The following is a 128,221-nucleotide window of genomic DNA, read 5'->3' on the forward strand; positions in this document are numbered from 1 at the left end:
TATGTTAATATAATACAATAAAAATAGAGAAAAAAAACTGAAGTAAAAAACACTGTCCAGACTTTTGACTGGTAGAGCATGCATACACATGCACACATTTCTTTTTCCTTTTTTTTCTTTTTCTTTTTACATAAATGTTACCAAACTGTTTGTTCAGCCGATATTACTTACAACATAGTTAACCTTAACCTTTAACCAGAAATTCAGTCCTATATATTGCATTTTCGCAGGCAAATACATAGAAGAAAAAATAGATTTAATTAAAGGCTTGACTGTGTTTGAATGTGTGTGGTGAATGAAGGCCATCTGTATGTCTGTGTGTCATGGAGAGACAGAGAGAGAGAGAGAGAGAGAGAGAGAGAATGAGAGAGAGCGTTCGGAGTCCCTAGTGGCTTTCCTGATTGACTGTTCTGGAGTGACCAGTAGAAGTGTCCATCCTTTAGGGGGGTGCATGCAAAGGCTCAGGTGGGACCTTGCTCTTGCACGAAGCCAATTTAACCAAGCTGAGGCTTTAGTGGAAGACAAAAGCCAGGGCCTATTCAATTGCCGTTGCCAGATTTGCCCCAGAGAAGTCTACTAAAGACAGCTGAAAGAAGATTGTGCCCGGGAGTGTGGGTGGGGTCTCTGACTGAGTGACAGGTGGAGGGTTAGGAGGTTGATGGATATATAGAATGGAAAAAGAAATGGCCAGATAAGACATCTCTTGGCACCATGGGCTCAGGTGCTGGATGGGGGCCATGACAAACTCAGACACACACACACACACACACACACACACAGTGTGTACTGTCTGCACTTTGGGTCCACAAGCTTACACTTCTGAGTAGGCAAGTAACTTTTTCCACTGCATAAAGTAACAGATATTTAGGCACCGATAAACCACTGACCCACTACCATTGTTTCATGCTTAGTGTTAGTAGTCAGTGGAATCGATATTTTTTCATGATGCTATGCTTATTGTTGCATGGTTGTTACACAATGGCTGTATCTTAAACAAAGAGAAGAAGTGCCTTAATAACTTGTGGTCCATGTGATCTCACTAGGCCTTACTTTACAAAGTTAGCTATAAAAAAAAACATAGTACACCCTAGGCAGCACTCATGAATAGTCTGTGAATCACAGTCTCTATCTGTGCATTACATTGAATAGTAAAATGTGTGTCAGTTTGTAAACCAATCAACAGCCTCTATTGTGTAGTTTTTCTACTACTAAACTTCTTCATGGTAAATTTGGCGATCCCTGAGCACCAAATTGACCAACAATTGATCAAGAATGCAGCTGCACAATGTTTTTTCAACCTTTCCAAGTTTTTCAAGTTCCTCCACTGGTTTCGTATAGCTGTTCATATCAGATTGAAAAGACTCTGATGCTTGACTGTTGCTCTGGAAAAAGGCATTTGCCAAATTGCATGAAAGTAAATGCAGTAGGCAAGAAACTCAAGGTAGTGCAGCTGTCCACTTCCAGACCTGAAGGCTGCTGACCCAGACAACAATCTGATCGAACACCCATGGAATGTGCCAGACAAACCTCAAGTACAATCCTCTGTGCACCATCGCTACTCTGCAACTGATCAGAAATGCAGCTGCAAAATAACATTTTCAACCTTTGAAAAGTTGCAAGCTTCTCTGCTGTCTTCCGGTATTTGTCCATCAGATTAAAATGCTGATGCTTGACTATCAAGCCAAAAACAGGCCAGCACCCACTTACCTCAAAGCAGCTTACTTCCTTCAAAAGCCTACTTTAGCACCGCTTGACCACACTCACCAACTCTCAGGGTACAAGAAAGGCATGCATTCTTATGTATCTGTAGTATTTGACCTATTCAGCCTGAATAAGAATATAATTATTAATAATATAAATTTCCAAGCTTACATTGTTCTGAAAAAAAAAAAGAAAAAGGAATTTCTGCCAAATACATTAAAGAAAAATATAATTGGAGTAGGCAGGCAACTCTTGACACTGGACACTAATATCAAATACCAACTTTTACTTATTTTGGTGATATGTTTGACATGAGCTCAGCATTCAGGCAATATAGATGTAGTCTAAGTTGCAACATGCCCAGGTTCACTACTGGAGTAAAAAAAAAAAGGAGTATTCTAACCAGATAATCTGCATGTGCGCCCAATTATGACGGCATCCATAATTGAGACAACACTTTGGTCAAGAAGGCTCACATAGCTTTCATATCACCGAAAACAGTCTTTAAACACTCTTTTTGTGATTGACTTTAGCTCTAATATTTCCACATGTGAGATCAAGCTGTGTGTTTGTTCAACGTCCGCTCTCGGAACTGTCTGCCTAATAGCTAATCCCACAGGCCTTAGCCTTGCAGGGGTTCTAAGGCAACTCAGGACCTGGTCATCTCTACTGTCTGCAACACAACTGCCAATCATGCAAGTCGACTGTTGCATTTTTGTGGAGCAGTTACTTTATGTACTTTCAAAATTGATGTCAAGATGTGCTGCATTATATGCAACTCAACTGTCTATCCTCAGATATCTTCTAAACTGGAGCAGAAATAGTATATGTAATATGTTCACTAATTATGCAATGTTTTTTTGGGAAGTCACTAAGGGAAAGTCACTAATGTTACTATGTTCACTGTCATGCACTGGGTTTAATGAGTAACATTTTGTTTCTTTCAGTCTGTTTCCATAGCATGCCCTGACTATACTATACTATACTATACTATACTATACTATACTATACTATACTATACTATACTATACTATATACTCATACCATGAGTACGACTGGGATCCCTCACAACTTCCCTGGTCAGCTTTCATATAACTAATATAGTTCTGTCCCCGAGTACGCATGTGCGTTTATACTCTCCGATGCCGCAGGTGATCATAAGCACATACAGTAGATCATTTGCACACTGGCAGTAAACATGAAGAAGAACAGTACAAACAAACTGACCCTCGTACTATACCCAATATGACTAATATGTTGAAGAAAATGTCAAGAATGACCGTCTACTTTATTAGATACGACCATACATTTCAGAGGATGAGACTGTAATGTGCTACGTAACATTGCGAGCCATACGGCGACCCACTTTTGTGTTAAGGTAGATTTCACATCTGATTCAAACCATGGCTGCATACAGGCACAGATGTGAGTACACCTGATTGACTTCAGTGTGTATGTGTTATGCTTGGAGTGCTGCCTAAAGGATTTTTGTACCCACCATGCCTGTAGAGATGAGCCTGGAACAACTTTGACCCAAGCTTTTGGGTATACCATAATATCTTATGCTTGATCATTATGTCATTATGTTTGACCATTATGTTTTAGCTTTATGACTGCACCTTTATATTCAGTTACCTGCCAGACGTGAAACCACTGATGTCCATACCAGAGACATCTCATTCTTAGTGCTGCCTTTTTATCAGGGCACAGCGAGGCTTTTTTTTTTTTTTAGGAAAGGGGGTAATGGGAAGGCCAAGGAAAAGGCACATAAATAAGAATTAACATGCTATGTATTAAATTGCAATTCAGTCCTGTTTAAGGTAACAACTTAGTCATGATCATCATCATGTATTTAACATACAGTATGTTTGAAGAAAATATAATGGTCAGGTGCAGGTGGGTTTGTCAAAACAACTGCACCAGCAGGTGAGTTGGGTCAGAATTCCTTCTGCACACCTGCATGATCAGAATGCCCCGGGGGTGGGCTATCAGCACTCTCTGTCAATGTGGATTCATTATTGAAGTCTAGAGAATGAAAATCTACTCAGAATACATCAGGGTCTGTCTCTCTCTTCGCTAAGCTGCTGCACTAAGCTCCTCTAAATTTTGCATTTCATTGCACCGTAGCATTTCTGCTAACAGTTGTGCATTCATCTCATGCATGCTGACAAGTCATTTTCCTTCCAGTGTTATTAATGTGCTTACACTTCCTTTTCCAGGGGGCTGAACGATGGACTCTTCACCCATATCTTTTCTTGCTGCAACAATGCAGCAATGGATATTTTTACATGTTACATGCTGAGACCAGACAGGATCAGAGTTATCAGTATTTACATTAGACTGCGGTTAGGACATGGTTCTGTATGTGTTTGTTGAAGATGCTCTGGTTCCAAACAATTTAGGTATTGATCACTGGTCATCATCTAGGCCTGACTAAACAAACAGCTCTAAAATGAAAGAAAGGGTACATTCAAAAATGCATTCAAGTTTTTTAAATTAATAACTCATAAAATTATTAAATAAGTTACACAGTATCTTGAGATTCCGTGATAGTACATGCTGACACAGACAATGAGCCATATGTCACACCAAGGCCTTGGAGAACACTGTTTCATTCTGCAGTGCACTTGTACTCTAACTTTATGTCTGCAAAAGCCTGTCCACCTTTCTGAGAGCATAAGTAAGTGAAAAAAAAAATGTATTTATGTGCATTTATCTTTCTTTTCAACTCAAAAACAAACAGGGGAAACCTCGCAGGCGATCAGAGATCATAAGAAATCAACACTACATTGAAATAAATCACATCTATGTTTAATAGCAAAAGTAAGAGCATTTCCACACGTACAATGTGATGGGAACGCACAGGATTGGGACTAAACAGCTGTGTGGCCTCAAGGAACCACTTGCTACTGAGACTAATAAGGAATATAGAGAGCATAAAGACTGGATTTTAAAGCAACAGAAAAAGATCATGTAGTCTGATGAGTTCAGATTGACCCTATTCCAGAGTAATAGGTATAAGAAGTGAGCACATAAAGTGATGCTACTGTTTTGCATATTGCCTTGAGGCAGTGTTATGATCTGGGGTTGCTTCAGTTGGTCAGGTCTAGGCTCAGCAACATTATGTGACAATAAAATGAAGTCAGCTGATGACCTGAATGTACTGAATGACCAGGGTATCACATCTATGGTGTTGTTCTTTCCTGATTGCACGGCCATATTCTAGAACTCAAATGGTAAAAGAGTGGCATGAAGAATCATTTTCACACATGAACTGGCCACCACATTGTGTGCCATAATCAAAAAGTGGAATGAAACATTAGTTTGCACTCTAAATCAGAAGCTCAGGTTTTGTGTGAGCACATGTGACCCAAGCTTACTTTTGCAAAAATGCATGAGCTTAAATTGTGAGTATTTCACAAATCTAATCTTAGCCACCAAAAATGTTTAATTAGGGGCCAATTGCACTTTCCAGGGGAAAGACCCCTGGAATACCCACACTTATGCAGGCAAAAGTATCAGCAGAGAAGGAATACAGTGGTACCTCGGCATATGAATTTAATCCATTCTGGAGGTAAGTTCTTCAGGCGAAAATTTGTATTGCAAAACACATTTTCACATAGAAAATAATGTAAATGTACATAATCTGTTCCATACACCCTAAAATATTACAAATATTATCATAATATTATAAAATTTTTGCGCATAAAAACAATCAAAACATTTATTTAAAAAAAATGTAGTAAAATATGAAATAAATACACAATAAACCTCTGAAAGTGGCTCTCTTTTCTTCTTGCTATCATCCTTCCTAATATTCCTGGGACCCATGTCTCAGCTCATATGCTGAGGAAAATGTCTTACAAATTATCAGTTCTTAAGGCATTCGTATGCTGAAGTTTCACTGTGTTCACTAAAACTTCTCAGTCTGTTTTTTTGATACACAGAGCTCAGGAAGGAGATAAAGCATATTTGTTTAAAAGCGATAAAAGGTTTAAAGTATTTTGCACTTCACCTCTTGCAGTCTGCAGGAAAACTCCCTTCCTGAAAAAAATCCAGAAAATTCAGCATCTAAACACCCTCATTGAAACTAAAAATAGAATTGTGTCTTGTGATCAGACAAGTCCAAAATTGAAATTTCTGGCATGAACATATTTGAAAGATGTTTTTAAATTTTTATCAATTTTCATGTATTTATTTTTACTCTGCCAGACCATACAGAAAGATATTTCTGCAATATCTATACTGATTGATTATTCAGTGAGCCTGGTATCCCAGGGACCTTAGGTTACTTAGGCATAAGGTTGGGGGTCCACCCTGGATGGGGTGGAGAATCATTGCAGGGTGTGAGTATACACACTAACACACTCAAGCATACACTATGGGCAATTTGGAAACACCAATCAACGTAAACTTCATGTCTGAGGCGTTTGTGGGGTAACTGGAGTATCTGGGGGAAACGCACCAAGCTCAGGGAGAACATGCACAGACACTATGTGAGATTTACACCCTCCAACACTGGGGCTTGAGGTGACAGTGCCAACCATTAAGACAACATACTACCTAGTGCAGTTGTTTCAACATAACCTGATATCGATAATGATTTGATGATCATCCTAAAGCAATGGCTTTGTTTAAATATATGACAACAAAAGCTTTTTATGTATAAAAATACAGTCTTTTGTATATTATTTTTGTTCATTTTTATGAAGAGTGCCAGTAATTCTGGAGTTGACGTCTGTGTGTCTTTGTTTGTGAAGCAGCAACCATGTGAATGTTTGTATGTGTTTACAAGCCAGAGGGAGCATGAGGATGAGCGATGGCTGCATGTGAGGAGTTTAATATGGACTCACAAAAGCTGCCTGACATCTCTGCCCGCGTGAGTGTGTCACATGACTGGCCTGCTCATTCAGACCTAAAATAGATGGGTTTGGTCTCCGGGCTATTTTTAACCAAGTTTAAATGTTGATGTGAGTTTGCAATCCCAGTGACAGAGTTTGGAAATCTGTCCTTCTACTCTCACAATCTCTTTCCTTCTCTCAATATCATTCATTAACATTAGCCTCGCACAAATCTGAAACGTTTGTCTAGCAGCGGTCAACACTGGAAGTTATTTTTAATAGTCAATTAAACTACCCCCCAAAAATTGGACTGGGTGAATTTTATGGCATTGACAAGTTAAGATAAAAAAAAAAAAAGATCAAATGCAAAAAGAGAGAAACAGGGAGTAAAACTTAAGGGGAAAGTGGATAAAAAGTAGAAAGGAAAAAATAGGGAAAATATTGGGCCCTGAAAAGTCCACCCACAGCTGCCGCTTTAAAAAACTTGTTTCCTGGCCGCGTGTGCATGTGTGTGTGTGCACGCGCGTGTGCGTGTGTGTGTGTGTGTGAGTGTGGCTCCGTCGGCTTTGTCCCTCAAAGAGCTTTTTTTCTTCCTTTTGCTTTTTTCTTCTCTCTTTTTTTTTCCTGGAGAGAGAGGCTGGCGCCAGCAGTCTGGAACAGGCCTGACAGGATTTGAATTATAGAAGTCGAGCGGGAGGGGAAGGGAGGGAGGGTGTGAGGAAAGAGAGTGAGCGAGCAAGGGAGGGAGGTAGGGAGAAAGAAGGCGAGAAGGGGGAAGGAGAGATTTAGTTTGTGTGTGTGTGTGTGTGTGTGTGTGTGTGTGTGTGTGTGTGTGTGTGTGTGGGTGATTGAGTGGAGTGCAGAAAAGGGTTGTTATTTCAAAGGCACCAGCCACACAGGCGAATCGGGTGGAGGAGTCAGGCATGTTTTAGGCCGGCTATCTTGCTCCACACTTACCAACCAAGATATAAAGACCAACAGTGTAATTTCAATCACTGTTCAAGCTCACATTCTAACGCTGCCCGTAGTAATAATGCCACTGATTCCAAACAAAATCAGTTTGGTCTCATTCTTATTCAAGACTTACACCCTTTCAAGTCTGCACTTGGATTAAGCGTTGACCCGGCTACTTGGTTTTACAGCCCAGTTTCTGCAGCCTGTTCTGTATTACATTAATATATTGGTTAGTTCAGGAGCATTTTATGTTATTATGGATTTCTACTTCGCATGTGTGTTAGCATGTGTAACATGTTACAACTGTGGGTATTAAACGGGCAAAATCTGAAACTAAATGCATAGCATATTCCGGCTAGGACGTGCTTGTGCCTTTATAGAGGCGCCCAGCTCTGCTGTTCCCCCCTTGCTAAAATTGTTTCAGGCTGCTGAAGGCATTCCAGACACCAAGCATCTGTCCTTACACCCCAAACCCTACCCCCACCGCACTTATCACCCACAGTGCATTGGGGCCTCCTATATATATATATATATGCGGGGTAAACTCATATAATTTTTAATATTGCATAGATAGATAGATAGATAGATAGATAGATAGATAGATAGATGGCTATCGATCAGGAACTACTTTTTTTGCAAAATTAAAATGTATGCATATCAGGCATAGCCATCAGAGCTCTAAAAACACAGCCGTGTGCATGTTTGTGTGGATATGAGTATGGAAGAAGGAGGGAGCATGAGGGAGAGGGAGGGAAAGAGAATGAGAACAGCCTGTGCCGAGGATGGAAAAGCACAGAGTGTTTCAGTGCGAAACGCCCTGGACCAGAAGTGATTCCAAATGTTGGACTCTGACTGAGCTTCACCAGAGAGAGAGAGAGAGTAAACCAAAGAAAATTGCATCCAGAGAAGGATTTTGCTAGCAAGCAGTCAGGGAGGGTAATGGAGACTGCGAGTGAAGCATAAGACAAGTAGATTGAGAGGTCCGCACTGAAAACATTGGAACAAGGAGAAAGCTTTCACAGACAGCCCGTGTTTGCTTTCTATTTGTCAAATCTAGGCTGGCTTCTCTCCTTGTGCTTATCTGGTCCCCTTTTGTTACATCATTTTTTCATTTGCCATAAATAGATGTAAATGTGGGTGAGATATCTGGGATTATACTGTTATTGCCTTGCATAAATGAATTATATATGACTTTTATGACATGAGAATGCAAGTAGGATATCAAGCTTGAAAACAGTGAGAGGAAAGGGGGGAATGATACCATAAAAATGGATGGGTATAATCCAGATGTGTAAATTTCTGAAACACAGGAGGTGTCGTGTGAATTTATGAAGACTGATACACATACAAGCACATTGAGGGTCAGTTAGATGTTGTAGGTGCCCCTATTGTCTCTAATGCTTCAGCGCTGTCTAATGAGAACCAAGCAGTCAACTGAGACAAATCCAGTTCAGCCCTGGGGTTAAGGTCAGGCTACAGCCATCATGTTTGGAAAGCATAAGGAACAAGGTTACTATGAACCCTGGCATGTACACACAAACACACAAAAGCAGGTACTTGGTGTTATATGAGCTTGAACAGAAGGTCAGTTGAGAAATCTCACTACTTAAACATGTTTAAGGTACCATCAAATATGAACAAATATAAGGACAAGCATCACCAGGTAAAACAGGCATTAGACATGGAACATCTTCACAAATGTATGAATATGATAGAAATAATGCTTAAAATGCAGAAACTGCATATAGTATTGATAGGCATTTAAGAACTGGTACACAAAACAAATAGGTAAAACGAAGTAAAAGAAAAATATATAGGATGATGAACTAGCATTTTTGTTTCTTAATAATACTGATCATTGCAGGATGATTATTTCTCCAAAATATGTGTTCACTTAAGCAATATCACATGAGACAGAGTGCTGATATGCTTAAATGTGTTCATATTTCAAGGTTGTGATGTGGCCATAAGCATGAGGATGCAGGAGATACCACAGCCATGCTGATACTCAGTACAACAGCATGGCTTCAAGTGTGATATTTAAACAACAGTTCCAAACCCCATTTCATTAACAGCTTATGATTTGTTTGTTTATTTAACCAGTTATTCTGCACTGCCAACACTTAATTCATGACTGGAGGATCTAAATAACCACAACGGGTGGAGGTGCCAACAGAAAGTCAGCGATTGTACAATTGAACAATTATTGTAAATAACATGGGTGAAAGTAGTTTTAAATTCTTACCGGTTCTATGTAGCCAAATGGTGAGGAGAATAAACCATTGACAGTCCTGAGAAACTTATGAGATGTATTTTATAGTATATTTCCATTTATTCTGCCCCAGAATATCAGCCGACTTTCAGGATAGAATCCCAAATAGCAGTAAACGGAAAGCTACAGCACTAGGGTGTATAATCCCTTGTTCCAGACACCAAGTAGTGCCCTTGTTCAAGGTTTGAGAATGATTTGGCAATCAGCCTTGTGTAAGAAGCTGGATTGCATAGTAGCTTAAAGTATCCATGAACAAAACAAAGGCTCTACACTTTTTCCAGTACTGCAAACTGTACCGACCTACTTATACCCATGCCAGCAATCCAACATTTAGTGTAGCGAATGAACACCTTTTAGAACACCTGTGATACATATAGTTAGATGTCCTAGTGCTGTTACTGTCTGTTATAACTACTAATGGAATGGATTTTGTCAAATCAGATTACTCAATTGGAACTAACTTGTGCATGATAAAGTTTATACATTTTTTTATAATTGTAAACTTAGTAGAACATGTGAAACCAGACAATCACATCTTTTCAATGTACTGTTCATGCTGTGTCACAGAAAAAGCACTATCTGCATCCTTCCACATAAACAATCTTGCAGATGCCAAGGAGTAACGTGTGTCATTGTGATTGACAGGGAGAAAGTGATGCCCACCCTTTCTTCCAAACAAATATTTTCTAATTATTATTGTTACCTCATATTTTGGTAAAGCAACCTAAAAGGAAGAAATGCCAACTGGGTGAAGGATTTGCTCCTCAAAATGCTCCTTCTACCACTTTATATACCTTAAAGAGGTCAACACACCCTTGCACTGCTCAGCAAAGTTTATGTAATGTTTTATCCTTTTAAGGTGGCAATCAGAAACAAATTGTCTTTTAGACCACCAGAACGTATTAGCACAGTATGTTTGCAAAGATGTCAGATAAAAAAAAACTAAAGTTCTCAAAGGGCCATTCCTCTTAATCATGTTTCTCCAACTATTCACAAGTATGTTTCCAACTTGAGATCAAAACTTAATCAAGATAAGTCTCTTGTCCAATATCAGAAACTTTTACACAACAGCCCCCAGTTTGCGACTGCTCAGTATACCTGTTGAGTAAACCTGTGCTTGCAGTTGTGAAATAAGTGATTGGAAACATTGGCAAAATTGGCATTGAGATTTTTTCTAAATATTTCCTAAATTTTTACCTTTATTTGTCAATGTTTGTATGTCTTTTGTCTGATACACACACAGACTTGGCAGTCTGTCTTGCTTTACTGAATTTCTACAAGTTCAAAAAGGGGCACCATGGTGGAAAGTATGCTGGCTCAACTTACTCCTCTCCATTCATAGCTAATCCTTAACCACAATCATACCCCCACTACCTGACTCAAGCCAGCAGTACTCCAGCTGGTAGCCAGCTCCTCCCCACCACACCACAGGAAAAATGTGCTGACACATTAAGCTGTAAAAGGGAGAAAAGTGACAGAATGCAACAGTGGGCCATCACACAAAACTGCTTTTACCTGGTTAAAAGCCTGTTCGCATGGCTCCGTACACTGGACCGGATCTGGCACTCCCTTGTTAGTCAGTTCAGAGAGCGGGTCTTGCGACATCCAAAATGTTAGGTACTGTGATAAAATTTGGGTGTCCTCTTAATCATTCTCACCCTCTATTTAGTATTGGATGTTTTGCAGTCTACAATTGATGTTCCCTTAGCAATCTGGGGACACACCTGCCCACACAAGGATCTCATGACAAATCCACTTAATCACTTTCAATGATTATATCATCTCAATAAGCAGTATTATAAACATTGCGTGACCAGGAAAGTTGGAACTTTGCAAGAAGCTTCAAATGACTCAAAGGCAGTGGTGACAAATTGATGCAACTCAAGCCAAATTGGCATACCTCTCAGTAATTATTTTCCAAAAATGACCCAACAGCTTTGTGCACCATGACCACCCTGCTACTCCAATCAAAATGGGACTCCACAATTACATAATAAAAATGAGCAATTAAGCAATTTGGTGTCTTGTCTTGTCCTAAATACTGTGCCATCAGATTATGGTAAGGTACTTGAACCACAGCCAAGCTCATTTCCAGTAGCTCGTTGACACCAAGAACTGGGCTATTTCCCATATGTAACTCATATATACATAATCTGTCTCTAATAGGTGCAGCCACAAAAAAATGGGTGAAAAAGCTCACTGATTGTTTAAATTTTTGTTTGGATGGCTTGCGGTTGTTTTGTGACTACCCAAGGGAAAATCCCTGTCTTCTACTGTCATGGAACTGATCTCAACAGACCCAGCCCTGACTACTGCAGCACCCATCCACAAATATTTAAAATTCTATTCAGTTTTATTTATATAGCACTTTTAACAATAATCACATTGTCACAAAGCAACTTTTCAAATTCAAAAGTTTGTTACTCAGGTTTGTTGATGGTAAAGTAATTGGTTGCTTTATTATATGTGTTTCATTTTGGCTCTCCCTTTTAGTTATGCTCTCATAGTTAGTCATGCCGGAGCCCCTGCTTGCACTCTGCACTAAATATAAATTCACATTATACATTGTTTGACTGTAACCATACCTAACTGCCATCTCTTTTTCTCTTCTGCTCTCTCATATTTTTTCTCTCCTCTCTCACTCCCTCTACCTGTCTCTCTGTCGAGCTATACATGTCGCTCCTGTGCTGATCCAGACCTCCTCTGCCCTCTCAAACTGTTTGATCTGTCCTGGTGTCCTGCTTCTAGTTGAAGATCTCGTCGCATGGATGCCCATGTGGTCAGCCTGGGATGTGTATGGTGACTGGGGACAGTTCCACTTTTCTTCGAAGACGGTCTTCAGCTGATGCAGACAGCTGTTCTCTGAGGACTTGTGACTTCAATCGCTCGATAGTTCAGGACTGGAGCTTCCTACAGTCTACTTGAGCCTCCAATAGCGAACTGGACTTCATTTTAACTCCTGTTATACTGAACTTCCAGTCTCACACAGTATGATGCAGATCAATCCCTGCAATCCATTTCACCCAAATGAGGATGGGTTCCCTGTTGAATCTGGTTCCTCTCAAGGTTTCTTCCTATTACCATCTCAGGGAGTTTTTCCTTGCCACTGTCGCCGTCAGCCTCAGCTTGTTCATCAGGGACAGTCATATCATTTTGATTCATACAATTCACATTTTTTACAAACTTAAATATTTTTTTTGATATTGTAAAGTTGGTTTGCGACAATGTCAATTGTTAAAAGTGCTATACAAATAAAATAAACTGTAATTACATTTAATTTAAATGTTATCATATCTGTCTGTTATCATATTTCCCTTGTTTATATGAGAAAACATGGCCAATCTGTCCCCAAAATCAATAGAGAGGCAATAACTGCCAATAAGACATAGTATGATCCTGAGTAATCATGGAAGGCTTGTGGATAATTGTGGATATTCTGAAAAAGTGAGGAAACTGAAAGGGGATGGAGGTTTGCTTCGCCCCCAGATACCCCACCAATTAGTCCTCGGCAAGTCATGTTGCCTCTGCCAGCAAAGCTAGATCCATGTCCCCATCTCTGAGCTGTTGTGTGAATTTGAATTGGAGGCTATGCTTGTGGAATGTGACAAAGCCAAAGCACTGGCATTGCAAGGTTGCCTTCTTCAGGTCAGGGTACTCACACATGCTGTCAACAGGGAGTTTTTAGGCATCAAGCTGGCCCTCCTCAGATAATAATGGCTGCAGGATGAAGTGTCTGTTCACTCTGCCTTTGGGCCAATCACACATTGCTGTGCCATGCTCAAACAGGTCAAGGAAGGCATTGGATCTGTTGTGGTCCCAACTACCAAGCCAGACATGGGGCATGGCTGCAGTGACTGTTGTGTCCCCCCAGTGGATCATCCCCAGCCTGCACCAGGCTCCAAAGTCCCTAAGGCCGTCTCCTGTGCTTGCACCAAAACCTGAGAGGTCCCAGCACTAGTGTAACAAATATTTGAGTTTGGGAAATTAGGGAGTAAACAAGAAATTTAGATTTTTAATCTTTCCCACAATTTTATATTTTTATTCTTGCTTTTTTTTCCACAAACACACACATTTCTCTTTGCTCTTTGAGATGAGCTGGTTTAAGTTACATTTGATGCAGTTAGTGAAATAACACGTTTCAAATAGACTACATACAAATATGATATGATTATGATTATGATTACAACTTACCTACAGGTTTACTTTTATAAAAATCCATAAATTGTCAAAACATAAGCATCCAATTCATATAAAATAATGATTTTGCCACATTTATTTACTTAAAGCAACAAAAATTAAACTCCCCTATTATTAAATGACCCTTATTTAATTATAAATATAGATTATGACCTTAGCACATGAATTTGTACTTAATACCACAAAACGTTATAATTTCATAAAGTATTGTGTGAGGATCATTCTACTTGCTGGGCCAATCATTGATTTCATTTAACACTGATGACTTTTGGACATTGACCTTTGGACTTGTCTTTAATTGCTGCTCAACCAGAAGGACTAGATTAAGGGCCAGGCCAATTTAAGGTTTCAGTGAATGCACACAGGAAACTTGTCAGTGAAGGTAGAAACAGCTACACTCAAAAAAATAACATGTTGAATGAACGTAATTAAATTATGGAAAGAATTTCCACCTGATTTAATGGCTTTCTTTCAGCATTAAGCAATTTTGTTGGCCCAACTTAATGTTCTTAGGTTCAGTCAAATTAATTTTATTAGGTTCATTTAACTTATTTACTACAGCTGCGTCCAACATAATTTAATACTGTTAACATAAATGAATAGCGTTGGTACAACACATTTCTCAGTTGTAAATTAAGTTGATCTAACTCAAGTAAATTTAAATTTCAAGCCCTGGTCAATAGAATTCTGTGAAGGAAGGAAACATAAGACAAACAGGATAAAACGGAGAATTTTATTTTACACCAGCAGCAACTTACAAATGAAGTCTTAATTTGAAAAGATGTACAAAACATAAAACACCACAAATAAGTATTAATCATAGAAATTTTTTTTAACACCAACAGAAAGTTTTGTACTTTATAACTGTTCGTTATGACTTTTAAATATGACTGTTAGAGACGGTTGGTCACTGAGGTAACTCCTGAAGTCAGATGCAGACAGGACACTTTCACTCACAAACTCCTGTGAAAAAATACAGAAATAGATTTAATTAAAATTCATGATACTTAATTTATCAAATGAACAATATTTATACTTTCTTCCTCTCGCTTCACAACTCATGAGAACAGACCGAAACCAGAACCAAACCGCAGATTAAGCACGCGCATATAACCGTCGGTATTTTAAGTGTGATTAAAAATACAATGAATAGCTTAAACCAAAATAACGTGACTAAACATCGCTAAACAGAAGGTGACATTTATGTTCAGTATTTCGTTTCTATTTAGAAAGACGGGAATTTATTCCTGCTTACCTTTTCCACACGCCCGCCAAACGTTTGTCTTCTCAACACGCTGTGTTCTCTTCTCGCGATGTCTTCTCGCGATATTTCCGGTTTTGCTATTTCCATAGTGACAAGATCTCTTTGGTTTATCTCAACATGATTAAATCTAATACATATTAAGTTGTTGAATTTCATGTAAATACAACATAATTTATTCATGTTTATCTTGGAAACATGAAATTATTATGTACAAAACACATATTACATTTTAGTACATGTAACAGGTAGCCATGTTCATTTTTTTGAGTGTATGGGCATGGTGCTTTTAAATACTGTATAAAAGTCAGCCCAATATTTTTACTAATACCCTTTTAATTCATTTCTACTAGGTTTTTTTTTCTTGTTAGGTAGAAGTGTTTGTCTACTTTATCTAAGTAGCTTCTTCAGTCCAAGGTAAGTCGGTAAGTTCCTCTTATTTGAGTCCTCCAATGTCAAAGGATCCTCCCCTGTCTAAAAAGACTCGTTCCATGAATGTGAAATACGTGAAATATGAGGAACTTACTAACTTACCTCAGACTGAAGAAGCTACTTGGATGAGTAGTGAAACATTTCTACTTAACAAGAAAAAAGTCTAGTAGACATGAAACAAAGTCATTGGTTTATAAATCTTTTTATAAATTTCTTAAGTAATAGGTATTTTCTAAAAGGTCTTTTCTTATGTATTTACCATAGTTGCTTATGTATATGACACATACAGTCTGAAGATTTTCTCCAGCTTTGCAAGTGGTTCTAAATATATAATAAATATCACTTACTTTTTGACACCAGTATAGTGTCTAGGCCATAAACGTCTGGCTTTGTCACTTTATCGTGCCTAATTTTCTTCAGGTTAAGAAAATTGAATCCTAACTCTGCACCTCATGCAATCACTAAGGTTTTTTGATGGTGGGTCTCATTTTTGTGTTACCTTCTGCTTCTCACTTACACTGGCATACACTGTCAATGGGTATTGCTAGACCTGCATGAGTGCCTGCTTGCACTCCTAGTTCCTAAAACTAGCACATCTCTCTCTCTCTCTCCCTCTCTCTCTCTCTCTCTCTCCCTCTCTCCCTTTCTCAAGTTCTATATGTACGTACACCATTGACACATATCTACTGCTGTGCATCCTCCTGCCCTCCAGACCTGATGATGTACTACTTGTGACTCATTTACCACTGCTGTGGATGTCGCAGATGTATACCCTAAAGACTTCAATCTTCTAAAAACAATTTATGTCCAAGTCTGTAGAATGCTGTAGACTTGTCTCGAAGAATCGCTAGTGTCATGTGTTTATGAAAATATGCTTACACTGAACACATTTCATTCAACATATTTAGTACTGTTTGACTTTATAGTTTACAGCTGTAGTAGAGTATGATGGATTCTACTATCTGATGTCACACAGGTGAGGATGGGGTGTGTTTAATTCTGGTTCCTATCAAGATATCTGCCTTGGTCATCTGAGGGAGATTTTCTTTGCCACTGCTGTCTCAAATAAGATTAATTTAAAACCTCCATGACCCTACACAGGATAAGCAGTAGAGAGAATGCATAATTGTTATTCATTTAATAATTTTATATAACATATAAATGTCTAATAAAAGTGTAAAAGTCCATGTTGAGACCTATTGACTACTAACCTTCTTTAGTACTATATATAGTATATACTGTATACTGTATATATATATATGTATGTATATATATATATATATATATATATATATATATATATATATATATATATATATATATATATATGTATGAAATTTAGCTACCTGATAAAACCTATATTTAAACCTAGTCCTGAAAGAACTTTAAGCAACAAAAAAGCATTGGTGAAGTTATGTCATCTTAAATAGCATTTTGTCTCATTCATTTATGTCATTCTGAATTACCTCTGAACCATCCGTGTTGTTCTGTTTATAGCTAATATGAGCTACAACGCTAACTAGCTTCTAACACAAGGCTGCATCCCAAATCCCTCTCTTACCCCTGATAAAGGGAACTACTTGGTGTGTGGAACAAGAAATCAAAGGATAATCTGACCATTTTAATTCATACACATTCACACCATACAAACTTAAATAATTCTTTTGATTGTGTAAAGCTGCTTTGCGACAATGACAATTGTTAAAAGCGCTATACAAATAAAATTGAATTGAAATTTAATTGACACACTCACCTTCTATTTAATGCTATTTGGGATTAAACCCTAGAAACCTGGAGATTAGCTGATATTCTAAGGAGGAATAAGTAGAAATATAAAGTAAATCTGGTAAGTTTCTCAGGGCTGTCCACCACCTCCATGGTTTATTCTCCTCAACTTTAGACTGCATAGACTAGTAAGAATTTAAAACTACTTTCATCCTTGTTAATTGATATAACTGATTCAATAAACAAACATAATCACAAATCATTATCTAGTAACAATAAATGGCATTTGTGGAATTGTTGTATAAAAGAAATATCATCCTGATTATTCAGTACAATAGCACGACTTCTTGTGTGATATTGTTAAGCTGTTTAAAATTTGCTTAATATGCAATTTGCAATTTGCAAAAACAAGACTTTTAGTTTCACAGGTAGTTGCTCGCAAGACTTCGACTTTGTTTTTTAGCCCTTATTATCTTAGCACTCATTATGTTAGCTTTTTGCTAATGTATTATACACGGTAAAAACTCTAAGGTTGAAAAGAGGCTGAAATCTCATCAGATAAAAAAAAAAATTTAGTTGGAGAATGAGGATTTGTGTTTTTTGTTCACTAATGTAATAATAATGTATTACTAGTGTAATATCAGTGTTATACTTGTGTTATAATTCTGTAATACTATTCTTATATTCCTGTACATTGACAGTTATACTCATAGTATACTTTTATATTAGTGCTTGCGTAATACTTGTATTGTTAATAAATACAGCAATACTCGAAGTGTGTGTGTGTGTGTGTGTGTGCACGCGCTTTGCATGAATGTGTGTATGCACGCACATGCTCACATGAATGTGTCAGTATATCCATTTCTGTGTGTGTGCAGTGCTGAGCGGAGAGCAGAGGCTCTGGGAAAATATTGTGTATGTGTGTGCGTGCATTTGTGTGAGAGAGAGAGAAAGAGAGAGAGAGAGAGAGAGAGAGAGCGATGGAGAGAGAGAATTCTTTCCCGCTGAAGTCACCCTGTCTGTGGTGATGGGAGAGCAATGCTGTCTACACACACACATACACACACTCACACACGCACGCACACACGCACACAGCCGTCTCTGTGTGTCAGTGTCAGAAAGAGTGGGTGGGAGTGGAAGAGGTTGAAGCAGGGAGGGAGAGAGACACTAAAAAGAAAGAAACAGGAGGGAGAGAGATAGTGGCAGAGAAAGAGAGAGAGAGAAAGAGAGAGAGAGGGGATAAAAGGGTGCAGGTGAGAAATAGACTGAGAGAAAATAGATAGACGTGGATGAGAGAGAGCGTCAGGCAGAGAAAGAGAGGGGAGGGGGGGTGGCTGCTGACCACAGCTTCATAAAAAGTAAAAGAGGGAGAGTGGAAAGAGGGAGGTGGCAAAAGCGAGCGTAGGGAAAGGAAATGAGATTGAGAGGAAATGAGAAAAGAGGAATGGAAACTGGGGATATATAATGTCAGGGCTGGGTGTGTGGATGCTGGGTAGGTGTATGTGGACTGTAATGGTTTAATGGGGGATCTGATGCTTGGAGGATAAATAAGTTGAGGAACAGTAGTAGAACAAGAACAATCTTCTATATACTGCTTGATGCTGTATGGTGAAGCTAAACTACAATGGTACACTGTTCACATTTGTTGGGTAATATGTAAAGTCAAAGAATTAAAAGCATCATGATGTAACTAATAGCTTAAGATCCAGGAAAGATCTAAGAATCTTTTAAGCAATGTCTCCAAAGCAAAAGTCTGTACATCTACAGTGTACTATATTCTTTCATCATCTAAGTTAAATTAAAGGTAGTAACTTTTTTAAAGTTGCTTTTTACAGAATTATCAGAATGAGAATAATAATCACTACACTAGGGCCACAACTTGGTAGAATTTGTATATATATATATATATATATATATATATATATATATATATATATATATATATATATATATAACACACATTCTAGAACAATATTGGATTTTTCTAAACTATGACATACCACATATGGCATTAGGTAATTAAGTAGCGACAACAACAACAACAACAACAACAGTCAGCTGCTATTTTAAGACATGAAGGTCAGCTGTTCTGAAATAGTTCTTGCAAGTATAGTATTGTTAAGTGCATTTTCAAAACCCATCAAGCACCATAATGAAACTGGCCCTGATGAAGACCATCGCAAGAAAGCAAGACCAAAACTTACCGCAGAGTCTTAAAAAACTTATTATAATAAGATAGTTAGCTTTATAGTGGTAAATAAAAGAACCCAGATGGTTCACATGCAATTCAGAATGACTTAGAAGCAATTATTGAATAAAGTGTTTTTTAAGATGATGTAACATTATAATATGTGGTTTCTTGTTGAAAGTGCCTTTGTGACTGTTTTTTGACAAGCAGCTGCTGTCTCCTCAGTTTCGCGAACTGTATAGACTTACTTTCACCCGTGCTGGCGACTGACACTTAGTGTAATTAATCATTAGTTGAACACCTGGGATGTGGAGTGATGCATATAGCGAAACATCTCAGTGGTGTTATTGTCCATTATCATCACTTATGGAATGCCTCTAGTCCAATCAGATTGCTCCGTCAGAAACTAACTCAAATTCAAATATTATTTGGCACATAAAGTATACAGCCATACACAGTATAATATGCAGTTAAATGCTTATACAACCTAAAAAAAATTGCACCAGAGAGTACAATTAAATAAAAACTGTAATAAAAAAAGGAACAATATGAAAAGTTTAAGCTGAAAAATTTACAATATTTATGAGGTTACTAAATTAAAATAGAATTAAAATAGAAGTGTGTACATTTTGCAGAATAATTACAGACTGTACAGAAAGGACTTAAAACTACTTTATTATATTATATTATATTATATTATATTATATTATATTATATTATATTATATTATATTATATTATATTATATCAACATATGAGTAAGTCCTCATTCATGTGAATATAACAGTTGTATAATATATTATATAATAATATGACATGAACAATACTATGTTCGTCCGTGCCAGTATTGCGGATGTTAAAACTAAGATATACTGTATTTAATTTCTTTTCAAGACTAAATGTGTCAATTATAACATGAAGGGCGTTCAAGTCAAACCGGGGCTTTTGATGGTACACAATAACAGAACACAGTTATGGGAGTAAAAACTCTCTTAATTTCTTCATATTATCCCCGATAATGCACCTATCCCAATGTTTCACCAGTGTTTGGATACCACCAAGTTCAATCAGTTTTACACCATCATAATTAACAAGAAATTTCATCACAAGTCTCAGTTTGACTTGAACACTTCTCGTACAAACGGATTTGTGGTTGGCACTGGAATTACATGAATTTGAATCATGAACAGATCATTACAGAAAGTTGGATGCAAGTAGTTATTATGCTATTATACATTTATAAGCAAGGTGTCATAATATTAATGTGAAAGTCACATTTTAATATTCAGTGATGGCCTCTGTGGCTAATTAGCTACCACTTTTGGGCCCTCAATCTAGATCTAGATTCGTCATTGTATACAGGTTAAAGATGAAAAGTATATGGGATCTTTGGTTTGTTTATTTTTATTTCTTCTTCAAACTGTTTCCTAGTACGATGTAGGTTACAGTTCAAATACATCTAATAGCTAGATATTTAGTGTGGATCAAAGTGCTAGAGGAAAAGGAAGCACATATCTTTGTGAGACCTGTTGATACTAAGGGTAAAATTGGCCTCACATTGGACTGATGTCTCTTTTTAGGTTTAGTGGGTATAGTCGATGCTTTCTAAATGCACTCATTAATGGTTAACTCTACATAAAGTGTGAACTTTCCTACATTGTCATACTTGTTTACACTGACATGCTAATGTTAGCTGCACTCTGCCCTGCATAGAGTCAGCTTGAGTTGGGTTTCCTCACTTACTCTATCTGACTACTGGGCCTGTGGCTAAGCATAGCTAATGCAGTCAAGCGATTCTCCTTCATTGCCACCTACCTGACTAGCAGTTGTAAGATGTAAGATGTTGAGGCCCTGTTCATATATAGCCTACCATGAGGTATGTTAAAAGAACTCAGTGGGGTTTTTGCCCATCAACCATCTTTTTTTCTTTGTCAGTCCATTTTTTTTTTCATTTTAATCAGTCTTTCACTGATTACACCCCCAATTTGTTCAAAAAGCAAAGACTGTGGACACTGAGACAACATACTGCTGATATGATTTACTGTTTTTACAGATTTTGACTGTTGCCACATGCTGGTCCACTGAGAAGTGGTGAGAAGGGTTTGTCAAGGCACAGGTAGACATTGTCTCGGATGACAAGTCAATTCACTGCAACATGACGTCTCACTGTCTGTACACACTGTCTTCACCCGGACTGTTGATTCTATTCACACGCAAAGAAATCATTTAATAGGTTATAATCCTGTTTGTGGCCCCAAAATGGCCAGTGAAAATTGAGTGCAGCCCTTGCTAAAGGTTGGAACAACTTGGCAGTCTACTGCCCCAAATAGACTGAGAGATCTGCTCTGATGACCTGTTTGTAGTCCTGCTCATTTGGCATGAAGAGCAGGGTCAAGACTGTGATCTAGCACTCTACTGTAGGAAACACTTCTAAATACAAAAGCAAGTTTATACAAGTTCATATCCCTAGTATGTTCTTAGGTCTGACTTTAGGCTTATAGACTTTTCTCTTTTTTAATTTGTTTTCTTCTTATGAGCCAGTGTAGAATTCCAAAATGGGTTTCATTAAAGACTGAAGAAAGAGCCCCATGTGACAATGCTACTTATTGCAAACACTACATCATACAGTCATTTTGAGGCTTCATTGGAATGTCTTGCCTAATGCATTCATGTGCACATGTCTCAGAAGGTACAGTAGCCAGGTGATATTTGGCATACTTATTAAATTAGTTTACATTATCAGTGCAGCATTGAACATATATCATAACTTAACTGATGTACTGTACATACTGCAATTTTCCTGTGGATTAATAAAGATTTATCTTATCTTATCTTATTTAAAAAAAAAACTCTAGTCATGTTTGATGACCAGTTTACAATGTGCAACACATACCATCATGTACTATCATGTTGTTTGTTTCTCTGAAAGGAATCAAATGTCCAACTGTATCTCTTTCTGCTAAATGTGTTGTTTTTTCTAAGTTGGTTTTAAACATCAGTTTTCCATTTTGCTTAACAAAACATAACATATTATTAAATATAATTTTCCATTCATGCTTTCCACTGTTCAAGACAAGATGTGAGAAAAGCTAAAATCTTCCAGTCATTTTCCTTCCTTCTTTAACCATATAAAGCTGAATTGTTTTGTGGTAGGAAAGCACAAAGCCTGTTCTGCTCAGGCTTCCTAGACCTCTGCTTAGCTCTTATGGTTTACCAGTATAGACCCATTTACCAAAAACTGGAGCGTTGGTTTCTAAGACACAACAGCAAAAGTTGATCTTGTTATCTTGTTATTGTAGGTACATAGGTAAGAGAAAAACATAGATAAGAGAAATGAGGCCTGGGTGATGATAACACCTTGCGGTGACCCCTCTTTGCTCCCACACACCCCACTCCCTCTCCTAATGTGTTCTGCTAGAAAGGCACTGGAGCTGGAGCCCTCAATCGTTGGGCAGCAGTAAGACGCTCAAGCCGTGTCTATAATTGCTTCGGTCTAGACACTGTCTGGTATGGGAAACAGACACGTACATTGAGTGGAAGGAGGGAGGGACAGAGAGGGATGGAGGGACAGAGGAAGGGAGGGAGGGAGGGAGGGAGGGAGGGAGAGAGAGGAAGTGCAATGAGATTAAAATGAGGTTGCACACAGCCTGGGTCCCTCCACTGGAATAAAACCTGTCACATGCCTGATGGATGGTGGTACGCTTAGACATGTTTGGGGCAGTTTAGACTTCAGAGTAGCCTGTTAGCGTCTTGGTATAGGGTATGCTAGTTGGGGATTGAGCATCAGTGCTCCTTCTCTTCTTTTTTATTATTGAATTGGTTAGTCTCTTTCACTGCTTCTAAATTACAATGACTGTGACTTACATTGGCTCTTCTAAACTTTGCCTCACACTTTACTGGTTCCTCACTGCACCAGGTCTGCAAAGCAAGTGTATGTAAGGGAGGGCAAGCATTATATATTCCAAACATCTCCGAGAAGAAGAAGTAGAAGAGGAAAAAGAAGAAGAAGGAGACAGAGAGAGAGAGAGAGAGAGAGAGAGAGAGAGAGAGTATTTAGGTGTGTTAGGCTGAAATGGTAAAACTCAAACCGACATGAAGGCAATGTGGCAGATAATAATGTATTCTTTTTTTCAGGCCTGCTTCATCTGCTTTTTTATTATTAAAAAAAACATGCAAAAAAATTAAAATAGGTATAGGATTGAGTAATGACTATTCATTGCTGTAATACCCTAAAAATAATGAGACATGCTGTGTGTAACTGGCATTAACAGTTCATCAAGGCATTCTATATAGACACTCATTCCTTTGCTGAGAATGAGACAGGGATAAGAATTAATGGTAAATAAAGGCTTCTGCTTCTCTATGACTCAACAGAAACTCATATTATTAAACCCGTATTTATAATTATACCCATATTACTAGGCTGTGGTTACAGCAAGTCTTTAAATATGCTTTGCCTATTCGATAGGACAGAAAATTTTGTTTTATGGTGGCATTATTAAACTGGTTGGCATGTGTTTATATTTAACCAGGAAAAAAAGTTATAAAGAAATTTGGACCATGTTGGTAAGATGTGCTGGTGATGGCTGCATTGTAAAGATTCTGTCTGAACGTAAGAAAAGAAAACTTTAGGCCTTAATAAAGTATAGAAATCTGTAAAATGGGCATGACGTAACAAGGGCCTGTTCAGTGTTGCATGGCAGCTCATACAGCAACAACCTTATTGGTCAAAATATAATTTTTTTGTTTTTTCTTTGCAAGTTTCAAACAAGGCTTAACAGAAACAGCAAAGAAATTAGCACATTAATTATGACAGACCATAATCTAAATATATTAATTATTTTCTATATTATTTTTCACTTTAAATAGTATATTTAAATATATTTTGGTACAGTACTGTGCAAATGTTTTGAGCCACCCCCAATTTCTTTATATTAAATTTAATGATGTAGATTATATTAAAGAAAAGTTTTTTGTACTGTGACAGGCTGCAAATGATACAATTAAGAAGAATTAAAGAAGCTTCAATTTATAAATTGTTTGTTTCTGTAACAATCTCAGCAGCAACCTCATTTCCACTCTCGTCTGTTTTAACCACTCAGCATTCACCATCACCAGTATACTAATCACTGGTCTGATCATCTGTCATTATCTGCACCTGTTTCTGACTGGTTCATACCTTAAGTTAAATGGACTTTTATGTCTGAATGATTAATCGGACACTGTGTGGCTTAACAAACCCAAATCATTCCTCTAAATCTGGTCAGGTACAGGGACTGGACTGGAAATAAGAGACAAAAATGAAAGAAAAAAAAGTCCTTCACGAAGCCTGGAGAATTGCACTGCCTTGCCAAAAAAAGTCACACTCACAATGTGGTGGCCAGCTCACATGTGAAAATGATTCCTCATGCTCCCAGAACTACTCTTTCCCAATTTAAATCAGGGAATACTGTATGCCTGTGCCATCAGGGAAGAAAGACTTCAGAACATTCGGGTCATCAGCTGACTTAATTTTATTGCCACATAATGCTGAACCTGGATCATGACTGACTGAAGCAACACCAGTTCATAACACTGCCTTTAGAGGTTTGGACAGTGGGCACTATGCATGATGGGTGCATCGCTTCACTTGGTTCCCTTCTTACCCTGAGGCGCACATCACTCTGGAATATGGTCAATCTGAACTCATCAGATCACATGACCTTTTTCCATTGCCTCAATATGTAATTTGTATGCTTTCTATCAAATTGAAGGCTTTTTCTGATTATTTTCACTAGCAAGTGGTTTTCTTATGGCCACACAGCTGTTTAGTCCCAATCCTGTGAGTTCTCATCACAATGTGTGTGTATGGAACAGCTCTTATTTCCACTATTAAACAGAGCTATGGTTTTACTGTTGATTTTTTGCCATGCGACTTCACCAAGTGTTTAAGTGAGAGACTTTTGGGTTCCATCTGGGATCATGTGATTTTTTTTTTAGCCACATTTCTTCCACATAATTAACAGTTCAGCACTATCCTTCCATGTTTTGAAAATGTGTCGAAGGTTCGGTTCTAAACTCAGTTCCAGTATTTAAAATTCCCTTCGTTGTTTTATTTGCTTGCTGCAGCCGAATAATTGAACTATTCTAAAATGGCAAATTTCTTTTGACCAGGCCTTGTATTCCTTAAGACAGTGTTGAAAAAATACAAGAACGCCTCACTCTTTGGGAAAAAAAATATGAAGAAATGAGGGGTTGGCCCATGACTTTTGCGAAGTACTATGTTTTCTCCATCTTTTTATAATACAGGATGCTTTAATTACTGACCTTAAAAAAATTGTAAACCGCAAGGCTCTTGTCAGTACTGTCTGTAGCCAGGAGAGAACAAGTGTGAACTTCCACAGCTGATAACGGTGTCACTAGTCAGTTCTGGGTATATATCTGCTCATGTGTACTAAGTAGTGCTTCCTTCAGCTCTCAAGTAATGCATTGACATTTTTAATATGTATTAGCAGCTTTGTGATTTTTTGTGCTAGTCGAGGGTTAAATTTGATGTGTGACTACAAACACTAGTGGATGGGGCACCTACTGTATGCAAATGACATTAATCAAATACATACCTGTCCATTTATTTATTTATTTATTTATTTATTTATTTTTACATCTGGAGGATTGTCCACAAGGGGGCAGATCAAAACTGAAATGTACTGTACCTTATCATCCCTGGAATTTCCTTTGATGACTTCATTTTTTTGATTTGTTCTCATTGCATGGCTTCCGAAGCTTGCTCAAGGTTAGTAAGTAATGTTACACAGGCACAGGGCTGCCAGTACTGTACATTGCTCAAGGGTTACATAGACTTTATCATCATATAAAAGTTAAATATTAGGTAGAAAAAATATCAACGAGAACCCAGCATTCCAAAGACTCACATTTTTGACAGTCCTTATTATTAAAACAGGTTTCAGTTTGTTGCCAAAGCTGTGCAAAGCTAAAGAAGTTTGGATGAGTTTTAAGCATGTATAGGGCAATTTAAGCAACGTGAAACTAAAAACACACCAGTCACTTATTATTTTTAATATTCCTGTACAAGGCAAGCAAATCTGTCGGTGACCTTCTATGCCATAAAATTTTTAGGCCTTGCTGTGTGCGACTGGCAAATTGTTTCCCTTATGTCTTCTCAGTCAAATATAAATAATATCTCCAAATTTATTTCCCTTCCTCTCTGTGTCTCCATCTGTCTGTCTTTGCTTTGGCATATCAAGTGAGTAAGGTGTTTGTTTTACCAACATGTCTTCAAAACTCATGTGCACACCAAAACGGTTGCCCTTTGCTGTTCCCCAAAACTTGCCAGGCAGCTCATGCAGCTCAGTATACACAGGCATAGACATACATGCACACGGATACACACACCTATGAGCACATTTCAAACAGGCCTGATACAAACGCCCTCCCATGGCCTATAGCTTGCCTCCCAGAAAGCCTTTTCATTTCTCACGGACATGAAAAGGTAGGGGGAAAAGTAAGTGTGTGGAGGGTGGTAGGGGGTGAGAGAGGCTTTGGCCATTGCAGGAGAAGGAGAGGAAAGAAGGAAAGGAGGTAAAGGGAAAGAGATGGAAGAGGGGAGACGGTGAAGGGGGGGTCAGGCAGCATTGTAATGATGGAGAGCAACTCGATACTCTTGCATGCTGAATATTCCCCTGGAGGGCTTTTTCCATTACCCGAGCACAGCAGAACGGCGGAGTCGTTTGGTTTAGCCTGCGCTCCCTCCCTCTCCCTCTCTCTTTCTCGCAAGCCTCAAATATCCCCCTCCCTTTCTCTCACCCTATCTGTTCCCCCATCCCTCCTCCCTTCCTGCGCTCTCTCCGTTGCTCTCACTCTCACTTTGACTCTTCTTTAGGGTTGCCAGATCTGCAAGACAAAAGAAACTTAACAGGCATTACAAACCATCCCAAAAGCCAACCAAATAGCAAAATTCTAATTACATTGCCTTCTGCATTGTAAATATCATAGTATAATGTATTGGATTAACTGCACAATGTCATGTAATAGCCTACACTTTTAACAAAGCAGTGTTTAAAAAAAAAACAGTTTTCATAGTTATTTCACAGAAGACCTAACAAAGACTTATATTATTACATATATTTATAAGTAGAATTGAAGAATTGGTGTGAGAATAAGTGAACCAGAAAACTACACTCATGTAAAGGTTAGTGCTCCCTCTTTTAATTCTGTATTTTTAATGTTTTTTGAGTAAAACCATAATAGAAATCTTCTGATCTGTAAGATGAACAACAAATAACTTTTTTTAAAAAGTAAAAAAATTAATGAAAAAAATCACTCAAGATTCAATAGCTTGTAGATCAACCTTTAACAGCAATTACTTGAAGTAATACATTGCTTCTGTTCATTGAAGTCTTTGGGGCATTTGATTATGCACTTATGCTCTTATGGTTCTGCGTAGCATTTATATTGGGTAGAGGTCTGGATTTTGACTAGGCTATTCCAAAACCTTGATTATTTTATTTTTCAGCAATTCTAATGTAGATTTACTGGTGTGCTTTGGATTGATGTTCAGTTGCAGGGCCCAATTCAGATCGAGCTTTAGCTGTCAGACAGATGGCTGAACATTTGCCTCTAGAATACTTTGGTATAGGAAGGACCACAAGGTGCAAGGTTCCCAGTTCCCAAAGTCTTGTGATTTGTTCAATTGCAGTTTTGCAAACCTCAGTCATAATTCCATGTTCATTTTAGACAGAAAAACAACACAATTTCTCCTGGAAATAACACAAGCAAATTATACTTGTTCAGTCTTCTTCTAATTGTGCTGTCATGGACTTCAAGATGTAGTGCATGTTTTTGTTTTTATTTCTCTGTGCTTTGTCCAGTCTGACCTTAGGGTGAATGTGCTAGGACGTCCACTTCTGTGAAGACTAACAACTGTTAACTGCTTTTCACTTGTGAATAATATGGTTCACTGTAGAACGTTAAACTCCAAATTGTTTGAAAATGTATTTTTATAACCCTTTACAGATTGATCTGCAGCAACAATTATTTCTTTAAGACCATTGCTTATGTCTATGTTGAATTAATAATGCATAAAGAAAGTCATATGTTGATGCTCATCTGAGGTTGTTTTTGCCTAATACTGAAGCGTAATACTGAGATCAGATTCTTTTTATTATGTTTGTACACACACAAAATCAAACATAAAATTAAATGAGGGTCACTAACTTTTTACTGTACATTTTACATAAAGTTTTTATATACACTAAATGACAGCTAATATTGTGATTAAGGTTAGGAGATCCATGTATGAAAAAAACATCAGCAGTCTGGTTTAGCCAGAAAGGCATGCACCTGGCAACCCTGTTCTTCCCAACTCTGTGTTTTTCCATAGGCACATTGTGCAAATGTAACCTTTCAGTAAGCCCCTCCCCTCCAGGAAGTTAGCTGGCCCCTTTGCTGCCAGCAAATATGAAAAACTGGCAGGATGCCCATTTAATCTCCAAACAGAAAGTGAGAGAGAGAGAGAGAGAGAGGGAGAGAGCAGAGGTGAGCTAGAGAAGGAAATGTTACAGCCACCCTCACCATCCAGGAGGGGTACAGAGAGACACAGAGGGGAATTAGACTTCAGCGTGAAAGAAAATTAGAAGTAACATTAACTATATAATGTAAGTGACAGCAGTCGCCCTGAAGAAATAGACTCCGCAGTGAGCTCACTCATACACGCTATCAAGAACCTTCTTTTTGTTCATCCTAATATGCTATTGTGTCACACCTTAAACAACGGACGCTTGCCGTGGTCTAGCTAAGTTACCATGAGGAAAGCCAGTTCGCAATAGTTAGTTCCTTGTGAGAAATATCATGAGGACAGGTTATATAACAACTCCTGTGTTTGCTAGTGAGTTCTATGTCTCCAGAGCTAAAGAGGTTTTCTGAGCAAGCCATGGTGGTTTAATTCTGTAATGCTAACTCCACTAAAAGCATATCTTCCTAAGGAACATCATGCCTTGATTGTCTCTTTGTTAATCAAGGGCACCTTGAAGCGCCTGCCCTTGAGAGCAGTCTATGCTGTGCTGGACTCTGAAAGAAGAAGATTTCATCAGATATATAAACATGATGGCTAGTTCAGCCATAAAATATACATTTCACAGTGATTGAGACACTAAAGGGTTTATAACTTTCTTATATATATATATATATATATATATATATATATATATATATATATATATAAACTACTGATTTCCTCAGTTTTGTTTCTTGCACTTTTTTTATTCCTAAACTCCAACAGGGCTCATTTGGTCTGTTGTGATCCATTTGGTGATAAAATGCTTCCAAGCCTGAGACAAGGATGACTCTCTTCCCTTCTCGACATTCTTCCCCTACCTCCAACCTGCTTTTCCGTTTATTGAACTCAGCTCATGTACTTTTGATGGGCCACACACATTTCTTCTCTCTGACACTCTCTGGGCTGGAGAAGTCGAGGTCCCTGTGCCTGGGTTGGGTCTGAAACAGACAAGAGCCCTTACTAACATTGCCACCTGGTGGCTGAGGGTCAATATTACACAACATGGCTCATGCTTCACAAGCATGGCACTGCCACAGGAAAGTTGGTGCAACTGCGTTCTTGATTTAGTTTCAGTCGGTGAATCCTGAGTTCTTTTGTGCATTTTTTTTTTTGTTTGTTGTAATTTCTAAATTTGTCAGAATTTAGCATAGTAACCTAAATGTGAAATATAAATAAAGTTACAAATAAAGTCAGTTTGTTAACCTTTTTAATTGAGGAAGACTGGATATTGCAACTTTGGAACATCTAGGTCACATTCACCCTTCCTACATTTGTTGTCTTGATCTATTTCCTGGAAGTACTTCACAGTCTACAACACACTTCCTGCAGGTCACTGAGCGGTAGGTTAATTGAAGGCTGGAGGTGCATAGTTTCATCAAGGAGGAAGTATCTGCCTTGCTGGAACATGTGGTCAGACTGGTCAGCTGAATGACGGCACAGCAGCATATGACCACTTAAAAATAGTCAAGGAGAAACCAGGACATACACAAAAGGCGTTAAAGTCAAATCAGTACTTATGGTTGTGCAAAATATCAGGGGAAAAAAAGGTGCTGATTAAATGCTACCTTTATTTTTCTTTATAACCCGCTGCTACACAAATATTTCCAGCATGCAACTAGTGCTTGGATACTGTCAAATTAGAAGTATTTCTCAGTATACCTAAGCCATGATCAAACTGTCTGCTTCACTTCTAAAATGCTGGCACCATAGGAACATCTTGTCATATGTCCCAAACATATAGAAATGGCTTAGAGAGTGGTCAGGCCTGTACGGGGGATGTGGCAATAATTCCCAGTTGAGTTCCTGTAATGTGCAAGTGGTGTTGATCAGGACTTCCACTCGTTGAATGTTCACAGGAATGACTACACTGCACACCGAGCTACCTCAGACAGGATCGTCATTCACGGATATACAGTATTTATAACATTTGTGCCATTTAAATGTTTTACTTTAGATAAGAGTCTCATCAATGTACTGTGCTTGAAGTCTCCCTTAAATGTTAATAAATTTTAAATCTTCATTCACCATAAATTTAATCTTAAGCCCTGGTTTGACTAAAACACTTCTTGTTTAATTCCTTCAGCTATCACTTGATCCTCAGGTCCCTGTTTACCATGCACTTTATAATTATGGCTTATATAATTCATTTTCAAGACAATGGATCAATGATTCTGCATCACACCTAACCCTTGGTTAAACAATACAGACAGTTTCTGCATAAATTCTGAAAGGTCTCTCCTTCAAAAGCAAAAGTGTTCCTGGTGCATAAAAACAACTTCTAAAACAACTACTAAAATGATTGGCGGGCTTCTTTGGTCTATAAATACATTCTCTTTGGTATTTATGGACCTACGTTGACTTCTACATGGACTTGAACTGGACTATTACCATTTAACAATGTAACACAGACACAGCTCAAGCTCAGTGCCAGGTGCTAAGGTGTACACTCTGAGAAGACGTTTAAGGGCTTTTTTTCTGGGTGGGAGAGCAAGAGGGGATCCCCTTTTGCTTATGTGATAGTGTAAACACTACCCATTCTCCTTAGCGTCTAGATCTCACTTCAACCCCAAACATCTCACACACACACACACACACACACACACACACACACACACACGCACAGACTGCTTATCTAAAGACTCAACGCTAGTTGGGTGAGCAACCCCCACCATGCCCATATGAGGGGGGCTCATGAGCAATTGGGTTTGCGAGGAGATGAGGGAAGAGGGGGTGCTATTTAAATTCCTCCTTTGTTCCTTTAACTCCCCCTCTCCCATCCCCCGTTCCTTCTCTCTCCCTCTCTCTCTCTCTCACCCGCGTTCCCAGCACATGTGAGTTGAACACAAACAGGCGGGCGGTTGGGAAAGAGGGATGGGGGGTGCGGAGAGGGAGAAGGAGGGGCACTGGGGCTGCTACTTCCTGTCTGACTGGAGAATGTGGCCTTTGTTTCTGCAATGTTCCTTCTCAGCTCCGGAACAGTCTTGCCGTTATTTAAACCTCGTCAGAGGACTGATTTGAAACAAAAGTCAAAACACATGAAGCATCTACGCATTTTTTGGCCCTACTGGGACATGAATTATGAAAACATGTGAGGTAGAGATCAGACCATATAAAGGTGATATCTATGTACTGTATCTTATGTCTTTTATTGTTCATAATTTTAACAGGGATTGATTTCTTAATTAAATTAATGATTTGTGTTTATCCACCACTTTATCCTGGCAGTGGATTCCAAACATATTGCTATTACTGGCACAAGGAAAGAATTGACCCTGAGTGGGACGCCAGTACGTCACAGGGCATCATGCACACCCACATTCACACCTAGGAGCAATTTACTGCAGCAAAACATGTTTTGGGGAGATAGGAGGAAATTAAGAATCTCAGTGAAGAAGAAAAACATACACACATGCAGTAATTTGAATTCAGGTTTGGAAAGGGACCCTGGAGTTGTGAGTGGACAACGCTATCCACGGCACCTCTGCTGAATTGCACCTAGCATAGAAGCACCACCGATTAGCACCCTATTAGTTCAAGACAGACTGATGAGTGTTAGAAAAAGCCAAATATTCGTCTTTTTGTGCTGCCAACACTGTGAGTTTCCCCCAGAGTTAGGAATGAGATGTTTCATGATTTTTTTTTATACAATACAGAAGTTTTTTCTAAGAATTTGTTATGCAGTAGAGAAGTCAATTTTAGTACGGATAAGACAGACATGTCACCAAACAGAAATAAAGTATCTATTTGTGTGTTTTAATACAAGTTAATAGTTCTTAAATTGAGTTTAATTTCAGGATTCAGATGACTAAGGCCTCTGAATTAAGGCTTGTTTTTTTGTGTGAACATCCTTACGACATGTTTGCTGTGAGTGTGATGCTGTGTTCCACATGCTTCTGTTTACATGATCACATGGAATGTAAGTCACAAGAGACGAGCAAAGAGAAAACAGGAAACAGCAGAGTCACAGCTCCGAAATGCGGTAACAGAAACACAACATACTTCTTTATTTCCTTACAGAGCCAACAGAAATCCATCGGGTTTTGGATCACCCAGCAACTTAAATTTAGAATAATACAGTCTGCTGTAAAGATTTGTTTTCTGAATGCATTGGTTCGGATCTGAAATCTTTCCAATGTAGGTTTGTAAGTAACACAACAACAAACCAGTCACTTTAAACATAAATCACCTGCTTAAATGCTTAAAATAAAAAAAAATAAGCAATATATTGACTGATTAAATCAATTCTAATTAATAAAAAAAATTAAACATTCCCAAGGTAATCATGAATACAAACAATAAGGAAATAATAATCAAAATACTGTCATTCCATTAAAAATATATTGTTTTGTGTAACTACATAGTGTACTAAATTCAATCAATCAAGTTTTTTACAAATTGTTTTTAAATTAAACTGGAAAGCATTCATTTGTCCTGGCAGCCTAAAGATTCACATCCAAGATTACAGTATGCTAGTATGTTTTACATGTCTCCTGGTTTAAGTTATTTATCTGTTTAGAAAAAAAAAAAAAAACTACTCATGGGAACTGTGTCACAGAGCATCAAATGTTATTCCGCTATGGCTTAAATGTTGTGCTCTATAATCTTACAGGAAGCCATTACCATCTTTTACAGTAATCCTGGTATTGTAGCAACAGGAGTGAAATCTCTCTAATCAAAATGACTGAAGTGAGTGGGAAGAGGCATGCTTGTTTCAACCTGTCGGTAGAAAGGCTGGATCGGCGCAGCACTTAGGGCGTTTTCACACTTGGCCCAAATACTTGAGTATGCACACATGACCAATTCTGGGCTTGTTTGTGGGGCTGCCGGGGCATAATCACTGGTTTTCTTGTTCTCACAAGTGACAACCTCCGGTTCTGAAAAATGAGGACAACGCAGAAGTGCCAAAATTTGCAGTTCCTCAAATGACCACTAGGAGCTGACTCCAAAAAGTGAGACAATCCCATAAACCTGTTGCTACAACGTCACATTTTGCAACAGAAATAAACATGTTTAAAGCCTGGTAAAAAAAAATGCTTTTGGTCTCCATAGCTAGATTACCCATTTATAACTGTGCAGGGGAGATTTTTATGTAAAGTATGTTATCATCAGTTCAAATTATATTAAGCTATAGAAGTATGCATAATTTAGGGTGTGACTGATTTGCTAGCTGTCAGCTATGCATCTCTTTAACTAACAAGAAATTTGTGAATTTCTGAAATACAAAATAGCATTAGCATATAAATTTACATTAGCCACCACAGCATTCTAACTAAACTAAAGTTAAGCGCTAGCTAGCTTGTAATAAATAAGGTAAAAAGCTGTGTTCCAGCCAACAACCAGCCACTTGGCAAAATAGCGAGGACCAGAAAACACAGTTTGCTACCTCAGTTATCACAAGCTAGCTAGCTTAATTTTAGTTAAAATGCTAATGTGTTCTCAGATCACATGCTCAGGGCAGGATAAGCTTTTTTCAGTTACCTCCATCCAGTTGTATGTAAGTTTTGTATTATTAGTTTAGGAATATAGTAATACATAAGTTTATAATACATAGTTTAGGAATATAGTAATACATAATAGTGATGCATAAATACGTCCTGTGTTTTCCAGTGCAGAGTGAGTGAATTAAAACGAGTGGATAGCTTCCTCAAGCAATGATGACTACATTAAAAAAGCGAGCCCCAGATCACCATTTCCAATAAGACCAGGGATCACTACCTGGGAAGAAAATCAGCTTTACCGTGCCAACAACTGTCTCAAATTCTGGCCAGGAGTCCAGGAAAAAATCAAGTGTGGAAACGACTTCACTAAGTAGAAGAAGACTTTAGATTATTGGTTCTTTTCAGCATGCACAATAACAAGTACTGAGGATCAGAAAAGGGTAAATACAGTATTGTGCAAAAGTTTTGAGGCTCCCCTGATTTCTTTATCATCTGCTACCTAAGAGTAACACTTTTTTTGCATTGTAATGTACTGTAGTGTTGAGGAATAGTTATCCAGGCTTCTTAAAGGACTTTTCTGGGCTATTATTTTAGCCTACTTCGTGTTAAAAAATAAATAAATAAAATAAAAAAAATTATATATATATATATATATATATATATATATATATATATATATATATATAAAATGTACGTGTTAAAAATATCTTTGTCCAGATGAAAACATGAAACGCCCTGTTAAGTGCTGTCAGGAGCATTACTAATCTACAAGGGGACAACCCGAAGCCTAGACAAAATGTCATTAATGGTTCCACCATATAGAAGTCCTAACCATGTCTCATCCAAAAACGCCATTCGATTGTAACAGATGATCAGGCTGGTAATAAGTATATTGGTGATGCTGAATCCTGAGTGGTTGGAACAGATTATAGGGGAAACTTTGCAATGCCTAAAAAAAAGAATATCTAAAAAAACATTAGCATATAAATTAACATTAGCAATCTCAGCATTGCTAATGTAAACAAACTAAAGTTAAGCGCTAGCTAGCTTGATAACATGAGGTAAAAAGCTGTGTTCCAGCCCACAAACAGGCTCTTTGCAGGTTTCTCAGGTTGCTAATGTTAATTTATATGCTTTTTTTCTTTAAATTAATCCACATCATTTAATTTAATTCAATTTAATTAAATTTAATTCAATATGAAGAAATGAGTGGTGGCACAAGATGTTTGTCCAGTGCTGTGAAATGACCCATCAACTACTACAGTACTATATTAATCAGATTGCTAACACAACTCACAGGGGATGTCCTTCTCTTTAGTTTTTGCCTTACAGTCAAATAGCCCACTTGCATTCTGCTTAGAGTTTTTCACATTTCACATTCTACTGACAAGTGGCCCATGGCTAATGGGGTCGATGGTTTTCCCTCACCTTGCTGTACCATGCACCACTTGCTAAGACTGGAGTCAGTTTCTTTCTGTCACCCTTTTATTCTCCCCACTGGACCTGTCTTTCTGCCTTTTACACTCTTAATTTTCAGCATTTGGCTACAAACTGCCAGTTTCCCCACCTTAAAACACACCGCTCTCAGTTTAGTTTCTAGGTTAGCTTGTTCAGCTGGTACACAACCTTACCGAGGTGTGACTAACAAGCCTTAACTGTGTCCTGCAGTCAATGTTGGAAGCTCTGGAACCCGAAGATGACTACCAACTGTTATATGAACACTAGGAAACTGCAGAATGGATAACTCACAAATAAGTTTTAATGAGGCCCACAGAGAGGTCAGATCACATTACAAGCAGAACCTTCCTTAAAGGCTGAGATGTTTTCTGGGAAATGGAGTGCTGTGTAAATGCTGGGGCTGACATAAAATTAAGTTTATGTGAGTGTGCCCGGTATTCATTATACGAAAACTGTCTTCAATTTAGACATACCCACACCCATCCTCATCAACTGTTTGGAAATTTAAACTGTGATTCAGAGTTGATTCTGACCCAGGACCCATTGCTTTAGTAACTGCGCAACTGGCCATATCCAGCAACCAATGATAATAGTAAATAATAAGCAATGTCCAGGTGGGATAATGGTGATTGCACTGTTCCCGTGCACCTTCAGTGTTTGGGTTTGATTTCCATCTCAGGGTCTGTGTGTACAGAGTTCAAGTTCTTCTCATGCTTGGTAGGTTTCATCCGGGTGCTTCGGTTTCCTCCCACAGTCCAAAGTAATGCAGATTAGGCTAAATGGCGTTCCCAAATTGCCAGTAGAATGTAAGTGTGTGCCCTGCGATGGCTGGCACCTAATCCAGGGTGTACTCCACCTTGTGTCGTGAGTCTCCTGGGATAGGCTCCAGGCCCTCATAACCCTGTATACAGGATAAAGCGGTATAAACAGAGACTGAGTGAGTAAGTGAGTGAGTGAGTGAGGTTTTTAATGGTTTGTGAATGAAGATAGCACTATGAGGAGCATCTCTTTCCTTATTGGCATCAGTTAAAGCCATGCTGCTTAAGGAGGGTCTGCTCTGCTGCTGACTGGACATAACTATGTGTCTTCTTGATTATCTTTGGGGTAAACATCAAAGTATCCATTCATGTGAGTGCATTGTTTATTTCCAATTATTGTATTGTAAAAGCAGTTACATCTAATAGCATTATGTCATCTTAACCACCACTTTGACTTCTTAGTAACTGATTCTACCTAATTCCAAATTGCCTCTGAAATGTCAGTGTTGTGTTAAAATGTTTCATTATTGCTAGTTATCATGAGCATGAGCTTCCTTTGTATTGTAAATATAATATTAAGATTATAAAGATTATTATGTATTGTCATATCTGTGTTGAGCATGAATGCATTGTGTTTAAAGTTTTAATGACTATATGGCTTTTGCTTTTGTGTCAGATTTGCTTTGTGTGTGTATCACATTCTTGCGCTCTCTCTCTCTCTCTCTCTCTCTCTCTCTGTGCATCTCTGTTTCTTTAATTATAACTGGTGTGTGCGTGTGGTGGCAGCATTGATGCCGCCAGGAAAAAGTTGAAGAAACAACGTGCTTTGACCAAATAATTTGTTAAATAAAAATAATCAGATTTCGGCAGTAATTTGGCAATATACAAAACATTTAAATGAACGTATACAATATGATTATGATAGCATAAAAATTGGAAAGTAAATGCATACACAAGATATGAGAGTTCAATGCAGATGTGGAACAGAAAACGTAACTAAGTGGAAAATGTAAGGTAGCATGTGTAATAATAAAATGATCAAACCTTTAGAGAAACCAGTGCTGGAAACAAAGGACCAGTGATGCACGGTGAATGGATAGTATAAATATATAAAGGGAGTGTTGAAGAACAGATTAGAAAAAGAAGAAGCAAATGAAAGAGTAAGAATCAGCAGAAGGGGGTTTTGCAGTCCTGAAGCCTAACGTGAGGAGGAGGGAGGGAGACAGGGGATGGGAGGCTAGATCAATAACTAATTTCAGTACTGGGCCTTAGTCGGACTGCTTTCCAATAAGCCCTGGACATAACGAGTTAGCTTGAATAGCTGTGCAGCTCTCTCTTTCCTTCTTTCTGCATTGCTCTCTCACTTTCTCTCTTTTCTGTTTTTCTCGCTCACTCAATCCCCCTCCCTTTCTCACTGCTTCTTGTCTCTCAGGGCCTGGTGCTAGCAATGGCTGGATCGATCAGCCTCTTGCACGCTCACACACACACACACACACGCACACACACACACACACACACGCACACACACACACACACACACAAGCTCTTAAATGAGATGCCTGTGTGACCTGGTGCTGCTTTAGGCCCTGTGGAGGTGAACATAATACCAATAGCCACATACAGCCTTCTGTAATAATCAATTGCGTTTTTAGTAATGATATTACAGATGAGTGTATACTCTCGTGTGTGTGTGTCTGTGTGTGTGTGTGTGTCTGTGTGTGTGTGTGTGTGTCTGTGTCTGTGTCTGTGTGTGTGTGTGCACGCACTCCCTTTGACAGTAACGGGTTTTCATAGAATTATGTGTATGAATGTCCAGAGTTGACTTGACTTCTTGTGATCCTAGGTTTATAATGTATTGTATATTTCAATAACTCATATAATCATAGCACCTGGACAATAAGTTGTTAAATGCACCAGATATTTTTTATACATATTTGTACCACATCTATAACGTCATTTTATACAACATACATGAAATTTAAATTATAGTAGCTTCCTGTGTTTTTTTTTATTTTTTTTAATAAAACACAAAGCATTGTAGATTTTGTTTGTTTATTTGTTTGTAAAAAACAAATTTCTTAATGGTTGTTGTTTTTAATGGACCAATGCAAAAATGACATAAGATTAGGTTTCCATCTTTCCACGCATTAGTCCGCGCATAGTCAAACCGCACAGGTGAGATAGGGATATCGGATAGGGGATGACTGCTGTCTGGCTCACGGATTACATAAATTGTCTAAATAACGGATTTCCTTTTTCGGAAAAAAAAAACAAAAACTAAATAACTGAGTACTTAAATGGCGGACCTAACGCGTTAGGTGCTTGTTACATCAAAAAGGTAATCCAAGTACTTTGTAACACTTACACCCAACACTGGTCATTTATTACTGCATAGCAGTAACTATGCATGTACAACATTTTGCACAAATCCAGTGAACACATTTCATTCACTCATGGCAGCCGTTATTCTGTGAAGCTGGTAGCTTTACTAAAGTAATCATGAGACAGAAAAAAAGCGATGTGATTGACTTTGCCTACATGTTTACACCTATGCCCGAAATATTGCCACTATGTGTCGTTTCTATGTTTTCTTACTTATAGGCCTATGTAAGTTTAAAGGTTCTAAAATAAGGATTATATAGCTGCTTTAAAATTTTATTTGTTACAGACAACCTTGTGTTTTAGAGAAAAATAAATTGACGGTATATATAAAAGGTACTGATCTCAGGTATTAGTGAGGGTTCACTCTCTCCAGCCAGATTTTCCTTGATTATCCCCACCTGCAGCATTTTGGAAGGGGGGGGGGTGTCTTGTTCTCTGGAGGATGTGTGTTAGGCTGGGGTTGATGAAAAACAGATTTCTGACAATTGTTGTTGAGTTGGTGGTAAATCCTCCCCCTTTCAGTCTGTGATGTTTTCCAGTGGGCCTCCAGAAGGAGAGACATAGATTTAGGCAGCAGACATTAGTTCAGTCATTTGAGCAAGTTTATTTGGGACAGTTGGGTATCTCTTCTCTTATTTGATGGCTAGAGGCAATAGATGATGGGTCCCACTTTCCAGAATGGCAGTGAGCTTGGAACTTAAAACCTGTGCTCGAAACCAAGAGGAGCGCTTGTGCACCTGGGTTAAACATTTGTCCTGTTCCTTTGCATACTTGACAACTGGTAGGAAAAGGGCTGATCTTTACAAGCCTCTTTGTGCCACATCCAGCAGCCCAAGGGTAGGTTTGGAGGGACATCCTCAGGCTACTTGGGGAAATAGTCAACAGTGACTAAAATATGCTAATTTCACTTTACTGATTTCAAAAAAGGGCCACTAAGCCTGCCTATGTGCTTAAATAGGAGGGATCAGGGGTGGAACGAGCTGGGCAGGTCACTGGTTTACGGAGTGCCTCTATGCCTCACTTATAAAAAGAGTCTTTTCTAGCATATTATTTATCGCAAAGTGACTGTCTATAGTGAGTGTGTGTGGGCCAGATGCATGATGGTGTCCACCTTGGAGTGAGGTACCTTGTTGCTGGGTCTAGTAGTAGACTATTTATGTGGCTGGTGAAGAATGACCTGTGGATTGGTCTTCACTACTGGCCTTAGCAGTGAAAAAGGGTTATAGTGATGGTGTGACTTACCTTTGGCTTCTGCATCAGCATTGTCTATCTCCTCCAGAGGTCAGGTTAAGTGAGTTAGGACTGGAAGCTGAAATCATGCTTTTACTTTAATCTTGGCCTTGGAGGTGGGGGAACATTATAGAATCTGGACCAGTGCAGAAGAGGTATGTGTAAGTTGGGAGCCAGACCTAAGTACAACACCCACTTCCCTCTTGGATCCCAAGCTAAAACTCAATGGAAGGAAACTCCTGGACATCCCTTTGTATACAGGTAAACAAGAGGCTCTCATCCTCATCATAGTCCTGGATGTTCAGCACACATCTAAGGGCCTTCATCATGGCCTTGCTATAGGAACTGTCAGAAGTCATGTTCTTACTGCCTTTCTCTGTTTGGGTGATAGAGACCTCAGGAATCAGTCCAAGATGACCCTTTCAGTCATCATAAGTCAGTGAGCTTCTCCAGCTCTAGCCAGGGTTAGATGATGTGCAGAAAGCAGCTAGTTGTTGGTGAATGTTTTTGTGGTGCTGTAGGCCCATTCATCAAAGTCTGTTACACTGCAAATGGAAGAATGTCTACAGGATTTCTGCCTTTAGTTTGTCACAGTTCTCTGCATCGTGGACAGAGAAAAATAGGCCAGTTGAACCTCACCAGTGAGTAGTGGAGTGAGGGCAGGGGCTCTTTCTGCCACTGGACAGATTTGCACCTCGTGCCCCCTCGAAGGGTAAGAAGAAAGGCCTCGCTCACCTCCTTAGTGAATGTCTGTTTCTGGATAAGATGCATTAATTGATCCATTGCTCTGTGCTCATGTCTCTATTCTCCACCCAGAGGCTGTTCTATAATCTGGTGAGGTCCTCTACAAATAATTTGCTGGGGTCTTCTCCAGCCAGCATTCATTACATCTATCTTAGCATTAGACAAGCAGATCTTCACCAGTGTTGTGACCCACTATTACACTGGGGGATAAGTTCTTCAATTTAAGGAATTAGGAAAGAGACTTAGAGAAAAGGATAATTTTGCTTCTGTCACATGAGAGTGCAAGGAATGTCCAATGGCTCATGCCTGGGCGGAGGTCAACACAGCACAAGATGACTCATTGGGAGAATGAAAGGCTGCAAGCAGGAAGTGAGCGTGGCAGAATGTTCTCCTTTTATACTCATTGGTGAGCTCAGAGAGGGTGAATCCATGTGCTCTGTCTAGTTCAAAACAGTGTGGGTGCTGAATGGGTGCTGTCCCTTCTGCAACTACGAAAAAAGTTGTGTGACTGTATGGTGACATCCAAAGATAAAAAAAATATTGTCTTGTCTAAATCTCTGCCACAATAGATTATATAGTCAAAAATTCACATTAAAAGCATCAAATACATGAATTCAAACTGCCTTGTGCCAAGAGATCAGGCTTCTGGTGGTAGTATAATGGTGTTGGAAACATTTTCTTGGAATTATTTCTTTGCCCCTTAATACCAGTTGAGAAGCCTTTAAATACCATAGGATATTTTGTATTGTTGCTGAGCAATTGCATCTGTTCAAATGTTCAAAGTGCCCATCTTATAATGGCTACTTCCAAGATGATAATGCACCATGTCGTAAAGTCAGCACAAACTCCTTTCATGAACACAGCAATGAGTTGTTGCACACAATGGCTAATCTTAATATTGATTAAATTTATTTCATCACCACAGTTAGCTATTTACCTCTTAAATCCTAGCCTTGATTTTAATAGCTAGTTATTATATACTGTAACCAAACAGCAAGTGTGATACTACTATTTACTAAATTTTATATTAATACATCATCTTCAAAACATAATGGATATGATGTATACATAATTCCAAAAACTTACTTGGACTTTGCATACATTAGAATATAAAGGTAGTGGTTATGTTCAACAACATATAGAGTATTTCTCACAGCCTTCTTACAGGGCAAATAAATGTAGTTTCTCCATTCCACCACCAGATGGTGGCCTCAGGTGAAAAAAAAAATCATTCTCAGTTTTTAAATAGTTGTTTCTATCTTTCTCTCTTTCCTGTATTTTTCTGACAGACTATGCCTGCATGTATGGGGTTGTCAGAGACCTGCCGTATATCTTGAAATTCAAAGCACTGTCAAGGTATGCCCCGGAAATGCATCCTATACCACAACTCTTACCCATACTGTACAACACACATAGGCACTCTGTTCTGAAAACTACATGTTAAACTTTGCCTTCAGCACTATTTACCATACAATTGGCTTCAGGATATCAGTAAAGCCAGACATAAGATCTTTGGAGGGGTACTAAAATGATGTAACTTTCTCAAAGAAGATATCGAATTCTCCCATTTCATCAAACCTCTAGCAACCCAAATTGGCTGTATGATGCAGTATGAGCCTCTGCAACATGTCAATTTGAGGTTTAGGTGAAATTAACTGTGTCATATGGGAAATCACACAGTAAATTTAAAACCATTTTGTAATCTGTCTGCTCACTCAGGAATTTTAAAATGCTGCGGTCAGAATATATCTTAACCTATTTTTGCATTCTTAGGGAGAATATACTGGTGTTTTTTTGTAGTCAAAGAAATTTATTTGACCTAATGTTGTTTAAGGGCAAGAGTCATGGCACGTAAAACAAGAATAACTTGTAGCCATTCATTATTAATTGTCCTGTGCATTTTTTTTTCATTGACAACGCAGCACCTCCGCACACACGCACCACTTTAATTAAATTTTATTTATATAGCGTATTTAACAATGGTCATTGTCTCAAAGTAACTTCTCAAAAGTAAAAAGAAGATTTAAAAAGAAAATTTATGGAAGTGTGTATGTGTGAGAAAAATGTGTCTAGATAATAATAAGATTGTCTATGATGAGCAAGCCAAGGGTGACGGCGACAGTGGCAAGGAAAAACTCCCTAAGACGGCAATAAGAAAAAACCTTGAGAGGAACCAGACTCAACAGGGAACCCATACTCATTTGGGTGATAACGGATAGAAATTATGTAACACCACCACCCAGCCCTCAATTATTGCATGGCAGGTGCTCTGCTGGCGATGGAATGTTCACCTGTGTAAAATATTAATACAAAAATGGCTAATACATTTTTGATGACCCAACAGCCACACAGCAACAAGCCAGTCTGCTGGCTTTAAAGGTATAGTGTGACAAAAAAAAAAATGCAATTTATACAATATGTATACCTTTGGTGTTCAAAGTTCACCACTTTACTTTTTGTACTGCTGGTAAAAAACTAACATAGTGCGGAGTGCATGTAGATGTTAGCACTTTGAAACGCTTTGTGTAGTTTTTCAGTGTTTCAGGTTAGCTTTTGGTTGTATGTAGTAAAAATATAAAAAAGCTGTGAAACATGAAATCTTCTCAGTAAATCCATTTTTTTTTCATTGGGGTTAAGCAAACAGTACAAACATGAAGCTTGTAACTGGTAGCAAAACGCTTCTTTAACATAACTACAGTAGCCTCCTGAGCAGTCCACACTGACTGCTACTAACTGAACTGAACTGTTTAATTAACTTAAACAACTTCTGTTATACTGAACTTCCAGAAGCCTAACACACATGATGTCGTTATCTAATTTCTATTATCCTTTATCACTCAAATGAGGATGAGTTCCCTGTTGAGTCTGGTTCCTCTCATGGTTTCTTCCCATTGCCATCTCAGGGAGTTTTTTCTTGCTACCGTCGCTGCCACCCTTGGCTTGCTTATCAGGGACAAACTCATTATTATCTAAACACTTTTTTTCTCACACATGCACACTTCCATAAAATTTCTTTTCATTTTTTGAAGCAGCTTTAAGACAATGACCATTGTTAAAAGTGCTATAGATTAAATTGTATTAAATACTAACTAAGAAGAATCAGGCCATCCGTCTCTCACAATGAGAAACATACCGTCCCATATGGTCTTGAGATTTCGTCTTTAAATTGTGAGCATGGAAATACTGAATTATGGTATGATTGCGAACTTATGGCAGTATGGTGCAGTTTGTGCAGACATTTTTAACAATATTACACAAATTACATATTTATATCTTAAATAGAATAGAATTGAATTTTAAAGGGTGGAAGCTAAAAGTTTCTTGAAAGTTTTCCATATTTCTATATGTCCATACACAAGTTTCCAATAGAAAGCCAAAAAAAAAAAAAGAAAAGTTTTTTGATGGAAATGCCTAGTGCCATGGTTGAGACATGGTTTGGAGTTTGTAGTGAAAGAAATACATGCACACACATAAGATACTGCCATGATGACCAATTCTGGCCAGACTTCTCAGGACAGTAGAAAGGTGTACCTGAATCCCATTGGTTTCTACAAGTTCTTTGCTTAAGGCACTGCTGGACTTATCAAATGAAGGCAAGCATGATTTGTCTTTCATCCGCTGCATTAAGTTTCCTTAGACACCCACTGCACCTACAGTACGGTCCTCAGCAGTGCCATTTCTTTGTGCTTCTTCAAAAGCTTTGAAATCAAATATGAAGCCTGAGAGAGACCTTGCTGATGCAGTATAACTACCGGTCTTGCCATGGTGTATGACCTGTGACATGAAACTAGGTTCCACAACCTCATTTTAGTAGCAGAGTTTGGCTGTTGATCACTCAGTGTTAAGTCTCCTACGCAGTCCTTATATTATAACCACCACATATATTGTACTGTAACCACCTTTAGCTTTGATTATGGTGCACAGTGTGGTGGTGTACTCATGTGTTAAAATGATTCCTCATGCTTCCAGAACCACACTTTCACAATTAATGAAAATCGTAGCTACAGTGAAACATCTGAATAGTGCAAACAATTTAAAGAAGGCTGTACATCCATTGTGTACATTGATTCCCCCTGAGGTGGCGCCGAGCCCACTGTAGTCATTTCTGTGACTGTGCAGTGAGAAGAACACCTCATACTTAAAAATCGACAGATGACTTGTCACAAACTTGCGAAAGAGACAGATCTGTCTGTGGGAACTGTACACATTTATTTACCAACACCACTTGCACATTACAGGAACTCGTCTTGGAGTTGTTCCCACATTCCCCGTACAGTCCTGACCTCGCTCCAAGCCATTTTTACATGTCTGGTACAATAAAAAGAGTAACTGTGATGCCAGCATTTCCAACTTGAAGCAGGGAGTCTAATCCAGGATCTGGCAAACTGAGAAGACTTTCTTTCTTGATGGTATCCAAGCACTAGTGAAACACTGGGATAGGTGCATTAGTGTAGCAAGAGATTATATCGAAAGAAAGGTAGTTCTGTTATTCTGCACAGTTAAAAATGTTGGTTTGACTTGAATGACCCTTTTTTCTTAAGAATTGAGTCTTAATCATAACAAAATCATGAATGACCATGATCAGAGATCACTTAAACCAGTGGTTCTCAACTCCGTTCCTGGAAGACCACCTGGCCTGGACATTTGAATAGAGAATACTCGATAGGACTAATCATCTAATTAACAACATTTTCTTTATTGAAGTGGGTGTGGGAGAGATGGAAAAGTGCTACAATATGCAGGGCAGTTGTCCTTCAGGAATAAAGTTGAGAACCACTGATGCTTGGTGAAGTTTCATTGTAAAAAAAAACGACAGTAGAAATCAAAACTATGCTTAATAGTGAAAGTAACAGCATTTCCATACAACCACAATGTGAAGGGAACTAACGAGATTGGGACTAAACAGTTGTGTGACTGTTGAAAACCAATTGTTATATGGCTTTGAAAACCATGTGTCAAACAAATAAAAAAAACAATTGTTATTAAGAAAAAAAAGGCTTTAATTTGTTAGGGAGCATAAAGATTGAACTTTAAAGCAATGGAAAAAGCTCATGTCTGATAAGCCCTGGTTTACCCTATTCCGGAGTGATGGGCATGGCCAGGTAAGAATGGAAACACATGCACCCAGTGGGCATTGTGACCACTCCACAAGCCTCTGCAGGCAGACTCATGATCTTGGGTTTAAACCCAACAACATTAGTTAAGTCCAATGCGATGTAACTCTTCAGACAGACCAGTCTAGTGCTAAATGTGTTCATTCGGAGCTAGTAATGCCAGTTCTGCGTACATCACAGGTTTGTATAAATGTATAATAAGCGTAGGATCTACAGACTAGCGCTGCGTCAGGCACAGAAGCTACCGAGCAAATAAGCTTTCCAACTCACTTGCATCATTTGCATCTTGTGATGGTAACTTTAATGGCCAGTCTATCAAGTCTGATACACCTCGACCGAGCCTGGCTACACACACAATAAATAAATAAATAAATAAATAAATAAATAATAAAAAAGAGATGAAGTGAATGAACTCCCCATGGATGCCTGCAGCTTTGTAGGAGAGTCAGTATGAAAATAAGGTCCAATGTTGTGTGATACACTAACCTCCCTCTCTCTCTCTCTCTCTCTCTCTCTCTCTCTCTTTCTCACACACACACACACACACACAGGCACGCACACATTTATCTACAGACACTATGGTTGTCCTCCCAGTAACCTTCTCCTTTCTTTGTGCTCTCTCCTTATTTGTCTCTCTCTCCATTTCTAGGTCAGCACTGATGTGGATAGGCAGCATGCTCTCTCTCTCTCTCTCTCTCTCTCTCTCTCTTTCTCTCGCTGCACTGTCTGCTCCAATCTGCCCAACCCAAGCTGATTTCAACCTCAGACAATACTGTGAAAGATGAGAGAGGGAGTGAGAGAAAGAGACAGAGGATTTGAGGAAGCACCAGGAAGAACGCAAGAGGGAAAAGGGTAAGAAAAGAGAAAGATCATCAGAAAGAGTGAGACAATGATGAGACAGGAGGAGGAAAAAGAAGGAAAAAGACAGAAAGGGAGAAATAGGTTAGTCAAGTCTAGCACGGGCTGAGAGCAAGTGGGATTTTATAACACTGTCCTATTTAGTCACACACACACACACACACACACACACACACACACACACACACACACACACAAAATTCTACCCTCAGTAGGAATAAAAACACATTAGACCTGAGCCCTTTAAAGCTAATTTCAGTACAGCACTCAGACCTGGTGCTAATTCAGTCATTGGTTATTCAGAGCCACGCGGCGCGATGCTGCTTCATTGCCTCTGATTAAGAGCGTGGAGTATTCTAAAGCTCTTGCAGCACCAAACCTTCATTTGGGGTTGAATATGCTTTTGTAACAAAACTGCACGTCTGTGACAACGAATCGAAACGAATGCAGCTAATATTAAACATAAAAGTGAAGTGGGGTTGGGTGGGTGGGAGGTTGGGGGGGGGGGGTAATAGCCACACACTACTGAGCAACTGAGAATAACAGATACATACACATGTTATGGGATCCTTTCTGTATGTACTTCTACAGTAAGTTTGTAAGATGAAATGGATCTGGTCAAACTCTGATCACGTTAGCTAACACTAGTCCAGCTTATAATCAGATGATCTGCTGCTTTTGTGCTATCAGAAGAAGCATTTGTTGTGTTTTACTGCTCAATCTGCACAAATAAAAAACATTAAAGTGATCTGTAAGTCTGTCGGTTGATAAGGGTCGTTAAAACGATGCTAGATTAAACATTGATCAGCCACAACATTAAAACCATTAACATTACAGTTACACAGGTTTTTGTTCCATCAGAACAACTCTAATATCTGGCACCAGGACATTAGCAGCATATGCTTTAAAGGTTGACACACATGTACATGATTCTCAAAATTTAGATTACATGTGTAAGAATAAATGTTAAAGTGAAGAGTAAAGTTAAACAAAAAATAAAATCACTACAGCTAATACAATGTGCTGTATGAACAATTGAATAATTGAACAGCGACAAGGCTGATCCTGTGTATACGCCCATTTTTGGCAAATGCTAATGAATATTAATAAGTACACGGTCATGTGACAATGTGTCAAACCAAACAAGATGTCGTAAACCCAAACAAGTGAAGATTTTTCTTGGCAGATTCCATAAAAAGGTTGCGTCTTTTTTTGTGAGTTCGCTCTGTGTCTGCCATAACAGTTGTTTTGAAGAAAGGTTTAAGGAGGTATCAGGTCATGTGATCTCAGTGCCATGGAAAGAGGGTTGATCCTAATTAGCATACTAAAAGTACAGGCTGCTAAAAATAATTAAAAAAAAAACTACTTTTTATAGATTTAAGGCCAAGACAATAACAATATTATGCATAATTTTTAAGAATATTTTTCTTATTTATTTATTATTTATTGTGTACTTGTATAGTCTGAATCAAGCGTTGAATGTGTAAGTTGTAGGGTGTGGTCTCTATGGAAAAGATTTCTTTGTCTCATGGATGCCTGATCAGAATGACATCTGGGGAATTTGGAGGCCAGATCAACAAGAACTCTGCCTGTAAGCCTCATACACAGCAAGCTTTAATGTACTGTGTGGTCTGATACCTTTCTTCTCTCAGCCAGCATTAACTGTTTTTCAGCAGTTTGTGCTTTATTGGCTTTTTTGTGAAATCAGACCCAGGCAGGCTGTCCTTTGCTTCCTACAGGCATAACTGAGCTTTGGGTGCCCAGTTTCCTGTCACCAGTTTACTCTTCTTGATAATCAATATTATTAAATTTACCTGGTGGTGGTGGTGTTGGTGGCTGAAGTTTAAATCCACTAATACATAACTCAGCTTATTTCAGTACATTCAGCTGCACTATGATGCTGTAGGTCGTGTGTAGAACTGATCAAGGTGGCTAGCTTGAAATTACCTCAGGGAAAGATGTTAACACACACTCACTAAGATTTCCCTGTGGGGAGACTAGGAATTGGCAAAAACTAAAAACAAATAAATAAATAAGTTAATATGTAAATAAATAATATTATATTATATAAGGGGTTTGGTTTTAACGAGGTGGCTGACTAGTGTACATTACCAAATTGTTACCGTTTAATTACTGAATAATTCATCATTGAAAATAACATGAATTATAAATGCCTGAATAATAGCCAGTAACTGCATCAGTGGACAAGCATGACTTTAAAATTATGTTTAAAAAAACACACAAACCTTTATAAATTTTCAGGGTTTTTTTTCAGTTTTTTTTTCAAAATTTAACTTTTGATGATTTAACTGTATACTGATGCAAAAACACACATCTTTTAACTCTCAGTCTTTAAACATTAAATCTTACTGCACCTTTTTTAATAGGGAGAGAAGTGGTATCTCCAAATTCCTTATTTTATTTTATTTATTTAACATCCCTCCTTTCAAACTGCAGGTGCTTTTTCACTGGTGAGCATGATGTAATTCAATTGTAACGCCAAACTTCAAACGACCCTGCAGTCATCGTGCTCCAGAAACACACACTTCAAAGCTGCCGGCGTCTCTCTTTATAGCAGAGTGTGTGAGTTAAAGCTGGCTAAAAGTTTGTCCCAAAGCATCAGCCAGTAAAGATTACAGAATGATCTTATTAAATGCACATGAGGCGCAGCGTGCCTTTAACCCTTTAAATCTGCACTGTTTATTGATGCAAACAATATACACACATTTTAGTGGGAGTAATAATCACTTTGGCCCAAAATTTAAGAGGATGCCATTTGATATATGCATCTTATTATGACCATGTTTTTTTTTTTTTTATAATGCTGTGTATGACTTAAAAGAAATATTTAAACTAGGAATAATAGAATTTTCAAGCTCTCACTCATCATCTTTACCACAAATGTTTGTTTGTTTTTTAAATAAATAATTTTTAAATTAATAATAATATAACACATTTTTTTCATATTCAATTTGATGGAATAAAACTGTGACATTTATATAATGCGTGTCATTTCCACATTAAACCACAATGTTCCTGGGTTCTAGAATCTGATTGTTTAAAGGATCTTGATTTATTTTCTGCAACAGCACAGTATGGAGTTTGTATGTTTTCTCCCACCATCCAAAGATATGCTAATTATGCTAAACGGTGTTCCCACATTGCCCATAGTAATTAAAAATGTGAATAATACAATGGTCACCATTGGCATACATGGTCCCCAGATGGACTACAGAGGATCCTAGATAAATGGATGGTTAAAACAGCATACTATATACTAGGAGTTCCACATAATCCAAATCTGATAATAAACAGGTGGAAAACAAACACTGATATGGAACAATTTCATTTCTGTTGCTTATGCAACATTTTGGGAAGGAGTCTTCAGTGGTACTGTAAGTGAAAAACTCTTTAGAGCGGCCTAGCAGTTCCTAGTTTTGCATGGATTTGGCAAGCTAAGTGTTCTTCCCTTGTTAACGTCAAGACAGGTTAAAGGAAAGGCTGATAGAAAGAATATTTATAACCTTTACTGTGTAAGAATTGCGATGGACAACATGGCAATTTCATTTAAATAAATGTCATGGAATAAGAGGAATAAAACGCTGCTGTATGCGTTGTTACTGGAAAGTAACCGACTCCGGTTGTGTAGTTCCACAAGTTTAACAGGATATAAGTTAATTGTGACCCGTCATGTTAAGTCATGTACTGCACAGGAGAGCTTTGCGTAATGGATAATACAGTGAAATAGGTGAAATGTATCAAATCTTCAATTTTAGCAAAAATGAGATAAAAAATAAGATATAAATAAGATAAGATAAATATCTTGAATAAAGCTCAGGGCTCTCGCATTCTTACTATATCATGGAATCCCTGTTTAATTTTTCCAAAAATAGGAATTCTGGGGAGTTTTCTGAGGCCCCACTCATAAACTAACTGGTATCTAAATGGAGCTTATTGAACCATTTACTCACTCATTGTCCATACCGCTTTATCTTGTATTTAGGGTCGCGGGGGGCCTGGAGCCTATCCCAGGAGATATAGGAACCAAGGCAAGGTACACCCTGGACAGGGTGCCAATCCATTGCAGGACACACACACACACACACACACACACACACACACACACACACACACAAACATTACGGGCAATTTGGGAATGTCAATTATCCTAATCTGTATGTCTTTGGACTGTGGGAGGAAACTCACCAAACATGGGGAGAACATGCAAACTCCATTCACACAGAGATAGGAATTGAGTCTGGCTGGGTATAGAACTCAGACCCTGGAGGTACAAAGCGACTACACCACTGTTTCACCTCTTATTGAACTGGGAATTTGAAAATATGCTCAACTCGAAACACCCAAAATGCAACCTAACACCTAATTTGATGTAAGGGTAACAAATATGCCCCCCAAATTCCAAACACCCCACTTGCTGACCGCTGATTTAAAAAAATGCTGACTTAATCTTAAGAAATTGCTTAGTCTTATTAGAGTCTTTTCACAAGTTAGCTGTGAAAACATGAAACTGAGACTGAAGACTTGAAACTGAGCGTCATTTTAATTAAAACGAAGAGCTGGAATGTCTGTGAAGGATAGCATGTATTTAGAAGAATAAAAAAGGGGAATGATTAAGCACACGTGTTCGCTTTTTTGACACAGATTTTCCAGCCATATGGTTGGTTTGACCTTGATTATGTCAGAGCTTTCTCCTGATCTCTCTCGTTCTCGCTCTCTAACAAACACACATATACACACACTTCACTACGTGCCCTTCACTACGTACTTTAAATTCAGGCAGTATGTGACTACATATCATGACTTGTATGTAGACAACAACTTCACACTTCAAGTTACAATAGTCATGCACAAGTTTAAGAAACTGATGATACATGCATTAAAATGGAATAATTTGAAGGTGGAAGTCAACAGCGCTTAATTTAAGAATAAAATTGTTTTATAACCGCATCATTCAGACTGCAGTACTTACGACCTTTGACCACTGAGTGGCATCATGTGGAGACTTTATGCTGATACCCGGGGCAGCAATCACGCGTGGCTCATCAGACCAGTCTACGATTCTTGCCTGTTTTACATAGAAGCCTATGTGTGAATGTGTGTATTGACTGGGAGCAATTCAGGCAGGGGACACATTTCTTTTTCTCATTTCCAACATGTTCATTGCCTTCTTTTATGATTCAATAAAAGTGTGCATCACTAACATTGCATGGGAGACCATTTGCATTCCAACTTAGTGTTTTTAATGAGAAGCAGCTCTTTCAGTATGAACAAATTCAAGAAGTTTGATACAACCATAAATCCATGCTAATATAAAGTAAATGTAACGGAATATTTGCTAAACATAGATATTTTAGTCTTGCTAATGCCAATTAAATAATGCTGTGTTTAATTTAAAAGAAATATCTGAACTAGGAATAATAGAATTCTCAAGCTTTTACTCATTATCTTTACCACTTTATTCTGCATACAGGTTCACTGGGAACCTATCCCAGTAGACTTAGGGCATGACAGAGTGCTCATCTATCGCAGGGTACACACACACTAGCACACTAGGTGCAATTTGGGAATGCCAGTTAGCCTGATCTGCTTGTCTATTGACTGTGGGAGGAAACCCACCAAGCACAGGGAAAACATGCAAACTCCATGCACACAGATCCAAGGCAGGGATCGAACCCAGAACCTGGAGGTGCTAGACAACAGTGCTAACCGCTACGCCACCACGCTGCCTATTCGAATTGTAAATTGCTAAATTGTTTGCATAGAGGCCAAGTGATCAGACACCTACCATTAAAGTTGCACATGTGCTCGTGATATTTTTTCTTAGGAATTACACCTATTAATGTAGTCATATGGATTAATTGTGCAAGAGTAAATACTAAAAAAAGTTAGTGTCAGTTGTGTGTGTCAGTTGTCGACATGACATATGGCTAATATGTTAGTTGTTGAGGAGTCCTTCTCAATATTCCATGCAGGGCTTCTTCAGTTGAGGCGGCATCATTTCGTTTTTTCCTAGTCAGCGACGGAGCTACGACCTTCAGTCCAAAGCAGGATAATTACAGCAACTAGCAAATCAGATGTTATATTTTACTATATAAAGTAGTCTTATTTTATCGATTCAGTTCAGATTGTTTTGTTTTTCTTACCATTTAAGACATTTTGCTTTTTTACTAGATTTTTTAAAATGATAATTATGTCACAACAGAATGCCTTCGGGGAATTTCTGCGCCTAAACACTACGCTGATGTTAGCTAGATCCCCTGAGCCTCTAAGGGATTATCTCGCAAACTTTACTAGAGCTGAGAAAGCAATGAACCGCCCTTTAGATGGGAGCAGGAATTTTCCTAAGGGGAAATGTTGAAGGCAAGTCGGCGAGGCTGTCTTAAATATTGTGATGAAACAAGGCCTGGATTGAGGCAGTTGCAGCCTGAGAAAGAAAAACAATCTTGCGCAAGAGCCTCGTGTTGTGGAGTAACACTGCAAAACAACAGTGCCATCCTGTGGCTGTGTAGCTGGCTGCTTTGAAATGATGCCCTTTGAAATAAAGCTCATTTTAACACTTTAAATATGGATCTCAACCTAAACCTGATAATCTGCTTTGTGTTTGTTGCAAGCTATGTTAAACGCACTATACAAATAAAATTAAATAGAATCAAATCGAATCAAATCTAGCTTAAATTTATTGATTTATGCCTTTGACAATAAAATACTCAAATGGGAATGCTATACCTTAAGTGCTTTACTTTTTGTTTTGTTATTACTTAAAAATACACTCCTTGGACAATAAATTCATTTGACATTTGACAGGAGTATCAGACAAAAAAAAAAACATGGAATCCTGGAATTTCACATAGGAACTGTTAGGATCTGAGCAAAGCATTAATTATTAATGCATGAAAGTGTACTGCTGAATGCCCCGAAACAAACACTGTCAGGGAAAAAAAAATCATAAGATCAGAGATCACTTAAATACTAGGTGAAGTTGCAAAGTATGTATATACAGTATGTACACATATATGTTTAACAGTGAAAGTAAGACCATTAGCTACAGTATGTAACAAAACTTGAAGGATGATCTACATCTCACTGATCAGGTTTGTTATGATAATATTGCATGTAATTCATTTTTTTTCCCTTATAAAGGCAATAAGCTACTGTTCTCCTTATACTGTACGTCTTCTTCCAATTGGACTGTAAGTGTGCATGTGCTTGGAGAGACATTCCACTTTGTCCACAAAGTGCTCACGACAGTGTAAAGTAAATAAGCCTGGCTGAGGCTCATATCTGCTAACATCATTTTTACTAGATGAATGCTGTACAAAAATTGCTATGATCTACAATTAATGATTTGTCCTATAGTAAACAAACCCACATACATAAAAAAGAAATATGGTTAAGAGCAGACCATCACTGTGGCATGTGCATGTGGCGTCTATGAACTGATAAACTTGGCTTCGTGATGATCTGAGAAAGAGTATAAATTCTGAGCTGTAAAAAGACCACACTAACCGAGATGCCTCAACACCCATGGGAATGACGCTTCACCCCTAAAAAAGTGCTAAAGCAACTGCAGAGTTTTCTGGGCCAAGAAAAGCAGAATTTCCTCTACTGGCCGAGTCTGTATGAAATCCCTTGAGCTGCATTTTGCTTATTTAAGACAAAACCGAAGGAAAATATTCTCCAAAAACAAGCAGGGACTGAAAATGGCTAGAGTGCAATCCTGGCAAGGCATCACAACAGAAGATACCCGTGGGTTTGTAAGCATTCCTCTATAATTACTACTAAATGAGATCTAAAAATGGCTGGAGAAATTTTTACAGTAGGTAGACTTTTCCCAACATTTTTTATTTTTTTTGTTAAGAAGAACAGGTTTGATGTGAATATACAAATGCCAAAACCCATTTTCGAAAACCAGTCACAGAAGCTCGTTAGCAGATGTCAAAAACGCATTTGATAATGTTATGTTTTTTTTTTTTAATAAACATATATAGGGCTCAGGATTGTGCAATATAGAGTGAGATATCCTTTTTTCAGCACAACCTAGGCAATATAATGAACTAATTTTAATTATTTATCGTATATAAATAAAGTATAAAGTATATTTATATAAAAATAGTATTATTAGTATTTAATATTTAGTTGGTTAAAATCTGTGCTGTCTGGGTTTTTAAACACCATTTCTGCCTTGTAGTAATTGCTTTTAAGTAAGTTCAAATTGCCTCCGAACTGTCTGTGTTTTTGTTTTTACAGCTAACACAGGTTATACAGCTAACTAGCTTCTAACACAAGGCTAAATACCAAAACCCTTGCTAACCCCTGGTCTAGGACACAGCATTAGATTTCTTTGGTAAAACAACTTTCAGAAACTGTTGAAAATACTTAATAAAGAAACCATTTTAATTCATTATTAACTATTACAATCCATTTTTTACGACGCAAATTGTAGCCTGCCAGCTTAACCAACTGCTATTATAAAACAGATGAGCACACAGTCATGAGCAGGCAAGAAACAAATCTCCAGACATAAGATTGCAACACCTGAGCTTCAGCTGAAATGTCAACTTGGCATGTTATTGGCAAATAAGATGTATTTATTTCATAAATATTTCAGTTTTTCAGAACGGGTCTTCCCAAACCACTGATCTTCATCTTTTAAGGCTACTCCTTTAAGGCTAATTTTTTTCTTAAGTCTACCAGATGGTTGAAGGCTTTATGACAAAATAGTACGGGCTCAATAGTTAATATAATAGTTAAAATAGTTTGGAGCTCTAGTCACCTTCCATTAACCCACATCCCAAAGACTGGATCGAGGTTTGGTGACTGTGGAGATCATTTCATTGTCATGACATGTGCAAGAAACCAGTTTGAGATGATTTTAGCCAAAACTGTTAATACAAGCAGGATTGATCCATGCTTTTATGTTGTTTACGCCAAATTCTGATGGTTACAGTGAGTTTCAACCATCCGACGTAACAGCAGAAATCGAGACTCATCAGACGAAGCAACATTTTTCCAATATTCTATTGTCCAATTTTAATGAACTCATGTGTATTGTAGCCTCAGTTTCCTGAGCCATCAGCAGTGGTCTTCCGCTGCTATAGTGGTCTTCTGGCCACTTGCTTCAAGGTTTGATATGTTGTCCTTTCAGAGATGCTATACATCATTCCTCGCTTGTAACAAGATTTTATTTGAGTTACTGTTGCCTTTCTACCAGCTCAAACCAGTCTGGCCATTTTCTTCTGACCTCTGCCATCAACAAGGACATTTTCTCTTTTTCAGACCATCCTCTGTAAACTCCAAAGATGATCGTGTATGAAAATCCCAGTAAATCTGGCATCAACAACCATCAATCCATCTAGGAACTGCAGTAGTGGACCATAGAGGCCAGTGGTGAACATTGTATTTATTCCTATTTGTACGACCGTGGTAGGACCACCGGTCAACTTTCACATACGACTGGCAATTTGTGAACACCAATCAGTCTAATCTGAATGTCTTTTAGCCAATGTGGGAAACAAACCCAGGACCTGCAGGTTCAAGGCAACAGTGCTAACCACTAAGCCACCATGCCACCTATCAACAACCATGCAATGTTTAAAGTCACTTAAATCACCTTTCTTTTCAATTCTAATGCTTGGTTTAAACATTTCTACATTGATACACTATACACTATACATTGAGGTGCTGCTATGTGATGGGCTAATTAGATATTTTCACTAAACTGCAGATGAACAGATACACCTAATGAAGTGGCCGTTAGTGAATTTTGCCACATGCTTAGCAAAAAAAATCCTGCAGTTCTTCAAATGCTGCCTTGATCTCCTGGCAGCTTTCCTGATAAAATTTATTCTTGCATTTTTGGTGGGATATTCTGTTATATTCTGTAATTTGCCCCGTTTACTCCACATAGTGTTAATGACCTTTAAGTTATTTATTTATTTAAGTTATGAAATTCTTTTCCGACCCTCTCTTTATGAACACCATTTGACAATGCGATCCAGTAAATGATTTGTAAGCTCTTTACAGCTTACACCTTCATCAGTCAGCAGTCCAACCAAGATGTCAAGAAAACTTTATTTTGTGTTACTCAGATTCACTTCACTTATGACAGGTGTAGAAGAATTACTGAACATGACTTTGAGGTTTGTGTGTGTGTGTGTGTGTGTGTGTGTGTGTGTGTGTGTGTGTGTGTGTATGTATACATACATGTGTGTGTGTATATATATACTGTATATATAAGTATTAGAAAAATATCTGTAGGCCAGAAAAAAAAGCAGCATATTATGTAAAGGGCACTTTTTAGAAATAGAAATACACAAAAAAGGCATCTGATTTTTGGCAAGCAAGTCCTCAGAAGGATTGTGGCTGGTTCTGCAAGATGTTTAGTAAAACAAATTGTACCTGAGACTTTATTTTAAGTAAAGGTTGGTCACACCAGTTATTGATATATATATATATATGTGTGTGTGTGTGTGTGTGTGTGTGTGTGTGTGTGTGTGTATTAATGTGTGTGTTAAAATAGAAAGTAATTAAAAAAGGAAATTCAGAACATTACAACAAGGTCATTAAAGGTTATATAATTCCTATTTTAATATCAGTAATATCAGTGTGTCTATATGTGCATATATTCCCAATATCAAGGTGGACTTTTTCAATAACATCAAATTGTGCTAAAAAGTGTTTTTCTTTCAAGCTTTACAAACACAGAGACGGGGTCTTTGTAATCTAATTTGAACAATATTTCTAATATATATGTATGTATGTGCATATGGGAGGTAGGGCGATGGGAGTGAGTATGTGTGTGATCACATGTGTGCAAATTGGTGTTGCTGCTGACATTCATCTCTTGTAAGGAAATGCGAAATTGTAGAATAGGCAAGGACGAAGGAGGGCTGAGACCGAGAGAGGGAGAGAGAGAGAGAGAGAGAGAGAGACAGCATGACAGAAAACAGAGGAGGTGAAGAAGAGGTGGAGGTTGCACCGACTCTGCTGACTCAGGACTATTCAAAAAGGCTTGATTTCCACTCCATTTCCGTTGCTGCTTTGTAATTCTAATGAGAGGAGGGAACGAGTGTCAGAGAGAGAGAGAGAGAGAGAGAGGAGAGGGGGATCAGATTAAATATCGACTGACTTCAGGCTGTCCAGTGTAGACAAGCTGCATACTGACTCATCAACAGTAAATCTCTGCCAGCTCGCTAAAAACAGAAATGGAGAGGAGGACGAGGACAGAGGGAAGGAGGGAGGGATGGAGAGAAAGAGATCGAAGAGAGGGGGAGGGAATGTGTAAAAATATTACAACAGGGGTTGGAAGGTAGGCAACAAATACAGTATGAGGCAGAAGCTTGAGGTGAGGAATGTATAAAATAGGTTTTGTGGAAAAATAAAGAAAAATATTATTGGCATTATTATATTATATATATTTTTATTTTATTTTATTTTTACTTTCATTTTTCCACCAATTATTTTAGTTAATATGTTACCCCTTTTTATATTTCTTTCTTTTTCAATCTGATTTTATTTGGTTTATCATATTTGTTAGTGCATTTTATAATTTCATTTCTAATATTTTATTTAGGCTTTACAAAAGTGGCACAAGCAAAAGCAACACATTTGTAAATTAAAACCAACAAAAAGGAGAGGATGAATTTTTTGAATAATATGATTGGAAAATGAAACATGGAAAGGTAATTCACATGAGATTTAATAACATAATTATTTTAAAACTACATTATCTAAGTTTTAAAAATTAGTCCATAATCTATAGTGATATGCAACATGAAAGGACAAAGAAAGAAGGAGAGGGGAAATAATATAATCTGGAGGGGGGAAGAAAAACCCTTGTTTCTCACAATCACTGTGATATTTTAAAGCATGGCATTGTGGCACAGGAGGAAACATTGCTGTCTTACAGTGTCAAGGTCTGTGGCATGGTCATGGACGAATATACCCGCCATATAACAGGGATAGTAAGGCATTGTGGTTTATTAGAAAGGCTGGCAAAAGCACTAAAACTTTCATTTTGCATTATTGTTTTAAAAGCAATAATTAGGTATTTTTGATGTGCAAGTCACACCAGATGACAACGCTTCTTAGTGGCTTTATAGCGCCCTCTCTCATTCAATTAATTACCTCTGGGTACAAATGTGTGTGTGACAGGTGCCATGTGATTGACAGGCATCCCATCCTCAGCACACACCCTAGTGTTCTAGAACAGACTCTGGATTTACCAGACTGGTCTCAGACAATAATGCAGGTGAGGTAATTTGTATATTTACAGCGGGGCATGAGTACTACTGATCAAAAAGTCATGAGATCAAACTCCAGCATCAGCAAAATGCTTAGATCCATCCTGACATGCGAGTCAAAGCAGTAACTGTCCTTGACTGAAATTGTACCATATGGTATTGGCAGTGCGCCAAGATTTAGTCGTTTTGTCCTTAGAGTGGCCTTTTGTTTTAGACCCCTTTTATGGCTTTGTTTCCTAGCTTTAAATATAGTGACATTTAGAGCAGATGTTAGAGACTGTAGTGTATGCGATATGGCTCTCTCACACATACTTGGTACCGGAGTTTAGAGAACAGATTCAGTTCACCCACCACCAGTGTAAAAAACCTGACCAAGTTGTATGAACTGATGATCTAAACAACCTAACATTTGTTTCCTTTGTTCCTCTCCACCAATCACTGATCACAATTCTTTCCAATGACCACTCATCACCACTGTACCTCTCATTTACTGATCATCACTGTTCATCACAAATGATCAACAATGTTCATCATAATCACTAATCACCACTGTTCCTCACAATCCCTGATCACCACTGTTAGTCATAATCACCAATTCCCAATGTTTATCATAATCACTGATCACCAATGTTGATCACCACTGTCCCTTACAATTACTGATCATCACAGTCCCTCACCATCACAGATCTACACTGTTCCTCTTGACCAGGGGTGTCACACTGGATTAAGAATGGGGCGATGTAAGTACACGCTTTCATTACAATCTGCTCTTTCTAAATCTAGCTTGACACCCATGATCATGATCAATCTCTGATCACCACTGTTCCTAACAACAATTATGGATCACCACTGTTCCTCATTTTATACCAAAGGTTCTAGCATGCTATGCTCCATGATCTTTGGTTAAGCAAACTGATAGATTCACTTTTTGTGTGTTGCAGTTTGGTTGCTGCTTTAGTTATTTGAGTCCTTCTGATTCATATAATCGAGTTACTCATGCAAACAAATCAGAATGTAATATATAATAGATTACTATTAAAAGTTATGTGAGTGAAAGTGCACTTTTGTCTCAGAAATCAGAAAACACTTGCATGTCTCTATAATACTCCGGGTACGCGCCTGAGTTATTTTGAGGTAAACAGTTTCCCCCACTGCTCTGCTACCCCACTTAAATAGACCAGAAGCTGGCGGTAATGCAAAACAGGGGCAAGACCCCACTTAAACCACAGGCAATGATGAGAACCATAGTTACATGTATACAGTAATTCAGGGAGTTGTTCAATGGTGATGGCCGTGGACTGGGACATGTCCCACCATTGAGGAAAATTTAGAACCCCCAAATTAACCAGGTTTATTATTTTATTTTCCCTACAATACACAGAAACAAACTCTGCTAGAAAAAAAAAGCTGTAATGCTGTTGTATTTTTCTTTTTCCTCCAACCCACCTTGGGAGAAAAACAACTCTCTACCCTGTCCTATAATTTCTGACAGGTTTTACACTTTCAGTAATTAAACCTGAGCTTTTTACAAGAAGGAAGAAGATTAGACTAAATACTTAGGTGAAAGCACTCGGCTTTAACAACCTGTGCGTTTGAAGAAGAATGATTCTCCAAGTCACCACAAGAGGGGGACATTTAAACCAAAGTACATTTCCGGAATCTAAATAAGGAAATGACGTAAATAAAAAGCGTTCGGCACTTGTGTAGGGGACGGTTTTTTAAATTTATGTATTTTTTTCAACCCCACCCGTATTATCGAAAAACCGCGCAAACTAATCGCTGATTCGCCAGGAAACGGATAGCGGAATATTTAACCAATCACTGTACAGAAGACGTGGACGCATTGGCCAATCATAATAGGGAAGGCGTGGCTTGTTGTAATACGGGTGGGGAAAAAAGTAGTAACTAGTGGCAGCTGAGTGGGGTCATGTCCTAAATCAGGGTGCGATAATTTATGATCACACGGCTGCCACGGGAGAAGGTAAGTCTGTGGTTAGTGTGGGAAGTTTGCTTTAGGAATATGAAGAAATAAAACCTCGAATCGCGCTGATGTTCGCTATGTTAGCTTGGTGTGGTAACGGTTAGATCAGTGACTGGTGGCGGTTTGATCAACACGTGGCCTGGAGTCGGGATTTTAATAACGAGAACTCGAGACGTGAATGTGATCTGAGGTTTATTACGACTAGTAACACATGCAGTGATGATGGAGAGTGTAGAGGGCTCACTGGAGTCTGGGACTGAGTGTGTTCATTCACTGATAAGGAAATGTTACTGTTATAAAGTTATAATGTGTGTATAAAGTGTGTATACAATTTCTGCAAAAGTATTCACACCTCTTGAACTTTTCCACACTGGATTTTAGTCAGAGGTATAAGACTGAAGGGGATGAATACAAACACACTTTTCAGATTTCTTTTGTAAAATATAAAAAAAAATCCTTTCACTTCACAATTATGTGGCACTTATGTGTTTGTCTATCAAAATCCCAACAGAATACATTTACGTTTATAGTTGTAATGTGACAACATGTGGACAAATTCAAGCGGTGTAAATACTTTTGCAAGGCACTGTCACTCTCCTTATTCTTACACTCGTACCCTTAACATGGGCAGACTTTTAGCTTCGACATTTCTTTTCCATGGAGTTAATGCAAAACATGAGCTGCTTTGTTTTTTTTTTCTACAAAAGTAAGTAAAAGTTTACCACATGTTACAGTGACATTATTAAATTATTATTTTTGTTTGTTTTTATGTTGTTTTCTTACTTTGCATATTTTTTCACCATTGTGCAAATGGTGATCCGCTTATTACATCTTTATTACATGAAGAAAAAGAATGTGATGTCATAGTGGAAGTGTGAATTGTGATGCACTGTGGTCTACTTTTTTGTTTAATGGCGGTTGGAATCCACTATAGTGTAGGTGTCATTCTCCTCCATCTTCCCGGCCTCTTAAAGCCGATTTTCCAGACCAGCCTTCCATGAAAAATTTCCGTTCCTGATCTTGTCCTGATGTTCTGTGTTTGAACACTTCGTCTGCTTTTCTTCTCAACACGCTTCCCTTTCAGTACCACTTGGCATCTAGTTGGAGTCATGTAGGTTGCATCATCGCCACTTGTAGATCTCTTATGTCATGCATACCCTTTTAGGGATGTTGCTGTTAGTCATTTGGTAGCTCCCCTTGAGGGGGCGCACAGCGGATCATCTGATCCCCACACAACTTGGCATAGTTTTACACCGGATGCCCTTCCTGACACAAACTCTCTCATTTTGAATTAAACCCATATTTGTGCTAAATAAACGTGTGTATAGTTGACGGTGCACCTTAGGAGAACTGCAACATATTCCGAACTCAAGTGCACACATGTATATCAATTTAAAAGTAACTTAAAAATCAACTTTGCAGTCAGTGTGGCGATTAAATGAATGCCACAGAAAAGACTTGAACATGATACTATTTCAGAGTTAGTCAAATATGGTATGCACCAGAATATACTGTACTGAAACCCCAAGATTGTAAACGGGGTATAGCTTCAGCCACACGTTTTCCCAGTAGTAAAATGGAAGTTGTGTTGTGCATTTGTTGTTAGAAAGGGGTCTCTCAAATGAGGAAAAAAGTATTCATAGTCGAGTGTTATTTCCGCCCATATGGAAGCGGTCGTGAACCTGGACCGAGTTTGAAAATGGTGGCAGAACAATCCCTCCGCATACCATCCCATTCCCCCGATCTTACACCACCTGATGCCAGCTTGTGGGTAATGTAGGGATCCACCAAGAACTGTGCCTGTCTACAGTCTACTGTCTACAGCGAGGTGGTCCACACACACTTAAATTACGCATATTGTGGTAAATCAACACACGAATAGGGTGCATGTTAGTTTCTTTCAGGTGAAATAACCTCACAGATGACAAGGTAATATTGTTTGTCTTTTTATTTCATTTTATGTATCCGGCATAAAACCCACGCCAAAGTTGCCATGCGGATTATTTTCAAAAAGTCCTGGCTTTTAAATTAGATATCATTTGATCTTTGAGGTCCTATTAGCTTGGTCTTTTTGCTGATCAGACTGAAGAGTTACTGTCTGTTCAAGTCCCCGTCTGTTGCCGTGTCTCCCTTTGACCTCCTGTCATACGAGGAGCGGTGACAGCTGAAGCCTGAGCAAGAGATGCCAGATTTGGTGTGTATGTGTGTTTGGTGTGTTTGCTTCTGTGTGTTTGTTGAGTTCCAAATGGCTTCACATTTCCTACCTAAATAACACCTTGTAGGCAACGAAGTAGTGGCTTCTGCACCCACTATAGTGAGTGAACTGTGTGCTCTATGGAAGTCATCCATACTATAACGTTGAGTGTAAACTATAAATACACACCACACGTCAAATACACACCACTGGTGGCTTTGAATATCACAGAATCTCTTGTTAAAGTATGAAATTTCACATACACTATAAGGACAAAGGTATTTGGCCAAACCTGCAATCTGTCTAAATACATATAGTTCAATATGAAGTTGGTCCCCCTGTTGCAGCTATAACAGCTTTAACTATTCTTGGAAGGCTGTCCAGAAGATTTTGGAGCATTTCTGTTGGAACCCGTGCCTATTTATTCTGTAGAGCATTTATGAGGTCAGGCACAGATGTTGGTCGAGAAGACCTGGCTCGATATCTCCATTCCAGTTCATCCCAAAAGTGCTCAGTGGGGTTAAAGTCAGGGCTCTGTGTTTGGGCCAGTCAAGTTTTTCCAGAATGAACTCATCAAACTGGGACACAGTCATGTCAGAATAGGAAAGGGCCTTCACCAAACTGTTACCACAAAGTTGGAAGCATAGCATTGTCCAAGTGCTAAATTTGTCCAAGTTGTCTTGGTATGCCGAAGCATTAAGATTCACTGGGGATAAGGGGCCTGACTGAAACACCTGAACTTAATAATTACCAGGTTTGGCCAAATACTTTAGACCATATAGTGTATGAAACAGTAGAAGAACAGTTTTCATTACACAGATCTCAGATCAGGAGGAAAGGCTAATGATCTTTTTGTGTTTTCAATTTTTAGAGGGAATGGAGGACAACCTGAATGAAAACGGGGCCTTTTACTTGAAGGCGGAGCAGTACTGGAAGGAAATCCCGCCCACTGTGGATGGAATGCTTGGCGGGTATGGCAGCATTTCCAGTATCGACATCAACGGTTCGAAAAAGTTCCTGCAGAAATTCCTTGGGGTGAGAGCCTAAAGTTTATGTGTGTGTTGGATGTTCTGAAAGACCACATATAAGATTAGAGTAAGTGCTTGTGGAAGAGATGTTTAAAGGGCTCTAAAGAAGAGTTTGATAAAAATCTGGGCAAGGTGTACAGCATCTGTGGCATACGGGGACGAGTATAAATTGTATGGATCTGTTGCCAGAAAGACACTGGAAGAGAGAGTGCAGGGAGTTCGGGAGTATGATTGATCTGGATAGCTCATACTTAAACTAGCGGCAAGTGAAAAACAGCATGTTGAGCAAAACTGACGACGCTAGACATGAATAAAGTAAAGACGAGAAAGTGCCTTGCAAAAGTATTTATACCCCTTGAACTTTTCCACCCTTCTTTCTCACTGGGTGTCCCCTGTCCTCAGGAAGGCAAAGGCAAGACGAGACCAGGCTGTGCCCTGGACTGTGGTGCAGGAATCGGCCGCATCACCAAGCGCCTTCTCTTGCCGCTCTTCCGGACCGTGGACATGGTTGACGTGACTCAGGAGTTCCTGGACAAGGCACGGTCTTACCTGGGCGAGGAGGGCAAGAGAGTGGAGAACTACTTCTGCTGTGGCCTGCAGGATTTCCAGCCTCAGCCGAATCGTTACGACGTCATCTGGATCCAGTGGGTCATCGGTAAGCAAGAGTACAGCTGTTGTAAGACTTAAAATGCACGCTTCGTGTAATGAGTACGATAGACTTTCCGTCCTGATCTCTTATCTGGCCAGGTCACCTGACTGACGATCACCTGGTGGAGTTCTTCAGGCGATGCCGAAGTGCCCTGCGTCCCGATGGCCTGATAGTGGTGAAGGATAACGTGGCGTATGAGGGTGTTGTGCCTGACGAGGTGGACAGCAGCGTGTGCAGAGACCTGCCCTTATTGCGCCGCATAGTGGCCAGAGCTGGACTCAGCATCATCCATGAGGAACAGCAGCTGAACTTCCCTGAGGAGATCTACCAGGTCCACATACTTGCTCTTAGATAGTTGATGCCTACATTATTATATTAATAAGGCAGCGGTTTATGAGAGAGAAAACTGTATGCCATGATTGTTTCTTCCTGCCATTTTTAACAACGCGCCAGGTTGGAACTTTGCAAAAATCGTCAATATGTGCCTGTATTCAGGGTCTGCTCTTTTAAGGAAGGCAGTTTAAGGGGTGATTTGCACCACGACCCCTGGACTACCGCTAATCAGGGAGCACAGATTTCGTATGATACTATAACCATTTTACACTTTTAAGATTTCTGAACGTCCTCTCATCTGTAGTTCCTCACAGGATGTTTTTGGACGACAGAATATACTGTATGTAAACAAAGGAACCTGTTTGTGCTTTCAGGGGAATAAGATTTAATATTTGAGCCAATATGAATTTTGACACAACCTCTGTTTGATGTTACTGTGTCTAGTTTGTGTGTAAGTTATTAAGCGAGATATTCATGTGTGCATGTTAGTTCTGAGTGTCTGTGGACTTGAATACATAAATATATTTCTAGAAAATATTGTTTTACTGTGTCTTTTACATGTGTTGCATTGTATAAAAACAGTATTATACCAACATTTCTAAATAATCTGTATTTTGTCTATGCAGATGTGTGTTTGATCTGGCTAATAAGAATCTTTCTCCTTAAGCACAGCGCTGACAGCAGTGATGTCGTGGGTGACTTTTCACCTTTGGTCTGTGTGCATGGAGTTTGTATGTTCCCCCCATGTTTGGTGGGTTTCCTCTGGGTACTCCGGTTTCCCCCCACAGTCCGAAGACATGCAGATTAGGCTGATTGGTCTTCCCAAATTGCCTATACTGTGTAAATGAGTGTGTGTGTGTGCTCTGCACTGGAATGGCATACTGTCCAGGATGTACCCTGCCTTGTGCCCTAAGTCGGTATAGACGATGAGTGAGCCACAGTAAAATCGTGGCCCAAATAGATATATAGAGATATTTGGGTTATATAGTGAGTGAAAAAGGCGAGCATTTAAACAGCATTGTGCATGTGCTGTTGTAGATTTGGTTTTATATTGGGACATGCACTGCACACTGGAGATTCTCTATTTTGTCACAAGCCATCAGAGAACAGCTGTCTGCATCAGCCGAGGCCAAGACCTACAGTAGATCCAAGATCTTCATGGTAAAGTGGAACATCCCCAGTCACCAACCAGAAGAAGCAGGATGTTAACTAATTTCACACATTATAGTGAAATCTTTCTATCAAAGACATCTTAATTTTGAAAATACCTAGATTTTACATCTAATCAGTCTTGTGGAAATGTTTTCCAGGTACAGTATCTCACACACTTATTAGGTCTTTGCTAAAGACATATTTAATCACCTGAGTCTAGTTTAGACGCTATCTGTCTTGGAATAAAAAATAAATAAATCATGACACAATCTCACAACACTTAATAATCATGACCAAATAAGAGGGTGTTTGCCTGGTGTGGCTGACGCCCAATCACAGACCTTTTCCTGTAGCCCATGTACAGAGCATCTCGTTTACTTACATCATTATAAAAGGCAATGATGATCTGTAGTTTCAACTTTACACTAAATGTAGAAGCAAGACCAAATCCATTGTTCATTTCAGTCTTGGGTTTATTCCCATATTATTACCATGCATTAGTGTAGTTACATCAGAACAGTGCAACATATTTTGCATAACTTGGTCTTTTTTAATTTCTTTTTCTGGATAAGCAACACTAACAATACATGTTAGAATCTTATCAATTGTGTTTTTTGCTGTTTAGCGACATTGTGGAAAAAAAACTGTTGGCTGTTGATTCGATTCAATTCAAATTTTGCACATTGCAATTTTAGAATGTTTATGATGTGATGTGTCTCAGATAGCTATATTTACTATAGCAGGTTCTAAAGTAATAAAAGTATCTAATCAGCATATTCATGCTGGTGTAACTTGTGTTGTTGATTGGTTAAACGTCATGTCTGATACAAAGCAATGATCTTATTTTCCTTCTGCGCCACACTCCAGTCCAGTAGGCATTGCACCAACTGAACATAAACTCAAAAGCAGAAGAAAAAACGATATTCTCGCCGAATGCGGACGATGGAAGTTGTATGCATTTTTTGCAGAAACCATGATATATATTTAAGGAATTTATCAATTTTAGATAATGTAATGTATTAAAAAATTTTCCCTTATTCAAGGAGCATGAATCAATTCAAAATAGAAACTGATTCCATTAGATCACACAGCTTTATTGTTTACTCGTTCAAATAATCAGGGACATTAAATATTCAAATCCAAAAATGGGTTATTACTGTTGATATGGTGGAATATTTATCGTTAGGGCCCTCTGCTGCCAAGGAGATAAAACTGCACTCATAATAAAAACCCTGACTCTTTTCATAGCATGTAACATTGTACATGTAAGTGTTGCGTGTGTATCAGTGATACAAGTCTCAATCTGTACGTCGTGTCCTCAGCTGCACAGAGCCGCGTGTATTCATTTGACTTTAGTATTCCTTTGGTACTAAAGGCCATGTGGACCCAGAAGATATGATGTATGCACTGTACGTGTGCTGATCAGGACCAGGTTTCACTCTGAAAGCGTCCAGTTTTCTCCATGGTGTCCAGCATTTCCTGAGCTTCGCTCTCTGATAGACCTCCCTCCTGCTGAAAAGCCTCTTTGAGCGCGTCACACACGGCCGTGGGCATCTGCTTGGCATTCCTGAGCACGGAAAGAGCTGATACATTTACCGATTTACTTAAACCATCAGACTGTAAATGAACATGTGAGCGAAAAGGTTGCAATTAAATGAAAAACAGTCTTGATGTTGCATTAATATCATTAAGGACATAACATGCATAGGGTTTCCTTTATGTTGAAACCAGTTAATAATTACCCTGCTATGTAGAAGAAAGCGTTTCTGTTCACAATCAGGTCCCACAACAGTTTGGCCTGTTCCTTTACTCTGTGCTGAACATAGACTTTATCCTCCTGTACATAAACACAAACAAAAACGATGATTTTGATGCTGCAATTCATGCCCTGTATACTACATGTCCACCTTACAAGCCGGAATCAAATTCCATGTGTGTAGTGGAATATTTGGGTAAATAAACCCGACACTGATTCCGACATACCTACGGTCATCGCCAACATGTTACATTTATGACTAAACATGCCAGTTCCTGGCAAAATGTCTACTTTGTCAAAAGTTTTGCAACTTTTGAAACCAATATCTTTGCCCTATGTCTGTCTTTGCATTTGTGTCCTCTCCATGGGTGCCAATAATTCTGCTTTACCTAAACAGTGCTATTAAAAGCAGAACAACCTTTAAACATGAACAATGACAGGCTTTGATTATCTAATGTGGAAATATTTAGGTCATTCACCCTGATGTAGAGCTCAGATCTCTTCATTCTAGCTGGAGTATGGACAGGAGCACAAAATTCTCTTATGTGTAAAAGTTTAAAAAAGACCTATTATTAGTAACATTTATACTCTTCCTTGACACTAAATCAGGACTTCTTTTATTATCCCAATAATATTATAATCTCTATATTCAACTCTTGGGATCTATAGATCAAATTATTCTCTCTATCAGGAGAGGTTCTGGTTCTGCTCACCTGATCTCTGGAGAAGGCAGTGAACAGGGTCATGTGACCTGCCTGGATTTTCTGCTCCCATTCATTGCGACAGTAGAAGTCTTTGGACTCGGAGCGGCAACCGAAGAACAGGACGTTAGCTGAGGAAGGAGAGAACGGACAAAAGGGCATACAGTTATAGCTTTTAGAAATTTTCTCTTAACCCAAATGCAACCAGCAGACAGAAGATGTTTGGAAATGAGAAAGCACAGAGCACTAACCTGTTTTCCCCTGAGCTACTCTCTCCTGTATGGCAGCTCTGAATGGAGCAACTCCCGTTCCAGGCCCTACCATTAACACAGGGCTGTCAGGGTCCTGAGGGAACTTTAGGCCACCCTTCTTCACCCATAAAGGCACACAGACGTCACCTGCATACAGTAACAAGGCTGAGCACAGAATCAAATAGAGTCTGCAATCCGCAACATGGTTTGGTTCAAAAGTCTGATCCAAGCACCACAAACTTTGTCTAGATTTTCACAATCATCACTAATGCTGTAAATCATAGTTAGACTGCCGATTCAATTCAGTTAGACTTTAGGGCATTTTTTAGTATTAATATGTCTGTAGTGTCTGAATGATTTGTCCTAAGCATCAAAAAGTTTCAAGACTTGTTTTGTAACACGCCAACAGATGGCAGCAAAGGGTTCACACAGGGAGCACCGACTTTCAGTGTGTCAAAAGACATAGTCCTGTGTACAATGGGAGCTGTGCAACTGGTCCTAATCTTTTTTTTGGGGGGGGGATTTTTCCAATTTTCTTCCCTAATTTAGTCGTGTCCAATTCCTCCCCGTCACTAGGGGGCTCACATTAAGGCTACTACTACCACTCATCCGGGAGGGTCGAAGCTATCCCGTGTTTCCTCCGAACCGCGTGACGTCAGCCGACCATTAGGGGCGGAGTAACACACTCGGAGGAAAGCGCTATCCGCTCCTTCCGCGTGCGCGAGCTTACAGACGCCCCTGATTGGCTGTAGAGCCGTGATTAATGTGGGAGCGCGAGTACCTCTCATCCCTCCCCCCTGAAAGAGCTCGGCCTGTGAGAGGAAAACAGCATCACCCGGGGATCGCTGGTTCGAACTGGATGATAGGGCGAGCGCTTTACCACTGCGCCACTCGGAGGCTTAACTGGTCCTAACCTGACCATGTGCGTTACCACATCTGCTATCAGCATGAACAGCAATTTAAAACAAAGAGTGAACGTGAAATTCCGCGTGAAACTGGGCAAACAGGCAAGTTTACGTTATGCTGCAGTGAGTTGTTCGAGGTGTTTTAAGTGGCACACACTATTCAAGAGCTAAATAAAGTTCTTCCCCAGGCTGCTGACCCAGGAGCAAAAGGAACATTGCATCAGTCTGCCAAGAACCAAGACAGTGTGTCGTAGATGACCAGTCCTTCATGTTGAGGATCATTACCGGTGACGAAACTAATATTCGCGGCATTGTGCATCGAGAATTTGTTCTCAGGGGGAAGATCGTTGTTTTATTTGGTCAGATCTGATTTGCATGTCATGACATCTCCCATTCATAATTACAAGTGACACTAATGTGAATGCGTCCATCCTCTGAACCGGCACGCGTGCACACATCAAGACATCTGTGCTCAGTGAACTTATCTCACACAGTTCTAGTTTGGTGACTTCTCTAAAGTTTTGCTTGGTGCCCCAAATATTTACAAAATCACTCATTACTCCCCGACTACCGTCTTCGCTGTTCTCCATGGCTGAAATAATATATCCGCACTGTCTGTGCAGTCAGTGAGCACCCTATGCAGGTGCAGAGGCAAGAAGTTGTATGAATTGCAACCTGCCTGTTCTCAATCACGTCGCATCACGACCTAGTAGATTATCCCGAAGACGTAACAGTTGATAGTGAGGTGTGTCTGTTACTGTACTTATCCTCTGGAAAGCCTTCATAACGGCTCTAATCTGAGGTGCAGTTAATTGCTGATTTTTGAGGATGGTAATTCTAATGAGCGTCTCCTCTGCAGCAAAGGTACGTTTTGGTCTTGCTTTCCTGGTGTGTTCGTCATGAGAGCTAGTTTCATCGTGGTGCTGCAAGAAAAGTTCCAGAACAGCCGACCTTCGTGTTTATAAATAATATTTTAATGTTGGTGTTGTTGGTTTGTACCAGTCACTCATAAACTCTTGCAAAAAAAAAAAAAAAAGTGATACTCTTGCAAAACAAGAGTATTTCCAAAAAACGCAAGCGGTTTATATTTTCATTTTACAGATGTGAGCTTACCCAAATAATTTAAAAAGTGATTACTGAACCATCGGACCAACAAATCGAATCGACCAACTATAGATCGGTTAAATCGCACAATTAAATTAAACCACACAGCGCTATTATTTTTTAGTGCCATAAAATATAGCAGATGTATACTAACAAACACTATGTTCATTGTCTGTTCATCCTGGCATTATTTCAACATGGTGATCTTTAAATAAAATATGTGATGTCAGATCGTTAACTCGCTCTCTATACCGCTATTCCTGTTCAGGGTTGTGGAAGGACTGGAGCCTACTTTATCTGACTCGTAGCACTAGATGGAGCACACCCTGGATGGGGGCCAATTCATGACAGGGCACACAAGTACACACACACACACACACACACACTTACACACACTTACACACACTCGCCAAAGAGAGCCTTTGTCTGCAGCTGAAAGACTGTAAGGTTGCCAGAATTTGATTAGCGCATGTTAAACAAGATCATAATTACACACTGCGTAGTAAACTATTTTAAAAGATACATTTATTCTTTAGTTTTTTTGTATATGGGCCGGCCTGGGCTTGGGAGGTGTGGGGTTGTTGCGGGCGTGGCTCGGCTTTTCCAAGATACAATCAGAGGGGCTGCAAGTAAAAACGGTTAAGAAAGGTCAAGCATTCATTCCTACCAGAAGAGGATTCCAGAGATGCCAGCCAGGAAGAGCAAAGGCCTTTACGGGGCTTGACGAGTCTGGTTTTATACTTCACCACTGCCACCAAGATCTGGATTCGATTAGGATGTGCCTGGAAAGTTTGGAAAGAGATTATAAGGTTAAAAACACACTGTCTTCCTTCATAACACAAACAGACAGGATAGCTACTCTAAATATCCATGCATTGTAGCAGGGGTGTTCAAGTCAAACCAGGACTTGTGATAACATTTCTTGTGAACGAAGAAAGCATAAAACTGACTGACTTTTACAGAAAACTTCAAGCACAGTACGGTGATGAGACTCTTGGCTGCAGTAAATCGTTTAAAAGGTGCAAGTGTTTTAAAGAAGGTCATACGTTCATAAATGGTGATCTCGACTGAGGTGGCTCTAAGCCCACTGCGGTCATACAAAGCTTTCATCACCATCTAACTCAACATCAGAATCGAAAACTGAATCTTTGAAAAATAAAATGATGTTTGGGACAGAGCACGATGATCTTCAAAGCAAAGACTGCAACTAATCCAGAGGTTTTCTAAAGATGATGTGTGACTGATCTGACTTTGGTAAAGAACATTCTAAATCAGCCGTGGTGAAACAGGACATTACCAGGACAGAAGAAGCTATGGAGAAAGAGCGAGGCTGGATTTCAGGAAATAAATCAAGCAGATAGTTGACATTCAGCTCGGCGGTTGTATGAGGAAAGTCTGCCAGGACCTAATGGAAAAAAAGAGCAATCAGGATTAATTAATGATGGTCAATCCGATCATGTTTCATCTTCCCCTCCGTTACATCAATGATTTTTTATGTGTGTGTGTGTTTGTGTGTGTGTGTGTGTACAGCTTTAAAAAACCTCTCAGTGACTATGGGCATGTTTCCAAACAGGTTTAAAACTTTATCTTTGGTATACTGGGAGGTCTGTGTTCGTTCCAATGTGCTTCTACAGCAGACATGTTGAATAAAGGTTAACAACCCCCTAATTAAAAGGTATTATTCGCGAACAGCTTTTCTTTGTTCAGTTCTACCTGTGAGAGTGGGCTCTTAATGGGCTTAAGAGGAGTTTGCGTTTGCATCACAGGAGTTTACTTAGAAAAGCACATGAAATATCAGCCACTCTACAGTATGTTATAATTAGAATGTGTTAGTAAAGGCATATCTGACATTACAGTACATGGTAGATACTTAAACTTCATTTGATATAAAATTCAATCCCTCCAGGATTTAATGGGCTCTTTTTTGTAATTGTTGTCTTAAAAATCCTGATTTGGCGACAGCTTTTGTAATGCAACGTTTTTAGATGTTTTGCTGCAAAAATTGCAGGATCGAGGAAACGTTGCAAAAATAGATATTTCTTAAATAAAAAGTGGTAGCAAGTTGCTCCAGTGAAACTACACCTCTAAAAGGTTTCTTACAAAAAAAATAATTTTCTAACAAAATATACTCAATAAAAAAAAAAAAAACGCAAAATCCCAACGCAAAAAATGTTGTGCATACAACATTAATTCCTGGCAAAAATAATAAATTGAAATTTGTCCTTTTTGGTATATATGAAAAAATAAAAATGTAACAATAATAATATAAAAAATAATTATAGTCAAATTTGCGGAAAAGCTGTGGCGATTGAATAAAATTGCTTGGTCACGTAGAATTTAGTATTACTGTAGTTGAATTTGCTTTAATAGTCAAAATCACGACATCGCAAAATCCTGGAGGGCATGCAAACTGTCCTGAAAATATTTCATGTACAACATACGTTTCATCACAAATACTGTCCTGTTCTTGTTCCAACATTATAGCAGTTGAAAGCACCAATAGGGAAATTAACTTTTCTAAACACACTTTATACACCAATCAGGCATTACATTAACACCATTGCCAGGTGAATTGAATAACACTGATCATCAATTATATCCCAGTAAACTGGTGACGGAATCAAGTGCACCAACGACTCGTCTTATACCCGTGGGGACCAAAGAAAAGCCAATGCAGGAAAAATGACTGAAAAAGGTTAATGCTGGATATTATAGAAAGTTATTAAAAACCCCTCGTCACTGTCTGCTGTGCGTGGGGCAAAACGTTCGAGGTCAAGTTCAGAGCTGTATGTGATGGTACAGGGGGAGCCTGAACATAGGTGGGTTAATGGTAATGTGTTTAATGTTATGTGGTGCTAATGCTATAGCTAATCGGTAAATTGAGTCATATTTAAAACATTTATGAAACTTTTTAGCATGTGTTATGTATGTAAATATATTGCATACATAGATGTCGTCACTAAGTGCAAAGTTTTAAATTCAAGTATTGAAAATAATCCTAACCTAATAATAATGTTAGTCCAATTACAGTTGAGGCTTGTGAAAATTAAGGATCATTAACAAAAAGTCTGCAATTCCTTGACAATTAATGCATTTTATTTTAAAACCCCTTAAATTAAAGCTAAAGTCAATATTTAAGTCACATCTTGATTTTTTTTTATTTCAGATCGATTGGTGCTTCATAAAGGCAAAATTATGAAAATTGTTTCCTTGTCCAAATAGGCTTTGATGTGAATGTATTTAATAACTTAGGTTCTCCTTCCTCTTCCTAATGTTTTTCCCACCTTGGTGCAGGGTCATCTTTTCTGTGTGCTATTCTTTCACTTTGTTCGCTCAAGGGCGTCTTTAAGAACAACACTTATGTCTTGTGTCTTGTCCGAGTTATGTTTCTTGGGTTTTCCCAGCTGTCGCGCAGGGCCATCTTGGCCACAGATATTTTTATTGGCCAACATAGATGTGATATCGGCCGTGAGTTTGGATGGTTCCATCCGTCTCCATGTACTCTGTCTTGTTGATATTTAGTTCCTCAGCCCGTCCCGTCTATGGACAGGGAGCCATTGCTCAATTTTTACATTTCGCGTTGTTTGGGATTTGTAGCTCAGTGGTTAAGGCATTGGACTACGGTTCAAAAGATCCCAGGTTCAAACCCCACAACCACCAAGTTGCCACTGTTGGGCCCTTGAGCAAGACCCTTAACCCTCAACTGCTCAGATGTATAATGAGATAAAAATGTAAGTCGCTCTGGATAAGAGTGTCTGCCAAATATGTAAATATTTATGTTTAGCTATTCACAGTTACATAAACTTACCTAACCCTTTCAGAGTTTGTTTAAAGTTTTTGTCGTAAAGCATTGTACTGGAAATTCAGAAATCTGAAAACCACATTATGGGGGTCAAGCACCCGCGTGTGAGACTTTTACCTCCAGAGCTGTACGTCGTGGTCTGTTGCAGTAACTGTGCAGCTCGTCTTGACCCTGTGCCGAGCTGAACTCTAGCAGTTTCTCGCGCTCCAGCTCGTTAGTGGTGAATGTGGCGAGCAGCTCAAAGAAAGAGCGCCGCGGCACTGCGGCGATGTCCAAAAACTCTTGCACCAGGAACCTGATGGAGCACGGCTGGGGGAGACGCACAGGGACAGGAGCTGGGAGAGACGAGTCAGGGACACTAAGCTACACACACTCAAAACACAAAATGAAGAGCAATTTGCTTTAACACACACACACACACACACACACCTGTGTCGTTATCTGTGGCTGTGAGTACAAAGTAATGGTCAGGGTTGAGTCTGAGTAGCTGGCAAAACTGATCCACGTCTTCTGGGGAATTACACGGCCTCATCATCAGCACATCGCCCGCGCTGTACCTGACCCACACAGCCTTTATTAAACACTACTGTTTAAGGAGTTTACCATGAAAATATCTGAATAGTTTAATAGTGACTCACAAAACTGACTCCAAATGGTCTGAAGTGTCTCACAAACTCTAAGGTACACATTCAAAACCTCACTGCTTCTACAACTCACTGGATGTTTGAGCCTGTGATGTCAAACTCGATATGCCTCACATCCTGGAAGTGACCAGGGGCCGTTACTCTCTGATTGGACACCACTCGAGCCGGGAAGGGACGGGCTGAAGAGGGCGGAGCCTGGCCGTCTGCTAGCGAGGGCTTCACAACCGGCTTCTCTGTAGCATCATCCAGGAAGTGGAAAACATAACGAGGGGGAAGTCTGCAGGAAACACAGACTAACTGTTAAAGTCACTCAAGTCTTCATATCTGTCTTGCTTGATGAGGAATGAAAGTTGAAAGGATCAGGTTACACGTCTTGGGCGGGACTACTGCTTATTGATTACTATTGTTAAATTAAAATCGTTCACAATCAAAGCTTTTACAGTTTTCTGTACGCAGAGCAAACTACAAACGAAGTCAATAAACACCTGCATGATATATATATATATATATATATATATATATATATATATATATATATATATATACACAGTGGTGTGAAAAACTATTTGCCCCTTCCTGATTTCTTATTCTTTTGTATGTTTGTCACACTTAAATGTTTCTGATCATCAAAAACCTTTAACCATTAGTCAAAGATAACATAATTGAACACAAAATGCAGTTTTTAAATGAAGGTTTACGTTAATAAGGAAGAAAAAAACCTCCAAATTTACATGGCCCTGTGTGAAAAAGTGATTGCCCCCCTTGTTAAAAAATACCGTAACTGTGGTTTATCACACCTGAGTTCAATTTCTGTAGTCACCCCTAGGCCTGATTACTGCCACACCTGTTTCAATCAAGCAATCACTTAAATAGGAGCTACCTGACACAGAGAAGTAGACCAAAAGCACCTCAAAAGCTAGACATCATGCCAAGATTCAAAGAAATTCAGGAACAAATGAGAACAAAAGTAATTGAGATCTATCAGTCTGGTAAAGGTTATAAAGCCATTTCTAAAGCTTTGGGACTCCAGCGAACCACAGTGAGAGCCATTATCCACAAATGGCAAAAACATGGAACAGTGGTGAACCTTCCCAGGAGTGGCCGGCCGACCCAAATTACCCCAAGAGCGCAGAGACAACTCATCCGAGAGGCCACAAAAGACCCCAGGACAACATCTAAAGAACTGCAGGCCTCACTTGCCTCAATTAAGGTCAGTGTTCACGACTCCACCATAAGAGAGAGACTGGGCAAAAACGGCCTGCATGGCAGATTTCCAAGGCGCAAACCACTTTTAAGCAAAAAGAACATTAAGGCTCGTCTCAATTTTGCTAAAAAACATCTCAATGATTGCCAAGACTTTTGGGAAAATACCTTGTGGACCGACGAGACAAAAGTTGAACTTTTTGGAAGGTGCGTGTCCCGTTACATCTGGCGTAAAAGTAACACAGCATTTCAGAAAAAGAAAATCATACCAACAGTAAAATATGGTGGTGGTAGTGTGATGGTCTGGGGTTGTTTTGCTGCTTCAGGACCTGAAAGGCTTGCTGTGATAGATGAAACCATGAATTCTACTGTCTACCAAAAATTCCTGAAGGAGAATGTCCGGCCATCTGTTCGTCAACTCAAGCTGAAGCGATCTTGGGTGCTGCAGCAGGACAATGACCCAAAACACACCAGCAAATCCATCTCTAAATGGCTGAAGAAAAACGAAATGAAGACTTTGGAGTGGCCTAGTCAAAGTCCTGACCTGAATCCTATTGAGATGTTGTGGCATGACCTTAAAAAGGCGGTTCATGCTAGAAAACCCTCAAATAAAGCTGAATTACAACAATTCTGCAAAGATGAGTGGGCCAAAATTCCTCCAGAGCGCTGTAAAAGACTCGTTGCAAGTTATCGCAAACGCTTGATTGCAGTTATTGCTGCTAAGGGTGGCCCAACCAGTTATTAGGTTCAGGGGCCAATTACTTTTTCACACAGGGCCATGTAGGTTTGGAATTTTTTTCTCCCTAAATAATAAAAACCATCATTTAAAAACTGCATTTTGTGTTTACTTGTGTTATCTTTGACTAATAGTTAAATGTGTTTGATGATCAGAAACATTTTGTGTGACAATCATGCAAAAGAATAAGTAATCAGGAAGGGGGCAAATAGTTTTTCACACCACTGTATATATATTTATATATATATATATATATATATATATATATATATATACTTGAATACCATCGTGCTAACCCTGCAGAGATTTAACACTTTTAACAAAGGCTTGAGTTGGAAGATGAAGTAGACTCACAGATCTTCGTCACGAAGGGGGCTTAAGTTGCTCGGGGGAGGATAAAGAGTCAGAACTTTCTGCCAGAACAAATTTAACCACGGATCGATCACTCCATCCGGCCTGCAAGACAGATAAATCAACAATAACCTGTTCTGAGTGCAACCTGAGAAAAAGGAAATATTTGCATGAAAGAAATATCATTACACAAAAATGTATCAGTCTGTTAAGGTAGATGTGTCACATGCGCACTGACGGTTATGCTTCTAATAATTCGATCTACACTTTCTGGTTCTGTGAACGTTTGATCAAATCCCCATGAATGGTTTAGGAGTTAGATGAAAAGTGTGACGATGATGGATGATGAACGCGAGGCGACAGATATGCCTCCTCCCCCCATACTTTGCATTCAGGAGGCACAACAACAAAAAAGCACATCTAGAATATTAAACATCGACTATACAAGCCCGTTGAGTTGTATGCAACACTACATTACATAGACATGAACTGTATAACATTCATACCCTGAAGAAGTTACTGTAACTGTAACTTAACTGTAGAAGTTACCATTCATAACATCAATGCGAAACGACGGATAGTGAGCCCTACATATCACTTATGCTTTACAGGCAGGGGACGCAACATGACTATAAAAACAGCCTGTATAAGCACAGCTGCTAGTCAAGAAAGGTTTTGATTAACAGCCACACTGGACATGGTGCTCAGACCTCCTATCTGGTTTAAAACTCATACCTGATTAAAAAACTTCTATATGGATAGAATAACAGTAATAGTGATATTGCGCAACCTTACAACATATTCACCTTGATATGCAGTCGAGACTCAGTCAGTACTCACATCCTTTTAAACTAATCCCCCTGATCAATGGACTCAGCAAGTGTGAGCAATCCCGTAGCAACTGTGCACGCATATTGGTTCTTACCCCAAATCATGCTGATCATCAGCCAGGCCAACAGGAAGTAGCGCATTAGCACCAAGCTGCAGCAGACGCTTATAGAGCTTCTTAGCCACAAAGTTGAACCTGGAGTGTACCAGAATCAGAAAAACAAGGGCATTGTAAGCGTTACATTTTTAAAGTAAGCAAGGCCTGGCTCACTACAGATAAGCCATGACTTTTAATTAATTGAGTAAGTATAACAAACTCACGGCCGATACCACAACTATGTTGGCCAATAAAAATATCTGTGGCCAAGATGGCCCTGCGCCACAGATGGGACAACCCAAGAAACATAACTCGGACAAGACACAAGACATAAGTGTTGTTCTTTTTCAGGTATAACAGCTTCAACTCTTCTAAACCTTGTGGAAAGCTTTCACAGAAGTGTGTTTATGGGAATTTATGAGGTCAGACACTGATGTTGGACGAGAAGGCCTGGCTCGTAGTCTCCGCTCTAATTCATTCCAAAGGTGTTCTATCGGGTTGAGGTGCAGGCCAGTCAAGGTCTCCCAAACAAAACCCGCTCATCCATGTCTTTATGGACCTTGCTTTGTGCACTGGTGTGCAGTCTTGTTGGAACTGGTGTGGGAATGTTTTCAGGAATTGGGCTTGGCCTCTTACATGAACTTAAAGGAACTCTTAATGCTTCTGCATACAAAGACATTTTGGATGATTTCATGCTCCCAACTTAGTGGGAACAGTTTGGGGACGGCTCCTTCCCGTTCCAATGTGACTGTGCACCAGTGCACAAAGCAAGGACCATAAAGGCATGGCTTTGATGAGTTCAGAGTGGAAGAACTTCACTGGCCTGATCTCAACCCCATTGAGCACCTTTGGGATGAACTGGAATGGAGATCGCAAGCCTCCAGCATGGTCACCTAACATCAGGGCCTGACCTCATAAATGCTCTTCAGAATAAATGGGTATAAATTTCCACAGAAACACTCTAATATCTTGTGGAAAGCCTTCCAAGAAGATTGGAAGCTGTTGTAGCTGCAAAAGGTGGACCAACTCCATATTAAAGTATATGTATTTAGATACAGTGTCATTGCATGTTCGGCCAAGTACGTGGCTTATACTGGTCAATCTGGTTTATTTTAAGAAGAATTTATTTTCTAGGGAATTTCCTTTTCATGTGCCTTTAGGTGCTTCATAGGATCCTGATCCATTTTGTTTGCTGAATATTCCCTTTAAAAATCTAGATCTTTGAGGATGATTAGAGCTCACCAGAGTACAGCAGTTATACAGTAATATAATCCTAATCAAGTCCATTTCAGTTCTACAAAACATGGGACAAGAAAGGGTGGGAATACTCATGTAACACACTCTAGTTGAAGCTGCGCGGTTTATTTTATGGATAATCTTACTTAGAATACGAGGAGTCACCAAGGCCGAGGACTGCGTAGTCCAAGCGACACAGAGATCCCGAGGGTAACGACTTCCTGAACAGAAACCGCCAGAAGTTCTGCAGGACACAAACAGCTTTAGCTTGCAGGTATAATCTTAAATTCTTATATACAACTACTTATATTACACATCAGTGCTACCGAAGGATTTCTACACCCTTTTTAGCACTGCTCAGAACACACACTCTGACTTATACAGGACAGACACAGCATGTGACAAGGCTTTCATTTTTGTATTTTTTATTATTGGATTATTCCAAACAAAAATGAAAAGTCAAGACAAATCCATTATTCATTATAATTGTCATAGTTTCAATTATTGATTCTTTCGAACGTCTTCGATACCACTTATACTTTGTAGAGGGTCATTGGGGTCTGGGGCCTACAGGAGGAGACTTAGGGCACAAGGCGGGGACAGGGTGCCAATCCATCATAGGGCGCACACACACATAAAAAAAAAAACCAGGCATTTTGGAAACACCAATTAAACTATTCTGCATGTCTTTGGACTGTGTGTGGAATCCAGTCCTGGAGGAAACACACCAAGCGCAGGGAGAACATGCAAACTCCATGCACGCAGACCCGAACCCTCGACCCTGCAGGTGTGAGGCCACAATCGTGACCACTATGCCACCTTATGGTTACAGTTACACTTCTGCTTCCATCTTCCATGTTTCACGAGAGTATTGGTTCTTCTTCTGCTTTTAAGTTTCTGGGCTTTTAATGCAATACCGCCACCTACCAGACTGGAGTAGAAGGTTTGAAGGACGAAATTGCTCAGTATGAGACGTGACAACACAAGGTACACAGCATTTCAATCCATATTAGATATGTTTAGTCTTTTTTAACACTTGTAAGAAATAGAGTTTATTGAAATAAAATATACAATAAACACTATTGCTACTGTATCGATTTGAATCGAAGCTCACAATGCAAAAATAAAGAGAGAGTCTCCCTCTCTACTATCGCAGCTCTACTGGTTAGAGCTTTAATGTAACTGCTACAGTTTGCAGTAGCTTAGAAGGAAACCTATAAAAGGACAGTGGAATCCATCCACAAGATCATTTTACACACTTAGGCTAGTATACACTATAGCTAACACATTGGCCAACGTTAAAGGGTGTGTACTGCAGCAGAACCCTTATTTACACCACACTTTTTTTACCTTCATGTTGTCTGGCGGGTCACCCTGCCCTGTCGTGGAGCAAACAAACACCACAAGAGCCTCCGATATCAGATTCACCTGATGAACACACAAGCACAAGAATTTCCCATGACGTACGGTTTCAACGCTAATACACAGACACAGCAGTACTCATTCGTATTGCTGATGAAAACCGAATATGTTGATACGTTGATATGATTTATGGTGCCTCATTATGCTAAATGCGTGTACTGACCACATTGTATGTGTCCAGAGCTTGCACTCGGACTGCAATCCTCCTCCTCTGTGCCTGACGACCGATCCTCTCGGCCGTGTCCTGGGCCGTGCCCGTCTGACTCCCGTACAGAAGCAGTAGTGTGTGACTCGACATAATGTCACACTAGGCAAGTCTGTGATTACAGCAGAAAAAAAAGCTGAACAAAGTCAAAAATCATTCCTTAATTACACTCTTACTCACTCATCATCCATACCACTTTATCCTGTAATCAGGGTTGTGGGAAGCCTGGAGCCTATGCCAGGGCATGAGGCGGGGTACACGCTGGACAGGGTGCCAATCCATCGCAGGGCACACACACACATACACACATATAAACTCCCGTTATAAAATGCAGTGAGTTATTTTAAGTAAATAAACAAATCCATCCATCCACTATCTGTACCGCCTCTCCCGTGTAAGGTTAATCAACTTCTGGGCGAAATTCTAACTGATGGGAGCCTGTCCCTGCATAATCAATGCTTGGAATTTGTGGGACCACAAGTCTTTAATGGGATTAAGGACCAAAATTTCAATGTTTTGTTTCCCGAGCCACTTAGTTATCACTTTTGCCTTATGGCAAGATGCTCCAGCATGCTGGGAAAAACATTGTTCGCTACCAAACTGTTCTTGGATGGTTAGGAGAAGTTGCTCTCTGATGATGTTTTTGTACCACTCTTTATTCATGGCTGTGTTCTTAAGCAAAATTGTGACTCCCTTGGCTGAGAAGCAACACCAGACACATGAATAGTCTCAGGATGTTTTACTGTTGGCATGAAACAGGACTGATGTTAGCGCTCACCTTCATTCGTTTAAAGAAGGACAGCAAAGAAGCCACTTCTCTTCAGAAAAAGACCCGACAGAGACAGACTGATATTCTGCAAAAGGTACAGGGATTGGACTGCTGTGGATTGGGGTAAACCCCCTTTCCGACTGTTTGGGGCATCCGGGAAAAAAGCTTGTCCGGAGAAGAAAAGGTGAGCGCTACCATCAGTCCTGTGTCATGCCAACAGTAATTATTGCAAATGCTGACTCTTTGTATAAAAGCCTTTGACACGTATGAAATAATTGTAACTATATTTCAGTAGCAAGTAACATCTGACAAAAAGATCTAAAAACACGAACTTTGTGAAAATGACAATTTGTGTCATTCTCAAAACCTTTGGACACGGTTGTAGTCTGCATGGCGTTTGTTAAGCTCTTCCAGTTCTGTTCATCTTAAAACCTGGTTAGACATAAACCCTGTGTGTCTGTCAGATCTCTCGCATACAAACACTGACCTTTTTCACCCCAATGACACAGAATACTCAAACTCACACTGCAGTGGATCTTTACTTACAGTGCAGCTATTCAGTTTCAACCGGTACAGCTGATGCATAGACTAGTTAGATAAAAAAAAACAATAATGACATAAAATGAAATGGATTTAATTCTTTCTGACTTTTACGTATTTTTTTTTCAGAGACTAGTGATACATTACACTGCAACTGTTTCCTCTTAATGCACTTTAAACACTGAGTATTACTAAATACAGGTCTGTGAATCTCTTCCTAACTCCAGATCATTTTAGATTTAGTTCTCTAGATGACACCACACACACACACACACACACACACACAATGTCAGTAGAGGAAGCGTGTATGTGACCCTCAGCACGTTCTGATCTGCAGGCTGCTGTAGACATTTTTATTTAATAAAATGATCATAAGAATGCTATTATGTAACTGATTTAAAAACAGAATCTTACCTGAAGATATCTAAGGGTTTAAACTCCACCGCACTACCGACTCTCACCTGCACTCGCCGGCACTGCGGGGCGCGTCGTTTTCCCTAACCGTATTCCGGAAACCCCGCCTCCTAACCCTGATTGGACTGTTCTTTCTCATACTGTCCAATCAGAGAGCTTGTTATCAACGTTCGTTAAAAACAAAAGAAATACCGTCCAACACAAACCGGATATTAAAATCAAACCCAGTCTTGCTTTTATTTAGGAACGTTTCCTGCTGTGTTTTATTTTCTTTAAATACAAAAATGTGGTTATGTTATGAGGAAAGGAGGAGGGTTTTGTTAGAATGCCGGTGGAGAAAAGAAAAGGGATGCAAAGCTGTTTGACCCGGAAGTGATTTTGACGCTTGTGGCAGCTGGGTTTTCATTTTAAAAATGGCGACCGACAAAGGTTATGTGTTTATTATATGTGTAAGCTTTATTCTTACGTTACTATGGACCCGCGGTCAGTGTCGGCTACATCACCTGGAGCTTAAGGTAAGTTTCCTGTGGTTGAGTTCAGTCAGGTGTGTGTGTGTGTGAAGCTCAGCACTGCTGTGAGGATTAAGTATGGATTAATGTGTGGAGAAAGTCTGATGCTGGAGGTGTCGCAGTGCTCCAGAGCTTCTGTCAGCACGACTGTGGAGATGAAGCCGCTGGAGATGATCAGTCACTCAGTGATGATGGAGGATGAGGTGTGGAGGTGCAGGGTGTCGTGGTCAGTAAAAACAACCTCCCTCCCTCTCTCTCTCTCCCTCTCCCTCTCTCTCTCTCTCTCTCTCTCTCTCTCTTTTTAGGATGATGTCCGTCAGAGAGTTCACCTCAACACGTTTGGCTTCTATAAGGACGGCTACATGAGTGTGAAGATGAACAGCCTGAGTGTGAGCGGTCCTTCGACCGACAGCATTGACAGCTCCACAGTGAGTCACCTGCTTTCACATGTTTGCTCCTTACATCCCACCCTGATTCCCTGAAGCTCTGGGGCCTTGCATCTCCAGGGTTGTGGGTTCGATTCCCTCCTCGGGGAACTGGTGGGATTCCATCAGGTACTCTGGTTTAGTCCCCAAAACGAACGAGTCTTTGTGTGCTATGCAATGGTTTGGAACCCTGTCCATTTTGTACCCTGCCTTGTGCCCAAAGTACATTTACATTTTACCTTTAGGCATTTGGCAGATGCCATTATTCTGAGCGACTTACATTTTTATCTTATTATACATCTGAGCAGTTAAGGGCCTTGCGTAAGGCTCAAGGGCCCAACAGGGACAACTTGGTGGTCATGGGATTTGAACCTAAGACCTTTCAATGCCTTAACCACTGAGCTACCCCAAAGTCTCCTGGGATAGGCTTCAGGACCCCTGCCATCCTGTTAGCACTGCTGCCTTGCATCTACATGGTCAAGGGTCCAATTTCACCCTTGATTCAGTGTGTGTGGCATTTGCAAGTTCTGCCCGTGTTTGGTGGGTTTCCTCTGGGTGCTCCAGTTTTCTTCCCGCAGTCCAAAGACATCCAGATTCAGCTAAATGTTATAGATAGGTAGACAGACAAAAAGACAAACAGAGTACTTTATGAATCCCAAAGGAAAAAACAACCAAGAAAAAAACACTTCATAATTTAAGCATTTGTATTGCATTTCTAGTCCAATCTGTTGTAAATGTGAACTCCAAGATACTGTATCTGTGGTTCTCCACAACCTCCACGTCCTTACCCAGAATGTAGACTTGTGCTTTGTGTAGACTTAGTCCTCCTGAGATCCACCACCATCCTCCTGGTCTTGGTCACGTTCAGGATGAAGTGGCTCCTCTCACACCAACTCACCACGAGAGCCATTTTAATCATAGTGCTTGATGGGTTTTTAACGTGAACTTGACATTACAGTTCTTACAAGAACTCTTCCAGAATATGTTATTACATTAACATGTTATTTCTTAGTTTAATATACAACTAAAATACAACATGTTTATGAAGATATCTTTACAAATAACAGTTAAAACAGTAAAAAAAAATTACTGACTCATTAACGTCTGTTGGCAGATGATCTTACTTGAATCATCATAGATTCTTGAGATCCTTTGCAGATAAAATGACGGGTTTAAAGAATCTTATCTTTAAAGACTTATCTTTTCCTTCTATCCAAGGAGTTTTATCATGATATTGGATACACTGAGTGAGATCGATAAGCGGGTCTTTGTCACGTACCTTGTCAATGGGTGCTCTGTGTTCCCTGGAATAGGCTTCACCAAAACCTGCACACGATAACCTTCAGTCTGCTTCAGACCTGCTTGGTGATGAGTTGTTTGTATTAAAATCCTCCCAGTTCAGTTGAGCAGTCAAACAGACTAATCACACATCTTCTAATACCATCGTATTTCTCATGCAGCCATATCAACTGATGTATCCTGTGGTTGTGGAGATGATTTTACTGTGTTTAGAAGATGCAAATTATTGCCCAGTATCAAGTATCAATCAATATTACTATGACATGTTCAAATTCTTTATCAGAAACTGTTAAAACTAAGCAGGAAACTTTGCCTAAAATTTTCAGGAGATATCAGAGTCATCTGTGGTACCATGTTTCTTTTTGTTTTTTGCCCCCTTCTGACAATAAATTTTCTTCATTAGGTGTGCTTCACAGACTTTAAGAGCAATGACTGTAAATAAGATGGGGAAAAAAAAAGGACTTTAAACCGCTAACAATCTAACCAATTAGGGTGGATCTACTACTAAGTCATGCCGTTTTTACTGTTGTTCCAGTCCTGTATTGCTCGACTCATTGGTTAAGCCGAAATCAAGTATTTATTATAGTAAATGTTATTTTTTCTGTTTTCCATTTGCTTGCCGTTGTGGATTTTAATTGACATTAGGACTTGACCTCCCTACTTGCACACTTTTAACACAATGACTCGTCCCAGAGAAAGCCCCAGTACTGAAGTTCCCAAGGTATAAATAATACAGCTAAACTCCTGGCTCTAGAAGACTTTGTAAAAGTTTATTGTTTTAGTCACTGTGTGTGAGCAGTGTTGACGCTAGCCTGTGTAGCATTAAGTTGTTTTTTTGTAAACAACAAGGGTATAATGCTGTGAATGCTGGAACATGAATGAATCGATGACCACACCACATTTTGTGTCTTCCAGAGCTGCGTGTCAGAGGCTGTCACTGTCACGCTGCTGTGTAACTTTCAATTAACCTCAACTAGCACTGTATGCAATTTTCATCAAACCAGGACTGTGATGACATTTCATGTGAATTAGGGCATAAAACTCATTGACATTTACAGAAGACTTTAAGCACAGCACGGTGATGAGACTCTTGGCCGCAGTAAAATATCAGAATCCATTTATCTTCTATACTGCTCATCCTGTAGAGTCGCGAGGTCCTGGAACCGATCCCAGGAGATTTTGAGCACAAGGCGGGGCACAACCTGGACAGAATGCTAGTCTATCGCAGGGCACACACACGCACACCGGCCAATTTAAGAACATCAGTTAATGTTATCTGCATGTCTTTGGACTGTGGGAGGAAACCCACTAAGCACACAGGGAGAGCATGCAATCTCCATGCACACAGAATCAAGGCGGGAATCAAACCCTCGACCCTGGAGGTTAGAGGCAACAGTGCTAACCACTAAGCCACTGTGCCGCCTTAAAAGACTACATTCCCATAGTAGTCATACTGCATACAAAGTGCATTATGTGATGGCTTGTGACTACAGTTATGAAATAGGGCCAAAGAGTTACCAAAAGTGCAATTCATATTAACTTGAAACCCCTTTCCCAAATTTGCGGCTGAGTGAGAAGTCCAGTATAATAGGGGAGGTGTTTAATTTAATATGGAGTTCACTTTTATTATTGGAAGCTCAGATACAAAACTGTTTGTAGGACTGCATTTACCGGACATCAGTGAACAGCTGTCTGCAACTTCTCATGAAGTTTTCCCTGGTTTGTTCACCAGAGACAATCTGGTCCTTATAATTTATAAATTTTTCCTTGTGTTCGATTTGTGATTGTGACTATGGTTGAAGGCATTATACAAATAAAATGTAATTAATTTATTTGTATTCTTCGTCCATTGTGTGCAGTCTCAGTGTGTCAGTGACAGTGAGTTGTGTGATCACTTGAGCCAGTTATGCTGACAACTCAGTTTTGTTCCCCTAAACTACCATTGGAGGGGAAACAAAAAGTAGATATACATTGTACAAAATGACAGATGGGAAATCTGCAAGTGTTTGGGGGAAACACTGCAGGAACACAGTAGTGCGTTACACTTTTTAAAATATCTGCTTTTAAGGGTGTGTGTATGCCTGATTGTTTGTTCAACATAATTTCTAATCGGCTTTCAGTGATGAAATAATAAACCCTAATAGTTTCGCTGTTGAAGACGGAAGTCTCCTGGCTGATATCTCAAGCAGTCATAATTTTAGAAGCTTCACTAGACCACAGCTATTAGCTGTCTTGCTTAAATGTTATCTGATGCATTAATGCAGTCTTTCTGTTCTGTTCTCACATCTCTGTCGCAGATCGGTTTCAGTTTGGATCGCACGAGCAGTAACGGCTTCTCCACATATCTGGTAAGGAAGAGACTTCTCGCTCGTCTCTGGTTATTAGTGATGATCTTCCTGCTGCCTTTTAAGTTTAAAATAAAATATACACATGGCTTTCATTTTTTAAGTCACTGATGAGTTGAGATTTGTAAGATTGTGAAGTGAAATGCTGGCATAGTGATGAGACGTGGTGTATGTGATGAATGCTCGTCAGTGTGTGGTCAGGGAACTGAGGGTTGATTTCATTTGTTTCGTGAGCAGGATGATGGCTTAGACTACTGCATTCTGAAGAAGGTGCCCAGCAGTGATTATGCAGTAGTTCTCCTTCTGCTGGACTTCAAGAGGAACAGGTAAGTTAAAATCCTTAACCAAGGCATGTTTGATTGCTGATTTTGACTTTTTTTAACACACACAAGGCTGAGGTGCTGCAGTATAGGAATGTCCATAGTTTTTAGTTTAGAATCTTTATCACACTTTGCTTAAACCAAACCTTACTCATATGTGCCCCTTTATAACAGTGATGTAGGACTGAACTAGATTGGGATGTTCAATGATAAAGTGTGAGTGTGATGGTCAGGTGTACATACATATACAGTACACTCCCCAGTTAAACTGCTTGTTAGCGCAAACATCTAATCATCCAATCAGATGGCAGCAACTCCGCTGCATTTAGGCATGCACACACATTTGCTGAAGTTTAAAACCCAGCATGAAACTTTGAACGTGGCCTGGTTGTTTCTGCCACATGGACTGTCCATGTATTTTTCAAAACTGCTGATCTCCTGGGATTTTTACGCACAACATAGGGTTTGCAGAAAATTTTTACAAACATCTTTAGGGTTTACAGAAAATGGTCTAAAAAAGTTAAAATATTCAGTGAGCGGCAGGTCTCTGAGCAAAAATGCCTTGTTGATGCCAGACGTCAGTGGAGATTGCTCGCAGCCGAAGTATGCTGAAGAGCTCTCAATCAAATAGAGCACCTTTGGGATGTGGCGGGACGGGAGATTCATATCATGGATGTGCTGCGACAAATCTGCAGCAACTGTGTGAAGGACCGTGTTAGAGCAGCTAAGAAGGCAAAAGGGGGTCCAACCCTAAACTAGCATGAGTTTGCATTTATTCAGAACAACAGTCCTTTTCCTTCTGGGATATCTGTGCATCCTGTATTTAGTATAGCGGTGTAATATGTGTATGTTTCTTTCAGCTTTATGAACAGTGTGTATGTCTGTTATCTTATTGTCATTGATTTGTACTTCTTTACAGTGTGAAGATGAAGACGTCTGCAGAGAATGGGATGTTTCCTCAGATCGTGTGTGGTGTTCCAGAGACTGTAGCGGAAGAACAGAAGGCAAAAGAAAAACCTGTTGGTACAGCTGCAACTTCTGACCATCTTCGGTTCATCCAGTTAAAGTCAGGGGGAAAAAGGGCAAAATCCATTCTCTCCTGAAATAATATTTATTCAAATGAAGACGCTCTAAATAGTTTCATTTAAGTGCATCAGGAAGCAATTATTTTGTGTTTCCTTTTTTTGGCATCGTTTATATTCACTCTAGTTATAGTTTGTAGTGCAGTGTCCTCTCTAAAGATACAACAAATAAAACGTCAATAAGATATTAAAAACCGATATAGAACGTGTACAGTGGGGCAAAGAAGTATTTAGTCAGCCACCAATTGTTCAAGTTCTCTTACTTAAAGAGAGGCCTGTAATCTTCATCATAGGTATACCTCAACTATGAGTGACAAAATAAGGAAAGGAAATCCAGAAAATCACATTGTAGGATTTTTAAAGAATTTATTTGCAAATTATGTTTTTTTTGGTGTGTTTGGGTCATTGTCATGCTGAAAGACCCAGCCACGTTTCATTTTCAATGCCCTTGCTGATAAATACTTTTTTGCCCCACTGTATAAAATGATTAAGGGCTGGTGTATGGTTGTATAGAATGGAGATTCTAGGCACTTCCAAGATGCTGTATGTAACAACTGTACTCATTACTTTCTACAACATTTTTTTCCAGTCAGTTTACTGCTAATTTTTTTTTTCAGCTTGTCCATATTTTATATTGATTATTGTTTTCTGTTTCATTTCTAGCTAAGGCTCAATCTAAGCGTGAAGTAACTGAGGTAGGAATATTTACTTGCAGCCTTTTTTTAATATTATTATTCTGGATGACACATGATTATCGCTAGTGCAGAGGCACGTGCTTCAGCTACTTTTGACCTAAACTACTACTACTGATTGTTTTGTTTTTTTTGTTTCTTGCAGAATAAGTCTGATGTCTCGTATCCCTTGCAGCACAAAGACAAGGGCTACTCATTTCAGGTATATATATATTTATATATATTTTTTTTCCTGTTAGTCGTACTGAATTAGTGTGGGATTCATTGAAAAGATCAGATCTAGACCTTCACCTACCCCAGGGTCAAATGGCACCTACTGCATATCAGATGAGTATTGTGCAGTTTTATCAGATGAGTATTTCCATGAGTGTTAGTCTCGTAGGCTTAGGACAAACCTAAGCCAATAACGATCTACAAATACTGTGTCAGCAGTCTCGCTGTAGCCTTCGGTAACATCTGAAATGACTAATTAATGCTGCTTCTCTCTGTATCTGTTTGATTAAATTCTACAATGACTCACACACAAAGAGGGTAACCCCAATAACACCTGACTCAGTAGAAAGCCAGACCCGGTGCTGTTAAAAGAAATCGATTTGTTTTAACACCTGCACTTTCTTGATCATCTGCTTCTACAGTTTTACTTCAATGTAACGGCAGATGAGCAGCAAGGCCTCTACAACTTCTACTTCCACAACTGCTTCTCCTCCACAGCTGCCAACCCAGATGCATCTTCACTCACTTTTAGCATTGATGTGAGTCAGACATTTTATTTTAATTAATCATTAGGAAAATAATTAATAGATTTAAGGTTTTTGTAAGCCTTCAGCTTATGGACGTGTTCAAATTGGAGTCTCTGTTTCTCGTACGTATGAAATAATGAATCGTGGCTGCACACCGAGTGCACTTATCAAAACAGTGTTTCATTGTCACATTATACTTTTATTCCGGGAGAAGGACAGAAACCTTGGCACGACATTTTATTTAATCTTAACATTGGTTTCCTTTTAACTTTGAGAGGATACACAACGCTCTTGGCATCTATATGTATACTTGGCACGTAATATGATTGAGTGTGATTAAATCAGTCATTCAAAATGCAGACGAGACATCTTTCACAAACATCGGCTTCCGAAGTCTGGTAATATAATCTAAGAATTTAATAAATAGGGCCAGGGGTAGCTCAGTGGTTAAGGCATTGGACTACGGTTTGGAAAATCCCAGGTTCAAACCCCACAACCACCAAGTTGCCACTGTTGGGCCCTTGAGCAAGGCCCTTAACCCTCAACTGCTCAGATGTATAATGAGATAAAAATGTAAGTCGCTCTGGATAAGAGCGTCTGCCAAATGCCTCAATGTCCATAAATATACCCTGTATGTGATTCATAAATAATAACATAAAAAAATGTACAAATATGAATTATTATTTATATACACTACTCACAATAAGTTAGGGATATTGTTATTTACATGAGTGCTTTTCTTATTTGCTCTGAATTTGAATGAAATAAGTAAAAGTTAAATATTACTAATAATGTATGAGAATGAGGCAATGCGTTCCACTCTTCCACAAGTGCTACAGGTAGTTTTGCCAAATCACGTTAAAGTGGGGTACGACATCCAGTCTCTGCTTCAACTGGTTCCAGACATGCTCTATGGAGTTCAAGTCAGGGGACATTGATGCTCATACCATATGAGGCACTCCAACTTCCTGAAGTCGAGCTGTGACAATTCTGCCACGATGTATTGGAGCATTATCATCCATGAACAGAAAGTTGGGGGTGTGCTGGGGGAATTGGGGGATGATGATGGGTTCTATGATGTCAGGTAAGAGGTAAGAACGTGCAGTGACTGAGCCATGTACAATAACCCAATCTGTTTTGCGCTGACTGGTGGTGCCTGCCCAGACTGTTGCACCTCCTCCACCAAAGCAAACCCTGGGGACCATGTTGACCTCAGCCCTCAGCATATTGCTCACCTCACCATCTCCAGCAAGGTGACCCGACATTCATCAGTAAACAGGACGGTAGACCACTGCTGCATTGTCCAGGTCACATGGTCTTGTGCCCACTGCAAACGTTCACGGTGGTGTCTTGGTTAGGGATGGGAATCGAAAACCGGTTCTTGTTGAGAACCGGTTCCCAGTGTTTCAATTCCTCGGAATCCCCTTAACGATTCCAGTGGGCACGAATGACGTCATCACGCGCATTGCGTAGCTTACGCACGTCGCGTAGCTTACGCTCAGTCAATAGTAAGCATGGCGCCTAAGCGGAACAAACGCTCAAAAGTCTGGTTGTATTTCACCAAAAAATGTTGGACATTCTTGTAGAATTGCCACAAAATAATTTGTTGTATTTTGTTAATTTTACAGAAGAATATTTATTTTATTATTTAATAATTTTTTTCATTGGTGATGCTAATCAACAATTTGTTGTCCCTTTTCTTCCAAATGAGAATCGATAAGGGAATCGATAAAAAATCGAATCGTTAAGCCGAATCGAAAATGGAATTGGAATCGTAAAAATCTTATCAATTCCCATCCCTAGTCTTGGTGTCAGTGTAGTCACCTGCAATGGTCTGGCATTCAAGCCAAAGCGGTGGAGTCATTGCAAATGGTTTGTCTGGAAACCCTAGTACCCCTCACATCTCGTAAACAGGCCTGCAGCTGTGTGGCAGTTGCATAACGATGTCTGAGTACATAGGTCCTTAGGTACGGGTGATCGTTGTGGTCTGTCACTCATGGGGCTCCACTCCTGGGTCTGTTATGTACTCTGCCAGTAGTTCTGTGTCTTGATGGAAGTCTGCTGATGACGCTTTGAGACACACCAAGTTCACGAGCAACATCTGACTGCCTGCCACCGACCCCAAGGCGCCATGGCCAGGTGGCGCTGCTCGTCCGTTAAGTGACGTCGTGTGTTCATGGATGTTTGAATGATGAACTTGGAATGACTTACTGACAATACCAGCTTTTTATACCCACAGAATTGTTGAAATGACTGCCACATTGAAAAAGGTTGTCTTTGGGAATTGGCCCCAGTATAACGCACACCTGTACACAATAAGACCATTACATGGAAAACACCAAATGAGATGTGTCTATCCCCCCAATACAATTGCCTCCCTATCCCCAAAATGTCTGAAGTGAAACAAACATCGTATGTATGACATCCACTTAGTCTCTTAAAATATCCCTAACTTATTGCGAGTAGTGTGTGTGTGTGTGTGTGTGTGTGTGTGTGTGTGTGTGTGTGTGTGTGTGTGTATGTGTGTGTATGTGTGTGTATGTGTGTGTATGTGTGTGTATGTGTGTGTATGTGTGTGTATGTGTGTGTATGTGTGTGTATGTGTATGTGTGTGTATGTGTGTGTATGTGTGTGTATGTGTGTGTATGTGTGTGTATGTGTGTGTGTGTGTGTATGTGTGTGTGTATGTGTGTGTGTATGTGTGTGTGTGTATATGTGTGTGTGTGTATATGTGTGTATGTGTATATGTGTGTATGTGTGTGTATGTGTGTGTGTATGTGTGTGTGTGTGTGTATATGTGTGTGTGTGCTGGTGGAGAAAAACAATCCTGACTCGCTCCTCTAAAACACCCCAAAGTGGCTCAATAATATTTAGATTTGGTGACTGTGCAGGCTGTGGGGGATGTTCAACTTTTCTTGCATGTCCATTAAACCACTCTGTCACCAGTCTTACTGTGTGTATTGGTGGGTTATCATCCTGATACATGGCATCGCCTTCAGGATACAATGTTTGAACCACTGGGTGCACATGATACTCCAGAATGGTTCGGAGTCCTTGACAGGGACGCGCCCATCTAGCATAAGTATTGGGCTTAGGGAATGCCATGATATTGCAGAGCACACCATCACTGATGCTTGCTCCCCCATGCTTCACTCTGGGCGTCTGAGTGGTACGCTTCTTTGTGGCTTCTCCACACTGTAACTCTGCTTTATGTGGGAAAGACAGTGAAGGTAAACAATACTTGTTTCACATTGTCCACAGCCCAAGATGTTCGCTGCTGGCACCATTGAAACTGAACGTTTAGCATTAGCACAAGTGACCAAAGGTTTGGCTATAGCAGCCCGGCCATGTACATTGCCCCTATGGAGCTCCCAATGAACAAATTTGGAGGAAATAGGAGAGCTGAGGTGCACATTTAATTGTGCAGTGAGTTGGGCAGCTGTTTTTTTTTTTTTTTTTTTTTTGGATACAAGCCTGGTTAGCATCCGGACATCTATTTCAGACAGCTTCCTCTTGCATCCACAGTTACTCCTGTTGGGTGTGGTTTGTCCTTCTTGATGGTATGCTGACATTACTCGGGATACCGTGGCTCTTGATACATCACAAAGACTTGCTGTCTTGGTCACAGATGCGCCAGCAAAACGCACACCAACAATTTGTCCTCTTTTGAACTATGTCACCCATGATGTTGTGTTATTGTGCACTGCAATATTTCAAGCAAAACTGTGCTATTACTCTGCACCTTCCACCAGTAAGAGCAGAATGTGGAGGTTTAATTAGCAGTCAATGAAGATTGACCACCAGGCTGTAACAACCCACATGTTTGCCTTACAGAATATACTGTTCTAAAGCAATAACGTAGAGTAATAAGCTAAGCGCCATATTTTGCTTCCAAAGAGCCAGACTTTCTCGGGCAATCCAGTTCCTGTATCTGAGCAGTTTTAGAGGGGTTTTTTTTTTTGTTAAGCCACACAGTAACCTATGAATCATTCAAGCATAAAAAACATCTAATGTAAGGGATAAACTAGTGAGAAACCGATGCAGATGACAGATGATCAGGCCGGTGATTAGTATACTGGTAATACTGAGGGGTTGGAACAGACAAGAGGGGGAAATAAGGTTGCTGCTGAAGTTGTTACATAACAATGTAACAATGTTACAACCATTTTTCAAATGTTATCTTAAGACACTTTGAAGCCTGTTGTATTAAAATGTTTCTTTAGTTTAATGTGTGTGTGTGTGTGTGTGTGTGTATGTATGTGTGTGTGTGTGTGTGTATGTATGTATATATATATATATATATATATATATATATATATATATATATATATATATAAATTTATTTTAATATGAATAATACTAATAAGATATAGACTTGCACATTTGTAGTTTTTCAGTTAGGCCCTAATGAGAAAGCTGGAGGCGACAGCAGCAAATTAAAAACAACATGAGGTAAAAACCTTGATAGGAACCAGACACAAAAGGGAACCCACACTCATTTAGGTGAGACCAGATAGCATGACTATAAATCAATCCTTTCTAGAACTGTGTGCTCTGCAACCGAAAGCGCAGTCGTTTAAGAAGAAATTTGTAACAAGTAACAAGAAGTCTTTTTTTCCAACTGTTCACTGATGGAGAATTAGGTGCAAAACTGTTCATGGGTTCACAAAGTGAATTATAAGTCTCATAACCTAAAGCGTACCCTGTGGTCTGGTTTCAGATCAACATTGAAGAGAAAAATCCGGACAGCTTCCTGTCCGCTGGAGAGATTCCTCTCCCTAAACTTTACATCTGCATGTCGGTCTTCTTTCTTCTCATCGGTACACTGTGGGTCCATGTTCTCCGAACGCGCAGGTGCAGAAATCAGAGTTACTGTAGCGCAAACATTTTATTATCTGTTAAAAAACTTTAATTAAAAATTTAATAAAAAATGTATACAGTTTCTTGCTTTTTTTGCTTTTTTCAATCTTTTCTCTTGTTTCTACAGAGCTGATGTGTACAAAATCCACTGGCTCATGGCAGCTCTTCCGTTCACCAAGTCCCTCTCGCTCATTTTCCATGCTGTGAGCATAGTGCTATGATTTATTAATATATGATTTTTGTGATTATGATGAGTGGATGTGGAAGATCTGAAACTGTAAATTAATTTTTAAAAGCATGTTCTGCCAAAAGATAACTCTTACCTTATGATACCTACTGATCACTGAATTATGTGTTTGGGCTGTTTAGATTTAAGGCATGTATTTCAAGAGTAAATAATCACATAGTGTTAACTAATAAATTGTAGTAAGTAATAAGTGATATATGTTAAATGATTTACATGTTCTTATGTAGCATTGTAAATACATTGGAACTATAATTACAGAATTACACTTTTTACATTGTTAATGGAATGCTCTCTGCTTTGCAGATCGATTACTACTACATCTCCAACCAAGGCTTTCCTATTGAAGGCTGGGCCGTGGTCTACTACATCACACACCTGTAAGTGATGTTGAACTGTACAGTGAACCACAAGGCAGTGTAAAGTTTACAAAGAATTGCTTGGTCTCAAAGCATATTTTAAAACACTTTTCACTGCAGGCTGAAGGGGGCACTGCTGTTCATCACTATAGCTTTGATAGGGACTGGCTGGGCCTTCGTCAAACACATCCTCTCAGACAAGGACAAGAAGATCTTTATGATCGTCATCCCCCTACAGGTACATATGCAGTTTTGTAGAACTTCTGAGGTTCATCATCAGATATTTTGTGTCTATGTTAAGGCCAGTTCTCTAGTGAGCTTGGAAAGCATTCAAACCCTTTTCTTGGAAGAATTTATTGTGTCATAGAATTTCGCTTTTGCGCCATTAACCTACGCAAAGTCAACCATGATATCACACACAGACCAAGGTCTTAGACTTTTTGCAAATGTAAAAATCTAATAAACATAAAATCTCCTATTCAGTAAAAGCACCCTTGGCAACAGCTTTGAATCCTCCTCGGTACGTCTCAACAAGCTTTGCATACCAAGATTCGTAGAGTTTCTCTCATTTTTCATGTCAGATCCTCTGAGGCTTAATTTTGAATTGGAATGGAGTATGACCTGGCATTTTCAAGTCCAGATGTTACAGAGATGCTCCAAGTCTTGGCTTTGGCCTCTCGAGAACATTCATCAAGAATGTATGTTTTGGACGGCTGTATGTTTTGGATAATTGTTGTGCTGAAAGATGGTTGTGTGCCCCCCTAGAACATGTTTTCTTTATTGATCTCTCTGTACTTGGCTTCATCCTTCCCTCAATTCTGACCCCTCTTTCCCCTTCTGCTGAGATGCACCACAAAATGTCATACTACCACCACCATGCTTCACCCTAGAGATTGTATTAGAAGGTTGTTGGACAGTATCTGGTCTGGCCATACATAGAAATATTGAGTTTAATTTATAGTTTAGTTGAATATTTGTCTCATCAGATTACGATACATTTTTATCCTTATGCTCGGAGGTGCCTACCATGTGCTTTTTCCTCAGGAGTAAATTCTTTCCAACCACTCTGCCATCCAGCTTTGATTAATGGAATATTTCTGAGAGGTTTATTCTTGCAGCAGCTTCTCCCATCTCTGCTAAGAATTTCTGCAGGAATGTTAGAGTGGCATTTGGGTTCTTGGTCACCAGCTCCTATTAAGATCCTTTTAAGTTGGTTATTGACTTTAACCAGGAGCGCCTTGTGTTCTTCGGAAAACACAAAGCCTAAACAATGGTTTATACCATTGTCCAGATCTGAGTCTTCATCCAGTTTGGTCTCCAAATAGTACCTGGAGAGTTCTTTGGACTTCATAGCTTGGACTTTGGTCTGATTTTCCCTGGAAAATTTAGTAGCTCCTAAACACAAACAATCTTCCAAAATTCAACACTGGTCAAGTACTATAGACATCTCAAAGTAATAAAAAACCTACTGAGTACCGTAGCTTAATTTGGAAAGATTTAGTCAAGGGTTAGTCCCAGTCACTCCCAGTCGAAAGTTTTAACACAACTTTTAATTCAAGGGTCTTACTTAATTCTTTGTACATTGTACAATAATGCTGAAGAACTCCAAAAAATACATTGGTCTCCTTTGAACAGTTGATATTGAGATGTGTCTGCTACTTACAGTATGCTCTTTAAAGCCTTAATTTATTTTAAAGCCTTATTAATAAGGGCTCTAATCTGAGGTGCTGTTAATTGGTGATATTTAAAGCAGGTAACTCCAGGTAATTAACTTCTCTGCTGCAAATGTGAATTTTGTTCTCACTTTTCTGGAATGGTCTTCATAAAGGTGCTTGATGAGTTGCTTGATGCACTTGACAATACTGCTCCAGAACAGTTGACCATCTTAAAATAACAACTGACTTGTTCTTGTTGCTGCTTAATTACCTAATGCCATTTGTGTTATTTTATAATTAAAAAAAAGATCCAGTGTTGTTCCAAAATGTAAAAAATGCATCCAAACCTGTATCCAAACTTTTGACTGGTACTGTACAATCATATTGTCTGATGAGAAGCATTTTATTATAGTGTTGGCTGGATAATGGTGGCAGTGGGAGCTAGGTAATTGTGTTGCTCTCTACTTGAAATTGCTGCTGTATGTCTAATTATTAGTGCTGTTTTAGTGCCTGCGTGAATAGCAGAAAAGTTCCACGCTGTGGAATTTTTAAGCACTTTACTGTATATTGTCTTTTTGTATAGTTTTTGGGTGGTTATTGTTAATTAATTGTGTTAATTTGTTGTCTTAGCTAGTTAGCTAATTAGGTATCTTTGCCAGTTTTGTTAATTTATGGTGTTAATGTTGTACTGTATGTAGCAGCTTGGTCCAGACGATGTTTCATTTTACTGTGTATTGAACTCTATATGGTTGAAATGACAATAAAAGTCTACTTAAACTTGAACCAAAGCTAGATCCAGCTACAAGACACATCCTAGGTTTATAGTAATAAACTTGATATGGTATTGTTTCTATTATTTTTGTAATCTGTAGTTATGAAATCTTTCAGTAGACATGTCTTCATGCTTTTGAATGGGGTCTCAGGTGGAGCTACTGTAGGAGCTAAAACTGGTCCTTTGTATTCCTTAGTCTCCAGGTCAGAAGGCTTCACAGTTTCTCTGTACAGTAACCTGGCAAGTTAGTTTATTTTGTGTTCATAGCTTTAAAAAAAATAATAATAAATTTTATTAAATAAATAAGCAAGGCTGCAAAGGAAATGACTTTATGTAGCTGGAAAGTATTGTAAAATGAGTAATCACAGAAGCTGACCTTTGACAGCAAAAAATGTCTGAAATCTCTTATCATCTGTTTGTGGTTACATACAGTATAGAATATTTAGTGACACACTGATTCTTATTGTGATTGACACCCTGTCCAGGGTGTACCCTACCTCCTGCCCTAAGCCTCCTGGGATAGGGTCCAGGCCCCCCGTGACAGTGAATACAGGATAAAGCACATTAGGACACATTGCTGTAAGAAAATAAACAACAACTCAGAGTTTGATAATTTTGATATAAAAGGATGATGCCTGATCATTTAGTGCTGTTTATGAGCATGTAAACATTGTAAGCTCTGTACACTATTAAGTAGTCATACGTGTATTACATACAGAGGCTATTGTTAGACCGTTGTTGTTATGGCTACATTTTGGTAGGTGTTATTTCACACTCTTCTAACTAGAAGTAGTTCAACCATTTTCATGCATTTTAAATAATTCCTCTTTTCCATGTGAATCACATTTATTGTTGCGTTTGCTCAGTAGTGCGATTATTAAAGGCCAGGGCAAAGTTTACATGTACGGCTGGATTAAAATATTATCATTATATTATTAATGTTGTTCGTTTCCAGTGATTTTGGAAAAGGGTTTGTGGTGTACAAATACAAGTGTATAAAATGTCTAAAAGAAATTTGGTTTCAGGTCCTGGCAAACGTAGCGTATATAATCATCGAGTCGACAGAGGAAGGCTCCAGTGAGTACGGGTTATGGATGGAGATCCTGTTTCTGGTGGACCTGTTGTGCTGTGGAGCTATCCTCTTCCCAGTTGTCTGGTATGAGTTTTATTATTTATTTATTTTTTCCCCTTCCCTTTTTGCCTAAGGATGCTCAGAAGCTGCCACAATTCACAGAGCTTCGTTACGCCACTCAGATCTGTCACAGAGCTGTTCATTCCCAGCTGGTGATATTTGAATATTGGTGTAAACACTGATGAAATATAGATGATTGTAATATGTTATAAAGATAAATATTTATTTTTCTGTGAAGCTGGATGCTCTGTCTGACTGCTGTGTGTGTTTGTGTTTTTTTTCTTTTTCTTTCCTCTGGCAGGTCTATTAGACATTTGCAAGAGGCGTCAGCAACTGATGGGAAAGGTATGTTAAGAATTCAGCAGCTACATTTTGGTTGAAGTAATGCTAACAGGAAAAATCTGATCCTTAAACGAGTGTAGACAAATTTGAGCGTTTATTTGTGATTACGCATTGATGGCAAACAAATGAATTTGTTCAGAAAGCACAAAGCTTTGCCAAACAAGAATTTTTATTTTTATTAAAAGGGTGGAGTGTATGAGTTTTAGAAATTGCCATAGCTAACGCAATCAGTCATTTGATCATTTCGAGTAAGCATTTTATCCTTATAAACACTAAGATCTAGGTAGGAATATACACCTGGATGGGACGGGAGGTTATCACATGACACTATGTACACACTAGAAGCAGTTTAGCATAGCCCGGGTTTTGGCATGGTGGTAAGCAACCTGTAGGAAACGTAATTATGTGGTAACTATAAGGTTTAAATCCCTGTTTAGTTTAGACGTAATATATACAGTATGGTTTTCTCCTGGAAGCTATACACATTCACAAACAGTAAAAGAAGTGTCGGGTATCTAGCTGCATGTGCAGTTTTGTTCACAGCCAACAGAGGAATGTAAACCGTACACTGCTACTTTAAGTCATTAACCATCCAAGTTTAATGGTTCATATATAGAAACATTTTGACTGTTGCTCAAATCTCATGTTATTTCCATACAGTTTGATGAATAACAGAAATTCTAATTACTATAATAAGCGCAAGTAGCTGTCAGTAACTTTTATTTAAAAGCATATCATGTCTGATGATAGAAATATTTTATTACCTTAAATGGCACTAACTTTTTTGTTCATGGCGTGAACTACTTGAGGAGAACACAATGATATGCCGACAGTTACAATGCTTAATTAATTTACACCGCACTTTTTAACAGGTTTATAATAAGCTGGAAATTTTCAGGAAGCCTGTGAGAAAAGCGAGTTCCTTTTGTCACGTTGTAGCACAGACAAGCAGTCGCTCCTTCACCAGTCTCGTCCTCTTTCTATCTCTCTCTCACTCTCTCAAAAAAAAAAAACACGCACACAGCTTGTCAAAAAACTCTTCTGTCAGCCAGACCTTACATACAGTATGAACCAAACACCTTGTGACCATTTAGATATTTAAGTTCAAACCATTCTACAACTGTGAGAGGGGCTGTACTTCACCCCGATTTCTTCAGATATATATTTTTTGCACCAGATAAAAGGGAAATGGTGTTCAGACCTGGAAGAATTTTTTAATTGTGCGTCTGGCTGAATTCTTTTTAGGTTTTTGACAGATTTCCACTATAATCATTCATTTATAATTTTTATTTAATGCTGCTTTGCAAATGTAAGAATTCTGGATATAAATTTGAAAAAGATATGGATGTATTTATAAATACAGAGTTTTATTAATTTGTTACTTGTGAAAAAGCTGAAGTCAATTGTGGCAAAAAAACAAACTCACAAGTAATTTAATTAAATTCAGAGGACAGTAAGTCCTCAAATATGATTTTAATGTATTTAGCATATTGTGTTTTAAATTTATTTTAATCATTTAAAATATTTAAAGATTAAAAACAAAAACTTACACTTTACACACAACACACAAAAAGTAAATAAAAATTTTAAAAGACAGAGGCAGGCAGACACAATAGATAGACATGATCTATCTAGTTTAAAGTCAAGTTTGTGTTCCTGTTAACATCGGACGGACAGACAGACAGATACTTTTAATGTGCAAGATAAGTGCAAAGTAGGCGAATGAGGATAAATATTTAGTGGTTGAACTTGTGCGACTGTGAAATAGCAGTTAAAAGTGGCAGCAGTGCAAAAAGTGAGTTGTGCAAGACTGAGGTGAATGAGCTAATAGATGAATATGATTGTGAACAATGACTCTTATAACAGAGAATGTGTAGTGGCTGAGGGACCATCACAACCAAGAGTCCCAATAACATCCCCAGGCACTGTAAACCGTACAGTCTATGGCTCTGGGAACAAAGGATCAGTACAGCAACTCAGTGATAGATGTCTGCCACTGTACATGCTCTTCTGCCTGACAAAAGCTCCAAACATTGGGTGATGATGGACAACATTTAGTTTTAAAGCTAGATGTAATGTGTGGCTGTCTCTGTTAGCTGACTTTTTTATAGCTGGTGGTTGTCTTTTTGCTTATTCAGCAGGAAATGGACCATCCTTTGTATATACACTAAAGCTAGACTAAATCTCCATCTTGACATGAATGCCCACCTCTATCCCTGTGTGTGGGTGTGTGTGTGTTTTCAAGAAAATTCAAGGAGTAAGTAATTATTTAAATTTAGTGTTTCAGTTAATATGAAATATTTAGAGTATATTGTGTAAATTAATAGACGAATCAGGGTTACATTCTCACATTAATGCTGCCAATTCTCTCATACAAAAATGTACAAGGGCCGTTCAAGTCAAACTGGGACCGCACTGATCGTGCTCATTTACTGTTGATACAGATTGCATCTACTCGGCTGTGCACATTTTGACCTCCATCAGCTCACTGTTTCTGGAGCTACACATGCTGCTCCTGTGCTTCCAGTGATCCAGACCCTATCTGCCCTTTGCATCCACTGACTCTTCCCTATGCTGAACTGGACTTCATGTTAATTTAAAGAATTTCTGTTATATTAAACTTTCAGCTGCATAACACACATGATGTTATATAATTTCTATCTGTTATCACCCCAAGGAGGATGGGTTCCCTGTTGAGTCTGGTTCCTCTCAAGGTTTCTTCCTATTGCCATCTCAGGAAGTTTTTTTCTTGCCACAGTTGCCGTCACCATTGGCTTGCTCATCAAAGACATTTAATTCATTATTCATTCATTTATCTCATTATTATCTAGACACATTTTTCTCACACTTACACACTTCCAAAAAGTTTCTTTTTGAAAAAATGTCTTCCCTTTTTTTTTAAGCTGCTCTGAGACAATGACCATTGTTAAAAGCACTATATAAATAAAATTGAATTGAATTGAATTTAATTACTGGGCTCTGTTTAAGGTACAGAGAGCTTCTACCATCTTGCTCTGGACTTTGACTGTCTACCGCAGTTTTAGTTAGTATAAAGTTACAGTTAAAGAATGGCTCTGCACTGGAAATTAGGTATGTTCTTGCTATTTGAGCTTTTATGTCAAAAAACATCTTTTGTATTCTTTTAGCTATTGGATAAATAAACAGTCCATCATAGGTCTGTTGTGTTTTGCTGGCCATCTTATAAGGCAATAGAAAAACTCTCCTCCAACACTTATACAGATTTTAAAATATAATCCATGTACAGTTTATAACGGAGATAAAATCAGCAGTTCACAGTGCAGATAATGACACGGTGCTTACTGATAGACTTCTGATAGAAGCCATTGCTTATTCTGAAGCCCTAATAAAGTGGTAGTGACACTAGAGCACCGGGATGTGCAGAGACATCGCAAGGAATTATATAACTGAATCCCAACAGTCAGGCTATTTGGATAGTTTCCAAATTGACCATAATTGCCTGGAGTGGCATCCCATTCAGGTTGTACCCCAGCTTGTGCGGCTTTTGACCCCTTATGACCCTGTACAGGATAAACGGTATAGAGAATGAGGGAGAGAGTGCGTGAGTGTTTTTCCGTACTCACACCCCACCTTTTGGCATCCAGGTGTCTGGGAGAAATGAGCCAGGCCACACAATGCCCTCACTCAGGGGAGACTGCAGATGTCAGACAGGCTGTAAATGTCTAGTTGCATCATGTTTTTGTTCCTGCATTAAAGCCTTTGCCCACTTTTTAATAACCAAGTTATTTTTTTTATGTCCTCCGAGCGTTTTTTTGGATCGTCTTGATTGTAATTTTCAGCCCCCTGTGGCCCAGCCTGTCCCTCTTGTTATTTGTTCTAACACTACCAGATGGCATGTACTGCCTTTTTTTTCCAAAAAATTCTCATCTTGATATTGATTTGATCGAGTTAATTTCTTCTCACAATATTTGCTTAATGTTTTGGATTCTTATATGTGAATGTATTTTATATGGTGTGTATATACACTTTGCTGTTATAACCTCCACTCTTCATCTTTTTACTAGATTTGGAAGTGTGACTGTGGGGAATTGTTTATTCAGCCACCAGAGGCACTTATACTCTGGGGGTCCATTTGGCGTTCTAGCTTGTCCCAAATTTGTTCAGTGATGTAGGACCTCTGTTCAAGTCATTTTACTCTAACCTTGGCATATCATGTCATGATGGACCTTGCGTTGTGCACAGGGGGCGTTGTCATGTCCCCAATTCTTCGGGTTGCCCCATTGAATCATTTGATCCACAAGTTATTGGCACAGATTTTGCCTGGGATGCCTACCTGCCCTACCTGGAGGAAAATGATAACTAGAGAAAGCATGGGAGAGAACTCCCTGGCTGTGCATCTTGAGTTTTGTCTTTTCCCACTGGCAGGTAGAGCAGTTACAATTAGGGCCTGTTTTGTACTATGAGGTCGTAATCAGTCTAATGACACTAGAGCACACCAGGACTCCACAACAAATCTTGTACTTTATTCCGTATGCCATCTGCTCAGTCTGAGGTGTTGCTGCTCTGCTCTTTAACATGCATCCTGCTTTTACTCTCCCACCCATGTGCTGCACTTTAGTGACCATGTGGTCTCATGTGTGCAGCACTGCAATGAATCGGACACTTTAAGCAACTTGAATTGCTTTAAACACTAAACAGTGACCTTTTTTAATCTAATTTCTGGATATTCAGATGGGTTTCCTGTGTTCATATACAAACACAAAAGTGAGGGGAAGAAAAAAAAACATTCCCTAATTTTCTAAATTTTTATAGTTGTTCTCTTAACCAGGGCTCAAACAAGCTAATTACGTTCCCCCATTGTGACCTCATGTAAAAAGATTTTGTCGCTCAGCTCTGCTGTCCCCTTGTAGGTGAGGTGTAGTTCGGGAGTAGCTTATTTACACAGACACTACAACTGCACATTGATTGGAGAAAGGAAGTAATGAAGGAGTTTGTGGTATGAAAATGCATTAGTATTTCAGATGGAGTATTAAGACAAACAGACTTTGAAAGAGCTCTGAGACCTTTGTTAAGTTGGTAAAAAAATGGTGAGATATGGGACCTTTAAATCATAGTTTTCTGTTTATTCATTCTACCTCATAAATAAACTCTATTTGGGCCGGTGTAAACTTTCACAATCTCGTTTGGGTTACTTTTATTTTCTAACCTTTCTCCCTGAATCAAACATGGTGCAATTGTACACAAACCACAGAGACAAACTCCCCCCTGTTTTGTATTTGCTTGTTTAAACCCAAAGCAAAGAAAAGCTTCTAACATAAACCTGGTACACACTGGCAGATCTGTCTGACATTTACCTGGATTTGGTGATGGCAAATTATAGCCCGGTGCCATTGAACTCAGGTTCTGATCAGAATAACAACTCTGTTTCTTTATATAATCCCCTGCTACACTAATGCACAGTGTTTCACTAGTGCATGGATACCATCAAGTAGGAGGGTTTTCTTAGTGTGCTGGTCAGAGTGCCTGGTTCATGTCTGAAATGCTGACCTCTCAGGAACTCCTTTAATGGCCTAAATTTGAGGCAAATGGCTTGGAGTGAGGTCAGGACTGTATGGGGGAGGTGGCAATGGCCTCCAGTTGAGTTCCTGTAATGTGCAAGTGGTGTTTGTGAATGATTGTGTGTACAGTTCCCACAGACAGATGCGTCACTTCCGCAAGTTTGTGACAAGTTACCCGTCAATTTTTTTTTTCCTCGTGTTCTCGGGAATGACTACAGTGGGCTCTGAGCCGCTCTGAGAGACGTATGGCCTTCTTTAAAACATTTACATCATTCAAATGTTTTACTGCTCACCATACTGTATTTTCTTTCGGGATTTCATCACAAATCCCGTTCTGACTTGAACGCAACTCAGTTTCTATAGTAACAGCTTCCTTAGGGACTTGTATGATGGATGCTGCACATAAGCAGATTTATACATTCCTTTATTTTCATAAGAAGTGCCCACTGTAACAGTTAAAGATGTAACCTTTAGGACAGATGGGATTGTGTTTTGCAGTATTTTATTAAAATGAGTGCCTCCCTCTTTGTGTTTTGTTTTACAAATTATAAGGCAGAAAAGAGGTTTACGAGAGAGACAACTGTTTATAGCTGTTATTATGTGATTAATAATAATCACATAAAGGAACTAACTTGATTTATGGACGTTAAAACTTCCTTGGTCACAGTTGATGGTCTCACACTGTGTGGGCTTCCATACTGGTTTCCCCTTCTTTACACTTCATCTATTTGTGCACTTTATTTATTTTGTCCGTGGTGATGTTGACCTTCAACTGCAACAAAGGACATTTTCAAAGAGTATTTAAGTGTTGGTTTCAACAATGGTACAAATGTGTAACGTTTGTAATGGACAATATGTTGAGTAGCACCTTTATTTAGGCGAAAAGGTTACTTTAACATTTTAAATTAACTGCATCAGTTAAGGACCGCAGCTTGACCGTATTTGTTTTTGCGTGTAAGCAGCAACACAAAGTAGCTTTTCTGAATATAAACAGAAACCGTATACTGATAGCCAGTTTTAAAACCTGCAGTAAGTGAATTACATACTGCATTGTATATAAAAAAACAAAAAAAACAATGCATGCCTAAATGGAGCGATTGATGTCTGTTAGTCCACTGATATTGACCCAAATGTTCAGTGGCATGTGCTGTTAACACCCTCATGTTCTTACGACTTCTTTATTATGCTAAATTGATGTGTGTGTGTGTGTGTGTGTGTGTGTAAACACTAGGATCAGGACAGGTTATTCCCAAAGCTCCACTGTGTCTGTCCCACTTAACTCGACTGCAAAAAAAAAGAGGAAAGGATAAAAAAAAAAAAGAGGTCACAGTGTTTTTGTCTCAGCTGCATTATATTTTCCTTATAAATAACGTACTGATTCCTGTTTTGTCTACTTGATTACCTAATGGTTTACGATTAGTAGCACTGTAAGTTTTTGCTTCCTTTGGTGTGTAAATGAATTGATAATGGCTTTCCTTTTGTTGTTTCTTGTTATTTTAAAAGCTGCCATCAATCTGGCTCAGCTGAAGCTTTTCCGCCACTATTACGTGATGGTAAGTACGGACATTATTCACTGTTTTCCCCCTCTCCTTCTTCACCTTTTTTTCATTTCACACCTTCAGAAAACTCTGGTGTCCAGAGGGGATCACACTTTCCTCCTCCGTGCTGCATTGCTTTGAAATAGAAGACAGTTTTGTTGTAGATGAGTTTTTAACCAGTTTCCCCCTTCAGTGTTTTTAGGCAGAGCATCGAAGTGCCTTTGCTTTCTAAATGCAGTTGTGGATATTCATCAGAGCCAATGCAACTTGCAAGTGTAGCACAATTGTACTTTGAGCAGGGGGGGTGAGAAACAGTTAAGAAGAACTTCCGCTAAACATGCAGTTGTTGCTTTTCTTATAAAAGAAATTTTGCAGTGTTAGGAGTTTGTAGAAGCTGTGAGTTAGAGACTTCATAACATCTGTCCTGCCACTTTTTTTTTATATAGATTACCTTTGCACAAAGCATTTTTAATACATTGTTTCCTGCACTAAGGTGGTCTGGAGGTGAAAAGTGTATTGTATGACATAACTCCTAAATATTACAGTACACTAGCCCTGCTATTAGACTATAGCACTGCAGAGAGTATATATAAAAGAACAATAATAAGTGTATTGAAACAATGTTCATAAGAAAAATAAGGAAGTCCTGGGATGAGCACATGACCATGTTTATGATTGAAACAGTATTTCTTCTATTAAGGTAGAGTATTTAGGGGATATAATTTACTGAAGCACAGATATTTGGGTATAGGGAAGTACAAATTAATAATAATAATAATAATAATGCATTTTAGTGCCTTTCAGGTTACTCAAGGTCACCTTCCAGGTCAAGTAAGGACAAATTAACCAATAAAACAAGATAGCATTGGTGCCAAAGATAACGTTGAGTAGTTAAAGGAAATTAAAACATACGTTTAATGAAAAGAGAGTGTCCTAATTTAAGACATCTAAAAACAAATAATGATTCAGAAGGAGGCTTAAACAGAGATTTAGGTGGAGATTTGATTACATCATTGGGAATAAGTTTTTCTGAGTAAATGGGTCTTACGATGAGTTTTGAATTTGGTTGGAGAATCTGTGTTACGGATTTTTTCGAAGAGAGAATTCCAGAGGCGAAGAGCAATACAAATGAAGGCTATAGAGCTCATGATGGTCAGGCAGACAGGGGGTGTAACAAGGAATCTTGATAAAGAAGAGCGATGAGTAAGTGCAGGAGGGTGTGTAGAATTGAACGAGCTCTAATATGTAAGGGGAAGCAAGATTATGAAGTGCTTCAAATGTGAGAAGGAGAATTTTAAACTCCATACGGTATTTGATGGGGAGCCAGTGGAGTTGTTGGAGCGTCAGGGTAATGTGATGAAGTAAAGGTATGTGGGTTATGATTTGGGCAGTTTTGTATAAGTTGGAGTTTATGTAGGAGTTTTTGTGCCAGTTGAAGTGAATGACCATCAATCAATACAAGAGTTGACCAGTGCAAGAGGGTAGGTTAAGGAACGGGCAAAGACGACAAATGTTGCGTAGCTGGGGGCAATGTGATTGGAAGATTGTTTTTATCGGCCTAAGTGCCATCAATAATGACCCCCAAGGTTTTTGACCTGAGAAGAGAAACTGAGGAACCATCAATGCAGAGTGAGATTATATTGGACTTGGATATGGTGGATTTTGACCCTATGAGGAGAACCTCTGTCTTATTCCTGTTAGGTTTGAGAAAATTGCAAGAAAAACTAGTGTTTTAATTTGGGAGGAGGTAGATGAGGAACAGAAGGGGGCCAAGGTTGGAGCCTTGGGGAACACCACAAAACCACTGAGCCCAGTTTTACATTGGTTACATTGGTGAATATCCATTTGTGCGCTTAGATAATGTCTTCAGTGCAGTTTAGCTTGCCAGGTTACACACTTTTACATATTTAGTGTGTTCAGTATTTAGTAGAGATGGGGGGGAAAAGTTGCGATTGTTAGTACCATTCTAATTATGTCATTTTGACTCCTATGCGTCGAGCAAACAAAGGGGGAAACTGAATGTTCGGGTTTCGGGAGCAACATATTAGGCAGCTAAGTGAACTGTATAGTCAGTGTTTTAGACTGCAGAAATGAATACATCTGCGTGTTGTCTAATGCAAAGCTAATATATGGTGTCAAAAAATTTTTTAAAAATAAAATAAAAAAATAAAGACACAGTCAAAAGATACACATAATCCTTAAATTAAAACCGTAAAAACCTAAAGCCATAAACATGAAAAACATTTTGTAAAACCACAAAGTAAAAATAAAACTATAAGAGTTTCTTTTTTCTGCTTTGATTTTATTCCACAGTTTTTATGCTTTAGGTAGGCATGTTGTGCTTTGTAGCGAGAGCAGGGAACAGGTGGAGGAAAATATAGAGTGGTTGAGGTATCCTGTAGAAAGCAGGGAAATGAAGGTTAGCCGCAGGTGTGTGAATAAGAGGGGCCCAAGTGGAACAGTGAGGCTACAGGAAGCAGAGGTAAAGAAGGTACTTCAAGTACTTAGGGTCAACGGTCCAGAGCAACAGGGAGTGTGGAAAGGTGGTGAAGAGGCGTGTACAGGCAGGTTGGAACAGGTGGAGAAAAGTGTCAGGTGTGTTGTGTGATAAGAGTGTCAGTGAAAGAAAAGGTGTACAAGACAGTGGTGAGACCAATGATGCCCTACTGCTTAAAGACAGTGGCACTGAAGATAAGACGGGAGGTAGCAGAGCTGAAGGTTCTCTTTGCGAGTGACGAGCATAGATAGAATTATGAGTTCATCAGAGGGACAACCCATGTTAGATGTTTTGGAGATAAAGTCAGAGGGGCCAGATTAATGTGGTTTGGTTGTGTTTAGAGCAGAGATTTTGAATATATCGGTAGATATATGATGCTGAGGTTGGAACTGCCAGGCAGGAGGTCTTTTATAAAAAAAAAAAAGTAGGCATTTATAGACAACCAACAGACTGGCTTTATTTGCTCCGTCCATTTGCCCAGTTATGGATTACCCAGGGTTTAGGTGGAGTCCGCTCCTGCCACGATGGAGACAACCAGAAATCCCACAGTTGAGCTTGAAACCAAAAGCTGTAGGTGACTTTACAGACGGTTTGTCCAGTTCTCTCTCTCTTTTTTTTTTTTTTTTAAATACAGTCTTTGGCTCTGCTCTGAAAACGCAAAGACGAACCCATAAAAAACTGTGGAATGAAACCAAAGCAGCTGTTTTTTTTTATGATTGGAATTTATGGTTTTCATTTACAAAATTAGTTTCTTGTTTATGGCTTTAGGTCTATGGTTATGATTTAGATAATGCATTTTCAGAGGGTTATTTAATTTACATGAAGCTGAGCCCATTTTGATGCCAAACAAATACTTGTCTATTCGCTGTAAACCAATTAACTTTAACTCTGATTTGGGAATAAAAGTTGATTTCTCGGTTGCGGTGACATGCTCCCCATTTACTTTGTCAAGAAAATTACTTTCAAGTAAAGACACAATCTAACAAACAGTGCAAGAAATGTTTAAAATATATCATTTCAATCTTGTTTATTTTATAGAACAATTTGCACAATTTGCTATAAACGTTGCTCCTACTGTTCTAGCACAACTTAGTGTAAATAGATACCTAGGCATGGGTATGTTTTTAAGGAAGAATGAGGTATGGCTTTTGTGTATTCCTTATTTGTTCAGGAAATTATGACCTCTGTTTTCAATTTTGTGAAAGTTTTTTTTTTTTTAAAGTTGCAATTATAATAAATGAAAATTATTTCCATGTTTTGTTTTTCTTGCATTTTGCTGTACTGATAATGTATTGTGGAGAGCACTCTGCCCTGAATATTTTACATATTCCCTGCTCTCACACCCACCTCCACTCAGAAAAGAATGTTAATTAGCTGATTAGGGCAGGCTTGAGACCTACTGAACTATCGGATAAGAAAAATGTGTGAAATTTTTTACTCTACTTTCCAGTAATACCAGCAATTTAAATAAATTGTTATATTAAAAGAATTGTTATAACTGCTCAGGCAATTGGTCTTTTAAAATCCTTCAAAATAATCTATGCACAAAAAGTGGCAAGATAAAGTATGTGAACCTTTTGGAATTTATGGTTTCCTGCATTCATTTGTAATTTCTAAAATGTGATTAAGGTGAAGAGTATTGACAAATATAATGGGCCTAAAATAATAACACTAGTTCTGATCTTTGATGTCTTTATTGATGTCAAATTTTTTTAAACCTAATAGTGCTAGTGCAAAAGGTATGTGAATCCTTAAGTTCATTTTCTCAAAAAAAGCCAATTGGAGTCCGGTGTTAGCATACCTGTGTTCTTGTTAAGGAAATGAGTTTACAGCTGTGGACTAAAGCTGCATTGACTGATAAAAAACACTTCAAATTTTTTGATATTGTTCCACACAAGAACAATACGCTTGTGCAAAAAAGCACATTGATACTTTACAAAAAAATGTTTTGTGGACTGATGAAACTAAGATTAATTTGGAAAGAACATGCAACACTACATCTGATGTAAAAAGGCCACTGAATATCATCATGAAAACATCATCCTAACTGTAAAGGATGGTGAAAGGGAATATAATGATTTTGGTCTGCTTTGCTGTATCAGCTGAATTTTCAGAAAAATATGAGCATGTCTGTAGGTCAGCTAAAACTATGTTGAGGTTGGGTGATGCAACTGGACAGGGACCCAAATCACTGGAGCAAGTCCACAACAGAATGGCTTCAGAAAGACAAAATCCGCCTTTCGGATTGGCCAAGTCAGCGCCCAGACCTCAACTTAGTAGAGATGCTATGGAATTTAAAGCAGTTCTGCCAGGAATAATGAGCTAAAATTCCTCCTGAACGATTTTTTTTGTGTGTGTTTTTATTAAGGCACTTTATATTTGTCAATACCCTTGACATAGATGAAGATCAGATCACATTTTATCACAAATTATTGCAGAAAACCATGAAATTCCAAAAGGCCTCACATACTTTTTCTTGACACTTATGTGTGAAAGCGCCCTTTCATGAAAACCTCAGAATTCTGAACATCTTCCTCCTTATTGTCATAAAACGTATTTAAATAGCGGAATCCATAAAAGGTTCTCTCTTGTGCAATTCTATCCCTTGTTTCCCCGTACTGCCTGTCTTTTATCCACACCCCTGACACTCGTTCTCTTTTTAATGGGTTTTCACATATTACAGTCTCTCATTGCGGGATTTATATTAGATGTCGGATCTGCTTGACCTGTACAATGACAGAAGTTATTCATATTCATCTATTCATGACTCGCTGTGTACAGGAATATGTGTTATAATTTCTTCTGAGATTCATTGCTGTATTTCTGTGACTTTTTTATTAGTTTCGGAGTGGGAATTTGTTACAGAGCATTGCTGCTAAAATAAGTCAAATGATCTGAAATAAGCAAGTGTCTGGCTCGAATGCAAACTGTCCGTCTTATGGTTTCCTTATGGAGACCTCACAGTAGCACTTCACTTTATAAAGGCAAACCAAAAAACCTACGCTGAAATAACTATTAGCTATTAGTAGATTCTTTTAATGTACACAAAGTAAAGAGATAACATGGGAACATTTCAGGACTTCTGCATCATCATCCATCAGGCTAATTAGGCTAATAATAATAATAATAATCATTCACTCATCTTCTATACCACTTTATCCTGTATTCAGGGTTGCAGGAACCTGGAGCCTATCCCAGGAGGCTTGAGGCACAAGGCAGGGTTCACCCTGGACAGGGGTGCCAATCCATCGCAGGGCACACACACATACACACACTTACACACCCAATAATAATAATAGTAATAATAATAATGCGTTTTATTTTATGCAGACGCCTTTCTGGTCACTTAAGCTTGCCTTCCAGATCAAACCAAGGATAAATTAAACAATAAAACAAGATAACATTGATGACAAAGATAACATTGTAAATGATTATAACAAAATTACATAAAAAGAGACAGTGTCATAATTTAAGACATTTAAAAACAAATGGATTCAACAGGTTTAAATGAAGATGACTTGCTAATTAAGCAGCTATTGATCTTCAGCTAATATTTTTCAGTTTCACTGTTTCACTGTTCAGAGAAGAGAAATTTTCTTTACCAACACATTTATATTTCAAAAATGACTGCACATATAAATAATTAAATAATAAATAGTTAATGTAGCCTATCCCTACTGTAATTATAGAAGAAGTGCTTGCCCGAAAATGTACCCCACACCAAGTTGAAGTACCACTACTAATTTCAAATAGTGTTAAAGTACTAAATACGTCCTGCTTGAGTTACTAAAAAACAATATTTTAAGTACAAATGAACTTGTTGCTGTTGTGCTCTAAACTGACAAGATTTAAAAAGCATCGATGGAGTCTTTCACTACTTTGCTAGGTTAACTATCTAGTTGCTCCCATTTATATCTACCATGTATAACGCAAGTATATGCAAATAAACATGGACATACTGTAAGCATACAAAAAACTAAGGTTAAAGGGCTTGCCAACTTTTCTAGGCTAGGGTAACAACATGGTTATTGGCGTGTTAATGGCAAGTGCTCCAGTTTGAGATGATTTAAAAAGGCATTTTTTCAAAATGTAGTTGAATAGAAGTAAAAAGTATCACACAGGAAAAATACTCAAGTAAAGTACAGATACGCAAAACATACTTAAGTAGTTAAATTTTGTTACTTGACTATAAGCCAGCCCATTTGTCACTGGCATTGTACTGTAATAACCAGCAAGTAGCAGACCGATATTGTGTTTATAAGATTATTGTTGCATTAGTGTTGTCTTGTATTTCCTTATGCACTTACTGCTATATACCTAAGGTATCAGTTACTGTTGCATACCGAGTGTTTGACTGATTTGTCAGTGGTGTACAATCAATCCTTTTTTAACAGCATGATACATTTTCAATATGCAACTCTTGATGTTACTGCTGTCTCTCATTGATTTCAAATTCCAGATCCCCACATAATTATTCACGCTCCAGAAGTCACTAATAACCTTCTAATCATTACCTAACAAAGATAAATGACAGCATCGTGTTCGAGGAAATGTGAGTTACTCTGTACGTCTGCACCATTTAATATGCATTTCTTTTTTACAGATCGTGTGCTATATTTATTTCACCCGCATTATCGCCATCCTCATCAAGGTCATCGTCCCCTTCCAGTGGAAATGGCTTTATCAGGTGAGGTGCCAACCTACTTGTTTATCAAGACTTTTCAGATTTTTTCTTTTAGCATTATAATTCTTGGTGATGGTGTCAGAGCTGGTAGAGTGTGAGGGGTAAAGGATGAGCTGAATGAGCATGTATTTAATTACTGGGGTGTGCTCACAGATTTATGTGAACGTAGGCATGCTAAAGGGAACTGATCTGCTTTCCTTATTAAGCCTGGATTTCAGATGGAAATAACAGTTTTCCAGAAAGAGTTTTTTTCTCTACATTAAGGTTGTTTTTGCCTTTTGACAAAGCTTCACCATTTATACCCTGTTATTTCATTTTTTTTTTGTTCAAAATGTATTTTGTCCTAAATCTTTATATAGGTATCAACCACAAATTAAACTATATTGCAGGCTTGGTTCCCACTTGATGATCTTTTTGTAAGGTTTCTTCCACCTTTTGTTCTGATAGTATAACTTTATAACTACATAAGTACAGTAAATGTGCTTGTATATCCCCTATAGTTTATAGATCTGATGTAATATAAGTATTTATAACTGATACACTTCATAATGTTCACAAATACAAACGCTACATGTTGTTTTGGCATCTATACATTTCTATGTATTTTAATAGAAACTGAGAATATGATTTCCTGTGACAACAATTTCTCTATTCCAGCTAGTTAAAAAACTGAAACTGATCAGCCAAGCATGGCACTACAATGTGCAAAAATATTTTTTTTTTCCTCCCTGCAACAAAATTTCCACACAGCTGATTCCTCCGTTTACAAAACTAAGCAGATGAGTAATTCTCATTGGGAGCTCTCTTGTAAACACGACCTCTACCAAATATAGTTCTCTCCAGCTCGAATGGGCCAAAATAAAATGGCAGAAAAAAGAATGCCAGGAGGCACCGATTCGGAAAAAATTTAGACATTTATAGCATCGTAAAATGAAAAAATTCGGCTTTTCCATTAAGAATGTAAAGAAAATAAAAACGGGCATTTTATTTTAATTTTTCTGTTAAATATTCCTGCATACCTTCTTCACTTCTTAGCTCTTCTGTATTAGCTGAATGAGATGTCAGAAACTTCAGTGTCATTTATTATAGATTGCAGAACTCTATCCTTTATCCCATGGCATATTTAATCACAGTAAGATTGCACATTAAATTAGTTACATACGATGGGTGTTGGCAAACCCAGACAAGTGATGAAATTTTTAAATATTTGAATTGTGCATACATTTTAAAGAAGGCCATACCTCAGTGAATGACATACTTGACCGATGTTGCTCAGGAACCCACTGCAGTTGTTCCTGTAAATGCTCAGCGGAAGTGAAACGCCTGGTCCTTGAATTACAGCCAGTACACTAGCTCAACCTTCATGACACCTACTTGTTACAGTACAAGCTAATTATTGTGATGGATGTTGTGTAACATGTGAAGTGTCATTATGGTTTTCATCTAAGCACATTTTGTTTACTTATTGGTCATAGCATTTTGTGCATTCTGTTCAAACAGTATTTTGGTACTGGATAGTAAATACGAGTGCTATACGTCCCACAGTGTGTCCTTACTTTGGAAGCCTTCTTTCTCCTCATCGTTAATTTCAACGAGCTCCTTTAAATAATTGATACATCCTTAATGATGCAGAACTTTGATTGATTTCCGGGTCATGGGCTTAAGGACATAGAATCAAGGAGCCATCAATTAGAGTATTGAGACGAGTCCAAGAGCATGGTCTTGCTTTAAAATTAAGACTGGATCCTATTTCAGTAGAACAGGGCAATGTTTCTCTGCACTTCATCCGAATGTAGAACTGTTTGGATTACAGAATAATATAAATTAAGTTTTTCGTCACACAGAACCTTTTAATACTGTTGGCAGTGCTGACTATAGATAGATTATGGATGGATAATAAGTGGATGGTAAATTTACTGATGATTAATGTATAAATGGATGATGGATGCATAATTGAGGGATTGTTGTTTGTTGAATGGATGGTAGATTAATAAATGATTAATGATTAGTTGAATGGATGATTTAATAACTGGATGATGGATTAATAAATGGATGATGAATAGACATATTGATGATAAATGATTGATTAATGAATAGTGAATTAATGGATGGATGGATGAATGGATGGATAAATATATGGACAGAAAGATGAATGTAACATGTTTTTATGTTGCTTTTTACAGCTGCTAGATGAACTTGCCACTCTGACCTTCTTCGTCCTGACGGGTCACAAGTTCCGCCCAGCTTCTTCTAATCCCTACCTGCTGCTGTCTGTGGAGGACGAGGAGGACATGGAGATGGATGATGTGTAAGATGTTCACCCAAACAGAAAAATGACTCATGCTGAATACTGTAAATAGATAGCATACAGACACCATACAGACAGAAGCCCTGCTCAGTGCCCTGCTTTTTCATTCTCTTTTTCTTTCATTCTGTCCCTTGCTCGCAGTCCTGGCCAGAAATAGCTTAGCAACATGTGTCCTTGTTCTTCACCTGCACCATTTTCCTCCCCACATTTTTCCAGTCTTTCTCTCACCCTCGCCTCAGGGTGAGTCCTTCGCCAAGTCCTTCACCTCAATCTGAAAGGTGCAGTGGGCGAGCTCATGCTTTATTTTTTTTAGATGTGTTCTTTGTGAATGGAAAGTGACTAGACAGCCGGTGCACAAAATGAGTTATAAGAAAAAAGAGAGAAGATGGATGAAAGGGAAGCATGGGCTGAAAATGGATTCTATTTAAAAATACGTTCGCAAGCAAACCATCATCGTTGCTGAATACTGGTTCTGAATTCCGGCTTTACTAGGAGGATAGGATCTGTTCATGTGATCTATAATTTTACTCCAGAATTTATTGCATTATTGCATTCCTTTTGCCAGGAAGCTGACATAGCCCAGCCACTCCAGTAGACGCCATGTGGCCTGGCATTTTTTGGGGGTTTCTCCTGATCCCAGGAGAAAGGAGTTGCAGGTGCCGAGGGTGGCGGAGGATCAGCTGGCCCTTGGATGAATACATCACATTACTCCTGTTCATTATGGCCCCGGCTGGCTGCACACCACTCCAGCTGTGTATGTTGTACAGACTAGATGTGAGGTTTTGATGCGTTTAATTTTGCTGTGAGGGATGTATATAAAGGGCATGGTGCCTGAAGGACAGCCTAGAATTTATTTTTAGAGGTAGATATCCGAAATAAAATTGCCAAGCGAGTTGTAAAATTATATGTAAAATTACCATGGAAAGTTACTTCTGTCAAACTGCCTCGCCTTATTAATAGCATATCCATAAAATACATGAATGATGGTTTGACTGGAATAAGATGTTTATAATAATGACCCATGTTTCATCTTATAAAACCACGTTCTTCTTCTCGTCCTGCAGTAAACCCCCTGTACTTCACAGTGTCTCACCTTCAGTTCCCTGTGCTGAGAGTGTAGCTAGCTGGCTCTCAAACAGAAACAGGACAAATCCTGTTTCTCACCATCACAGATGGTAGCCAGTGAAATGTGATTAAACAAAACAAAGAGACGTTTATTTGACTTTTGGGACAGAACCTTAGGCTCCTCTATTTTCAGGCTTTTATAAATATAATTCTATACATAAAACTAATTTTTGGCATTTATTCAAGAAGATTGTTGCTCTAAAGTAAATGTATCTACAAAGATATCTTTTATTTGATATATTTTTAAAAAGCTCTCTTCCACAATTTTATATACAATATTTTGTATATTCATTTTTGTCTGTAATATTATGTTATTAATGAAGCGACAGTCAAACCATTCCATAAATACGTACATGCATTTTTCAGCAAATTTCAAAGTTAATGTCAGGCCTCATTTTTTATTTTATTTATTATGCCAGTGCCATGAGGGAAGGAAAAAATATGTGTAATAACCTGGTACATGTCCAATACATTCAGGTCACCAGCTGTCTTAATTTTATTGCCACATAACGTTGCTGAGCCTGGACCTCAACAACCGAAGCAACCCCAGATTATAACACTGAATCCAGGGACACTATACATAACAGGGCATCACTTCATGCGCTTCCCTTTTTACCCTGATGCACACATCGCTCTGAAATAGGGTCAATCAGACCACATTACTTTTTTTCCTCTATTCTTTTAGTCCAATCTTCAACTGCAAAAAAGCTTTAATTTGCTAGGAAACATAGTCTCACTAAACTAAAGTGAGAATGAAAAAGCCACAGAGCTGTGTAGTCTGAATCCTGAGAGTTCTTGTCACACTGTGTGTATGGAAAAGCTCTTATTTTCACTATTAAACATACTGTAGATTTGTTGGCATCTGTTGTAGAAGTAAACATTCGTTTAAAATGAGCCGTTCGTACACATCGGCCGGGAACAGGGTTGTCTTGAGATCTGTCTTGAGTGGATACAGAATTAGGAAGGAAATCATGAGGATTGGGTGGTATAGCGGTGTCATGTAACAAATTCGCCGCTAATTGAACCAACTCGGAATGCTAAGAATAACAGTTTTTATTTATGTACTGCCTTCTTCACACTCAATCTCAACTTACAGATCAGCTGTGAAGGAAACACACAAGCATGAAAAGCAAATTGAAAAGCGAAGAAGAGCTGAGTCATTAGGAGCTTATATCGGCTTAGTTTTACAGCTCACGGTCCCACTTATGATCAACACATTCGCGCAACACACACATCACATCTAGAAAACTGAAGCCAGGAAAAGTGCGCAGCTTGAGCTCCGGTGTGTTGGAGCCAAATTGGGGCCAGTGAAATGATTTAACCGTCGAGCTACAAGATTCAAAACACAGGTGGCATCTGCAAACACACATACTTTAGCATTAAAACTGGAGCAGCACTGTCAAGTTCTTAATTCTGATCGGTCAGAAGGTGTTTATCAGGTTTCCAGACCGGCACAGCTCAAACAGTAGGCCCAGTTGCAAAGGCAAATCACAGGTTTATACAAATGCTCTGTTATAGTTTCTGTTGCAACATCTTGCATAGGAAGCTGTACAGCAAATGCATTATATAGGAGTTAAACCAGGACTTGTGATGCCAATGAAGGTGTAAATCCAATTGACATTTACAGTAGACCTTAAGCACAGTACATTGATGTAGAGACAAAACGATGGACACACAAATGATATTTTAACAGATTTGGGGAATTGATTATAATTTCAAGCAAGGCTGGCATCATTAGTTCCCACGGAGGAAATTAAAGTAAAGTTTTTCTAATTAGTATGACGTCAAAATACTCACCTGTGAAATATTTACTAAAGGTGGGATTCAAGTTACATAAAAAAAGGTAAACTTTTGAGTTTTTTGGTAACTGTATAATCAGGACATGAATTTATTGTTACTTATTCATAAGATGACCTAGTATTTGCATTGCAGCTTTACAAAAATGATTTTTTTTTATATAGAGATATGTGTCCACCTCTCCACAGGGTAACCACATCCACGGCTATGGGGGAGGGCGTAAAAAAAGTAAAGAAGGTGTCCAATGGCCCATCAGAGGAGCGGGAGAGCATGGCATGATGGGACAAACAGTCTGTCCAGGATGTCCCTGGACTTCATGGCTAGTTACGACATGGCAGGCATTTGAACCTAAACTTGAGGAGGACACGGTGGAAAATTTCCCACTGGATGCGCTTATGCTGGGACGTAGTGTAATATCTCTGTAAATGTTTGACAGACTGTACAAAGACTCACTAACTTCCCCTTCTTTGTAGTTCTAATGAAAACACTTGGTATTGTGCTTTTGTCTTTAGTTTATGCAGGTCGTTTTGCATTTATTTATTATTTTTATTCTTTTTTTTAATTGATGGTCTCTCTTTCTTTTTTTTTTTCTTTTACTGGCACTTTACCCAACACACTCCGAGTCACTGCAGTGTCACTATGCAGATTCCTCTGTATTCTCAAGAGCCTCAAGTTTACTTACAAGTCTTATAAATTTGAGTTGAATTACTGTTCTCGGAAAGTGACGCATAAAGCATGACTGTATTTCCTGTATAAATGTACAGATCTGAGACAATTGTACAGATGCAAGATTTCCTACCTTACAGGATGAACCGTGACTTTGTCATGTTTTCAGTATCAGTTATTATTTTTATTTGGACGATTTTAATAATGTTTTATGGGGGAATCAAAGCGTTTCTTGTGTGGATGTTGCAAGTGAATGCACTGGGCTGTATCTTACAAGTGTATCAATAATTTAATAATACTTAAAATGACAAATCTTTAATTATCATCAGTGTCATTTGTGAGATGGGTTTATTTTAACTGCTTAAATATTTTTGCTTATTTTAGAAACTTGTGGGTTAGATATGTCCTCAGTATTAAATTATCCAGTTGTTTGATTTATTTTGAATTTTTTCTACCTTTGTTTTTTTTTTTTTGTTTTGCAATCTGTGTGATGGCGAGCAGATATCAGGGAGAAATGTCTAATCAGTCAGTCATCTCTGCAGATTTTCTAAAAAGCTCCACCATTTAATTCCTTTTCATGTCACATAGGTAAGATTCTAGATGACACAAATGGATGCTCTTCTCACACGTAAAATGTTTTTACACTCGTCAGTGAACATCACTGCGAATTCACATCATAAGGTTTTAAAAGAATATTTAATTTGCCTTCTTTACACAACACTAAGGGTCAAAAGACAAATGGGATCTGATTTCACAAGACATCTAGTTAAATAGATTTTGGTGTCTATTTCAGTTTATTACCATTTGCTTTTAGCTGCTACGTTCCAAATAGAACAATAATTACATAGCTTGCAAAAAAAAAAGAGGAAGCTTTTCTCGTTGCTTAAACCTAGCACAATTTTTGCCATGTGCTTCTATTTTGAATGATCTACTATTTACTGTCTTTATGGTAATGGTTTCAATCAGTATTTGATCATTTTGGTGTGGACTTCATTTGCATTTTGGATATTTGCTGTAATTTTTGGTTTCTCAGTATTTGAAGGATTAAAAGTAATATATGACCATTTTGCAGAGTTTGTATAACATTTCATATTGTGAAATAAGGTGTTAAATTCTGACATATATATTTAAAACATATGGATGCTCCAAGTCAGTATATCATAATTATACACTGAACACTGAAATGATCTCAGGATATAAGGGCTACTGAGTGATGCAACACAAAAGACTTCACCCTATCATCATGGGCAAATTAAGTCAAAATGATTATCTCTGTGCGGAATGGGTTGCGCATATGTTCTCCCTTGTTACTCACAGTGACGTTATCTAATCATATTTCAGTTCTTGAATGCGGAAAAGGGCAGATAGCACTTTCCACTCACAATGTGTTTCATGATCCTGTACACATCTGCCTAACATGCTTTTCTTCTGAGTTAGCCCTGTAGCCGTGCACCTCCAAATTTCGAGGTTTGAATCTTTTCATAGAAAGAAAGTTTACCTTGTCTTGTTGTTCTGCCTAAACCACTGACAGAAAGGCAAATGATCCAGATTCATAAAGCTGTTAACAGTGCAGGGCTGAGCTGATGGTCTGCGAGTCTGTGGGGCCTCAGGCAAAATCTTGAGAATAGGGCACTCTTGTGTGCAAGTATGTCCCGACACAAAAACAACCATAGAATGTGTGCTTTCAAAAATGTGCTTTTTTTAATGATCATTTTTCAACCTGACTAAAATGGTTAGAATTCCTTCCTCCATGCATTTTACCTTGGCAACTGTCAAAACCAAGACACACGGTTGTGCTTAAATTTGAGCACTGTCACAGTAACTTTGAGTATGAACAAAACAGATTAAACACTATATGCTATGTACTGTACACGGTGCCAAGTGATTGGTTTCTCCCAAGGTGCCAATTTGGGAATCCCAGTTAGTTTACTCTGCATGTTCAACTGTGGTAGGAACCACCCATTAATAAATACTAAACTTTAAGCAATTTTATTAAATAAAATAATAATATTGTAATTTTACTTTCTTTGTTAAAAATTTCATTAAACCACACAATTTCACTATTGTTTACATACATTTGACCACCACTGTCATCTTTTAGCTCCCTCACTACACTAGGGCCCCAAGTAGTCACCATTATAAATAAGTCAGTTTGGTATGGAACGTAGAGAAAAGTAAGTAAACACTGAAGTGGAATCACTTTATAATCATCCTCATATCTAGAGTGCACTGTGTCATTGCTGTGGTTTAGATGCCCTTTAAGAGATTGTAATGTTGCCAAAATGACAACAGGCAACTGAGAACAGACTGAAGAGCCAGAGATACTGAGAAGTGTATAACAAGGACCAGTCCAGCTCCCTGTGTGGCAAGATTTATCCTCTTGTGGGAGACAGATGTAGCTTTCAATGTGTGTGTTCATAGTTGTTTCAGTTACTCTTGACCATATTGATAATGCTATTTATATCTAAGTCCATAATGCCAATTTAATACACTACCCCATCCACACTTTACAAATTCTTATGTAATAATATTATGAATTAAACATAAATGAATCAACTTTGTATATTTATAAATCCTGAATTAATTGCACACAAGTATTTATTTACATTTACAAACACACTGTGCTGAGTTGGATATATCGCATATGATTTATATTTTTGTACAGTACTAAACGTATCAGTACTTTTTTGGTATACTGTATTGGTCACTCTTACATAATTCAGATCATCACACAAATTTCAATATTACACAAAGATAACCCAGGTAAAAAAAAAAAAAAGATTTTATTGATTTTGGGGAAAATGCTGTCCAAACCTTTCTTTCCCGATGTGAAAAGTAATTGCCCTTCCTCCCAAATCATGAATGACTGTGATTTTTGGAAAGCTGAGTTAAATTTCACTTGCCACACCCAGGCTCAATTACTGCCAGCCCTGTTGAATGTAGAAATCACTTAAATAGAACCTGTCTAACAAAGCAAAGCATGCTAAAAGATCCAACAAAAAAAAAAGCAACACAATCTAAAAAAACTGATGAGAAATCAAGTAATTGATATGTAACAATCTGGAAAGGGTTAACCCGCCATTTCTAAGCCTTATGGAGCGAGACATTCTCCACATGGAGCATTGTGAACCTTCTCGGGAGTGGTCGGCCCACCAAAATTACTTCAAGAGCACAACGATGACTCATTCAGGAACTCATAAAAGAACCCAGAACAACATCGACAGAACTGCTGTTAAGAAAGAGAAATAATAAGATAAAAGAGGGACTGGGCAAAGATAGCATCCATGGGAAAGTTCCAGAGTGGATCCCACTTCTGACCAAAAAGAACACCAAGTCCCTTCTCATATTTGACAAAAAATATTTATATTATCACTTTTGGGCAAATGAGACAAAAGTTAAACTTTTAGTAAGGTGTGAGTCCTGTTACATCTGAGATAAAAAAAATAAATAACACAGCAGTTCATAAAAAGATCATCATACCAACACCCAACATGATGGGGGTATGTGATGGTCTGGCGCTGCCATGTAGCTTCATAACCTGGATGACTTGCCATAATTGATGGAACCATGAATTCTGCACACTACCAAAAAATCCTAAAGGAGAATGTCTGGCAAATCCATTTCTGAATGGCTAAAAAAAAAAACTAACTCAATTTAAGATGACCTTAAACAGACTTGAAAAACCTTCCTTTGTGGCTAAATTAAAACAATTCTCCAAAGAAGAGAGAGCCAAAATTCCTGCACTTGATTGCAGCTGTTGAAGCCAAGGGTGGCACAACCAGTTATTAATCAAGTCCAAACACGATTTAAGTCCAAACACTTGATTATGTTTAGGGGCAATTACCTTTTCACATAGAGCCAGGTAGGTTCGGGCTGCTTTTTTCCATTAATAAATGAAATCATCATTTTTAAAAACTGCAATTTGTAGTTACTTTTTTTTACCTACATTTACCTACTTGTATACAGCAGTGTACATTTAGGTCAAATTCCAGACTGCATGCCAAACTGCCTAAGATTCATTAAGATGTAAAAACATCACCACTGAAGTGATATACTGTTTAGCATGGTTTTTGTGCATTTAAAGAAACATGCTTGTAACTACAGAATACATTTTGTAAGTCTATGGCAAGCTGCAATTCTTTTTTTTAATATTCAGATGGATGCAGAGGTGAGTAGCCTGCTGGGCAATGCTACCTACCTGCGCTTCTGACAGTTCCACTGAGCTAGCTGCAGTGTATTCAGCCGGGAGTCACCTTCCATTGGTGTTTTGCTCCTTTAATCTCAGAATAGCTCCGGGATGTCTCCCTGCCACCCCTGCGGCATGCCTTATCATACCTTCCAATCTACAACTAGATGCCGCAGTTATCTACCTATTCTGTGAGCTTGTTCAGTGCTTTCCCCAATGCCTGCCCTGACATTCGAGTTCATAGAGATATCCTTAGGGAGCAATTCCTACAAAACCTTTACATGCTATTGATCTAGGAGATATGATTGCCCTCTTCCTTGCTTCTCTGCACGGACTTAACAGTCTTTTCCTGGCCCTTTCAAAGGCTGCATCTGGTATCTCCTGTCTAGACACATTGGGCCTGGGCATTATTACTGCTTCTGATACTGATGACCCCAGCTGTCTGATCTCTGACCAGAGACAAGTTGAGGTGATTTCACAGGGGAGCCATTGTTGGTCTACTCTTAGACTCCAGCCAGCTCTAATTCTTCTCCAGGACAACAGCTACTGTAATCTGTAGAAAATTGGTCATGCTATCACCTACAGTATACTGACCTTGTGCCAATGGAATCCTACAGTCAGTTGTAAGCTGCAGGATTTAATGTGAGGCATCACAGGTTGGCAGTGTGTTCAGACCATTACAATCAACACAGATTGCTTGATCTTGTGAGGATGTCAAAGGTGGATCTAATGAGGTAGCTGGGTCTGGTCTGAGGAATTTTTCACCTATCAGACCAGTTTACAACTCTGTTGATCATTTGTTCCTTTGCTATCCAGCTTCCTTGTTGGTGCTTCCTGACTGACTGCCTTAGCTTTGGACTACTCTGTATTCACACTGATTAATTCTGATAGCATCAGTGCTTCTGTCTTCTTTCTGCTGACTGAGAATGACATTTTTTTATTCCACCAACCCAAATCCTCTCTTGATGTTTCAGTGATTGTATTTTAAGTGTATTTAAAACAGACGTCTGAATAGGAGTGTTTTTTTACTTAACAGGAAATCAAACCTATTATCCAGTCTTGTGTAAGGGATATTTCTGTTCTTCAGGATTTTCATTTAGCTCCTGATCTGCAGTAAGTTCATTTGTTAAGCTTATTTGAATGAGGAAATGCTCTAGGTTTTAAATGTTTTATTTTGGTTACCTAAATGTTTATATTTATATTTAAATATGGAATTAATCTTATGAATCTAGCATGAAAGATTTCATCAAGCATTTCTCATCTTACAGTTATTTAACACTGTAACCTTCATTTTCCTTCCGTACTGTTGAGCACATTGGCTGGAGGGTTTCATCGTTTCTATAGCAGTGGTGGTTTTTCATGAGGCCAGGTTGCTATTCCAATGCTCAAGTCCCCTCCTTTCTCATCCATTGATTGGCTTTGAGGCTGGCATAGAAAAGTGGTAACCTTTCAGTGGGAAGCCTCGGACCCCTGACCCTCCAATCAGCAAACCAGAACCTCAACTGCTGAAACCATGCTAACTTACACATTAAAATAAGCTACTGAATATAAAGGGGAAGAACTAATTGAGGGGCTGTTAGAACAATTTACAGCAAAATTTGACATGGCTGTGCCACAGAAGTGTCAAAGTTATCGAAGCTTTTTGTACAAAGTTTTAAATACATATTAATACATTTAATTAATACAAATTAAGCTGATTGGTTGAGTGTTCGAGTCCCACTTTCGGGTTGTGTTCGTGGAGTTTGCCTATTCTTTCTGTGCTTGGTTTCCTCCCACAGTCCAAAGACAAATAGATTAGACTAATTGGGATTTCAAAACTGCCCGTAGTGTGTATTAGTGCATGCATGCTTGTGCCCTGTGATGGACTGGTGCCCTGTCTAGGGTGTACCTATTGCCACAAGTCCCCTGGGATGAGCTCCATGTTCATGCTAAGCGGTATAGAGATTGAGTGACTGACTTGTTGACTATTGATTATAGTCACAGCAAGAGCTTCAGGTGCATGCTAGAAATTATGATTGTGTTTACAACGCTCATTTCAGCCCATGCCAAAACCGTCAACCACAACCTTTTATTATCATCAAATTTCTCCCATAAAAAGCATTCATTTTATATAAATACTGTGCCTGGCCAAAAAAAAAAAAAAAACACTGAGATTTCATCCAACCACCTTTTACCGTGACCAATTCATGTGTGAAAATGATTCCTCATGCTCCCAGAACCACTAATTGACTATTTCTAGTTCTGGAGCCACAATCAGCTACTATTGTTGTTTTTTCTTTCACTTAGATGCAGTAAGTTGTATTGTGTAAAAAAAAATTTAAAAAAAAGATTGAATAATCTGTTTTCATTTGGTCTGTAAAAAACATGTGAATGATTTAAAAGCGAGGATATATACAGTCATTCCACTATATGCAGTCATTCAGTTGACCCAAACACTTCAGAATGAACTTCTTGGCCTCAGAGTCAATTCTTGGCACAGTGCATGTGGTGATCTCACACATTTTCAGGGGCTAGGGAAGTCGTTGGTACAGGAGAAACTGCAGCACTAGAGCAGGAGTTTCCCATGGCGGTGTCATCGGGAGTTCCCTAGAATAGGCTTCAGGCCCCATGCGGCCCTACACAGGATATGTGGGATGGAAAATGTAAATCTTTTATTTACTATGTTATATGTTCAGTTTTTCTGATGATGTTAAACATTTATGCAATGTTATGCATTTAATACTGTATATAACATTTGACCATTTACTGAATCTACTTTAATCTATTGTTTGGGGTAATTATTAATGTTAGCAGTACATTGCTATTTTAGGTACAAGCTGCATGTCTTGCTATTTAGGGATCTAGGCTTAGCTTAATTTGTCTCTTTTGATGTCTATTGTCTTGACACGTAGCGTTTATCTCTACGCTCGTTTACCATTATCGTGGGGGGGGGCGGGTGATTGTGCTGGCACTCAACACAACCCTCCTCTGTCTTTTGGGTGTAAAGATTAGATATAAGCCACATTAGCTGTCTTACAATGTGAAAAATGACCTGCTTTAACGCTATAGCCTTCAAGATGCAAATCTTTGTGTCTCCAACTGGCGTAAGCTCATTTGTAACTTTCGAGTTCTCTCATGTCTCTAAAAATATTTTTTATACCCTGACAGTTTTTCTTTTCTTATTCTGTGATCTAGTGTGTGATCGGTTATTTACTGTATAAAGAATTGATGTAAGTGTACACAAATTCTTTAATTAATTATCTAATAAATAATTATGAAGAGCTGAAATTGCTGATACTACATTGTCATTGATACATTTGTTTTTAATATATAGGTGACTAGAGGTTACCAGTGGCTCCGCAGATCCTGATGCCTGTGTATTACCTGCGCGTAGAGTGTGTAGTGAACTCGCTGGTGCTCCAATGTTTTGGCAGCATTTACTACTGCACTATGTCTGTA

General features: G+C 38.8%; 3 protein-coding genes across 4 annotated transcripts; 2 read left to right on the top strand and 1 right to left on the bottom strand.

The window, feature by feature from the left end:
• Positions 1-61,240: 61,240 nt before the first annotated feature.
• Positions 61,241-66,148, top strand: ntmt1 (N-terminal Xaa-Pro-Lys N-methyltransferase 1). The gene is made up of 4 exons (XM_053484845.1): positions 61,241-61,349; positions 64,415-64,578; positions 64,974-65,226; positions 65,319-66,148. Exons 2-4 carry the CDS (start codon positions 64,420-64,422, stop codon positions 65,573-65,575), a joined length of 669 nt encoding a protein of 222 aa, XP_053340820.1. The 5' UTR covers positions 61,241-61,349; positions 64,415-64,419; the 3' UTR covers positions 65,576-66,148.
• A 1,630-nt stretch (positions 66,149-67,778) lies between these two features.
• ndor1 (NADPH dependent diflavin oxidoreductase 1) lies at positions 67,779-82,057 on the bottom strand. The gene is made up of 14 exons (XM_053484736.1): positions 81,905-82,057; positions 81,670-81,747; positions 80,466-80,563; positions 79,084-79,182; positions 78,162-78,263; positions 75,942-76,145; positions 75,654-75,781; positions 75,342-75,559; positions 72,720-72,827; positions 72,090-72,204; positions 69,414-69,560; positions 69,175-69,293; positions 68,448-68,542; positions 67,779-68,272 (listed from the first exon to the last, which is right to left on the bottom strand). The coding sequence occupies exons 1-14, from the start codon at positions 82,037-82,039 to the stop codon at positions 68,128-68,130; spliced, it is 1,791 nt and encodes a 596-aa protein (XP_053340711.1). The 5' UTR covers positions 82,040-82,057; the 3' UTR covers positions 67,779-68,127.
• Positions 82,058-83,869: 1,812 nt separating this feature from the next.
• On the top strand, positions 83,870-121,661 carry gpr107 (G protein-coupled receptor 107). 2 transcript variants are annotated; one of them, XM_053485864.1, is made up of 18 exons: positions 83,870-84,184; positions 84,484-84,606; positions 88,200-88,250; positions 88,485-88,573; positions 89,487-89,590; positions 90,313-90,344; positions 90,487-90,543; positions 90,977-91,093; positions 95,802-95,935; positions 96,069-96,144; positions 96,492-96,565; positions 96,665-96,782; positions 99,997-100,127; positions 100,405-100,448; positions 107,486-107,535; positions 114,621-114,704; positions 116,885-117,009; positions 120,120-121,661. In XM_053485864.1, the coding sequence occupies exons 1-18, from the start codon at positions 84,083-84,085 to the stop codon at positions 120,208-120,210; spliced, it is 1,602 nt and encodes a 533-aa protein (XP_053341839.1). In that variant the 5' UTR covers positions 83,870-84,082; the 3' UTR covers positions 120,211-121,661. The 2 variants fall into 2 exon arrangements, with proteins under 2 accessions (XP_053341839.1, XP_053341840.1); XM_053485865.1 differs by lacking the exon at positions 120,120-121,661 and having other exon boundaries at positions 116,885-117,013.
• Positions 121,662-128,221: the final 6,560 nt, after the last annotated feature.

The sequence above is a fragment of the Clarias gariepinus genome, chromosome 24, assembly GCF_024256425.1.
Source record: "Clarias gariepinus isolate MV-2021 ecotype Netherlands chromosome 24, CGAR_prim_01v2, whole genome shotgun sequence".
Taxonomy (NCBI): domain Eukaryota; kingdom Metazoa; phylum Chordata; class Actinopteri; order Siluriformes; family Clariidae; genus Clarias; species Clarias gariepinus.

Bases quoted from the DNA above. Each gene is read 5' to 3' on its own strand.
- ntmt1 (XM_053484845.1), top strand. From the start codon at position 64,420: ATGGAGGACAACCTGAATGAAAACGGGGCCTTTTACTTGAAGGCGGAG. The intron at 64,579-64,973 runs GTGAGAGCCTAA...CCCTGTCCTCAG, and splicing joins TCCTGCAGAAATTCCTTGGG to GAAGGCAAAGGCAAGACGAG. The intron at 65,227-65,318 runs GTAAGCAAGAGT...TTATCTGGCCAG, and splicing joins CTGGATCCAGTGGGTCATCG to GTCACCTGACTGACGATCAC.
- ndor1 (XM_053484736.1), bottom strand. From the start codon at position 82,039: ATGTCGAGTCACACACTACTGCTTCTGTACGGGAGTCAGACGGGCACG. The intron at 78,264-79,083 runs GTAAGAACCAAT...TCTGTCTTGCAG, and splicing joins GATGATCAGCATGATTTGGG to GCCGGATGGAGTGATCGATC. The intron at 69,561-72,089 runs GTAGGAATGAAT...TACTGTATGCAG, and splicing joins ATCTCTGGAATCCTCTTCTG to GTGACGTCTGTGTGCCTTTA.
- gpr107 (XM_053485864.1), top strand. From the start codon at position 84,083: ATGGCGACCGACAAAGGTTATGTGTTTATTATATGTGTAAGCTTTATT. The intron at 107,536-114,620 runs GTAAGTACGGAC...TCTTTTTTACAG, and splicing joins TCCGCCACTATTACGTGATG to ATCGTGTGCTATATTTATTT. The intron at 117,010-120,119 runs GTAAGATGTTCA...ACCTCTCCACAG, and splicing joins GACATGGAGATGGATGATGT to GGTAACCACATCCACGGCTA.